Source organism: Telmatherina bonti, assembly GCF_933228915.1.
Source record: "Telmatherina bonti genome assembly, chromosome: 2".
Taxonomy (NCBI): Eukaryota; Metazoa; Chordata; class Actinopteri; order Atheriniformes; family Telmatherinidae; genus Telmatherina; species Telmatherina bonti.
This window is the reverse complement of record NC_136620.1, coordinates 26,467,982-26,612,160: the sequence shown is the minus strand read 5'-3', so window position 1 is coordinate 26,612,160 and position 144,179 is coordinate 26,467,982. Positions and strand designations below refer to the sequence as shown.

At 39.9% G+C, this 144,179-nt stretch overlaps 3 protein-coding genes across 4 annotated transcripts in view; 2 read left to right on the top strand and 1 right to left on the bottom strand.

The window, feature by feature from the left end:
* Nucleotides 1-1,701, bottom strand: part of LOC306763020 (1-phosphatidylinositol 4,5-bisphosphate phosphodiesterase zeta-1-like) — a gene marked incomplete at both ends in the record, with an annotated part of 15,980 nt that extends 14,279 nt beyond the window's left edge. The window contains one exon of the mRNA XM_079249688.1: nucleotides 1,512-1,701. Coding sequence (XP_079105814.1) covers nucleotides 1,512-1,701 — 190 coding nt within the window. The remainder of the gene's footprint in view (nucleotides 1-1,511) is intronic.
* A 24,752-nt stretch (nucleotides 1,702-26,453) lies between these two features.
* Nucleotides 26,454-103,240, top strand: LOC306762534 (pleckstrin homology domain-containing family A member 5-like; the record flags this gene model as incomplete). Its single annotated transcript, XM_079249056.1, has 28 exons — nucleotides 26,454-26,545; nucleotides 26,649-26,725; nucleotides 29,024-29,081; nucleotides 69,199-69,282; nucleotides 77,157-77,277; nucleotides 77,427-77,531; nucleotides 79,866-79,938; nucleotides 81,619-81,719; nucleotides 82,655-82,770; nucleotides 84,221-84,727; nucleotides 85,881-86,361; nucleotides 86,529-86,612; nucleotides 87,262-87,381; nucleotides 88,249-88,302; nucleotides 91,904-91,966; nucleotides 92,052-92,132; nucleotides 93,302-93,451; nucleotides 93,582-93,683; nucleotides 94,480-94,638; nucleotides 95,074-95,229; nucleotides 95,807-95,927; nucleotides 97,799-97,914; nucleotides 99,557-99,766; nucleotides 99,884-100,045; nucleotides 101,159-101,292; nucleotides 101,686-101,828; nucleotides 102,129-102,228; nucleotides 102,528-103,240. The coding sequence occupies 27 exons, from the start codon at nucleotides 26,454-26,456 to the stop codon at nucleotides 102,218-102,220; spliced, it is 3,762 nt and encodes a 1,253-aa protein (XP_079105182.1). The 3' UTR covers nucleotides 102,221-102,228; nucleotides 102,528-103,240.
* A 3,420-nt stretch (nucleotides 103,241-106,660) lies between these two features.
* LOC306762238 (zinc finger protein aebp2-like) lies at nucleotides 106,661-130,366 on the top strand (the record flags this gene model as incomplete). 2 transcript variants are annotated; one of them, XM_079248669.1, is made up of 9 exons in its annotated part: nucleotides 106,661-107,205; nucleotides 107,922-108,132; nucleotides 108,751-108,858; nucleotides 109,045-109,231; nucleotides 113,986-114,110; nucleotides 118,840-118,907; nucleotides 126,545-126,658; nucleotides 127,618-127,647; nucleotides 129,595-130,366. In XM_079248669.1, 9 exons carry the CDS (start codon nucleotides 106,661-106,663, stop codon nucleotides 129,599-129,601), a joined length of 1,395 nt encoding a protein of 464 aa, XP_079104795.1. The 2 variants fall into 2 exon arrangements, with proteins under 2 accessions (XP_079104795.1, XP_079104796.1); XM_079248670.1 differs by lacking the exons at nucleotides 127,618-127,647; nucleotides 129,595-130,366 and having other exon boundaries at nucleotides 126,545-126,662.
* Between the last annotated feature and the right edge of the window lie 13,813 nt (nucleotides 130,367-144,179).

Sequence of the window (144,179 nt, the reverse complement as noted above, 5' to 3'; positions counted from 1 at the left end):
GAATAATACATGACATTTTAGCGTCCTTGTGTGTTTCTTGGCAAAAGCTGACAAAAAATGCAGAAGTAATATATGAAATCCTACAATAACTGCAGCTCGTGTACCACAGTAATCATTTCTATAAGACATTATAACTCCAACATTATTATGGGGGAATTTTGGCACACTCCCCTTTACAACAGTCTATATGTTCAATGAGGTGTGTGGACGTTCAGACATATCGATCCCATCACAGCAGTTTAGTCTGACTGAGATCTGAACTTTGGACCATTGCAGTAGCTTCATTCTCCTTTTGTCTCTTTCAAATTCTGCTGTAGATCTGTTGGTGTGTTTGGCATCATTTCCAGTTCCAGCACTGTCAAAGGAACTCAGGACTGGGTCAGTCACTGTGCCTGCAAACATCTGTAACACCGTTACTGACAGTTGGTATGAGACTGTTGTCCTGAAATGCTCATTAAGTGTTTAAAGCTATAGTTGGTAATCTTGCTCAGAGGCCTTTTTTTTTTTTTTTTACTCTGGCTGAAGTGGTTCCTCGTCCTGATAGGAGTCTATACATTCTGTAGTCATGGACAATAAGAAATATAGTTAGACCCCACAGTTTACTGTAAATCTGTAAAAACTCTGACCAATCAAAACGTTCGGACCGAATTGAAGTTTTTTATTTCTTATATTTTGTAAGCTTCTTCTCCCGGCTTCCCTCCTCCACCTCCCGCAGCGCATACCTGATAGCCAAACCCTGCATATAAATAGCGTGTTAGGATGAAAATACCAAAGAAATGAAGAAGAAACTCGGAAGGCAAACATGGTTGAGAAAATGCAGAAAGGATTTCCTCGACACGGCTCAGTTTATTTGCTTTCTCCTGCTAAACAGGCAAAAAGAGAAAATCGTTGGTGGAAAAAGCTGCGAATAAAAAAGCCTTGGATCACGCAAGGAGCAAAACCAGAGGGGAAGGAGCCAAGACAGGGTGCCACTTTCAAATCTTGCTAGCTCCCCAACATTATCTACCCCAGCCTTAACTCCTAACCCAGTGTGATATGTCACGCGTTGCTGTTCCTCTGACTTTACCAGATTTTAACAATCAGATGGCTTTTCATTGTATTTTAATATCAAGCCGTATTTTAATCCTGCACTTTTCATACAATGGATGGATGAACAAAGAGTACCTTTCTTTACAAGCATCTGAAATGTTGAGATTTGAGCTGTTCTCCTGTTTATTTTGCGATTTTGTGATGGTGGAAATAAATTCTCAGAGCCTAAGGCAGCTTCTGGTCTACTTATCCAGTGGGCTATTTTCTAATTTTCTAACTATTTTCAAGCTCCAGCTTTCAGGCTTACGGCATTATGTTGACCTGCACACTGAACGAGTTCAGGCCTTTTTTTTTTCCTTTTAAAATTAAATTAGTATGATTTGGTGACCAAACCCCAGTCCTTACAGAATAGAGACCTTTTTTTAGCCCTTGTGATTTGCAGCATGCAGTCTGGCAGCACACACATTTCTCCCTTCACTCACCCGTCTCTTCAATCTCATATCTGTCAATCAGACTCTCTGCTGTATCTTCATTTGCTGTGAGCTCCATCTGCTCCTTGTGGAGGAACTTGAGGAGGGCACAGGCAGGCAAAGTTGGGAGATCTGCAGCATAGCTCTGGTATAGCTGGAGTATTTCAGCTCTCCTGGAAGAGGGGCCCTTGTTTTTCTTCATCTTGGCCTGCATACAATAAAATGAGCTATTAATCCTGCTTGTTGCTGATGGTGGTTGTGAAACCTCACCTGGGGAAGAATAATGTTTTGACAAGACTGGATTTCCACCATGGCATGTGTTAGAAAGAGATATAGCATCAAATCTAGGAATATTTGAGGCTCAATACTTCCTCTTTGCTGTCATCTTGATGCTATTTGAAATGCTCATGTTTCAAAGATGCAACATATCACATGTTTGCTAAAAAAAATATTCAGGAAAAAGTGAATAAAAATGTCAACCTTGAGCTCTATCTCAGAGTTTACCTGTGCAAATGGTTATTTTTTCAAACTATGCATGAGTGAGAATAAAAGAGTAGTCAGGATGTTTGCTCTGAATAAAACCTTCCCCTCATCTCACTCTCCACAGACTGAATCTGTGTGACTTTCTCATGTTGGTCCCTCTCGGCTCCCTGTCATTCCTCTCAGGAGGGGAGACACAAGTGTCTGTGACTTTCTCTGGCTTTGTGTGTGTCACTTTCCCTCCACAACTTTCATCTCTCTATTCCACAGGCCTTCACATTCAGATACATGCCGGTATGCCAGTGCTGTTTTTGGATGTCCTACAGTGGGTTTTTCTCTCATCTTATCTGTCTCCACATAGACACCTGCTTCTGCCTTCAAAAGGTTTTCATACTTTTGCAGTAACTTTAACAGGTTTCAGTGATTAATAACTGACCAAAGACGGTCATTAATCTTTCATAAAATGTTTATGTACATTTTACAGAACAGTAAGCCCCTGTCACAACAATGCTAGCTTGGGCATACGTCTAGTGGGGGTGAAGTTTTTCCTGAAATGATGAGATGCCACGAAAACAACAGCCTACCTTAGATATGGATGTCTCTGGCCCCAAGTGACAAGATAAATGGAAACTAGCTTAATCTTGACAGCTTATTAAAAAGCAAACTCAAATGTAATATTTTAATGTTTTTCTCTAGTAGGTTTCTTGACAGGTACACAAAGCTGTTGCCATGGTGACGAAACATTCCAATTCCAAAATGTATGAAAAAAATGCTGACAATCATAAATGTAAAGAGACGTCTCTGAAGTGTCGCAGGGGGAGATTGAAACGCCCCCTTGTGTCTGTATACCTCTAAGTTTTATCCACCTACAAGCAGCAAGGGTGGTAAAACAGACAGGATACTCTCTAATAACGCCTTTCTATGTGCAAATTCAGTGAAAATGTCTGTTTTAATGTCATTGTCCGATTTTAATGCTTAAGTATTTTTGTTGTATTTCAAATCAAACTGTTGTCTTTTCCAAAACCTTACCACACAATTGTTTCCTGAACCTGAAGTAGCACTATGTAGCTTTCTGATCTTGTAAGTTATGCACTACTGACTCATGTTGATGGTACACTGACATGCATTATGTACATTCCTGGAGCCATCTTTGCGCTGCAGCGTCTCAGAGCTGAAAAATCACACTTCAAAACTTTTTTTTCCAGGACACTGCATCACTTTATAGCTGCTTTTCAGCACCAGATCACATGCAAGCAACTAGATATCAACACACTGACTATTTTTGAAAGTGCTGTGTGGCTGATTCACCATAAAATGCAAGAGGACATTATGGGAGAGAGTTAGGTAAAGAAATAGAGAAAGTAAAAGACAAGAGTTAAGACAACAGTTGAAAGACTTTTGCTGGCCAGAAAGAGCTCAGAGAACAGGTGGGAAATGCAATGGATGCTGAATTAGCTGTCTTTAGGTGCACTGAACTGAAAAATCTGCCAAATTCAGCAGTCCATCTATAACTAAGTCACAAGTAAACAAAAAAAAACTGAGTGAAAAAATCCATTGGAAATTAATGGAAGATAAAGAAGGTGATTTGTGTGTGTGTGTGTGTGTGTGTGTGTGTGTGTGTGTGTGTGTGTGTGTGTGTGTGTGTGTGTGTGTGTGTGTGTGTGTGTGTGTGTGTGTGTGTGTGTGTGTGTTGGAGGTGGAGAGGGGGTAGGGGGAGGGGGCTAATTGCCTTAAAACACATGTTACATACAAGACTGTTAGTTCTACCATGATACCCCTGGAAAAACATCACCACTGTAAATACTGTTTCTGTCATGATGTAGTGTTTTTTTGTGGTCTTTAGTTCTGGTTTCTTGTCGTTTTTGGTAGTTTCCCCCCCTGTGTATTTGGTTTAGCTTCCACTTCCTGAGAATTAATTCACCTAGTTTCAGTTAGTTGCTGCAATCTACGTGTGTTTCGTTGTCTTTTCCGTGTGTATATATATACTACCTGGTTTGCTGGTTGATTGTTTGTAGTTTTCCCTGTTTGTTTCTTCAATTGATTAATATACAAGTCTCAGCATGCCTTGCATGCCTCTCCATTTTGTATTTGGGTTCACATCTCTGCAACTTCATACTAATTTCACCTTCTTACAGGAGCTACCAGAAGAAGAAGCCTTTCTTCCAGGAGCAACAATCCACCAAACAAGAACACAAAAACTCCTAACCTGTCGGCTCACCTTGTTTAAGTATTGAGGCACTTCATCGTCATTACATATTTATTTAAAATATGTAAGTATGAGAATTAGCCTTATCTTGAATATTGAATAAATATTTTATCTTTACCTTCACCACATTTGGAAATCAGGCCACCTTCACTTCTTTATCGATAGAAAGTTTTGAACAAACTTAAGAATAATTTTCCTTATTATTGGGGCCCATCAGACATAAACTTGGATATTTCGTTTTTAGGACAAAATTGCTTCTTTTTTTTAACAGTTTTCTACTACTGCATGATACCTCCAGCAGTTGCTACAGGTGTTCCACTGTTACCCTGCTGTATGACCACATAATGTTTTCATACAGCAGCTGTAGAGCACAAGAAACTGATATCAGCAGTATCGTTGTATGAAATATAGTCAATACTCTAAAAATGATAAAAGCTGCGGTGCATGAAAGATTGAATACCTCATAACAACTGATGTATGCATCACAATGAAGCTTAAAAAACGTATTCACTAATTCTGTTATTCTTCCCGGCATGCTAAGAGCTTCCTCTCTTGTTGTCTGTATAAACCTGAATGCTAATGGTGCAGTGTGAATCACTGGTGCACAACAATAGCCACTGCTTCGTCATGGCCATCACAGCCATTTCTGTCCACACTGGGCTTTAATGGTTTGGCCTTGGGTGTGTCAGAACCATTGGGTGTGCGAGTTTGATGTGATAATTCCTGGGTAGTGAGCATGAAGCCCTGTGCATGCCCCCTGTCTGCATCGCTGCCGCTCCTTCTCCAAAGTCGGTTAGCTGGGTTCATTTAGAGTCAGAGTGTGCTTATGCAGCTGTCATTTGTCATTTCTGCGCTTGTGTGCATATTGGATGATGGGGAATAACGGATCAGCTGTAGGTGTGTGTGTGCTTGAGACTGCATGTGTGGCAATGAAGTATTACACATGTAGAGATCAGATGCAGCAGGACATTGCTGAACTCCCTGTGCACCCACTGTGAGAAAATGTCCACTTTGTTGCATATGATGTGCATCAATCATGGTTTTATGTGACCTTAAGTTAAATAATATGACAGGACAAAGGCAAAACAGTACCTGAAAGCAGCTTCCTGAAATGTAATCAGTTAGAAAGGAGGGGGCACTATGTTTCTTTTTGACGCTGTTGAATTCCTCAGGCTCATTTGGTATTTATTGGCCCATTGAAGCTTTGAGTCAGACAGCAGAATGTCAGCCGTAATGCCTCTCGTCAAGGGATAACTAAAGAGGTGAGGAGCTGCCAGCGTGTGAAACAAGCAGAGCTCTGGCATACAGTATGTGCATGGATCAGAGATGGTGAACAAAGACAGAGCTGGCTGGGAGAAAGCGAGGGAGAAAAAAAAGCACAATTTTAACAACCTAAGAGCAAGTTTAATATCCTAAAATCAATAAGAGATGGACCGTTCTAAAGTAGATTGTTAGAGATACATAGTTCGGGTATGTCCTCAGAGGAGAATTAAACCCTATTAGCTGGTATAGGTGCAGACACATCAGCAAAAATTATTAGAGTTCATTAGCTGCTAAAACACTCTCATTCCTCACTGATTGTAAGCTAAAACAACTTATGTTTCATGTCGTGTCACTCTGGGAGTTCAATATACTGCATGCAGAGATTGATGCACTAAGGAAAATCTGATGACGACCATAAATGTATCCAACCAAGAGGTTTGAATCTGAGGCAGCAGGTAAGAAGCTAAGTACAACCAAGCTGAACAACCACTCAATGTACTGAAAGCATCATGGTTTAATGTAGCTCAGGAACACTTTAAAATCACATGGTCTTTCTCTATTTTTTTAAACTTGCAGCTTTGCCATAGCAGTGATGTACTTGCTTTTTACTTTACTAGAAGTTTTAAGGTAAAAAATCTTTTGTAATGTTACTTCAAAAAACCACAGTCAAAAACATCTGATTAAAGTCAAACTTCCCTGCTTTCAGTTTACTGCAGTGTAGAAATGTTGGAATGTTTCTAAATACAAACATATTATTATAATAACTGTTATTGTTATCATTAATGTTATTATGTCAAATCTTCTGAGGCTGTTTATTATTCAGTTGTTTTATTCGAAGGATTTGACTGGTTTGCTGTTTGTACCGTCAGTCACAACCATTTCTGTTATCACGTATAAACACAACACCATACAAGAGTATATCAAAATGCAGCTGTCAAAAGAACATCCGAAAGGAACATGTGACAAACTAAAATGTAGACAAACACAAACTGCCTGGATGAATGTAAACAGATTTTGTAGTATGTACCATATTTTCATACAATTATTCAGTTTACTGATTCGTCTTCAGCTTGTAATCTGCTCTCCTTTAGCCAAATCAACATCATACATTGCTTTAGGATCTTCAGCAGCTGTTATGTATATGTACCAAAATTGTATACCAAAATTCCATGTTAAGTTTTATTGCCTGATACAACTAAAAGTGTATTTGTTCGAACATAAGGGTGGTCTAATATTTTTATGACAATAAATAAATAGATAAATAAATAATTAATTAATTAATAAAATCCCATCTCCTGGTCAGTTTCATTGTAAAAAATAAAAAAAATCTCTTCTCTGGATGCATTTTGAGTTAATACATCTGTGTTTGTGTGTGTGTGTGTGTGTGTGTGTGTGTGTGTGTGTGTGTGTGTGTGTGTGTGGAGGCTGGGCCCAGCCAATGAGAAATATAACACAATAATAAAACAAACAAACAAAACCAATACTGAGACGCTGACTGTGATATCATGGGGACTTTAAGTAGTATTCAGTCAGCAGTAATCCATTTAACTGTGATACAAACAGAAAACAAAAGCATGGGAGCATTTTAAACCCTTTTTTATTTCACAAAATAGCAGCTCATAATTTGTGAACCAAGAAGGACAGAATGTGTTGCTTCCCTTCGTCCCATAAGATGCTGTGGAATAAAATGGTACAAAAAAACACAAAGTATCAAAATTCAAAGCTGCTTAGTATTCCTGCAATTTCACTCCAGAGATTTTACTGTGGCCCTGAGCAAATGGCCATGCGTGGAGAGAAGCACATCCAGCAGCATGAATGCTGCTGAGATGTGTTCCGTGGCAGTGCTGGTGTGTTGCGTGAGGCTGGCAGTTGGTTATGAGGAAACACCCCAGACAAGGGAGATCAGTGAGTCAGAGCAGCAGACAGCAGAAATGTTAATCTGTTATTCAGCTCAGAATGAAGACAATGAAACTGATGTGGATCCATCCTCAGGAATGTATAATCCTGATGAAACATGTTGCAGTATGCAAACCTGCATGTTGCCACAAGTCAGCCACTCCAGGCCCATTCTCACCGATCAGTGATCTCACCAGGATGTTGCTGTGTGTTGTTACTCTGAGGTTCAGACATCACCACATCTCCTTTGCATATCAGGTTCAAATCTTTACATAGGACAGAGATAAACATTTAAAAGCTAACTTTACAACCACTTAAACAGAGCTGCACATAACTAGCCAGCACTGAGTTAGGGTTTCTGTAGAGTAGCAGAAAATACTACACTAAAACCTGGATCTACAAAAGGTTTCCATGTAATAAAACATGTAAAAACTCACTGCACACACAAAAAATGTACAAACTGATCTACTAACTTTGTACACTGAGAGTTGCATCTTTCAAAGGTGCAAAATAGCACATCTGCATGTGGTTAGTACATCTGCATGGATAAATATTTAATATGGGTATTTAAGCACTATTCTGCATGTGTTGGGAGGAGAAAATGTAATTAGATGAATTAAGCAGCTGCAATGTGATCTAACAAACCTGACAAAAATTTAACTCATAGCCTATAATTAATACATTTTCAGAAGGACAGTTTGTGTGCACATGGTTGTTGTCACAAGAAGGAGACTTGGGAACAAAGCAAGGACGTGCAGAGAATGCGTTTTTCACCCTTGTGTGAATATTGTTAGGATGAACGAGTAAACAACCATCAAAACATATCGATTATCCAGCATTTTGGAGCTTTTGGAGAATGGATTTAGAAAGGAGTCACAGCTGCAGCCATGACACGCAATATCTGTCATGGGGGATCTCAGGGGATCCCCCAGATGTACTGGTTCAGCCCCATGCGCAAAATTCTAGGTTGCACATGCAAATTACTACGCAAATTGGAATCTTAGTAGATATGGCCCCAAGAGTGTTAATTAATTACATCTGCTACAAATGATATAATAACCATCAAACTTGACTGGGGTGACTGCTTAATGGCATACACTGAACAGTGATCCCTTGCAAATACACACCCTCCTTTCCTCTCGCTGTGTCCTCTCCCCACCACTTTTCTGTGCCAGCTTGCCCCATAATGGCCGAGGGAGATTAATTGGTGTCTGTCAGCCTCACTGGCTGCCAAGAGTGATGTTGGAGAAAGGTAGTCACGTGACACTGATAATTGGACCATTTAGCTCTCTACCATGGCTGATATGGCTTCTCCATCTTCACAACTATGTACTGATCCTTTATTAGCATCAGTAGAGTTAGCCATTATTATATGTTTGTTATGACTATATAGCATGCAAAAAAAAACCAAAAAAAAAACGATCGTTTAAACTAAGTCAGCATAGATTCCTGCATGTACATGGCATTTTTGACAAAAAAAAACCCAACTAATTTTGACAAAGATTTGTTACCTCAGTTAACATAATGAAGCAAACTACACCAAAACCTGTCTTGTTCTGCTTAAAATTTGAATGCAATGACATATTTCAGCTTGTAAAGCCTTTTGCTGGGAATAAACACTAAAGATGTGGCTTTGGTGTGACTAGTATAAATGACTCTTCAAAGACGAGGCTCTAATGAGGGTTTTTTTTTAACAGTCACAGGCCTTTTTGTAGTGCAAGCACATTGTGTTCTGGTTTAAAAAGAGATCAAATGACAAGGCAAAGTTATGTATATCTCTCCTGCTGCATTTTGGTCTTTTTTTTTCATGAATAATTCCTCTTCAAAATGACAGGATTGACAGAAGAAGCTGTATGCCAGCAGCAAACATCATTGCAGTGTCCATTAACAAGATTTGTACCTTCCATGGTCCACCTGTTTTCACAAAGTCAGCGCAATGATTAGCAAGCCTGCATGAGTGATATATCAATACAGGATGGTATTAAGTGAGAGCTGCAACGTGAAAACTATGTCAAGAATCATCACAGAAGCTTGAAAGTAAATGCACCGTGAGAAAGTCTTTGCCATCAACTGATCTGGGCCAAAACCAAATGATAGTCTCTTTTGAGCTCTTGGGCATGTTAAACATTTAGATGATCATGTCCAGGCCAACATAAATAGGAGAATACATTTCAGTGTCTTGAAATAGTACCAATATTAGTTAAATCATTACTGTAATTAAAGTGAAACAGTTACTTTTTTCTCACTAAAGATCAAACAATGAACCTAAATTAGTTATCATGTCATTTCTGCACATCGATGCCATGCCTTTACCTTTGCTGAGCTCAAGTCACCTGAAGAATGTGTTGACAACAGAACGAGAAGGTGTCACAAAGAAGACACTTAGCATTTATGCATCCTGACAGCCGCTCAGAAAGTCAACAAGCAGAACCAAACCTCATCTGTTTGCCATTGATATGAGCTGAGAGAAATTTCTTAAAAAAATATGGGATCTTCTTCAAATTTAATAGGTAATCATCTAACCAAAGAAAGAATTAATGCATAAAACTTGTTGCACAGAGCTCCACTGTTGTGGTCGCGCGGTTGCACTGGTGTTACATATTTATTGACAGAGAATCTGGCCGCTGTAGTTTATGTAGAAATAGCTCAACAGACCTATAACTGTGATCAGTTGCAGTGTCTGGGGAGCAGTTCCTTTAAAGATTATGTAGAGAGGGGAGAGAAAAGGCAGCATGCTTCTCAGTAATGATGTACCATGTATGCAGTCATGAGAGCAATTTTACACCGTGTCTCTTGGCAAGCGTTGGTAATATTTTCTGTTTTATCTCCTGCTTCACCAAAACATGAAGGTGAATTTTTTGATGGAAAGTATTCACATTGTTCGGTGTTTGCAGAGATGGAACTTATGTTCAGCTTTACAAGGTTCCTAAAGAAAGAAGCTGATGTCAGACACAGTTAATTATTGGCTAATACTGATACTTAGTATCGATACCGATACTTATCGGTATCAGCACATGTTGTGTTTTTGAAACATATTGTAATGGTCCAATAAGTAAAACCTGCCCGACATTTACAACTGGTATTTATCTTTGCATGCTTTCCAGCTGATCTGTGTGTGTGTCAGAAGGTGGGGGGGGGGAGACCTTGTGGTATTTATTTGAGCATGTGACATAATAGTAATGCAGCACAGCCTCGTGGGGTGAAGACTCGAAAAGCAGTATGCAATACTTGCAAAGTTGTAGTGCAGCAAGGACGCCAAATCAAGTCATTCCACACCAGAAATTTGATACGTCATCTGAAAAACCTCCATTCAGAAGTTCATAAACAGTGGTGGGAAGTTAATGAAATGAAATGAATGAAATGAAAAATACTTTATTAATCCCCAAAGGGAAATTCAATATTGTAGTAGATAATTAACTTGAGGAGGTTTTGTTCTGGAGGCTGATGGCTGCTGGCAGGAATGATCTTCTATATATGTCAGTCTTCCAGCAGACCTGAAGAAGCCTGTCACTGAACACACTTTGTTGTTTCATCACTGTGTTGTGGAGAGGGTGTGAAGAATCCTCCATCATCTTCATCAGCTTGTGCAGCATCCTTCTTTGGACAATCAGCTCCAGCGGCTCCAGAGTTACTCCAAGCACAGAACCAGCTTTCTTGATCAGTTTGTTGATTCTCTTCAAGTCTCTGGTTCTGATGCAGTTTGTTGTCCAGCTGAACTCCAAGATACTTGTATTCCTCCACCACCTCCACCTCCTCTCCCAGGATGGAAACAGTGCTTTGTTTATTCTTCTTCCTCCTGACGTCAACAATCATCTCTTTTGCTTTGCTGGTATTTAATATCAGATGATTGTCACCGCACCATTTAACAAACTGACTGACCAGTTCTCTGTACTCTGCTTCTTGTCCATCCCTGATACACCCCACAACTCAGAGTTGTTCTGGAAGTCTGAGGTGTACAGTGTGAAGAGGAACGGCGAGAGTACAGTTCCTTGTGGTGCACCAGTGCTGCCAACCTCCATTTCAGACACACAACCTTTCAGTCTCACAAACTGGGGTCTGTTTGTGAGGTAGTCATAGATCCAGGTGGTTGTGGAGGTATCCACCTGGAATTTATGGAGCTTCTCACATAACAAAGCAGGCTGAATGGTATTAAAAGCACTTGAGAAATCAAAGAACATGACCCTCAGAGTGCTGCCTGAATGGTCCAGATGAGAGTGTGCTCTCTGGAGCAGGTATATGATGGCATCTTCAACCCCAAGTCCATTACGATATGCAAACTGTAATGGGTCCTGAAAGGTGTTTACTTGCTCGTTGAGGTGAGCCAGTAAGAGTCTCTCCAGGACTTTCATGATGTGAGATGTCAGGGCAACTGGTCTGTAGTCACTTGGTTCAGCAGGTTGTGTTTTATTAGGCACTATAACAATTCAGGAGGTTTTCCACAGCACTGGGACTCTATTTTGTCTCAGACTGGTGTTGAAAAGGTCTTGAGAACTCTGGGACTGACACCATCTGGACCTGCAGCCTTGTTCTGGTTCAGTTTCTCAAGTTGCTTCATGATCTGATTGCAGGACACAAACAAGGTGGAGGTCTCAGGATGTCCTGATGTGGAGGGAGATGAAGCTGTGTTCTGGTCCATGACTGAGCTGCAGGGTGACAGATTGGAGGTGTGACAGGAAAGCAGTGGGCTTATGGAGGGTGTGTAGTCTGTTAGGCTGGAGGTAGAGGGTGAACTGAACCTACTGAAGAATATGTTCAGCTCATTAGCTCTGTCCAGACCTCCATCAGGCTGGTCCCCCTTTAACTTGAAGCTGGTGATCTTCTTCATTCCAGAGCACACATCCCTCACGTTATTCTGCTGGAGCTGACTTTCTAACTTCTTCCTGTAGTCCTCCTTGCACTTCTTAGTTTGTGTTTTAAGTTGTTTTTGTGTTGCCCTCAATAACTCCCTGTCTCCATCCCTGAAGGCTTTCTTTTTGATCTTCTGCAGCTTTTTCAGATCACTGGTGATCCAGGGTTTGTTACTGGGGAAGCACCTCAATGTTCTTGTTGGGACGATGCTGTCCACACAGAAGTTTATGTAATCTGTCACACACTCTGTCATGGCGTTGATGTCATCTCCATGAGGTTCACAGAGGACGTTCCAGTCTGTAGCCTCAAAGCCTCCTCTAAGAGCATCTTCAGCTTCAGCAGACCAGGTTTTGATGGTCTTTGTGATGACTGGTTGCTGCTAAACGATGAGCTTGTAGGTGAAGGTGAGAAGAACCAGATTATGGTCAGATCTTCCTAAAGGAGGCAGGGCAGAACAACTGTATCCATTATTCATATTTGCATAATGTTGCCAACATTAGCTTTCATGCTGTGCAGAATTTGATCATCTTAACCTTTGGTAAAAAAAAATATCACTCTCAGTAAATATCAATCATTGGCCATGACGACAATATTGATATCAGATATTGTATCCGTCAAAATTTTCTCTCTCTCTCTGTTGGCCCCCAATGGTCTGGCAGCCTGTCTTGGCTTGCTTCACCAGTAGCTGCTGGGATAGACTCCAGCCCTTCGACAGCCCTGTATTGGAATAAGCAGCTGTAGACTATGGATGGATAATGATCTATTATATCTGTTTGATTAAAACTGTTTTAAAACACCTGTAGAGTTCTGAAAACATCCTAAGATGTCTATCACCTTATCAATTTACACAATGAAATAAAAAAAAAAAAAAAAAAAAGAATACTACAAAGTGTAAAGCGGGCTAGGACATACTACATATCAATAGAAAACGGTCTGACACTGATGATGCTCATGCTTGAGGTAAGACCACTGGTCTGACATGTCTGCAGAGAATGCTGAGTCTGATAAGTCAACCTTGTGTTTTTTTCTTCTTTTTTTAAACGCATACATTTACTTTTTAAAACAATTATAATAGACGATCAGCTGCCTTCTCTGCTTCCAGCTTTATCGATAAGCTAACGTATCCACTTCAAGGTCTACAAATGTGTTCGGTTAGAAAAAAACAATGAGATGTAAGTTTTTTTCTCCCCACTAGAATTTGTACTTTTCATTCAAAGATTTCTGCAGAGAGAAAATGAATAGCTCTGTACATTAGGTGTGTGAGAGCGCTGGTAGACTCTTTGGACCACTGAGACTTAAATGAGCTCTTCCATTCGGCTCCACTGATGCACTCTCCGGGGGTTTGCTAATTAATCAGTTGCCTGGCAACATCTGGTTGGGACATGAGTTACAGCAGTTTGAACACTTGTTACACTGAAACAGGAATGGATGGAAGTTGAAAACGCTCACACAGTGTAAATACCTGGCAGCTAATTTAACTGGGGCTTCTACTTACAGAGGCTTGGCTTGCTCCAGATTTCAGTAGATAACTATAAATGAATTCAGTAGCAGAGAGAGGGCTGCAGCCATAGTTCTATTTACCAAATAACATGCAGCCAACTAATTAGCAAGGCAACAAATTCATGCAGAAAAGATTAACTATTGCTTTGTGTATCATATTAAAACTCGCCTTGTTTCCCTCCACATCCTTAAGTAGCTTATGTGTACCTGCAGGACCAATGGATTATCATCCTGGCAATATTGTCGTCTAGCTTTGTTGTCTCACATTTTGCAGGGTTTTGTTGCTGCATCTACATATGAAAAAAAAAAGAAAAGAAAGTTATAATGTGTGCCTTTGACATGATACACTGACACCAAAACAATAGCCTCTTCACAGGCTGCCTTCTCACCTCATGGAGACCTTAGGGTGCCACGTTGTTGGAACTATCAGGTGATCCTTTGCTTTGTTCTATATTTACAGCTTAGTATACCTAAATACTGAATCTAATGCATTTCATCTTTTCATTTAATGTAGCTAAATCTGCTTTTCTTTTCTTGTCTTCTTTTACATCCACATCAACAGCGCATCCTCACTTCCTGACAGGGGACGTTGTGTTTAGCTCAGATGCAGTGAGCACTGCATTCCCAGGAACTCGCTTGTCACAGCTCACTAAATAAGTCAGGAATCCATTAATTAGATTTCACAGCAGTCACGATCTGCAAATTAGGAATCAGGCAGCTCATTTGGCTGTACAAGTGACTGCATGGTACTTTAACCTCAAGTTCAATTTTCCAACCCTCTCTCTCTGATCCTTTGCTAGTTTATGCTTCTTCTATCCTCTTTCTTATATTCTGTCATGCAAAAAGTTTTTTTTCTTATGCTCATGAATTCACAAATAATCATGAAGTGCTTGAGTTTCAAGGAACAGCCAGAGGAAGTTGAGAAAAACTGTATCTGTAAATTTAATCATTTAACAGATCTGCCTTCATTTGAATTCAGTTTTTCTCATCATCAGACTCAAAAATCACAGTGAAAAGGAAGCAAACATGTAGTCAGTTGTTTGAAAAGTGCTTCTCTTTGTGTTCATTTGTTGCTCTGTATCAACAGGCAACTGGAAATTAGGCTAAGAAGGAAAATTCATAATTGTCAGGGTTTAACAGAACTGGTCCGGCATGTAATATTAAAGCTTTCTAAAAATACATATGCGTTCAGTTCTCTACAAGCCAAGGCAGGAAAATGTAGGAGATATCTACCTCTTTAAGTGTGGAGGCAGTGGCTTATTGTTGAAGAGAGGTGTAACACCTGAAACATGGTTAGATCATGCATGACTGTTAAAAAATGTCTATCTGAAACAGAAACTGAAATGAAGATGAAACATTTTCCTAACATGTCCAGTCAGAACAGAAGGTATGGTTGTTTGCCAACATTGATAGGTAAGACTAAGATTAACTTTACTGGAAAAATGATTTTCCACAGATCAAAATATGAATCAAAATATGTGTGTGTGTGTGTGTGTGTGTGTGTGTGTGTGTGTGTGTGTGTGTGTATGTATGTATAATATCCTTATAGTCTGAATAGTCTGTTCTCACATTGCAGTCATTGATAATAAATAGGCAGATTTCCTGTTACACAGGGACACGATTCGGAGTACCAGAAAGTGATTTATTGGTATCTTCGGTTTCAGATGATTTCTGATTGTAGGGAATGCTTTTTTGCAGCAGGCAGACAGACAGGCAGGAGAGAAGCAGGCAGGCAAACGAACAGGCAGGCAGACAGGATCTCTGACAGGGAGAATACAGAATCATTATTAAACTGAGAATTCACACGGGGCAAATAATCAAGAACCAAGCGCCGTTACCACAAGGCAATCAACAATCTGGCGACGGTCAGCAAGTTGGACTGGTCTTAAATACAGAATCTGCTGATTGCCAGATGCCGATCAGGTGTTGCTTCATTTGTCAGAATGCCAGCCACACCCACTAGAGAACAGGAACCACAACATTTCCCCACACATTCATATATATATATATATATATATATATATATATATATATATATATATATATATATATATATATATATATATATATATATATATATATATATAGATATAGATATATAAATTTCAAAGGATTTGCATGGATTGTATTTAACACCTCCCGAAATCCTCTTTAACTGGATCAAATGAACATTCATTCATTTTCCTGAATGGTCTGCTTGGTCCAATCAGCAGTTTAACTTCCACTAACAGCCTCCCTTTGTGTGCACACCCAGGTCTGAAAAAGCTGGGACAGTAAAGAAAGTAAAGATAGATATTATCAGATGTCCAGTAGTTCAGGAGCATCATTCTTCTTTTTCCATTTCAAAATTCTCCAATATAGTCTGCTGGGGTCAGATCAGGACAACAGGCAGCCCTCTTGAAAAATCGGTATCCTCTCCTTCAGCAGCATTTTCTGTCCAATGTTTGAAAATGTTGATTAGCTTTCTTTTGAAAAATGCATGAACATCTGATAAATAATATTGATTGGTCTAACCTAATACACATTTCCACTTTGTCATGGTCCATCCCAGATGCCTCCAAGCCCAGAACAGTAGACACCACTTCTGGACAAGGTTAACAAAAGTTTTCTTTTTTCCTCAGTAAAGCTAAGAGTGGCATTTGTAAATGTGAATCCATATGATGCTGCTTTACAAAAGCTTCCTCTTGCTCATATGATTGTGTCAGAAACAGACGAATGGCTTGATACATAGCAGGATTGGAGATTATGAGTGTCCGGCTTATGCTTGTGATTTTGCTTTTTGAGGTATTGTGAAATAGAGAGAAATATATGCAAATCCATATCAATATCCTTCATAGGAGCATTATTTTTAAACATTTTGATCAGTTTCTTGTTAATTTGATGACAGCCTAGAGATCCAATGCCCATCATTTCAAAGACCTGTAGTAATAGGCTGCAGCCTTCCCGTAACCCTACACTGGCTTTAGTGAGTATAGCCATTGGATGGTTTTTCTATAACGTCTAAACGTTTTTCTGATGTAGGGATGATTAGACAAACCACGAAAAGGAACTGTTATATCATGATACAAGATTAGTTTGAGAACAGAGAATTTAGGTAAGGTGGGAGTAAAAACTGGTCAAATATAAGTAAATGTCTACCATGATAGCATAAATTTTATTTATTTATATATTTTATATATTGATTTACATCTTTTTAGTTAATTTGATTTATTTATTTTATATATTTATTTACATATTAGTATAGATTTTATTATTTTTTAAATGGATTTTATTTTTGTTTAGTTATCACTCCAGCTCTCTCCTCATTGGGGTCCTCTTCACCAAGGGCTGCCCCTGGTCTGACTGCATGGGTGTTGCTGTGGGGGCTGTCCCGGTCTGGTGGGTCAGGATCCGGCCCTGCAGCCTTACAGTTGTGGCGTGGGTCCTGTCTGCCCGGACCCGGGTGGCCCCCATGGTGATGGCCTGGGTGGTCTTGGTTGGGGATAGCCCTTTGTGTAGAGGCTCCCTGAGAATATCGTTTCCTTGTCTGGTGCACATCTGGTACAAATGCACCTGGCCATTCATCTTCTTTTAACTGTTATAGGGCTAATAGGGCATGGGTGAGGGTGGTTGTGGGTGGGTGAAAGGGGATGTGTATGTGTGTGTGTTTTATCTATTTTTGTGTAAATTGTTTTATAATGTAAAGCACTTTGTATTGTTTTTAAGCACGAAAAGTGCTATACAAATAAAGTTTGATTTGATTTGATGTGTGACACATGTTTGCGTTTTTCTATGGTCCATCTGCACAACCTTTGAAAATGCATTATAAAATATCCTGACTCTGAGCTCTTTGATCTGTAAGCTATAGAGCATTTGCATGTTTCTGCATGCTTCATGTTAAATTTCTGCCACTTTACTGCCACTGTCAGGAAGCGTGTTACGCTTCCACTATTACTATTCTACTATAGTACTGGAGACGATGAGACTGCTTCCTTCTGAGTCGGAGTGTTCTGACATATAGAATATAGTTAGAGGTCACCATTGTCATCCATCGCACTGTCACTTCAGAGGGTATTCTTGCTCTTTATTTATTTTACCTTTCTGCTGAGCACAGCAGCTGCAGTGAATGTGAACCATCCAGCAGATGAAGCACTGATTAATTGTCTGCCTGCAACGAGTGAGTGAGAGCCGCAGGGCAGGACGTTTAGAGATGGACGGACTGACTGTCCGTGCAAACTTTGAACTGGATCCTCCCACTGTAAATATACAAAGAATAGAGTTAATCCACATCTATGCACACCTGTTGTGTGTATATCTGTAATACTCTGTGTTTACCTCCAAAAAAACCTGCAGGTATGCAGGTGTTTGGGAAGTGTGCATGTAAATGCAACCCAGCACTGCTCTTTTCCAGCTGATGTCGCTGGCTCCGCTCTCTGCAGGAGGTCAGATGTGTGACATCTCATCAACTTGCCAGTATTTGAGATAAGTGGGGATCAATATTTATTGATTAGGAGAGCTGACACAAGAAACTCTTCTCTTTCCCCCCTGGCTTTGCCTGAGAATTTTGCTATAGGAGGCAGATGGTCCTTACCCAATGGTGCTCAGCACATGAGATGTGTTTAGTGGCCCAAACACAACCTCTCAGCAAGACTCAGCTGTGTCCTGCTGCCTATCCAACAGACTGACAAATATAGATTCTCATGCAGACACACACACACATTGTGACACACTTGTCATGGAAAGAGATGTCATAGAATAAATAAATTAGTTCAATTAATATTTTTATATTCTAGTTAATAAGAGAATATACTGTTACTACTGTCACTTTTCTCATTAAAGTGAGCGAGCGTAAACGAGTCTTTCCAGCCCTGTCTGATGTGCAGTAAAAGCCTTCATGTTGATGGACTACCCTGATGCTTTCTGGACCTTAACCGGGGAGGAAATGAGCTCAGGTCTCCCACACCCCCTCACAACACTCCCACTCATCGATTATGGGTCAGTTTACTGTCCCAGCTCTTTTACTGCTGCTGACACCATCATCTTACCATATAGCTCAACTATTGGCAGTGATGTTTCTTTTAAGCATAAAAGTGGAATACACTGATGCCACTACACCTGAGCAGGGGTAGGTGAGGAAGCTGACTCAGCAGTTTGAGTTAGCCACGAATTAGCCACATAAGCATGAACCAGAAGGGAACACAAGCTATTAATCCATATCGTAACCAGAAGAGCGGAAACAGAAGGATGTTTATATTTGCTATACTGATAATATTACAGAGAAATACACTGGGAAAACTGTGACATGAAATATTCTTGCAGTTTCAGGAGACATTAGAAAATCGAAATACTGAAACGGTACTAATGCACCCAAATTGCTTGAGTTGTTTTATGAACTTACTTTATTTAACCTGCCATTCTAATAAGGTCTCTTCGGACAGATCCTTTATTGGACATTATTTTTTGTGCAGCTTGTCAACATAAGACCATGACATGTAAAAATCTCTGGAGTTTCTTCCATTAATAGCCAGTACTTTTAATCCCAGGGGCTGTTTTCTAAGGGACTGAAAACTTCCTTTGGACCAGGATTGTTTCCACTGCATCCTGTAGTCCACGGTTACTCATTCCAGTCCTATGAGAGCCACAATCCAGCATGTTTTTAATATATTCCTGCTTCAACACACCTGAACCAAATTAAATGGATCTAAAGCAGCCTATCAAGTTCTGCACAATGACTCATCTGTTTGAGTGATGTATGTTGGAGCAGGGATACATGGAAAACTTGCTAGATTGCCGCTCTGGTAGAGTAACACTGGTGTAGTCAGCATTGGACAATTGCCTGATAAGTATGCAGTGTATGAAAAAGCATCCCACCTGTTATGTGTAGGAGCCGCAGGCCTGTATGATGAATAAGGCTGATGTACAATGTGCAGCACTGAAGCCACGGCTGGAAGGAGAAAATATAGATGGATGCAGTCACAAACTCTGGAGCTGAGATCAAACCTTTTTTAATTTGACTTTTCAACACAAGATGAAACACTTAGGCAACAAAAAATCTACTAACTTTTAAATGAAGACTTCTAAAAATACTTTACGGCCCATTCACACCAGCCCTTTTATTGAAATCTGAGTGTGTTTTTTTTCGGAAAGTCTGCTTAGTTTGAGGAGGTGTGAAAAAAACTCTGATTTGGACCAAAGAAGCAGACTCCCTACAAATGTGGGTCTCGTCCGCATCAAATGGACCAAATACAGGACATGGACTACAAAGCAAGATGTATTTTATGTTCTGCACATAGCCTTGTGGGTAAACACAACCCAAACATACATGGGTGTGGGACAATAGGCAGCTCTGGCTGTTGGAAAATAGCTTGTCGTCAGATGTGGAAGACTTTGGTCAAAATCCTGATAGAGATATGATCAACTGTTAGGATCTGATGCAACTCCATGTTGTAAATTTTTACATGTGGTGGAAAGAGAAGTTGTCCTGCATTGAGCAAAAGATAAATGAGTTTTCTTCTTCATTGTGTGTCTTGTCTTCTCCTGCAGCAGTTCTTTATGCAGCGCTGCCTCTGGAAGGAAGTCTGGCGGACTCTTCTGGTACCCTAAGAGTCACAGATTGACTGTGATGTTTCTCAGTGACCCACAAAACTTCAGGAATACTTCAGCCAATCATATATTGCTACAGAGGAAACCTAATTTTTAAGTAAGTGATTTTTTGTAACCAAACAAACAATACAGTTCAAACCCCACTCAAACTTTAAGCCACTGAGTGCTGACAGATGTGGGTAGGTACACAGTATTTACAGGCACAAAAATTTATACTAATTTAACTCTTAATCTTGGATGTATAGATTAGCTTTTTATCCATCATAACTCCAAATATGTTGTAATTACAACAAATTGCCACAGCAAGATTATAGGTGTTTGTGTTTGTAAATAGGCTCAGTTTCTGCAGTTGCACAACATTATGTATTTTGTTTCAGTACCCCACCATACATGTGTTAATAGGTGCAAATGTGGAAGGTGTGGTAAAATGCTAACTGGTGCTGGAAAACATTGAGCTGCAAATATATAGAAAGGAAATTATGCTTACACATTAATCATTGTTAGGGTAAACTGTAAATGGTTTCTGTTTGTACATAAACAGAGCTTGTCGGCTGGTAAATGCAAACCATTGCTTGTCTGATTTATTTGTTTCTGAATACTTAAAGAAACAACAAATTGATACTTCCATAGCCCCGCAAACAAATATTAACTTATTTGGCTGCTTTTATGTTATATAAATAGCAGCGAATCAAGGAATTAAAAAGCTAGTGCTAGCTACAAGGATACATTAGCTACTGTGCTAATGGTGGCTAGCAACCACTGCCCCTGGTGAGCGAGCACATGAAATCTAGTGACATTTAGGCAACTTTTTAGCTGTCACTCACTCATCCACTCACTCACTAAGCTATGCCTCGTCTTGGAGGCAACTAGTGACTCTTAATTTGGTTGGAAGAGCAGCTATTAGCCACTACTGTCCTCAATTAACATCTTCTCATATCTTGTGCTAGCTTTGCCTTTCATTAGTTCCTCACAGCACATGCTAAAGAGCTGTACAATCCTACTTTGTAATTGCCAGAAGTTGTTACACTCAAGTAAAAAAAAAAACATTTTTTGACACAACTGGAAACATCGTGGTCCTTTTGTATTGTATGTTATTCCTTTAGCTTTAGGTTATAATAGACTGTTTGAACAACAGACTGACCATAAAAAAATGGAAATGCCATTTTGTCTCTTTAAAGTAACACCTAAAAATAGTTCCTTTGTGACTTTTAATAGTTTTGCTACAGTATAATGAGGAGCACGATTACACACTCAGACTCAAAAAAATCTATGCAATAAGGAGCTATTTAAACAGACTAAAGGAGTGACTAATTCTCTGTAGAAATACTGGATTTCACAACGACTTCCTGTGTCTGTATTGAAGGCTCAAACATGAATCCGATGAAGAAATTCAAAAGGCAAAGGCATGCATCAACTAAACAACCTTTCATGTGAAGTAATTAAGGGAGTTACTGAAGCAGCAATGACACTTTGATCATGAGAAGGGTTGTGTGGTTGTTAAAGATTCTTCATGACCTTGAATTTTAAAAGCTCCAAACCCAAAAATAGCCTGAAGTAGAGCAGATGTCCATGCATAAATATCTGTGTACTGTGACGTCAAAGACAAGATCATATGTTTCCATCCTTTCCGGGAATATCTAATTTGGACTTGTTTTTTTTCCCATAATCAAGAACTTTGGAGGTTACTCAATCTTAAACTACAAAAAGTTAAAACTACAGTATATATTGTATTATTGTGTTTGTTTCAAGGTCGCTTGGTAAGAAAAAATAAGAATTCTTTAAACCACGAATCTCAGTTCCTCTTCTGGAACAAAAGGAACTGAGATCTTGCTGATCAGCATGAAACCAAACTTTTGGTTTTTCAGTTCATGACTTTGTCTTGTGGATAAGTTGAGATGTGCTGCAGTTTCCCAATTAAAACTGAGCCTTTTCTCACATTAAGAAACATGTCTCTTTGTCTAAAAGTCCAGAGTTATTTGAGAATATTAGAACTGTCCTAATGCAGTTCTTATTATCCGCCTAAAAGAATTACTCTGGGCCTGGAGCTTATTGCAGTGTTGCTCACATGACCCTCACTGCCCTGAGAAGATGCTCATGACCTGTTCGTCACAGTGCTCTGCTTTCCCATCGGACACAGTATATGGATGTCAACAAGGGAGGACCACATGCTGAATACTGCAAAGTCAACAGATGTTGTGGTTACAGTGTCATAAAGAACATGTCTCAGTAGCCTCTCTGTTTAAAATAAATAACTTTAGAATGAAATTAAAATAAAAAAAAAACTAATTTCTTGGTCAGTTATATCCTGAATTTCACTCTAAAGTCACTCAGACGTCTCAGATGTGCCCTCTTCCATTTCCCGAGCACCGTATGTAATTAGTCCTTAAAACACCAATTTATACCAGCACTTGGCCTGAAGTAGGCCTTCATGATCTGATCTATAATCTGCTACTTAAGCATAAATATACTGCAGGTTGAAAGCACAGGCGTGCACTCATGAAGATGAAACCAGGAGATGCCACACATCAGAAGTTGTGATGTCAGCAGATGCAATGGGTTTTAATGAGCGCTACATGTAGAGGAAGTCACACACGTCGGGTTATTTATGCAATACAGTTAAGTGGATCTTCAGCCCCTGATCAATGTTAAGTAGCCCCTTAGCTTAACTAAAATATGCTCCATTAAATGACACAGCAGCATCTTCGAGTAATGACACCATCTGCAATCAACACAGACTCCACTCTTGTTATGTGCTGATGATTTAGTGTCTGGTGCATAGACTTTTGTAGTACTTACTACATGCAGATAGCAATTAATAAAGCAATTTATGGGGTGGAGAAAGAGCTGGAGGGAGGCAGACTAATTTCATTATCTACAGAGATCCTTGTTTAAACCAATAATACCTAAAGACTACATGTAGGTAATCTGATAATTATGTTGGTTTAAATACTTGACAGACGTGAATGTGGAGGGGGAGCTCTCTCTGATGCTTAAAGATGTAAGGCATTTTATCTCTGTCTGGTTCTGCTGTTGGTTTTACTGCTTGCGGCTGTTAACCTCAAACTGGGGTTCTGCAGAAAGTAGCACAGTCAACCTTTTCAGTACTTAAAGCATGAGTACCCTGACACACTGAACACAAGCCCAGCTTTGTTTTTACTTTACACAGCAAAATAAAACCCAGTCAGTCTGGGTAAAAATGAATTTGCTAGACTCTTTTTTTCTTTTACCGCTGCTGAACTGCAGTATATTTCCTTTCACAGTGATAAAGTTGCAACTAACTCAGGTCACTCACAACATCCTCTAATTACAAAATAACATATCCCTTCATTCAGTCTTTATGACACATATCACTTGAGGAAACCTCATATAACCTGGAAAGGAAAACATTTGGGCGACATCCAAGTAAGCGATGGATCCAGTCAGTGAAGTCATCACTGTGGTGAACAGAGAGCCATTTGTGGGTTGGGTTTCTGTCAGGCTGTGACTAACTGTGATTCAGAGAAGCGTGTTTAATGATTCGGAGGTGAGCTGTAAGAACTGCGTCTCCCTTCAGGGTCTTTTTTCCACCATCTTTAAAAATCTACAAACCCCTTCCGATGATGAATTACATGTTACATGATTTTCCAGAGCTGCCTATTAATCTACTTTGCTGACTTGACTGGCTCTAATAACCATATTGGTTTGTGGTTTACTCATGGTAATCAAATAATACTATGTGTTGAAACTGGAGAAGCAGGGATGACATCATAATCACATCACTGAACAAAGTAAGGGATGGACTTAGTATGCTGCAATGATTTTACACTGAATTTGGTTTGGTATTGCTCATCTGAGACTGTATTAGGCACTGTTGCTGCAAATCAGTGCTGATTTTTCAGCTGAGTTAAATACTGTGTATTAAATTTAAGACAGTGAAAGATAGCTCTATTCACACATGTGATCTGTACAGATGCTGAGTGCCTCTAGTCTGAGGAAGAGAGTCCTTACTCTTACCCTGCACAGACAGGCACAAGGCTCCTCCTGAGCTGGCACCTGAACTAAGCCGTCTAACAGCTGCTTGATAATGTGCAACCATTCATTACATTGTGATGCCTCAAGTCTGGCCTGTGTCACTAAGGTGAAAACCCTCATTTTGCTCAGCATGCAGTGATTATATAAGAAAGTATTGCAGAATCATAACTATTCACATCACTGTCGGTGTTAAGAAATTACATTTTGCTTTTACTATGCACAACCTGAGTCTCCCTTTGGATATGAATTAATTCTTTTGCTATTTGAAACTGTTTTTTGAGCAACTGTGCCTTGCATGTAGATCATTGTTCTTTGCATTAGCAGACAAGTCAGTTTCTCACAAACAAATTAATTGTTCCATTTGTTCAGCTTGTTTGTGTGTGCATTTCTACCTCCTGCAGTAGGACAAACATGCTTACCCATTTTCAGCTCGGCTCCCACTTTAGCTAAAAGGCTTTAGGTTGTTGGAGTGAGGATGATAAGGTATAGCCCAGTGCAGCATTGCTCACCCTGGCAACAGCAGGCTGCAGTTGAGAAATGTCTGCTCCTGCCAAAAGAAGAGTTATAGACCCACAGTGTGTTCAGCTATGTCAATACTGTCAGACCTTGGATATAGAGCACCATGCACACGTAAGTGTTGATGATGGCATCTGGGAAATTTTTTAAAGACATTTTTAAACCTGTAACTTGTGATTAAAAGAAAGCAGTGTTCTGCAAAACTTTTTTAGTCAAACATTAGTACCTGAGCAATGTGTTATTGTAAGAGTCAGGAAAAGAATATCCAAAATTTTCTTTTCTCAGAAGCAAGTTTTAAGGTTACTGTTGGAAAACAGAGGTAATGGCCTCAGGTCACAGACACAACCACACTTTCAGGTCCCACAGGTACACAATCACACACAGGTTTCTGGATCCAATCCAAAAGTTTCCACCTGAATGGATATTATAGGTATTCTGAAAGCGACTAAACAGTAAAGGAAGAGCTTGAGCATTGGCAGATATTGTACCTAATCCCTGAAAATGACAATTCAGCTGCTCAGATGCTCCATTTTAAAAACAGCTCATGTACTCTGCCTCAAATCAATGAGATTTAAAAAGTGCACATGAAGCTCAGCTTCTAATATCTTCCTGTGGACCATTGTCCTCCTACCTAGGGAAAAACAAGCAGTTCTTTTGTATGTCACATTACCAGAAAGGAGTGCTATTCTGCTCCAGGTAAGCAGAATACAAAGGGAGCAGTGTTTATGTCTGACCGGGCTGGGCATGACTGCCTATCTGCTTCCGCCTCCTTTAGAGTTACTCACCAAAGTGGATGACCTAGCAGTTGGCAGATATGTCCGCTTCTCACTGCTGCACGCTTGCTCAAAACAGCTTCTGACCATGTGTCCAGAGAACAATGCCACGCAGTGCAACAACAGATCAGGCACAGTGGTGTTGGATGACTTGCTTTTGTAATGCACTGAATGCCTGATGCTGCTGTTTCAGTGCACAGTAACAGAAGGTGGAGACCAAAAACACTAAAGGTAGAGTACGGCAGTGTGGGTGTGCGGGCAGATTGTGTTTGCCTTTGTGTGCCAGTCTCTAACCCTCAGGTTGAGTTAAACACCAAGCAAAGCAGGAAACTTCCCCAGACTCCAGACTTTTTGTGCATCACCTGGGTTGTGCTTACTCACCGGATTATTTGGAAGATGTACTATTAAAGCAGAGCACATAATTAGCACCATGAAAAGACCCTCAAGTTCTAACTTGAAAAGGCGGGGGGCCCCATGTGTTAAGATGCACCTTTGGGATTCAATCTTTCATCAAAGGCGTCTGTTTGCAAAAAGAAAAGCTTATGGGGTCCAGCAAATCAATATTGTCCTGGGGGTCTCTAGCCCGTTAATCCATCCCTGCCCCCAAGTTTGATGCATCCTTGATGAAAACAATGGAAAAACGCATTAACACACACAATTAAACAAAAATAAAACTAAGTTCTCCATAGAGAAAGGTATTTCTTTTGATATGTTTTTTTCCAAGCATCCTCTCCCACACAAATGAACGCAGTTTACCTGCTTGCTCCACACCAGGGGCTGCTCCTGCCCTCCTCTCAACCAGTCGCCGTTGCCAAGGTTTCCGTGTACGCGCCGCCTGCAAGAGCGGAGCCGCGCGGTTGTCATACATTAGTGCCAGACATGGCGGCGGAGCTACAGCCCGAGTGGATTTCTGCTCTCCCGTCTTCTTGGAGTTATGGGGTTACTCGGGATGGACGGATCTTCTTTGTTAAGTAAATATCCCTTCAAACAACAGTTTAAGTCGTTTTTATCAGTTTCTTGCTGCGAACAAAGTCGCCGCTTATTAATGCGCGCGTTTCCGTCCTCTCTCAACAGCGAAGAAGCCAAGAGTACAACCTGGCTGCATCCAGTGAGCGGCGAAGCAGTGAGAACCGGACACAGAAAAACTCCAGGTAAAGATGTCACTCAGCTGTCAACTCAAGTTTCTCTTATCTTTGGCGTCTGTCAGGTCCGCCGTCCGTCATATGTTGTTGTTTTGTTGTGAACCGACTCTTCCCACGCTCACAGACGGGCTCTGACTCCCATGCCGTCTTTCTTAATGCATGAGTGGGCTCTTGACGCTTTGTGCCGCTTCAAGTGAGCCCACCTTTGCTCGCCTCACGCCGCTTCCTCGCGAGCCTACTCCTCAGGTTGGTCAGTCGGAGTTGCGGCTAGCTAACGTAACTTGATAACTTGTAAAACGACGGCTTTTAGAAAGAAGCACCAGCACGGAAACTCATTTTAAAGGCTTTATTTATTTGACTTTAAGCTTCTGGTGACCACACAGACGGTCAAATGGCTGTTTTTATTGATGTTTTGACGCCCAGGTAAGAAGTGAGAGAGCCTGTTGTCAGGTCCAGAACACAACACAGCTGTTGGAGAATGAGCAGATTAAGCAGAATTTGTTAAGAATGAGCTTCATGTGGCGCATCCTTGCAAACAACAAAACAAAGAAACAAACAAAAAACACAATTAGTGTTAAATAACGTGTATTATATGGTTATATCAAGTATCTGCACTGCAAAATGCCCCAAACGTTACATACCATGCAGCTTCATAATGTCTACAGCAGCAGTCAGCTTTCTGCAAGCAATCCCACTCACCTCCATGTCTGCAGGGATGCAACTAGTGATCCATTTCCTAATTAACAAATCAGTTTTTACATCTGTAAAATTTCAAATAGCTGCTTTTCATTGGAAAATTAGTGGGGTTTTTTTGGTTTATTTTTTCCTGTTAGAAACTACATGAATGACTTGTTTTGAAATAAGGCATTGATAGAATTATCTGAATCATTTCAGGCATGTGCAGGTGCTTTAGACTTTAAAGGTTGCTTAAAAAAGATATAAAACAAATTCAGCTCGAAATCCATATATCAACGTGAGTCATCCTTCTTTGAACTTTAAATTTGCTTTCAAAGCACTAAACCTAAAAACAGGTGAGCTTGGTAACGTCTCCTCTGTGGGACTTGGATAACAACAACAAGGAGTTTTTCTGATTCAGTCCTCTTTTTAAACCTTTATTTATGCAGAAAGTCCCATTGAGACACATAGTGTCGTATACAAGAGAAACCAGCTTTTAGTTATATTTATATAAACCATATGCATTCGTTATTTGAATGATCCAGCATTTAATCCAGGGATTGATGTTCAATATGTTTCTCTTCCATGAATGTGTGAAGTCTCACATGGCAGCTCAGCTCTTCAGTTTTTCTCTTTCATAACCAGAGTTGGCATTTCATAGGATTTATACCAAATCATGTCCCTGTTCAAGCGATTTGTGAATAGAATCAAGTTGAGCCCATGCAAATCAGCTCTGAATCAATGTGGCAAATCAGAAGCCAGGAACCCGCATGAAATGAAATGTTAGTTTAATATACTGGTTGACTCACCGTGACACATTGTTTTTCTTCATCTCTATTCTATCAATCCAGCATGAGTCAATAATCTAACAATCAAGATTTGCCCTGGATGATATTCAGCTCTGGCTTTGAGCTCTCTGCCTTTTCAGGTTGCTTCAATTTAAGTTGTAGCTCAAATCTAATAAACATCTTTCATCTATTAGTCTTAGAAAATGAGAGTTTGAAACATCATATCACGGTGTGATGAGTTAATTTGCCTCACGGTACTTGACACTGCACTTTCTGTGGTGTGAATATTGTGCCTTCATACAGCAAGATGTTGAAACTGGATCAAAGTTACACTGATCTCTTAGAAAGTAGGACTAAAACAGAGGCAACTTCTGTATATAAATAAATAATGACCAATTTGGGCATTTTTGCAGGCAAAACCACTAAATAGTCCTCAGTTCCAGATCCTTTGTCGTGATAATTTGCTTTTATTTGTCTTATGAAAAATTGAAGAAACACTAGTTGGTTTTGGACTACTGATGAAGCAAAACAATGATTAACAATGACGTATTTATGTTAAGTCATAGATTTATGGTCAGTGTTTAACAGATTAATCAACGATGTAAAAACAGTCGAGCTGATGACTGAGAGAAAAAGTTTCATCCCTGAAAGTCAGTTTGACATCCTCATGTGGTTTGGTTTGGTTAGTTTATGGTACTTGTCCATTTAGTTTTATGATCAAATAAATGTTGCATCTTTATATCTTTGCTCAGTTTTTTCATTTGGCTGCTGGGAATCAACACATTTTGTTAAATGAAAACACAAAATGTATTCACATATTTTTGTGTCTTTGTCCATCCTGAAGATCTACCCACTGGATGGGAGGAAGGATTTACCTTCGAGGGAGCACGATGCTTTATCAAGTGAGTTCAGCACCGTTTTTGCAGTTCCTCACACACCCATCACCACCTTAGACCTTCTAGAGATCATCTAACCTAGACATGTAAATTCAAAGCACTTCCCGGTTGACGGCATCATTTATTAAAAACACAAATGAAGGAAGCTACATCTGTTTTAGTGACCTGTGATGAATGAAACATTCTTTCATCCGTGTGCTGCTTCTGAAAACTTTGGTTGTATTAGCAGTAAATGTTGAAAGGTTGTAAATTTCAAACCTTTACTCCCTATTTCTGACCTGTGGAAGGCTGTTGCAAAGGTTAATGATTACACAGGAACACAGTGCAAACACCAGGCAAACCTGTGCAAAGTGTGACTGCTGTCTTCATCTGAGCTGTTTTTGTTGATTCATACTTACTCTGCTCCAAGTTTTGCCTGTTTGGAGAGTTGAGTCAAAGTGTAAAATGTTCTTTTTTCTGACATTTATCCGCAAAATTTGGGTTTAAATGATGAGCTAAATTACACTGAAAGCACCTTTCAGCTGTCTTAAAAGTGAAGCTAAAGCCACACTGTGCAACATGGAGCTAATATACGTAGCTAAAGTTCATTGGGTCTGTATGTATATACATGTATATATTGTATACATGTTTTATATTGTATATTGTAATTGTAACAATTGTATATATATACATACAAGCCCGATGTAGTTGTGTGTATTTATTATAGAGCATGATCAGCTACATTTACTTCCTTGTTGGGACCCCAAACATTTTGTTTTGCATATTTTGCCTCCATCTTGTCCATTTCCTTCTTTTTTTCCCCACAATACCTCCAGTGTTTTGTTGATCTGTGTGTCGTTTCTACTGAATTCCTGTTGGTTGCTTTGCAGCAGCAGTCACACCATGAGATAGTTCATCTTGAGTTCTGTAGGAGTTTGTGCCAGGCTGTCTTTGCTCATAAGACTGAATCTTACTCACAGCATGAGGTAGGATCAGTGTGTTGGAGTCCCAAGCAAATATATTGCCTTAATTCTTTTACGCTGACCACTTTTCATTTAGAACAACCAAAAACACTTAGCCTACAGCAGTCGATGCTGAAATAATTATTGACTCATACAATCCATGACATTACCAGGATTTAATGAGCATTATAGTCAATTTATGTTATGCATATATTGTATCACCAATTTGTTCATTTTTGTGTTCTCATGTTTAGACAACAATAATGTTATATATCCACTATGCCCATAAAAGCATTTTGTTCAGTTTTTCTATACGAAGACCAGCATTTACATTAACTGCAGCTAGTTTTTACTTTCGTCTTTTAATTACAGTGTGTTTTACATTCTCTTCTCTCTCACATAGCAGCCTAATGCATGCAGCAAATCAAAAGAAATCACTAGCACAGTCTCACAGTGAGCTCTGATTCATCATCTATCCTCCAAACCAAAGCATATCAGTTCAGTTGAAATACTTCCCTCACATTGCATGTATAGATATTTTGGGGATGAACATGCCAAACTATTATAATGCTGCTATACTGAAGATATTTCCAATGAAAAGCATTGTGCCTTTTTATCCCCACTGAATCTCCCTCTTTGACTTCTTCATGAATTTGAGAAGCTTCATGTGGCAGGTTGCCAGGCCGTCTGACTGAAAGGCAGTAATTTTATATTCCAGCATTTTGTTACAGCTTCTCAGTGAAAAGCAGACTTGGGGACCACATTCATTAGTGGATCACTGTGATTCTGGCTCAGTCCAATGATGCATGCACACTGCAGTTTTGCAAGTGAAAAACAATTTCATCCATCAGCTGAATTTTAAACAAGTCTTAAGACAAAAACTGTGGAGAAATCGTTTGTATTCCGGACATGCATGGCGGCTGCTGTTGAATATAGTCACGGCAAACAGTTACCAAAAATATGTGTGAAGCGTTTTGAAATTAGTCTGTTGCAAAATGCATCAAAGCCTGGAATAATAAAATCTGGCTCTCACATATTATCTTGTTCCCAGCTGATAACACGCCACTTGTCACCATTCTATTAAGTCAGAGAACACCAATCACAAAAGACTCCCTGTAACTCAACTGATTACCTTTCACATATCTTCCCCTCCGTTCACTCCCCATGTTGGTCCCTACATCTCATCTTTATTTTCATTCTTTGAGGGCTGCTGTCCTGCCAGATTTGGATGTTTCCTGCTGCAGCACACCTGACTCAGATTGATGGGTCAAGATGTTTGAGCTGTTGAGGAGAACCTTTTAATCTAAGTCAGGTGTGTTGCATTAAGGCAGGGATCCTCACTGTTAATTCAACAAGAGCTGCACTCAATATATTAAGACAAGAGGAGAGCCACTTTTTCCAAAAAAAAACAAACAAAAAAAAAACACGCTACGTGTCCTGCTACGTTGCCAAATCAGCAACATTCAGCTTTTTAGCAAGGAATTGTTATCCTAAATATTGCACAGAGTAATGGCATTCTTGTCTTATGCAACAGTAAATGGTGAAAATACCATAATACTTCGAAATGTGGGTGTTTCTTAATTCAATGTATATACAGAGCTACTGAAGGAGTAGCTCTTTGGTGGAGTTTGGTGCTGCTGAAATCAGCCAAATCTGGCAACTCTGACAGGGTCAGTTAGGGCCAGTAGGACAGCAACGTTTTTGTAAGCAGCCTGCACCTCTTGTTTGTGAAGAGTACTGCACCGTTGAGGATCATTATGACTTGTTTAGATAGCATTTTCAGAAAGGCAGTGGCTGCTTCACGAACCGCAAGTCAAGAGTCAGTGAGCTGCATTCGGCTCGCGAGTCACGCAATGAGTAACACTGGATTAAGGAGACATCTAAAACCTGCAGGATTGTTACCCTTGAGGACCTGAGCTGGACACCTCCGGATTAGTTAAAATCAACAAATGAAACCTTGACCATGAGCTCTGCTCAGTGTCATTAGATGTAAAAACACTGTTTATAGCTCAAACAGCGATGAAGACTAAGCTCTTTTTGGAGGGTTTGATAAAAGGTTTTTGTTGGTTAAAATTGCACAAAGTCTGCTAAAATGGTGCAAAGTCCCTCCATAGTCTGAAAGCGACCAAAACTTTTTCCGACACATTTCCCCAACTTGGTTTAGTTGGTTTGTTTCTGTTGTTTTTACTTAGTGAGAACATTTAGAACTGCAGTCATGTGGTCACTGAAGCGAGACTCATAAAGATGGCTGCACGCTGTGGCATGGCCAGCACAAAGCAACATCGGTCTTTTCTGTGATGGCGATATCTTTCAGATGTGCTTAAGCTTGTAGCAATTAAGCTGCACAAAAGCCATGCCTGTTCATTTCATTGTGACTCTGTGTTTAGATATGGGATTTGTTGACCGGTTTATGTGATAGTTGGGACTTGGACAGTCTTTGGGACATTTTGAGGTTTTGTGTGAGGCTGCCAACTAAAACCTTTGACAATTCCATTCTTTATTGACAGCTGGAGAAGTGTGTGCCTTGTACTTTATAATAGGTTGTTATTACTTTGTCATTAGTTTCATATTGCAATTTAAAAACATAATTTTTAATTTTGCATGTAAAACAGGTGTGGATGGCTTAAACAAAATAGATCCACTTGCTTCTGTCTGAAGTGCATTTTGAGAAAACAAAACTGCTAAAGGATCTGCTTCTTTTTTTACATGCTGGCTGTGTGATTTGGCTGCTGCTGTCAGGTTACGCAGTGTGAGCATCAAGCAGCAGATTGTGCTGACGCAGGCTGTCCTCTCTGATGCCATGTGCAGAAAAGGATGAGTTACAGGTTGTAGGTGTAACAATGTGAGCTAAAGGCCTGGTCCATCCCAGGAATTAATTTTTTTTTTTAGCATGTGGAGTTTTGAATGGATGAAGGTCAGTGGAGATGTTAATTCAATCAACGGCTTCGTGCTTCCCTCAGACAATCGTTCTTATGGTGTTTCTGGGTTGTTTGTGGGTGGTCCAGTGCTAACTGCCCAGTTTATCCCCACCTTGCTGAGAGAGGAAGAGGTTAGCTGCCCATTTTCATCACATGCAGACATTGTCAACACAGTGTAAATGTTCTTTTTTTTTTAGTCTGACAGAGCACTTAGAGGTGAAAGTGTGCATTTTCTTTGAATGTCACAGTCAAGATTTTCAGATTTGAATTTGTCTAAGTGTGCCTGTGCAGCCAGAAACCATCTTTCCCCTCATTCATTTGAGCGATTTGTAGTGCAGTGTGGAGAAAACAGTGGCTCAGGAGCAGCCATTAAAGTTTTTGAGCTAGTAACCATTGACCCCAGTCTCAACTGCTGAACCTGCTGATAAACCAGAGAACACTGCACTCCATCTGTTCATTCTGCTGCTGTGCTAACAGTAAACCACACATCACAGTTACAGACACTTTCCTCTGTTCTGTCTTTGTGTTAAAACATATAATCTCCAGTTGATCTGTCCTTTTGTGTATTCATATATATACTGTGTTTCAGGTTAATTTAGGTGTAATTTTGAACAAGCAATGTTGAAATGTGTGTTGTGTTTTTTTTGTTTGTGTGTAACATTCTGTTAATGAAGATTCTTGACCCAAGAAAATATGCAGAAGTAAATGTGTTGAAGCCAGATTAAATCAATTAAGATTATATCAGCTCATTTATGACTCCATTTAGGGCTTTGTTGCAACATGGATGCAGAGTTTACAACAGTTATGATTGAATATTCTGCCAGTCGCTTATTTAAGTTTGCTGTTCTGGGCTCATTAATATTTTTTTCAAAAACAGAAATAATGGAGCCACAGCTAAATGTCCTAAGTTATGCACTGAACTGTTTTTGTTTAGCAGACTGGTGAGTGAATAATAAGTACACCTGACCCCCACAGGGTTGTAGACCTGACGTTCATCTTGAGTCATTTCAATCCATTAATCTTTCATTTAATGATATTTTCCTGTTCCTTTGAGGGTAATTTGTGGTTTTTGAGTGCTCATAAGTATAAAGTGCAACATAAAATATAAATATTGAACTAGCCTGCTTTCATTAGGCTACACTTACTTCTGCATAATTCATCACTCACAATCAAAAGCTCTTGCCAATTGAAATCTGGCCAATTATGACAAAAATATCTCCAGTGGATCTCTGTTTAGCTGTTGGCTCATTTTCTGCTTTGAAGGCCCACACACTCACTGACTGCAATTAAAAGGAGCTGGGTTGCTGTTGGATCAATATTGGATTTTGAAAACTATTATGCAAACTAAAGCTCCTATTTAGCCGCTTTAAATCAGCTTCTGCTCGGCATAATGAGACTGTGGTGTAAACTTCATAGAAACATCATATTTCATGTGACTTTCTATCCATCCATCTGTGTGGATGTGTTGTGAATGCTACACGCTACATACTGAGTTATTGTGTTTTCCAGTTCAGAGTGTTTCATTTAAGCTTGTTGCCTTTTCAGATGTATCATGAGCCCTTTTCACAAAGCAGTAGCCATGCATCCTCCCAAAAAGGATGCCTGAGTTAAGCCGCCACAGGAACAAACAGAGGTAGCTTAGTGTCATGTTGTGTGGTGGCACACAGCAGACCAGCGTTACAGAAACACTTTACACTTACACGCTAGTTCTGTGAAGACCCCTATTGCCAGCTGTGATGGGTATCAGCAGCCTCAATTTTTACCACCACCCCCCCACCTCCCCATTCCACCTCTGTATTTACAAACAGGATGTCAGTGGGCAACAAAAGAGCATCAGTCACACCTCTGCAGTGTCAAAACTGCTTGCGAGACCAGTGGGTGAACCAAACCAGTGCTATTGGCCTCCAAACATATGGTTGTGCAGAATAACATCTCGTTCATCTTCAGTTCAGTGTGCTGATCCTATGTTTCTTTGTTGGCTCTACTGTTCCAGTTGTTTCTAAGTTCTTTCTTTCTTTTTTTTTTTATAGGAAAAAACTTATTATACAACTTGTAGATTCCAGTTAAATTGCTCTTGGTTTGTGTCCTCACTTTCTATCTTTCCTATGCAGTTTCAGCTTCAGACACTGAAACCTCAAGCTACAACAAGGAGCCTTATCAGGGATCTGAAGAGAGGGGTAGCGCGCCACAGCCTTCAAACTCAGGGGACTTGTTGGAGTGACATTAGACAAAGTGAATAAAACTCAGTGATGAATGAGTTCACATTGATCCTCATTTTTGTGTCTTAAGGTTTGCAGTGACTTTCTCTGTTGCTTTACCGGATTTCTTGCAAAAGCAGAGAGCTGAGGTCTTCATTTTTTTAGACCAATGGTGATGAGCGTCGCTGTGAGCCCTTCTTAACTGTGACAGACTGTTATTGCAGACTTGTGAAGCTCCCCCATCTCTGCAGGGAATAATCCAAGCTTCCTATGTAAGAGAGAAGCTTTATATGAGACCTGGTTACGTAACCCAGTCACAGTCGCAACAACAAGTGTTTTGATCTGAAATCAGATTAAGTGGAAGACAGTGTATCTAATTTATTATTAAGGCAATTAACCTCAATTTCACATTCCACATTCAGCTTATTTAAACCCTTACTAGCCGAGAAAAAGCAACACGTTTGTTTTAGTCATGCTGATGATCACTTGTTGGCTCAAAACATGATTGTAGATTAGAGCAATACAAAAATTCTGTTTGTTTTCAGTGGATTTTAGGTCCAGTTTGGGGTTTGTTTTCATGTCCTATGGACATTGAGAATGACTACAGTCTAAAATTAAATGTTCAGTTCTTCTCAAACACAAAATCATAACCCCTCATTTTGCTTTTCCCTTTTAATTTATCTGTAGCATCAACCTGCTGTTACCCATAAAACTTTGCCTTCCGTCTTGCAAAGGTAACTGGAAGTGCATGAACAAATGAATCATGAAAAGGAACAAGTATAACCAGTTTCTTTCATTTGTATTAGTGGAACTGCATGGCCTGTTCCAGCATGCATCTGATGAGAGGCGAGTTTCACACCTGAGAGTCTGTCACACGAAGACAGACAACCATACTCACACCCACGGGTTAATTTGTTTCCACTTGTCCCAACCTTCCATTTTTAGTTGGAAGAAACTGGAGCACCTCCAGAAAATATCCACTAAAATTACCATTAATGGCAAACTGTGTCAAATCTATGCCCACACGGACCTTTGCATAGCAGTCTCTGTCCCGAGAAGCAGCTGTCTGTCAAGACAGTGTTTACATCAGGCTGGGAGCAGGAGTTTATTGGATAGAAATAGCACGCATGTAGGCATTACATGTTATACATGATACTGATTCCTGTCAAGAGGTTAAAGAGTCAAGTGGGGACTTGCAACTCACATGCATAAGGCTCAGGGGTTTTTATGTTTGCATGCTGGTTAGTTTTAGAAAATGTAAAGTCAAGATTTCTGGTGTGAAAAAGGGTCCACAACTGTGCATTTATTGTAGCCCAAACTGTCTTAATCTGATATTACTCTGACTGCACATGTTCAAATTGTGACAACAATAACATTTTGACCCAGTCCTACTTCAGTCTCATCTACCTGGAAATAAACCTAAAAAAATATGGAAGTGCATTTCAAACGGAGGCTTTTTGTCTTGTGTAAATGACTGGTATATTGAGAAACATTAACCCCCAAGATTTCTTTGATTGAGAAAAATAGACTGTGCCGTCATGTGTCATGCAGATGTAGGATTTTAAAAGGAGTGACTATGAATGCAGTTATTCAGGGGATTTCTTCCATAACCATGAAAACTAAGTAGTTTCTAGTGGTACTTTAGTAAAGTACATAACATTGCCATTCACACAAATGCAAACAAAAGGCACACAGTGGGGAAAATGTCTCATTCAAAATGCAAAGTGCTAAGAGAATTTTTAATCACTATCTTGGCAGGAGGAGGTTCTGATAGCTGCGATTGCTGCCTCATCAGTTCTGTCAGTGCTCGGTACGCTTGAAGCTCACATGTGTGCATAATGTGATTTAAGAGGGAACCCCGGCAGATCTGGATCTGCTGAGCATCAGCTTCATCTATCCTCATCGCTGGCTCCATAACTGTCTGGTGTGAGGTTAGGTCCCAGCTAGGAGACAGACAGTCAGCTCTGAGCTGCTCTGACCGCTCTCTCTTCTCATTCTCAGTGGGGGTCTCTACCATCTGGTTTGCACTGGGAGAAGAGACTGTATCTGTGTGGTGAACACATGGGTAATAAATCCTCTGATGTTGGTGACCGCTTCAGGCGCTGATTAAGACAGTTTCTCAGTGAAAATCCACATCAGACCAAGTTAGCGTAAGTGCTGCATATGTTGTTTACAAATTGTTTAGCAGAAATAGTGAATTATTCCTATCTTTATCTCATGAGGATCTTTTTAACTCAGATGGAAATGGAAACAGAATGGAAATACTCTTCTGTCTGACTCTTGAGAGCAACGACTTTCTACTTGTAACATGACACACTTTTATTCAGGATTATAAAATATGCTAATTGAAGTTAGCTCTATTAACTTTAGTAGGGAAGCATACAGAGCACATTAAATCTCTGCTCCAAAAGCCTCTTAGTTACTCAGTGTTGTTGATTTATTGCTGAGAGAGCTGTTGAACATGATTAATCCGTGTATTAATCTGTGATGAGCCACCTTTTGCTGATGTCCCAGGTTCAGTCTGGGGACAGGTGCCTTCATATGCTGCTGGTCATGTATTACAACACATGCTTTTCGGTCGGTGTGAGAAAATCTGATATGTGAGATTCATTTCTATTGCTTTTATTTCTTTAACAAAATAGTGCAAGTGCACCTCTGCTTTTCTTGCTGTGCTTGTTTGTAAGTAGTGGGACTAGTAAGAAAAGATTGTAGCCCTGGCTTCCTGTATGTCTCTTCTGTCAAAAGAAGAGTTTGACTGGCTGCTTTTGAAAGTCCCGTTTCACTGAGAAACTCTTTTATTACCAAGAGGAGGGATGGTATTTTGAGTTCTTCTTATCTCTTCTGCTGCTCATATCTCTTATTGCTCCTGCTGTTAAAATGTTACAGCTGTGAATATTGTGCCTTTAAAAAAACATAAACTTTCCCTCCTTGACTTTATCTCCTTCTCTCTGCCTCGCTTGTCTGTCTACTTCAGTTCAGTGGGCAGTGCACGGCCCACTTGTTTTCCAGATGGTCTTTGATGATTAGGGAACTCTTGGAAGACATCACTCTGCTCAAATGCTCTACAGCTGTGAGCTTTCGGAGCACCATGTTCAAGTGACCACAGAGGACTTTGGATGAATGTACAGTTTCCTGAAACAGATTGTTACAAATGTCATCTTTAAATTTGTCTTTATCCATGTCCAAACATGCAGCCAGCTGTCTTCTTTCATTTTCCATCTCGTCTGTTCCGACAGATGACCAGAACTTCTGTTTTCATTCACATGCTCACATGGAAATGGTCCACAGCAATATTGCAGCCTATCTTCTTTTAACAGGTAGAGTGCTATTTTGACAGAATTTTCAATTTAGCTCTGGCATTGAGAGGATTCATATCATACCCTCCTGTTCTTGTGTGTTTTGATTTGTTTCTCACATCTGGTGACAGTGTGCTGACCTCACATGTCCCACAGTAGTTGCTTTAAAGCAGGCTGTCTCTTCTTTTTAAAATATTAAATTGTTGCAATTCTCATCTGTATTTCTGGAGCATCAGATTTCAGGTCCTAAGGTATGAGTCTGAGCCTTTGATGTTCTCTCAGAATCTTGTATAGAGAAATAATAATTGGCGCTAAAGTGGCTGACTGATTGATATGTAGATTGATCAGCCTTATTGAATATATCAAAGGTTTATTTTCTTGTTGGAGAGTTCTGCACTGATTTTCCTTTATTCCATCTCCATTGCTGATACCTATAGAAGCCATTCATTCATGCAGTCCTTACATAACATTAGAAATGTGTGAAGGGCTTACACAGTTCCTCTCTGTAACCCTCGACACAAATGTACACTGCGTTTTCCAACCTTATCAGGCCTCTTGTATGCTGTGCATGCATTTTAACGTGCCACTCTTCATGCCTTGAGTGCACTGCTGCTAGATGGGGCTCTTCACAGATATAAATAGTACCCAGGTCATCACGACTTCCTCAAATAGTACTGACTTCTTCGAGTTTTAGTGCATTAGACCCATCAGATTAGGCAGAGAGTGATTGTTAAAATAATACAGAAAATAAAGCAACATTATTGCATGGTATCTGTATAGTGAATGAGTTACCTCTCTGTGCTAGATGTTAGATATACCTCCTTTTTTACCCAGCTAACTCCATCTGTGAAATTTCGCTCCCACACTCTGTCCTCAGCTGTTCCTGCCTTAGCAAATATTTGAACTCTGTGCCAAGTGTCTCTTTGAACAATGTTCACTTGCTGTGATTGATATTGTACATTTATTACACCAGTTTAATGTCATCACCGGAGTTACAGCACCAGGAATGTGCCATAGTGTGGTAAAACACTGAAGTGAAGGGGGAAAAAAACTAATTAAACTGTTAAATACAGTGATGGTTACAAAGTATTTGTAATAAAGCAGAAATACTTTAACAGTTTTTCAACCAGAATTTCAAATATCTGAACTTCAGCAGAGTACTTCTTTTTCAACAACTTTTTACTTTAACTTTTCCAGTTTTATCACACACACTTGCTGTGTTTCTACTCCTTAGATTTTCAGAAGAGGCTTGTTACTATATTTTTAATGTAGTTAAAGGGCATAATTTATTCTGTGTTTTGCATCACTGTAATCTCCCAAAATCAAGACAGATTTCAAGATAGATGGCGATGATGGTGACATTTAGAACAGACCTTCCACTGATGTGTCCGTTGGCATGCACAGCAGATTTAATTAGACGTAAGAATGGAGTATAATTAAACAGACAAGAGGGAGACTTACTGTAAATCTAATGTCATGATAAAAAAATGGATGGTGAAATGGATCAAAGTGAACTAGGTATGTACCTACTTGGTGTACACCAGCAGCTAGAGCAGATTCAGAGCAGCAAGTCACCCCTGACTGACAATTTTATTTAGGTAACTTATTTGAAGTAACAATAAATATGAATAGTTTCAATTTTTATTATTTGAGTATTTTTTACACTTTATTTAAATACAGAATAATGTCAGAATGGTTTGACATTCTTACACTCACTGGTCGCTTTATTTGGTCCACCATGCCAATATTAGGTTAGATCCTTTCTTTCCTTTCAGATATTGCTCTTTTTTCATATCATAGATCAAAATATCCTTTAGAAACATTCTTCAGAGATTTTGGTCCATAATGACACGATTGCATCTAGAGGTGGGAAAATCAAATCGAAAAATTGAATATCGGGATTTTTTTTGCTTCACAATTTAAAATGAATTTTTAAATTTAAAAAAAAAAAAATATATATATATATTTTTTTTTCAAATAAATAAAAATAATCCATTGTAACATTTTTGTAATTTTTATTGATCTTTTTACTTGTCTTTTTGGGCATTATAGCAGCATAATGATGGTTTGACTATTGTGTTGTTTTTTCCTAACTGAAATCAAGAAAAATGACGGGCATAAAAAAGTTTAGAAATTTTTTTTGTTTTTAATCTAAAAAAATCTGCAATATTGAAAAATTGTGAGAATCACAATTTAAATCAAATCGGCACCCAAAAAGCTGGAATAAAATCGAATTGGGATGAAAGCATGTCGTCACAGCCCTAATAGCGTCATACAGTTGCTGCAGATACGTCAGCTGCACATCCACTGCTAATTCATTTCTTTATTTCTCTTTTTTTTTTTAACCACATAGAACAAACAGACATCAGCTATCAAACACAACAAGTAACACAGAAGTAGCAGCCAACTTTACGTACATGCATGTAGCGTGGAATAACTTGCACAAAAAAACATTAAACGCAGTCTTATTTACCAGGGAAGTTTTCTTTAATCCCCTTAAAATCAACTGAAACTCACCTAGAGAGATTTGTTTTGTGTGTTTCTATTTTGTAGGTTATTCCAAGTGGAATGAGCAGCATATTTAAGAGCTTTTTTCTCATACTCCTGTTTCCACACCATTGGTAGAAGAGAATGAGAGTGGGAGGCCGTATTGATCTCCTTGTTCCACCACATCCCCATAGTGCTCTATTAGATTGGGATCTTTTGACTGTGAACAGTGAGCTTATCATGTTTGAGACCAGTTTGAGATGATTTGAGCTTTGTGATATGCATTATTCTGCTGGAAGTAGTTTTCAGACGGTGGATACACTGGTCATAAAAGGATGAACATGATCACCAACAATACTCTGGTAGGCTGTGGTGTTTAAACCATGCTCACTTGGTACTAAAGGGCCCAAAGTGTACCAAGAACACACCCTCTGCAGCAATACACCACCACTACCAGCCTGGACCATAGATACAAGGTCGGGTGGATCCATGCTTCCATGTTGTTTCCACCATATTCTGACTCTACCATCTGTATGTTACAGCTCAAGTGGATTTTCATCAGATCATGCAATGTTTTTCAACTTTTCTATTGTCATTCAACCTTTTGTCTGTGTTAAGCAGAGAGCAGAGAGACCCAGACTTCTCTCTTCTCATCCACTTCTTCAAGCTTCCCCAGGGAAATCCCTTGTCAGGCTCAACCCTTTTATATGGTAAAATTGCCCCCTCTTCCCGTTGGCAAACCCAGGGAAGGGCTGTGGGGGTTGGGTGCGATGTGAGCTGGGCAGTGGCTGAAGAAAGTGACATTGGTGGTCTGATCCAACACATGTCTGTTAAGTTTCTGCCATGTGATTGGCTGGTTGGCTATTTTTTGGATTAACAAGCAACAGAACCGGTGAACGTTATAAAGCAGCTGGTGTGTGTATGTTATTATGATGTAAGGTTTAGGTAGTTAAGCATTGAACAGCTGGTTGAACTTTCCTTCATATTTTAGCTTTCAGAGCCTAGATTTACTTAAACTGAAGTGAAGAAGTTGAATCTGTGCTTCTGCTTTTATCAAAGCTCATGATCTATGTGCTGACCACTTCTTTTTTTCTAAACCAGCCTGGCTTACACTAGGTTCACTGTTGTCCTTTTCTACTTCATCTTATTCAGTAGCATTTCCAGCTATTTATTACACTGCAGTCTACACAAACCTGCATCACTTTTCCCTGTGTGCTCTTACACAGAGATACAAACAATATCTGCACTGTGTCAACAAAGCATCATCCTACAGTGTCACTCGTGCTTTAATACTCCATTGGTTACTTGTAAAGATTTGGTTAGATGGAATCAATCTTTCCTTCCTTTCATGCTCCATATTTGCTCCACGCAGCCTGCTTTCAGTTTCACTTAGAGCCTGAGTGAGAGATGTGGGCAGAGAGGAGGGCTCCATATAACTGTAGCGATGTTTGCACCTCACAGTGATCCATCAGTCTAATCAGCTGTCAGCCTTCTGCAGTATGTTTCTGCAGCAGTCGGAATGCTGGAAGTCAAGAGTCTGCTTTAAATATCGCCTCTACTTGCTTAAGGATAAATTCAGCTTTCCCACCTTCTTGCTGCAATTCACAATATGATGTGTGCAGGAATCCCCCCGCCTCTTGCATGAATGAGACCATGCCCACTGTTTCTTACTGTTAGACCTCTGCTGGTGGTTCAGATAAATACACCCTCAGCTTTGACCATTATGTCCTAATTGCTTTGTTTTTGCTACTTGTGAGAGGCAGCCTGATTTAACTGCTACTTACGTGCTTTGGAGACTGTTTCAATACGCCTCTCTCAGACCTTCGTGGCTGTTTCTAAGTGAGTGTGTATTTAGTGTGGGGTATGAACAACGCATTTACTGCTAGGGGTTTTAAATATCACTGGCATAAATGTCATGAGCCATGGCATATACATTTATTTGTACTGCCTAAAACAACACAATATAAACTTAGTCACACCATCCTGTGAAACATGGCTGTGATTAGTTTAAAACAATGAGATAAAAAAAACAACTCATGCTTGACGGTTTAGTTCTCCTTATAAGGGGTTTTATGACAGTACAAAGTTTTCAGAGTTACCCACTTTACACAGTTTCTCCTTTTCAGATAATTATATTCTTTATACTTAAATTTTCTTAGATTAAACAGCATTAGTTTTAAAAACATTAAAGTGTCATTTGAAGCAGCCTTTATAAATAAATAAATTAAACATTTAAGTATTTCTTTATATGCTATGCTGGTTGGTGAAGCCTTTCATAACTGTTTAAAGTGGATCCTTTAGTGATGAGCTGTTTTTCCTCTAAATGATCTTACAGCCTGTCTGTGAGCTCAAATGTCTTAAAATGTCTTGAACCCACAATCAGAATAAGAAAAAAAAACATGTTTTTTTGTTAATCTATGTATGAAGTGTGAGGATTCACTCGCAAACCGCTGAATGTTTTTGTCCCAGTCTGTTTGCATAATTTCTGAGTCTTGAGTTGGGACGTCCTTGATAAACATTGGAGCTGATTTTTAGGCTAAAACTACTTCCAAATCTCCCCAAGTTTCTCTGTAATGACTTGAAACCAGTGGTAAGTGGACTGCAGATCTTCTGAACTGTTTTATAGCCACTCTGCCTTTTTTGCTTTCTTTAATTATTAATAGAGGCGGCAGCCTCATTAGTCATTCACTGTGACAGTGCAAATACGCACACGTGAAGTTTGCTTTTTTACTAAGAAATATCACAGATTTCGATTTGGTGAGCTGCAAAGTTAAAACTGTCTAATCACTGCTGAGATCTTCCTATTCTCAATAAGTAGTTCAGATACAATACCTTACAGTAATATCACATGAATAGGAAAACATCTTTATTTTATATTTTTTATGTTGTTTACTTTGTTGATACAAGGCTAATAAAAGACAAATGGTAATTCCCTTTTCCAGTGAGACGCCTTCATAACATCACGTTTAGTTTAAAAACAGGAAAAGTTACATTTTACAACAACCTGCTTGTAAGGCTCTTACCGTAGGTATTGTCATGGCAACATGATCTGTTTATAGTAAAAAAAACCAAACAAAATAAAAACATAAATCATCCTAAATCCTCGATTATCTAAATATTTAATGCATTATTTGCTCATCCCTGTAAATATGTTTAAATGATTCTGAGAGGGACGTTACATAAAAGAGATCAGCGATGTTAATTACATTAACAAATGATAAAAGACGTTAATGTTTCCGACATAGTGTTTGTTAATACTGTCCCAGGCTTGAAGTTCAGGCGTTTCTTATGCTTAACTGGGCATTAAGCTCATTTATTCGGATTGTCATCATGACAGAGAACATCTGTGGTAGATTTTTTTTAAGCTTGAGCACATAATAGCTTAAGTAGAGAAGGAGTCAGCTGTGACTCTTGTGCAGCATTTTAATAAACAAACAGCCATCAGACTGAAATGCTGGTCCTTCCTTCACTAGCACTTGTCAGCTGTTTCTCCAGTCACCCACGTCGGCTTTAAGTGGCTCATTTCCTTCTTTCATGAAATCAGATATTCACGAAAGCAACTCCAGACTTATTTGTGGTCAAGACTAAATGAGAGATGTTGACACAGGTATCTGTGTATTTTCATTTTTTTTTTCCTATTCACTCAAACCTTCACAAAGGAGCTTTGGTGCTGGTTCAGACGTCGCCTTAAACCTAAAACCACATGAAAGCATTGAGCAATCTAGTCTTGGTTTTGTTTTGAACTGTAATGTTTAGTTAAGTGCAGCAACGCCAGTTTCTCCCGTCTTACGGCCCTGCTTGTCTTTTGCTGCTTTAAAACCTGATGGAACAAGCCGATGCTCAGTGCAGTCAGCTTTTAAGAACTGGCATGTGTGACCATGCCTGAGTGACTTACTTACGGTGCATGAAATGTTGGCGTCTCTGTGAAGTGTCCACGCTGCACACATGAATCCTTACTTACTCAACAGGAAAAAACTGAGTTGCACGCCAGATAAATGTTACTAGTGTTTATTTCCATCCTGCCTGAAAGCAGCTGATTTACATGGCACAATGTGACATCAGTGGCTTGCTCATGGATAACACTTAGTTAAAGGAACAATGCTTTTCAGCAGTTTATCAGATATTATACAGATTTTATCCATCTGGCAAAAGACCCTCGAGGTGATTGACTGGTCTGTAAACATGTTCATTTTTGTTCTTAAGGCTTTAAATACACCCAAGTCTAAGACGCATGAATGAAATTAAATCACATTTATGGCTCAAGATTCTGCAAGTTCAACTATTTAATTTTGCAACTAGTATCAGAGTATTTAGTCAGCAGTGTTGAGTCACTGTTGCTTATCAGCGTTCTCATTTGCAATGTGTTTTCCTTCCTTTAAAAGGATTAGCAATGGCATCAAGAAAGGCCCAGTATGTGGATACCAGTTAACTAGGGTTTAAACTCAGCCACCTTTGCTAAGTTCTCACTGCTGGCGATCAATGACCATCATTATGTTTAATAGCTCCTGTTGTAAACACAAAAACATCCATTTGAAGATTTTGCATCACAGTGTGCAGAAAAGTTGAGATTTTTCTTTGGGTAAACCGTAAATACAAACAGCATGTAGCCAACAGAACTGGGAAACCCTGAGAGCCTGGAAGCCATTTGGTCTTTACTTACTGAAAGCGTGGCAGCGTGTTTTCTACTTCGATTTGGGATCAAGGCGCAGCTGAGGCCAAGAGAGCAACTGCTGGGTGTCAGTGCTCCTCTTACTTACTCATAAACATTTTTTGTGACTTTAGCCATGTTCTGCAGGGATTCTTAATCCTGTTCTGTGCAAAGAAAATGCTGCAGCACTTTAAAGTGTAGTTTGTATTTCTAGATGCTGTTTTATTCAAGGACAGATTTCTGCCATTGTCTGAGTTTGAAATATTTATGTACTTTTCCATCTACATAACTGCTTTAATACGGAGGCCATAAAGGGCTTGGCCTGTATGCTTTACGCATAAGCCATAAAGATAATGAGAGTGTTGGTATCTGCCTGTCAACAACTTTTTTTTCTTTGACTAAACTAACCATGAAACAGCAAGATTTTTATATCATAGCTTCACTCACTACCCTGTTTTTTGCTTGAGAGAGCACTGGTAGCTGACAGAAAATATTTGTGCTTTGAATTACCTCATGTTTGAAAGACTTTTCCCCCAAAACAAAAATGCACAAAGTCAAGTAATTGAGTTTGAAAAAATGTAATATCCAGTGAATTCATCCAGACCTTCAACCATGTGGGGTTAATTGTGTGTCCCTGTTTGCACATTGAGATTCAGACCAGATGTCAGGGTTCATGTCAGCGACTTCTCCAACCACATGTAAGTAGAACCTCTGACCAGCAGAGGGAGCCAGAGTAGCATAACATGGCACCTGACATTGATTTATTATAACTTGAATAAAAGCTGATGATATTTCACTATCTGTTGGTGATGTTTACATCTTAAATACTTTTTTTGTGTCTTTTAATTTTATTCTTGAAGGAATTGTGGATTCTTCATAAGTAAAACCAATTTCAACAGTTCTTTCAGCAGCTTTATTACTTTATTACTTTATAACTTTAATGAATCTGTATTTGTCATCATAGATCTTAGTGTGTTTGGTATTGTTCTGCATAAAGAGACCTGTAGCAGATTATTGTAGCCAGTGGAGGGCAGTGTTGGATTTGTACCACAACAGAGCAGATATTTGGGGTCATTCTGAGTTGAAACATAGTTATTATTATCATAAGTGCTATCTAATAGAATGAATTACATCAAACAAATTAAACAAAGCAAAAAATTATCACTGTTCTCAGTTCTCCCTCCTTTTCCAGCTTTGGATCAATATTTGTGCAGAGAACTGGCACCTAAAAACATGTATCCCTCAGAAAATCAAAAGCATTGGTCTGCTAAGAGTTGAAGGGTTAATGTGTGCATTTGTCCTTAATGTGTTTACAGCAGGGTGGTCCCAAACAAAGAGCATTTCTTTCCTCTGTCTTTTTTGAAATTCTCATGAGCATGAAGGCTTGTTATCTTGTGTAGATTTAGTTGGCTACTTTCTCTTTTTCTGTAGAGTTTTTGAGTTATTCCCGCCCCACTTAAATTTTTGTGGTTGTCAGATGTTGATGTATTGCCTTCCTGACCCTTTACAAGTCGGCACTCAACCCATGCAGCTGTTGGTTAGAGGAGTGTAACCAGAACTGACCTGCAGCCCACCGAATTCACAAGACACCATTATGAAGCTTTTTGAGCCTTTATGAAACAATATCATTTGTTCATGATTATTTCAAAAAGTTGGACTCCACTGCTTGGTTGTAGGCGTGCTGAGCAGTAAAGGAGCAGAAATGGCTTATTATCTTTTTTCTCAGAGGTTTTGAGTAATGCAGCTGCACCTACAAAAAACATCAGCGGGTGACCTGAGAGGAGGCGCTCCCTTTAATGCAGAACAAAATGTGGCTTCTCCCTCCAATTGGCTTGTTTTTTTTAAAAAACTAATTGTGTTGTGAAAAAATATAATCTTACCAGATTAGAGCCTCTAAATTTAGAGTTTCAAAAATAAAACTCAAGGTGTGGGGACATTTGGAGAGAGGTTAGTGACAGGAGGAAAGATACAGGAAAAAACTCAGCCTTTAGCTCAGCTGAGAAGAGAAAGCTGTCCTCAGTGTGTTAGCCCTGCCTCCCCTCTACACACACAGTTCTTGCTTTAGAGCAGTATCGATTGGCCTTGTTTCGAATATGGATTCACAGAGGTTTGTCAAATCAAGTATTTAATCAGGATGTAAGAATCTTCATTGAGGTAATGCTTTACTCTCCCCTAAGGCCTTGAGCATTGGGATTTTTATAGTGAACTGTAAAGTAAGACTCAATCAAGTAGTTTGTCACTTCTGATTGGAGTTTATTTGTGAAAATGATCAAATTAGTTCTAATTAATGAAGGAAAATTTGAGGTAAAGGTTATCAAAGATTACTGACAAACAGCTCTGCATGTGAAATGTTGCAGGAGATATAAAGTCCAGAGGTACAGGGTTAAGCAAACACCAACCTCAGAGGATAAACCTGAGCGACTAGCACTCGTCACATGAATGCAAGCGACACACAGGAACTGGATGGAAAAGCTGGATCTGATATACAGCTGATTAGCTGATGCGTAATAGGCCGGCTGATGCAGTCTGCACAGCCAGTTAGGGAACGAGTGCCTTGTTCATACTCACCACGCAGACAAGTGGATGGAAACAAGTGGGAAGAAAGGAGGCTTCACACGGCAGAAATTGCAACTCTGTACTTTGTACTTGCATGCATCAAGGCCAAAGTGCTTCTGTGATACAACTAATTACTTTATTCGTCTCTTATTGAAATATTTGTCAACAGAAATCTCACATAGTACTATAAAAACTACCTTATCAATATTAACACTCAAAAGCAACATGCTTGGATGTGTAGCGTGAAAACCTAAGTACACACGAGTCCCTGTGAATGTGGAGCAATAATGTTCTGTGTCAGCATGTTTTTCGAGTTGGCCTCTGCTTGTCTGTGCATCTGCTGACTTGGATTAGGCCCACAGACGAGACAGCAGTCAGCTTGACGTCCGAAAGCTGTAATGTGTCTGTTTTCTCCCAAGATTCAGCATCTAGCATGATGCCTGATTTGTCTCTGCTGTGTATGCACAGAGCTTTCTCTGTGAGTCTGTTTTTGTGCTGTTTCAAAGCTCCTGTCTAAAACAAAGCTTTATCGCTTTTTTGTTCCATTTTTGTTGACTTAATGCAGTCTATGCACAGAATAGGCGCAGAAGAAAAGTAAAAAAAAATTAAATAAAAAAAGCCAACAAAAGGATGAAATAATCGTATTTGCTGTCTTTCGAGGCACTTCTACATAATTAATTGGGAATGGCGACAGGAATTGGCAATGTGCTCTTCAGAATGTGTTTACTCATCTGCTGTTTGCTTTCCTGCAGCCTGAAGTCGATAATATTTGACAATCCACAGCACAAAATGTTTTACCGCTTTTTGCCTCAGCGCACATCTTGCCTGGAACAACTTGACTTTAATCAACAAATTAGTGTGCAGTTGTGAGGTAGCCCTTTTATAACAGTAAATTTGCAAAGCTTTATTATAGTCTCTGAGGTGTAAACAAACACTTTCCACTCATTTTAAATGCCTGTGTGGATTATTTTCTGTTGTTATGTTGAGATGGACGCCCTATACTTCTGTCTTACTTTGTTTCCGCCATGGTGTAGCACTCATATGGCTGACCCACTTCTGTTGGTCATCTTTTCTATAATCAGTCATATCACAGTGATTGAGGCTATCCTTCCCCATCTCCCAGCTCACGCTAGCAGTGATTTCTGCCTGGGGACTAGAGGAACTAGAGCTTAACAGACTCTGCATTGTGTTTCAGTACGTTGCCAGTTACATGTAGCTCTTTTCTGCATATTTCTGTTGATTTGAAATGTCTGAAATGATCGCAGCAGCTTTTATTTCGCCCACTCCATTAACATCTCACTGATACTCATCAGTGGTGTTATTATTTTTTATTGACTGTTGTTAATTACATTGAATTTTTGCTCCAGTATTGAGGCCACGCTCATTCCTCTCTATCACACATTGTCTGTCACACACTCATACTCACCCACTCACCCAGTGCAAAGAAACTTTCCATGACATTATTGGTTTTTATCAGAAGTAGGCCAAAGCAGGAGCCTGGCCCTCTGGCAGACCTACTGAGCATGCTCAGCTCTGCTGAGGGCTAGGTAGTGGATCTAAACCTCATTGCATCCTACTACAGCATCTCTCACTCTTTCTGTCCCAGTCCAGGCTGTGTGAGCTACATAAAGAGGACACCTACACTAGATTGTGTGTCAATGTGAAGTAATAAAGTTGAGTTACAACTTCAATATGTTTTATTACTGCAGTAATTTCTTGTAACTGATTTCCTGCTGCTTGTTCGGCAGATTAATCAATTAATCTTGTTGGCTCTTAAATGACGTCTTTAAATTTGCTGTTTTGTTATTCTGCTAAAACATAAAGATGGTTTACTGCTACATAATATAATGAAAGGAAATCTCTCATGTGATGCATGCAAAACTATGCAATTATTGGGAAATTTGCTCACTTAGATGAATGATGAATCAGCTATTTAAGTTATTAACGTATATTTTTAGCACTACTGTATTAATAACAATTTTTTTTTCCTAATTTTTTTTTTTTTTTTTTTTTTTTTTTTTTTTACAAATTCAGTCCTTCTCATTTACATGCTGTTAGCTGCTCTTCAGTCAGTAAGTGCCGTCTAACTTTCATTGTAGGCTACATGTTATTTAATCACTGAGTTTGCCTGACCGTTTTCACGCTGCTGTTTGATTGTCAGCAATAAAAGAATACTTGTGAAACAGAAAAGGATGCTTGAAGCCAGAACAATTGTAAATGTCAAGCTATCAATGAGTCTCTTTCATGTTGTCGTTGTTTACAACTGTATGAATTCAATCACTGCATTAAGTAAGGATATTTGGTAATTATGTAATATTTTACCCTGTCAGTGAATAATTATTTAGTGTTTGAAATAAATTCTGCCATGATACAATATAATTCTATGAAATTTAGTGGCCAGCAACTGCTATGAGACATCACATACTGATTCAATGCAAACACTCCCATTCATGTCAAATCTCAAAAGTAACTATAATACCAAAATCAAATTTTTTGTCAGACTCACAGAGCTTTAAAATGACCTTTAAATTGTGTACATAAATGAAAAAAAAACTAAAAGGATAAATATGTATTTTTATACATTAAATGTAAACAATTCCCCATGTTCTGTTGGATGCACATCTGGTAGATGATTACTCTTTTAATGTTTTATATTTTTATTTTGATGTGAAGGTTTTGGCCCATTGATCGCTGAATTGATTCCATTGATCTAGATGTGTTGTTACACCCTTAGTATTTCATCAACACAATCAATAAATATTAATTAAATAAGAATTAGTATAAATGCTAACATTTCATTTTTCCTGACAGTTTGTTTTGTAATGTGTTGTTTTATTGAAATTTGGAAACACTTTGGCAATATTTGTTACACTTCTCTGTCTGTAAAGTCAAAGTGTGTTCATGCTCTTTTAGTTTGATGTACTTTACAACGACTTACTTCTAAAACATTCTCATTATTACAGTCAGTTGCTCTTTGATTTTAGATGGATCGGCGTTTTTCGGAAAACTTTGAAACAACATGCCGTCTCGTATCCTCTTGACGTTGTCTTGAGTCATGTTATCCTTACTTTTCCCTTTCTGTTCTCTGCTCAGCTCGGCACATTCACCGTAATACAGGCTGAGGAATGTTTTCCCTTTGGCTACTGATATTTTTGGCTGAAATCAGCATTGCTTCATTTCTTCTTCACCTACTCAGAGCTCGCTGTTATGGCTTCATCAGATAATAATAAAGTCTCTCATCTTTATTGTTGACCTGGAAATAAAAACATATCAGTTGATAATGACAATGCAGAATCACATCGCCTCAATTATAGTGAAAAAATATGTTTTTGTTACAGTTCATTTAACGTGGTGAATATTGAAGATATTTTTATGGCAAAAGCTAATCATGCATTTCAAGACTGAGCTGCCTTGTTCTCCACTGACGTATAAGCATCAGCATAGCTGTTGGTTGTGGAGGCTGGTGTGTGTGTGTGTGTGTGTGTGTGTGTGTGTGTGTGTGTGTGTGTGTGTGTGTGGATGGGGTTGTTGTTTCCGGCTTGCATTATCTGCTCCCTAAAGGCTCATTACACCCGAAGACAAGAGCTGACACAGTTATTAGGCTCGTAATGAACTGTGTTCATCTCTTTTATGTGTCCACTATGAAAACAGAAAGTGAGTGAGGTCCAGCCCTTCTCAGCCAGTATTTACCTGCAGGGCAGTGTGTTTGGACGTGAAAGGGTCTGTGAAGCTTCACTTAGTTGGGCTTCTGCTTGTGTTGCATCTATACACTGAATATGTTTTATATGTATTCATTTATTTTCTATACTGCTTGTTCAGGGTTGCAGGGAAGCTAGAGCCGATTCCAGCTATTAGCAGCTGACAGCAGGTAAACCCCGCGCGGGTCACCAGTCCATCAAGGGTTGTCAAGAATGCTGCTGCAGGGCAAATCAAATCCTTTTTTCTTGATGTGAAGAATCGTCCATTATTTTCAGCTTTCTCTCCTGGACAATCAGCTGCAGCGGCTCCAGAGTTATCCCCAACGCAGAGCCAGGCTTCTTGATCCGTTTGTCTGTCTCTGGCTCTGATGCTGCTTCTCCAGCAGATGTCTACAAAGCTGATTGCACTTCCTGCAACAGACGTATGGAAGACATGCAATGTCTTGGTGCAGATGCAAAAATTATCTCAGCTTCCTAAATGTGTCTAGTATCTTATTTAGCTGAACTCTGCGGTCCTTGTATTCCTCCACCACCTCCACCTCTTCTCCTACAATGTAAACAGTGTTCTGTTTACTGCTGTTCCTCCTGGAGTCAACAATCATCTTGTTTTGTTTGTGTTCAAAATGACTTGTTTATTTCCACACTCTCTCGCAAACTGAAAGACCAGTTCTCTGTCAGCTTCTTGTCCATTACTGATACACCGTACAACAGCAGTCATCATAGTATTTCTGCAGCTATAGAGTGTACGCTGAATGTACAGTATAAACAGGGTGTCTTTCACCCACTTCCATGAGGCTGTTTTCACAAGTGAAACCTTGCTGCTTGTCTTGCTGTTGTTTTTGCACACACCACTGTAATGTTTTGCTCTTTTGCTCACAGGACTGTTTACGTGTTTAAATTCTAATTTCTGAGCTGATTTCTCCATTAAAACCATGTTTCAGTCCTGCATTCAGTTTATAAAACTAATGTCCTCGTGGCAGGAAGGGGATCATGTCGCTTCAGATCTGAAGGAAAACGGTGAACATTATGAACAACATGGAACAAATAAACTAAGATAATAAAGGCATATTCTTTATTTAAATGTTTTGAAATGTGTTAGGATCATGCGCTTGTGACTGAAAGAAAGAATGTTACATTTTGAGGCTGGTTGGGTCAAAAAGTGTAAATTGATTTAGATACCTCTTGGTTGCCCTATTCAGTGTTCATCAGCTTTGTCGTCATGGAGATGTAGTTTTTAGCTATGTTTGGGCTCATATAAAACTATTGCTACAATGTTCGTCTTCCTCTATAAAGATGGAAGCAAGAGGACGTTGCATGCATCTGCAGGATGGAGTGCTGCCTCTCTCTGGGCGGAGTTGATTAAATGCAGCTGTCAATCCCCAAAGGAGCAAATAACAACATTTATCCATCACCATGTTTAACTCTGGTATCCTTCTCTTTCCTGTCCCTCTGCTTATATACAACCATCTGTTACTGCCACCAGTGTCTAACGTAGATCTTCCGTCGTCCATTGAGGAATTGCATCTCTGTGGTTGGTGCATATAGTATTATATTAACAACAAGAAGTCCCAAGAAGTGTTTTTGAGAAACCCTTGCCCTGGTGGACCACCGCTTTACTGTCCTTTGTTGACAGGATTTCTACCGGATGGAAGGCGGTGTTGTTTAGAATTCTATGCACGTTTCCTCTCTGTCTCTCAGCGGATAAAGCTCGATGTTTTGATCTGCTTTGTGCTTACTTCTCTGCCTGCTCGTCTTTAAATACCTCTGGTTCACTTTCCACAAAGTGTTTTAGAGCCATGCGCTGTCCCCTTAGAAACGTTCAGTCTAGCCATGATTTGCTGCTGGGAGAGTGCCTCTTTGCTCAGAATAACAATCTGCCAGTTTAACCGCTATCACAGTGCAATGTTTTGCTTGGATCTTGCAGCTTTGTTGTGTTTCTAACAGGTGAACAATAGATGGAAGCTGATTTGAATAAACAGGCTTTTGATACAAGTCAACGCAGCAAATAATTTTCTGGTCCACAAATAACGTAGCATCTTAGTTACACACATTCTTCTGTTTTCTAATGCTGAAGGTCACATCATGTTTCATTGTTTACAGAAATATCTGATATACGTTCGAGAAGTAGTACAACAGAAACCCTAAGTAAATGGTGCTTTGTCAAATACCTATTCATGCAAGCGTGTTTATGTGCATGTCTGATCAGAAACAACACCTCACAGGACACTCTGTAACACTTGTTTCATCATTCTTCAGAAACTAAAACCCTACAGATTGATGTCGTGCTTGAACTGGTTAATTATTCATATCCAAATAATTGCCTGTGCACCTGGTTGCCTTAGTGTTGTAAAGACAAGCTGAAAAGCCAGTGCTTCCAGTTATGTAAAGACAGATGGAAAGCAGTCATGTATTTCTGGAGCAAAAAAGCAACATTAGAAGCATGTTTGCACTTTTGCTGATGCTCTGAATTTAGAGGAGAAGGGGATGGAAGTTGAGCCTGGTCAGCATGCAGTCATTAGCTGGTCGATTTGTGGAGGAGGGGTTGACTGGACTGGGTGAGGCCTCATGCTAGAACGCATCACTATTGGTGTTTGGACCTGCAGCCTTTGGAATCTGCAGCTTTGGCTGCTGCCAGTGCTCATAAAGGAGCCTGAGCAGCGAAGCGGAGTTGGGCAGCCCCCCTGTTTTCATGCAGACCCTTTGAGATGTCACCAAGGCCATTGAGCTTGAAAAATACAGCGGGTTCACTGATCGGCTGACCGGATTTAATATAAACACATTTTTCTTTTTTCTTTTTTTTTTTTTATAACCCCCCAAAAAACTTTCAGCAGGGTGTCACAGATTACACCATCATTGAAATTGCTTATATGAGAGTATATTTATATTTAACACACTGTAAAGAATTATGTCACTTTATATGTTGGACATTATATTCAATTCAATGGTACAGATCGCTTTCATTCATTTAGTTTGCTTGGGATAAACACTTCATGGTTTGTAACAGATGTAATTCTGCTCATCGCTGTGGTTCATAAACACGTTAAAACCTGTCTTGTGGTGTGATTTCATAGTTACCCTCAGTCATGTTTTCATCGATAGCATCAAACCTGATGGTAGAAAACATGATTTATCTCGAACTTACAAGAACTTTTAATTTTATTATTATTTTTTTTCGTGTTTAACAAATCATCTGCTGCACTGATCCAAAATTCACTTATCAGATTAAATTCCTCTCATTTCTCCGCTGAATCACTGAGTCAAGGTTATTGTTCATTGAATACTTGTTTTGTATATTTTTTAAATACAGATATTTCTTCTATGCTGACATCACTAGACTTACTCATTCTTGACCTTGTGTGTTAGATCTGGCTGTATAGGCACTCACAAGTTGCTGTTTTTCGGTTTCATTCGACACACTCGGCTAATTACAGTAGCTAAACACACTCAAGTTTCCCCCATACCTTCACACACCAAAGCACAAGAGGGTGGCCATTTCAACCCATCTTCTCACTGGCTCCCTGAGGAGAAGCTGCGAATGAAACTGTTTATGCATGCTGTATTTTTCTGCTATCGCTCTGCGGGAACAGAGGCTCCTGCAGAGAGCAAACAAACCGTCTGATTCTGGGTGTTTTCTTCACCATCAACCTCGGGCTACTGTTACTTGCAGCTGCCACACATGCAGCTGTGCAGAACGTCAGCAGGTAATAATCTGCACCTCTGTGACAAAGGAGAGTGTGGGAGTGTAGGTGGAAGAGGAAAGAGCCTGAGACATGAGCGAGTGGGCAGATAGAAAGGACTCCTTTGAGAGTGGATAAACATGTGAACACTTAGCACTTCCTGTCTCTGTCTGACTCTGAGTGGGCAGTTAATGAGTCTGAAAGCTTCTGCTTGGCACCTGTTAGGCAAGAATCAGGTAAAGCATTTCCACACTATATTTTCATCTTTTTTTTTTTTTTTTTTTTTTTTTTTTTTTTTTTGCTTATGCTTTTCAGTTTCATCCTGATTTTGCTGTGTGAACTGTTAGAAGCACTCAGGAGTGTTATGTAATCTAAGCCACTGCACAGTAAATGTAGCACAGATAGAGATGTGCTTACGGTTGTGTTTCATGATTTTGAGGTTTTTCTAATCTGTTAAATTTAAGTTAAAAATATGGAAAAACATATTTAAAATTTCATTAAGTAAACAAACAACAACAAAGCAAAACTAAATAAAAAAAAAAAGAGCCAACCAAAATCACAATTGTGAAGCTTTCCTGGGGTGATTTCTTGCGGGGTTTCTTTGCTGCATCCTTTTCTACAAGCTTTGCTATTGTTTATGGCGCTGAACTTCACATCATGCTGCTGGTTAGTTTATAAGATCTGGACTGGTGGAGCCAAACAACTCTCTTGTGATAACATCAAGGGATCTGAGCTTGTCCATCATGTAAACCTTACTCTGTCATGAAGTCTAATGGTGCATTGCCATAAAATGATGGATAGTCAGGTTTTGGTTTGGGATAAAACAGACTTGATATGACCTCGGTTTGGCAGTACTCCCACTTAAAGTCTTGGAACAGTAGTTAGGACTCCCACTCCCTCTGAAACGGTTAATGAACTCACAGCTTTGGATTTTTCCACTATGAAGTCGGACCCTGGCACCGCTCTCATTTTATAAAAAGGTTATAAGAAAAAGTCCACATTTGCCGTGTCAGAAGATGCTCAGCTGCTGGGTTGAAAGAGAACCAAACACTTTGAGCCATGAGACACTCACTAAAACATAAATAACCTCAAGCTGACAATACTGTGTGTGTGATGTTATTTAATTTTACATGATCCTTTTTAACAGCTAGAGGACATATGCCTCGAGTGTATGAGTCAGACTTGGTGGGTGTGATGGGGACATTTACATTTTTATTTAAAGTTCCTACATAGACTTCTCATCTTTGCATTGATGAAGAAAATCATCTGTTTCAATCATAAAGACTTTTCTTGAGATATGTCAACTTTTTGTGTTTTGTCTTAAAACATAAAACATGAGGATTTTGACAAATGTTGACGTTTTTAATCAGAACTAGATTGTTGTGTGGTTGGGATCGCATCTGATCCGCATCAAACCCTGCAGTTTGTCTTACATAGTTAATGTAAATCAGTTCTTTAAATCACTTGATGGTGATTTGGTTACAATGGATTAAAAAAGGATGTTGTCTGGCGTTGTGTACAGCTCATACACAGATGGCTGAACAGCTTGCTTTCACTTTACCCTCTGACACCTCTTTTTTTTTTTTTTTTTTTTTTTACCATTGAAGCACAAGCTCCTTATAGGCCATACTCATTCTCCACATTGAGGGTCATTAAATATCATGTCACATATTCCTTAGATACACACTTCATTTCCCCTTTCTTCGCTTTGGGTATGGTGTCCATTTTACGCCCCAGGTGCTGACCGTATCCCTTGGCTCCAAGCTCCATGGGAAGACCTCCCTAGAGGCCCAATGATAACTGAAGGACTAAATGTTTCCCCTCCCCTCCTTGTAATGAAAGCCTGATGCATTATTTATGTGAGCGAGCTGGTCAAGGTAGCTCAGTAATTACAGATGAGGCTAATGTACGTGTTGTGTCTGTTTCCTGTGTTTTTTCTAATAAAATAAGCAACATTTAGGGGGGGGGAGTGGATTGACTGTCTCTGAGTGTCTTCCTGCACCATTGACTGCACTCAGCAGGTTGATGAGTGGAGGAGCTGTTTGGCTTCTTGGTTGGAGTTGAGGTCATTGTCCGCGCTTTCATGTCCTCAATAGCCGCAGGCTCCCTGCTGAACCTACTTGAGATTCAGTTCTTTCTCTCACTTCAACCTATTGAGACTAACAAGCCTCATCCAGTGAGCCCAGCTGCCTGTAACTGGGATGGACAGATTAAAACCAGAGCTAAAATGCAGTAGCTTGTTTGTGTTTCATCAACTATTGCAGCAACGCATTGTCAACAAATTACTACAGCCTTATCAGAGCTAGTGTTCTCAAACACAGTGCAGTCATGCATGGATCATTTTCAACATGACTGTCAGAATTTGCTGCAGCATGAGCAGCACGGAGGTGCTCCAACTCAGAAGCAAATACCTGAAATAACAGAGCATGCCAGTAGAATAATGCTCTCACGTGCACGCTGTAGGGATGGAATATTTAGATGTGACTCCGTTTATTCATGCTTCTTCAGTTCATTCTTCTTCCATTTCCTGCAAGTGTGAAGAAGTTTGGAAATGTTTCAAATAATTTTTTCTTACATGTAGGAATAAACACAGAGGAGCCCCTCAATTTGTGTGTGTGTGTGTGTGTGTGTGTGCGCGCGCGCGCGCGCCGCTGGTTTCGGCGCTCTGCTGTGCCGTTTTCATGCGTGTGAGGGCGCGTAGCCACTCTGCTCGCTTTACATCCGGCTAGTGACGTCATCGCCTCTCAGGTTTCGGCGTGTCTACTACTGGCGCACGCGGCACAGCAGCGATCAGACAGCGCGAGCTCATCTGCCCCGCGAGCGCAGCGGCAGTAGCAGCGGACTGAGAGCGCACTTTACATCACGCGCTTCCTTCAGAATCACATCTGGATACAGCTGTTATTTGTTTATTTTTCTCCCATCAGGTTGGACTGCGTGGACATTCGTGGAAGCGTTTCTTTGTGAGTACCGTAGATGTGTGCGGCACGCGCTGAACTGATCGTGTTAATTACATTGATTGTGAAGGCTGATGCTAGCTGAAAAGCTGCAACCTTGTGTTTGTTCACTTTAATTCAGCTCTAACCAGGCTTCCAGTCACGTCTTACTGTATTTCTCCTCTTTTCTTAAAGCCTTTCGTTTATTTATTCATTACGTTTTTTCCTCTTTTGTGTGCGTGCCCTAATGGAGGGTGTCAGTTCCGTTAATAACCATAATTGCCTCGTTACGTGGTATAATTTGTCTTAATTTCACTTGGGTGCTTTTCTTTTCGTTTCTATTAGCCATTTCTGTGCTTAAAAGAAACAAATACTTATTTTTTTCTACCCTGCAATTAGAAAAATTGCAACACAACAGTTTTTTTTTGTTTGTTTGTTTTTTGTTTTTTTTTTACTTTTTCACCATGTCAAAAGGCCTGCTTGTTATTTAGGCTTAAATTACACACATGGAAAAAGTGAAGAGGTTACTTTTTTTTATTTGACATAATCTGATGTCTACAATTTTTTTGGCTGAGGTTGATGCACATCTGGTGTCAGTCATTTCTGAGTAAGATTAGATTTGCATCATCAGCTGAACATGCTGATTTATTGCTCTGTTTGCTGTGTTAAAAAAAAACAACAACACAAAAACAAAAACATTTCCATATATCTGAAATGTTTTTAGTTGCTTAACTGCAGGCTGTCCTTAAGTATGCTGTTCTTTCTTCATGGCTGCCCTCCATTATTTGCATCGGATCATATTTTGCATTCCTTACACAAGTTAGCATCTTTAAAAGCTTTTATCTGTGCATCACCATTAAGCATTGTGAATATGCATCATTAAACTCTCTTATCTGCACTGATCCAGACTATTACCTCTCATTAGTCACCTGCCGAACTCCACTAGCATCCATCACATTGTCTCAGCAACTTTAAGGTTTAGATTTCATGATTTATAATAAAATTCATGGAAAGACGTACACGAGTAAACAACTGAACTTGTGTGTTGTGCTTCTGTAGGGTGTGTCTACAAGCACGCTGGTTGTCTTGTTGTTTGACTGTCATATGTGAGCCTTGGATCATGCTCATCTGGAAAACCCACTCCCTTGTTTTTCACTTCATTTTGTACTTCTGTGGAGACTTGTGTGGTCAAGAGCATCTGTGTGCAGTGATAGATTCTTGGAAAAGTTGGTGTGGAAACCATTTGAAAGGGTGCTTGCATGCAGCTATTAAATACTGCACATTTGCACAGAGCACAGTAGTTCTGCAGCCTGCAAGTCAGCAGCTTCAGTTCTACATTATATGAACTGTTTCTCAGTCAAATTTAGGAATCATCGCCTGAAAGTAAACACTACTTCCCACTTCTTGAAAACAAGTGCAGCTTTTAAGTGTGTAAAAATTGAGCTTTATTATCCTGTTGATGTTGACCCTGATGGGAAGGGGCTGAGTTTTAAGATGTGAAACGTTGTAGAAATCACAGTACATATATGATTACTTTGCACAAAGAGAGAATTACAGTTGTTTTTTATGCAGCTATTTTGTATGCAAGCCTGGAGTTGTCTTTAATGATGCTTGAAATTGAACATTAGGTAGTTAACAAAGGGAGTTTTACACACACACACACACACACACACACACACACACACACACACACACACACACACACACACACTGTAGCGAAGATGGAAACTTTGTGGCTAATGTAAGGTTGGGAAGTTCATTTCTGGTTGATTAGACCTTAAAGGAACTGGTTCTTTAGTCTGATGAGGAACAGTTGCCACTGGCCTCTGGCCAGAAAAGGTCACAGTGCAGCTTAGTTCACATGTCTTCCTGAGTACCTAATTTAGACTTGAAGTTTTGAAGAGAATTTCCCACAAATGTTGGTTTGATGCATTTGACCATGATGGTCAGTAAGTGGATGAATGGTCCTATAGCTACAATTTCTAAACCCGTTTCACTGTTTGTTGTGGATTTGTGACCAACTTGAGGTCTATAGCTAGTAAACTTTCCATATTCCTGCTTTTTTTAATCTAACTTGCACTTCTGTTATTTGATCATGTTCCACCATTGAGGCTGTGTTTATATGCACAGTCATATTTATACTGTTTACCTTATTCTGACTGTAATTATTAATAAAATCTGGATGTTCACATGAGGAATATCCATTTCTTATTCTCATTTGCGCCCCAGAGAGTATATTCCAATTATTAAATCACCTCTTTAAAATTGTATGTCTTCTCTTACTTATTTTTACCACAAGAAACTTGTTTTCTACTGACTGGATAATCATTTTACATGCACCAAAAAGCTGCAGTGTTCATCACACAGTGGTGCAAAACTTGGACTCTTCCACATTACTTTATTTGGCTTTTGCTTACTGTGAATATGACCCAATTGGTGATCAAGTGAATAGAAAAGTGTTTACATGGCAGTGTCCTGTTCAGTATGCAGTCTTGTTTTCTAATGTTTGTTGATTTGTGTCAAGTGAGATAAAATATCAAGAACAATATTTAGTATTGATGATTCTTTTGTATGTTTTTGTCAATCAGCTGTTTTGGATTTTTGTTGCAATAAATATATAAAACAAACATGATGGCAGTCAGGTCGGTCGTAAAGAATCTTTTATTTTTTGCTGTGCCTCTAAAATCTTCTGATCAGCTGTGTCACCTTGACCCACTTTGCACACAGTCCCAGCTGCTTCTAGCGAGACGATAATTTAATTATTTGAGAGAAAATCTGATTTGTTGCCCGAATGAGCAGCTATATTCTCTTGTTAAATTTAAAGGTCCAAGGTGAAAGTCAGATCTTACCAGACATGCGGCTGGAGCTATGACCCCTGTTGCTTCTTTGCTTTTATTTGTAATTTTTTTTGCAGCATCTCCTTCAATTTTAAAGTACTAAAATACTTTAAAAACGCTATGGCGAGCTCTAAAACCGCACCACACAGAGAGGCTTTATTATTATGTCATCTCCAAGCTGTTGCCAATAGTTGTTCTCCATCAAATTTTATTTTTTGACACCAAAGGACACCTGATCTGATTAACTTTCATGTGAAACACTTAAAATACAGTATGCCTACAAAAACCTCTCTTGAAATATATCTGTGGATATCTGTCATGGTATTCCCATTTTGTGAGAGCACATTGCTCCATGTCATGTGACCTCTTGGGGACCGCAAAGCCCCCACTATGTCTCTTTGTGTCTTTTCTCCCGGAGCCCCTACACGCCCTCTCATAAACCACCTATTCTGCCTATTCAGCTCAACCTTTGTGAGGAAAAGCTATTCATACCTCTACTCAATGTCGATGTGGTATTGAGGAGATCCATTGCAGCTCAACTTTTTCATGCTTGTTAGAAGTTCTTACCTGATAAAATGAAAGCCTGAGTTTGTTCCTCCCTATGTAATAGGATTAGGATTGTGCACATTTCATAGAGAAATACGGAAGTGTTGTATTTGGGGAGTTGTAGTTGGATTTGTTTAAATGATTAAAAAGGTTTTTTTTGTTTTTTTTCTTGGCGATTTGGATTAAGGGGTTTCTGTGATGCTCCTGCATTTAGACACAATGTAAAAATGGAGCTTCTGTCCATGTAACATTACAATAACGCAGTTGCAGAGTTAAATTTGACCTGATTTGGTGTGAAATGTGGATTGCTACAGAATCAGCATTATGCTTCTTGGTTAGAAATATGGAGCACTTCCTGTAAAAAAGATAAAACTTAAAAGAATCATTTGATGGATGCAGTTTTTTGTCAAAGTCCACTAAAGCAGTGCTTTTTATCTAAATCTTCCTTCCAGTCTTATGGTAGTCTTTAATGATAGTTTCTCAGTTTGAATGTCACTTAAAAAGGTCCACTTTCAAATTAGTTTCATCAGTTCAAACTCATCTGAATGACAAATGAGTCAAATTTATTGAAACTTGTAAGCAGCATTCAGAAATTCCCTTAAATAGCAATTTTCTTCCATTTTAGTTGTAACCTTAATGGAGTTAATGTTTGTGTTCTCAGTTGCATGCTGTTTTAAATTTACTGCACTGGCTAAAGAGCTGGTGGGTTTCCAGACTAAAACTTTGTTTTCAAACAAAAACAGTCTGAAGAAATTAAGTTTTATTTTTTAATGAACCTAAGCCCATTTATGAGGTTCTCAAAACTCATGAAACCTTTTCACCCTCTTGCTAATGTATAGATCTGTCTTGGAGCCGCTTAGTTTATTGTGGTTCCACTGCAGATGAAGGGGTGCGAGGGATCAAAGACCCACTCTGCGTAATAAAAGCTTAGCCTGTGGAGTGCTGGAGTGACCCCCAGACCTTAAGCTCTTTATTATTGAAGCTCACTGCTAATTATTGTGGACAGGGCCAAAAAACGGCCCAACCCCTCCATACTGCAGGGTGGTCATGCAGTGGCTCCTACTCCTAGTTACCACCACTGTATGTCCCAGGTCAACAAAAGAAGGATCTCCTGGGGTCCATAACCCATATCCACCCCATAAACCAACATCCTTCCCCAGAAGATAAATATCATTTTGATGCCTAAACAATGAAACAATGTTTTTTCTCCTGTTTGAAGCAAACTACTGTAACATGACCCTCTTTACCGTACAGCCAGGAGATTCTTTGCTATCTTTATCTGGACGGAATGACCATAGACCACATCCTCTAGAGCATTTCTTATTTCTAATTGTGTTGCAACAAAAGATTAGCCGAGCATGGTATTATGAGAAACATCCATACTCAGATGCTGATTTAATTTAAGTCTTTTTTTTTTTTTTTGCAATGACTGCTGCCGTCAACACTGATTACATATTTTATCTAGTGATGTTTTCACTGAGCTCGTAGTTTGCGCAAGACAGACAATTTCTGTGTGAGTCAGTCATGTTTATAATCAGCTCCTGATGCAACTTATTGAGAGATATTTTAAGATTCACAACTAATGTGGCAAATATCATTCCAGTATAGCTGAGCATGACTAAATGGCTAGAAAAGCAGTGTAAAAGGGAGACAGCTACTTTCATTGGTTGTTCCAATGTAAACTAAAGTGGAAGATGAAGATAGTGTGTGGTGTCTCCTCAACCTCGGTCACCATGTTACTTAAATGTCACCATGTTTTCCATCAAGAACTCACCGTCCTTCCGTGACACGTGGGTCTAGTTGGGAATGTTTAGGACCCTCTCAAATTGCTTCCGTCTATAAAGCTATACTGTAAGGACACTGACCTAACACGTGTCGGTTGGCATCTCTTCATAAAGTTTTCATTCTAGTGATTTAAGAGCCGTGGTCAGGTTCATTTTTAAGTTGACTTTTTAACTATGTTTGATGCTTCAGTTGAACCAGTATGCTGTGCATGTTTTCTTTTTTAGCTTAAGCAACCTTCCTGAACCTCCCAAACAATAAAACTTGGTATGTAAATCAGCTGATGACTTCTGTTCAAAACAAGTTTTATCTTGGGTCAGTTTCATGTGGCACTATGTTGTATTTTACAGGTGAAACTATCCTGATCATTGCGCACGCATACAAACATGTATGTGTAAACATGGTGTAAATCCGAGTTTAAAAACACATTTTTCCTTCACCTCCCGTGGGCTCACTATCTGCGAGAGGAGCCGAAGGGGTCGGGTGCAATGTGAGCTGGGCGGCAGCAAGGGGCGGGGACCCTGGCGGTCCGATCCCCGGCTGCAGAAGCTGGCTCTAGGGACGTGGAACGTCACCTCTCTGGTGGGGAAGGAGCCTGAGTTTGTGCGCGAGGTTGAGCGGTTCCGACTAGATATAGTTGGACTCACCTCGACGCATGGCTTGGGCTCTGGAACCAGTACCCTCGAGAGGGGCTGGACCTTCTTCCACTCTGGAGTTGCTCATGGTGAGAGGCGCCGAGCAGGTGTGGGCATTCTCATCAGCCCCCAGCTTGGTGCCTGCATGTTGGGGTTTACCCCGGTGGATGAAAGGGTAGTTTCCCTCCGCCTCCGGGTGGGGGGACGGGTCCTGACTGTTGTCTGTGCTTATGCACCGAACGGCAGTTCAGAGTACCCACCCTTTCTGGGGTCCTTGGAGGGAGTGCTGGAGGGTGCTCCTTCTGGGGACTCCATTGTTCTGCTGGGGGACTTCAATGCTCACGTGGGCAATGACAGTGAGACCTGGAGGGGAGTGATTGGGAGGCATGGTCCCCCCCCCCTCTGAACCCAAATGGTGTTTTGTTATTGGACTTCTGTGCTCGTCATGGATTGTCTATAATGAACACCATGTTCCAGCATAAGAGTGTCCATATGTACACCTGGCATCAGGATTCCCTGGGCCGCAGTTCAATGATCGACTTTGTAGTCGTATCGTCGGACCTGCGGCCACATGCCTTGGACACTCGGGTGAAGAGGGGGGCGGAGCTGTCAACTGATCACCACCTGGTGGTGAGTTGGCTCAGATGGTGGGGGAGGAAGCCGGTCAGAGCTGGCAGGCCCAAACGTGTTGTGAGGGTCTGCTGGGAACGTCTGGCTGAGTCCCCTGTCAGAGCGAGCTTCAACTCCCACCTTCAGCAGAGCTTCGAACATGTCCCGGGTGAGGCGGGGGACATTGAGTCTGAATGGGCTGTGTTCCGTGCCTCTATTGCTGAGGCGGCCAGCCGGAGCTGTGGCTGCAAGGTCGTTGGTGCCTGTCGTGGCGGTAATCCCAGGACTCGTTGGTGGACACCAGCAGTGAGGGATGCCGTCAAGCTGAAGAAGGAGTCCTATCGGGCCTTCTTGGCCTGTGGGACTCTGGAGGCAGCTGATGGGTACCGACGGGCTAAGCGGCATGCGGCTTTGGCCGTTGCCGAGGCAAAAACTCGGGCATGGGAGGAGTTCGGCGAGGCCATGGAGAAAGACTTCCGGACGGCTTCGAGGAGATTCTGGTCCACCATCCGGCGGCTCAGGGGGGGGAAGCAGTGCTCCATCAATACTGTGTACAGTGGAGATGGGGTGCTGCTGACCTCAACTCGGGACGTTGTGGGTCGGTGGAGGGAATACTTCGAAGACCTCCTCAATCCTACCAACACGTCTTCCCATGAGGGAGCAGAGCTGGTGGACTCAGGGGTGGACTCTCCTATCTCTGGGGCTGAAGTCGCTGAGGTGCTCAAAAAGCTCCTTGGTGGCAAGGCCCCGGGGGTGGATGAGATCCGCCCGGAGTTCCTTAAGGCTCTGGATGCTATGGGGCTGTCCTGGCTGACACGCCTCTGCAGCATCGCGTGGACATCGGGGGCAGTACAGCTGGATTGGCAGACTGGGGTGGTGGTCCCCCTTTTTAAGAAGGGGGACCGGAGGGTGTGTTCCAATTACAGGGGAATCACACTCCTCAGCCTCCCTGGTAAGGTCTATTCAGGGGTCCTGGAGAGAAGGGTCCACCGGATAGTCGAATCCCGGATTGAGGAGGAGCAGTGTGGTTTTCGTCCTGGTCGCGGAACAGTGGACCAGCTCTATACCCTCTCTGGGGTCCTGGAGGGGGCATGGGAGTTTGCCCAACCAGTCTACATGTGCTTTGTGGACCTGGAGAAGGCATTCGACCGTGTCCCCCGGGGGCTTCTGTGGGGGGGTACTCCGGGAGTATGGGGTACCGGACCCCCTTGTACGAGCTGTCCGGTCCCTGTACGACAGGTGTCAGAGCTTGGTCCGCTGTTCATAACTTATATGGACAGAATTTCTAGGCGCAGCCGAGGGGTTGAGGGGATCCGACTTGGTGGCCTCAGGATTGGGTCCCTGCTTTTTGCGGATGACGTGGTCCTGTTGGCTTCATCTGGTCGTGATCTCCAGCTCTCGCTTGAGCGATTCGCGGCCGAGTGTGAAGCGGCTGGGATGACAATCAGCACCTCAAAATCTGAGACCATGGTCCTCAGCCGGAATAGGGTGGATTGCCCTCTCCGGGTCGGGAGTCAGGTCCTGCCTCAAGTGGAGGAGTTTAAATATCTCGGGGTCTTGTTCACGAGTGAGGGAAGGATGGAGCGTGAGATCGACAGACGGATCGGTGCGGCGTCTGCAGTAATGCGGGCTCTGCGCCGGTCTGTCGTGGTGAAGAAGGAGCTGAGCCAGAAGGCGAAGCTCTCGATTTATCAGTCGATCTACGTTCCTACCCTCACCTATGGTCATGAGCTGTGGGTCGTGACCGAAAGAACGAGATCTCGTATACAGGCGGCTGAGGTGGGTTTCCTCCGCAGGGTGGCCGGGCTCTCCCTTGGAGATAGGGTGAGGAGCTCAGTCATCCGGGAGGGGCTCAGAGTAGAGCCGCTGCTCCTTCGCATCGAGAGGAACCAGTTGAGGTGGCTCGGGCATCTGGTCAGGATGCCTCCTGGACGCCTCCCTGGTGAGGTGTTCCAGGCACGTCCCTCGGGGAGGAGACCCCGGGGAAGACCCAGGACACGCTGGAGGGATTACATCTCTCGGCTGGCCTGGGAACGCCTCGGGATCCCCCCTGCAGAGTTGGCAAATGTGGCTGGGGAGAGGGAAGTCTGGGCTTCCCTGCTTAGGCTGCTGCCCCCGCGACCCGACCCCGGATAAGCGGCAGAAGATGGATGGATGGATGGATGGATGGATGGATGGATGGGTTTTTCCTTCATTTAGTCTTTTACCTGATTGGAGGGTTTGTTTCTGTTGTTAATATGGGTGTACGCCAGTTTGCAGTCACCTTCCTTTGAAAGCTGAACTTGTGTGAGCTTGCTGAACCACAAAACATTCATAGCAGAAAACATGCTGCTGGCTTTCAGCGTGCAGCGGTGCCCTTATTGCCTGGTACCTGAAAGCCTCATAACACCGTCTCCAAAAAAAGAGCCACAGCGGTGTCGTGTTGGAGTCCTGTATTAATGTAGACTGAGTGGGTACAGTCATTGTGTTTCTTGGCTTTTAAAGAAAATGTGGTTTTTTTTTTCTTCATAACAACAATGATACAGTTGGCTTCTATCAACTTTGGGATTTCACTACATGGATTGCCAAACCAAAACAAATGGCAGAAAGAAGCTGCAAAATTAAGACTTGCAAAGAGGCCGTGGGGGTGGTCATATGTAGGTGATTGGCAATTAATCTTTAATAAACAGTTATTTTCATGTTAACATCAACTGTGGTTAAATTTACATTAAAAAATAAACATTGCTTAATTTCTTTTTGGGAAGGTGGGTGGGGATTGAATTAGTTTGTTTTGAGGCTTAGATGGTGCTCTCTCACTAAGAGACTCCAAAATGGGATTGTTCCTTTTTGGAGCTGGTTATAGGAATGTATATACAGTTCTACGTTACATTCCACTATTGTGTACACAAGTGTATATTCAGACTTTCCACTTTGACTTAAATCTGCATCCCGCCTTTGTGTGGAGAAGTAAAGGCATGTGTGAAGGATACCAGAGAAATATGGTGCCGTTGGTCTGCCCCAAGACCGCACAGTGTGCTCCTCTGCCAACAGTGCCTCCAGTAATTATAGACCAGAGCTGTAGAGACTGTTACTCTCCAGGCTAAACTGAAACTAAAACCCCCATTTCATACTTGGTATTTGCTCTTTTCAGTACATGAGTACCCCGTCTTTAAAACTGTTATTTTTGGGTCATAGCTGAACTTTCTTCTGTTTATCACCGAGTGAATGTTCAGCATGTGAAGACAGCAGTAGCTTTAAAGTCTGTTGTTGACATTGCAATTCTTTTCTTTTCTTTTGGTAATTCATCTGAAGTCTTGCTTAATTTCTCCATTTGTCAGCATATTTGATAAATGTATTGCGTGCAGCATGCTTTCCGTTACATCTGAACCTTCCATTGCTTCATCTGTTTGATGGTTTAGTCAATTAGCTGTTGAGTTTCCATTTCTTTAATGTCAGGGATGGAGTTGGAAGCTGATGGGTTGTTATTGTTATTGAATTCACTGGGCAATTTAGCTGTTATTCCAATAACACTGTTAAAGTAAAAATATTGATTTAGGATTGACTGGTAACAGTGAATACCAGTAAAGCAGCAAAGTATTCTGAGCCTTCCGTGTCCTGAAGCCATACACTCTGACCAAGATGTTACTGGAAAGCTGCTGTTCTTTATTCCTCCATTTCAAAGAGTGTGAGGTCTGTGTCCTGGTGTTCTAATTATGTCAGGGTGGAAGTGATTGTAGGCTGCTGTGATTGGCTAGCAGGATGGGTGGGCGGCATCGTCTCTACCTCTGTCATTAGATTTGGAGTGTGGGATGGCACAAGAGCCTGCTGGGGCCTGCAGACTTATTTATTTAGAATGCAGTTCATCTAGTTCGAAGTGTTGCATTCATATTTCTCCAAGACATAATAGCAAACTCTTGAGGTTATTTTATTAAACAAGCAAACAAAAACCAAAGGATTCAATTGTTTTTGGTTTTGCAGCAGATCGTTTATTAAAGCATCCATAGCACATTTTAGGAGGCTGATGCTGCAGTTTGACTTCATAGTTCATAAATAAGCGGTTTCTTTCTTGCGAACTGTGATCTGTTTGTTTTTGTTTGTTGCTCCTGATCGTTTGCACTGATGCGTCACTGACCCAGTTTGTGCCAAGTTTAACCAGTTTCCATAGTTTTCGTTTTAGTCAAGTTTCTTCCAGCATGTCATGGTCTTACATTCTGATTATGCTCCGTAGTTTCATTATAGCCCAGCTGACAGACGCAGACACCAAAAACACTTAAATACTGGTCTTCTGCAGCTGTGCCTTGACGATAAGCTCTTTTGTATCGATACATGCATTGTTCAGATATTGATTTGTCTATTTTTCTTTTTTTTTATTATTCTCAACAGCCACAATGAGCGGAAGGTGACCTGCAAACATCCTGTCTCAGGCGTACCCTCACAAGACAACTGCATCTTTGTCGTCAGTGAACAGTAAGTCTTTTGTATTTTCTAAGAAAATGCCACTGGGTAGCATTTTTGAGCTCTTCGGGATGCTGCTGAAACTCTGGACATGTAGGCAACATTTCAGAAGTCATTGCCTTGCCACCCTCTATTTGCAGTTTTGCCCTTTCACTTCATAGTCTCCTCTGTTCAATGCATCTTTTGTTATCTGACTCCATGATCAAATTTCTTAGGAATAAGAATTACACTGAACAATAGCTTTTTTAGATACTACTTATGACTCATATTATTAAAGAGATTTTATCTATTGCATAATTGGGCTGCGGTTCCCTACAAGTGCCAAGTAGGACTATTAATCTCAAAGCTGAAGCTACACATGGAAAAAACAAAACATTATATTGTGTATGTATCAGATAGTGGGAATGCAGTGAGTCATGCTTTGGCCCGAAACAGAGTTCACGGCCTTTTCAGTTTTTAGACGTTCTGTAACAGTCATTCTTGTGTGGTCATACGTATGCTGCTACTTGTTGAACATGTGGCACATGTCTGCCTATATAAGTGGCTCAGAATGCCAGTCCTCCTGGTCTTTCACTTCTCTGAAAACAACCCTATAAATATGTCACACTAAACATAGTCAGAGTATGTCCACGTTAGGAATTATTGGTATTTCTGTGTGCAGATTTACCCACCTGTAACCATTTAGCCCTACGTGTGGGCTGCTGCTACGGAGGTGCAGACAATTTAGTGTGCAGGATGTCCTAAACACAAATCAAACAAGCTGATACTGGTTTGTATTTTTTTTCATTGAACTTCCACCTAAGCATGCTGCTATGTGACAGCAGTTAGGCTGGTAACCAAACACATCACAACCCGCACTCTAACATTAATGTCAACATTCATGGTTCACTCTTAGCATAACATTGCACAACATGGATCAGCTTCACTCAGTATCATAATTACCTCAGAATCCCTCTCATAATTCTTCTACAGGCTTTATTGTAATAAAGCCATGCCATCACATTCCAGCACTATTACTTTGGCAATGAAACATAATTAAAAGTGTCCTTTTTTTTAGGCTTTAAAGCACATGCTGACGTGGGAAGGTGTTACCAGCCTGTGTAAAGTTAATTTCCTCATGGCCTGTTGTGGATCTTGGCTATTTTTCCACTGTGAGATTCAATAATCAGAAGCTTCTTTAGTAAAAGATTTAGTGAAGCAGAACTGTCACGCTGCACTTTCATGACACATTCCTCTCATCCATGTGTTGCTCTCACATCCCTGCTGTTTTTCACACCAAGAATAACATCATACCAGAGCAAAGTGATTTTTCATTTAGAATTCAGCATTTTAACTTCTAATCTGCAAATGAAATGAAAATACATCAGATGTACTTCAGCTTTAAAAAAGCAGGAACTAAACAGCAAACCTTCCATTCATCTTATACTGTAGCTATTTCTAGTTTATTATGGTGCATCTCAGCCAACAGTTGGCTGTGTTCTTGCAAAAATAATAAGGGGGGGGCGTGGATCTTCACTTTGGACAAGTAATAGAAGGCAAAGACGGATTTAAGCTGCCACAGGGATAAGGAGGCCTGGCTGAAAATCTCTGCCTAATCTGCTCTGTACTTTAAATACACCCAAAACGCAAATCTTTGCCTGAATTTAGTATTGTAAATTTAATCTTCAGTCTGGTACAACATAAAGACCTCTAACCCAGCCTGCCCTAATGAATAGTGTAACTGATGCAAAATGCAAACTGTGCAGCCATTAAGGAAGTGTGAGTAATTCAGATCTAGTCTAGATTTATTTTGAGAAATTGGGTCCAAGTCTTAAGAAAGTCTGCCATGTTCTGCATTTCTGAGTTTTTGTGCACACTATTGATGATGGAAGTGGTAACTTTGGTACGGCGACAACGCCTACTGTGAAGTTTTACTTATACGTTTATTATTCTATTTCAGCTTTGCCAAGTTTTGAGACTCATAGTTTATTAACTGTAGAATGAACACCAAGGCGATGCCTTGTGTTTTTATTGAGACCAATTTTAGCTTTGCTGTTGCTCATGGGAAATAAAAAGGTTAGAGATCTTGTACACTGCACATACATCAGTGTCACTTGTACTTATTCTTTCTGCTGTGTTATGATCTGCAAGCTACTGACTGCTTTGGTCGTTATGTGACACGTGTCTTTGTCCACCTCTGGGAATGTCAGCCTCAGCATTTTGGTGTGTGTGTGTGTGTGTGTGTGTGTGTGTGTGTGTGTGTGTGTGTGTGTGTGTGTGTGTGTGTGTGTGTGTGTGTATCTTCAATTAACAGACAGCATTTCTGGTGTGAAACCTGTTTAACCTAAATGCAATTTTAGTGTATTCAATGCAATTTAAGTGCAGCAAAATAACAAGACTACCATATAGTGTTCCCTTTAATGTGACCATAGTTTTTTCATGAGATATTTTACTTAATATTTTGCTTATTGACCTAAAACAGGTTCAGTTATGTATATACGCTTGTGCTTTATTATTACATGTAAAACTTCATCTTTATTGCAGCAAACCGTCCATTATCTAGATAAATACTGTTTGTTTATAAGTGACTGACTCAAGGTCTTAACTTCATGTGTACAGATATTAATATTTAATTCTTTATTAAGATTAGTAAATATTGCTGAAGTCTGCTTTATGATGATAGTGTGATTGAATAAACAGCAGCTAGTCCTGCAATAGAGGCAAAAGCAATGTTTTATGCTCAATTATTTATTGAATCCTGGATGTACAGGACACACTATTTTAATTCAGAGGCACACACACATGTGTGTGTGTGTATCTATCTCTATCTATCTATATCTATCTCTATCTCTATCTATATCTATCTATCTATCTATCTATCTATCTATCTATCTATCTATCTATCTCTATCTCTCTATATCTCTATCTATCTATATCTATCTATCTCTCTATATTTCTTTCTATCTATATCTCTATCTATCTGTATCTCTATCTATCTATCTATCTATCTATCTATCTATCGTATGTGTGTATTTGGGGTAGGACTTTAACATGCTGATTACAATTAATAATTACAGAAACATTAACATGTTAAAATAAAATAATGGATTTAATCGCAGAACCTTTGTCAGAGCATAATTTCCTGGTACGCCAATTGCACTGATGCACATGCTACTTCTGCTTCTAACTGAACAGCATGGCGCTGTATGTAGTGATGTTTCTGACCCTTCAGTTAGCTTATTTAAAGGCAAAACAAGCATCAACAAGTCTACCGTCTTTTTCTGGTGCTATTAGGGACTCTCGGTGAGTAACACTAAAAAAATGTTTAGCAGCAGCTGCGAAGCAAAACCTCTATTTTTTTTTGTAACTGTACTCACGTATTGATGATCAGATAATCAAGTTTATTTGGTTAGCAGAAAATGGTTAGCTACTCAGTGAACAGGAAGAGGGCTTTTGGGTCTCTGTACTGTGTTGTAAGTAGCCTCTTGATAAGATCCTGCCATTGGCCTTTAAAAATCTGTTTCAGCACGGGACAATGGTGAACGTGGCAAGTTTTGCATTTCATTTGAAAGGGTTAGGTGTTAGGTGTGCAGATGTCTGCCTACTAATTCCAGCAAGTTCACTCCTAATACTTCTTTGTGTTGCATATTTTTACATATGTGACTATGAAAACAGATGTATGTTTCTCTACACCTTAATAAAATGAATATTTTTTACTTTAAAAAAAACCAAGAAAAATCAACAAAACATATCTGTTTCAAAGGCTAAGAAATAAGAATGAGGCCTATCTGTGGATTCTGTGACTGCGTACACCTGATAAAGAAAGGCTGTGAAACATTACAGGAATTTGGATTTGCATCAGATCGGTTTTCCAGATGGCCTGTGTTGGATACGGTTCAATGTTGAGACACGGTTTATAACAATAAGGCAAGCTATCATTCCTACATTAAGCTGGTTTTCAAAGCCTCTTTCTTGTAGTAATCATTGAACTTCCCCCTTTGTCTTTCTTGTCTTGTAGTGTGAATTGTGGAAAATTATATCATCCAGAATTTAGCAGGTAAATGGTAGAGGGTGGAGATCTGTGTTTTCCACATCTGTTGTTATGTGGCAGACTTGGACGTGTCTGACTGTGTATATTCATTGTGGTTGCACACTAACAAGAGGCTGTGGGTGTTTTTGGTGACGTTTTGCTTGCTGACCTGTGATGTATTTGCATCCAAAGTCCTGCGAGGTGCACTTCACTGTCCGAACCATATCTTTTGTTTGTTCAAACTGGTCACAGGGAAATCACTGCAGTTTTCTGAACTGCATTTTGATCCTTCAGTTCAGTGTGACAATTTACTACAAAAACCAAGTCTTTCAAGTTTTGCTAGTACTTTCTTTTATAAGATGAAGTCAGAATTTCCTTAAAAACTACTCAAATCTGATTCCAGCATGCGTGTGTTGGGCTTGTTTCGTAGCTCTGTAAGTGTCATTAATTTATCTCTCACTCAGTTAAATGTCTGATCATTGTGCTTGGCTCGTCTATTGTCTTTTATTGGTTAAAAAGATAAAGGTACAGTTCAGCAACACACAAATGTGCTTGAAAGCATCCTAACCTCTAAAATGCTGTGTGGTCAATTTAAAATGCACCCTCAGCCGCTCAGTTCACTGTTTTCCCTCCAGTGTGCTCAGAGCGCTTGGATTCAGCTGCAGGGTAATCCCTTCTCACTCTTTTTGCACTCACACACCAGTACACTCACGCATACAGAAAGAAAATCCATGCAGGCGCAGACAAAGATTTAACATGGTAACTCATATGGATTTGTTGCATTTTGTTGTCATTCGTGTGTCTTTTCCAGATTTCTTTTAGTTTGAGTTTGTTTACCCCATTCAGACCTGAGGCTTTGCTTTCAAAAAGCCTCTTAAAAAACCTGTTTCTGGTCCAGTTTACAACTCTCCACTAAAACTGTTTATTTTTCACGCTCAAAATAAATAAAACACAAAATTTGAAAAAAAACCCAACAAAAAAAAACCCAACACTGTCCTGGAAGTTTAAGATGTTTTCCTGCTTCAACCTATGTTATTCAAACTAATAGGTCATTCTGCAGAAGATGACAAGAAACTATTGAATCTGTTTAATTTCAGTCAGGTGTGTTGGAGCAGAAAAGCACCTAAAAGCTGCAGGACCGTGACCCTTAAGGCCAGAGTTTGACCATTCTTTTTACCAGTGAGTATTTCAAATCAAAATCTGATTGGCTTAAATAACATTAAAAAATACTTATTTTCAAATACATACATAGAGCCACTTAATCATAACAATATAATAAATAGCATTATTGTTATTAGTAAAAAATAACAACTAATTGTTAAACAGATTGAGATCCAAAATGATTCTGACGTTGAGTTTAAGACAGACTGGCAACCTGTCCAGTCTGCTTTCTTGCAAGAAGTTGAACAACTGTACTGTGTGTGCTCATTTGTGAAACAGGCCATTGTTGAAGGGAGAACATCACATGGCCTTTTCAGCTCCGCTTTAAGGTTCACTAACTTCGCTGTTGACACAGAGTTGTGGTAAACACAAGGATGAGGTTTATCTTCTCATGGTATTCTCCTACAACTATTACTGTGTTCCTACATTACAATCATTTCTGCTGTGGGCTCGTTCTGTCTGGAGGCGAGCACCAGTCTAAACCAGCAAATGGTCATTTAAAGCAGACAGACTTGTAAAACATCATATATGAATAGCAGCAAAACCCATGTGGGGTTCTTGTTCTGTTGTTTTTGGAGAGCCTGTTAATACATTTGTTTTTCCAACACTGTGGACATTTTTATTGTATTAATTGTTTAGGGAACTAGAAGTAAAACACTTGAATATTAACATATTCCTTTGGTACTCGTTTAATGAAAACGACCCCATTTGTTTAAGTTATTTTGTAAACATGACAAAAATAATCTTGTTACAACTTTGCTATAATTAAGATTTGCTGCCCTTCTCTTTTGTGTGATAATAAACTAAATTTGAGCTTCATTAATGTGAAAATTTCAAATTAAAATGATTATTAGTTAAATCAGTAAGACTTGTGGAAGCTGACTGAATTACGGAATTTTTTATGAATGTCATTTTTTTTTATCAATTCTTTTAACATGCGTTTGGTTGATTGAAATAATTCTGTTAATTATCATTAGTAGTGGACTATATATGCCCTCATCTATATAATGTGTGTGTTGAGGATTGTGCAAACGCTCATGATTTATTTTCACTTTTTATAACTTTTCTTCAATCACACAATGTTTTATAGTGATCTCTTTATTCTTTTATCTTTATTATTCAAAGTTTTTTGTGCTCTGCCTCATTTTCACTGCAGTTAGATGTTTAAAATACTTTATGGGGACTCCGCAGCATAATTGTTCCTCTCTGTTTGCCGTAGATGTATATTACAGTAGATGATTTGGTACGGACTTCTTCTCAGCAATTGATTATCAGTTCTGAACTAATTATCTGCAGCTCCCAGCTGAGATGTGGTCTTGTGTCAAGCAGAACATCAAACTGTCCAAAGTCCTTCTTCCAACAGCAGCCGGTCCCCTTGCTCTGCCCTTCAACTGTTGTTTTGTGATGGCAAGTCAACACCATTCATTCCAGTTCACTTTGGATTCAGTGTGATTTCGAGCCCGTCACTGAAGCGCTGAAAATATTCTGGGCTCATTTACTATAATAAGCTCATTAATTTGGAAAGATGGGGAGTATCAGCTGCTGCTCATCGCTCTGCAAAAGCACCTTTTTTTTTTTTTTTTAGAGCGGTGATTGAAAATGGTGAGTTTCTCATCTTGAACGAACATTAGTTACACACTTGTCCATCTTATGGGTTTTCTGATTAGTGTCTCCTCTGCACAGAACCTCAATATATTTATTCATTTCTACATAAAATAATCTAATTTCATTGCCAGGATGCTATTCTCTTATTGACAAATGATGAGATCTGAAGCTCATAACAGTAACACACAACTGTTTCACTCGTCTATGTTTACCTGATAATAAATGATGTAACTACCTGAGTTCATACATGTGAAATGAAATCAGTCTGTGATCATTGTTTGTGTTGGTATAAAACCTGTCTCTGTGCTGCACAGGAATGAACATCCTGCATGTGATACCTGCTCATATGAACCAAACTAGTGTTACTCTGTGTATTCCCTTTTGTGTTTGTGCACTTTAAATGTTATAGCATGCAAAAATGAAAGCATTTTTATACCACTTGTCTTTTGTTCAGTGTTTTGTTTGCATATTAACAGAGACTGAGAGAAGTTGTTACAGACTGATAGTAACACTGAATCTGTAGTATGAGTGTTAAATCTTTACATATATGCACAGCTTAGATGGGTGTGTTTGCAGTTTATGGCTGGCTTTTCTTATGTAGTGCAATAAAGTCACCGTGTAACACTTTATTTCACTGCTCCAGCATTTCTCTTCCAATCTGGTTGTTCTGTCATTCCCTCTGGACCACAAGACTGTTCTCCTTATGAAGAATGTGGGGCATCTCTATTGGTTAATCTCACAAGGTCCTCACTTTCTTTTGGCAGATATGTATCAAACTTAATTTGAACTTTTTTTTTTAAAGTGGCAGTCGAATATGCGAGCTGGAGACTTTGCAGACCATTTGCTGTAAAGCTGTTAGAGAGCTGGAACAGTATCTGCTCTGACTTGGTGGGAGTAATTGGCTTGATTTATAAGCCCATCTTGAGATCTCATTATATAGAGAGCTTGAACTTCAGAGGAACAATAGGGAAACGGATGATACAGGCTGCAGCCTCTTATTTCCCTTGTTTTATACATGTCATCCAGCATAAATGTATTGAACTTGACAGACACTATTTCTGACTGATGGATTGCTGATGGGCTTTTGACATGCAATGTGTCTTTTGTGTAGATCTGCCTCCAAAGTGCCGGCGAATGAGAAGAAGGAGCGGCCAGTAAGCACCATGAGCGAGGCCTCAAACTACACGGGCAGCTCAGACTGCCCTGCAAACACCAACAGTCCAGCGGGAAGGGTGAGTGACACACGTGACTGTGAGATTATTATGCATAGAAAATAATAGAAAAGCAACTTGATCATGTGTTGATGGCTCACAAGGCTTGTGAAAAGCTTAGGGATGGAAAAAAAAGTACCTACTTTTTTCCCATTTATACTATTTTGTAGCCCTCGAGACCTTCTAAGAAGATTCATAACTTTGGGAAGCGATCCAACTCCATCAGGAGGAATCCCACTGCTCCTGTGATCAAGAGAAACTGGCTTTACAAACAGGTGAGCGAGACTGAACGCAATGAACTCAGGTCACATTGAATCCAGTTTAAATCAGACTGAAGAGATTTAAACCATGTTAACAGGACAGGTGTGTTTTGTTTTTTTTTCCATTAATTTAGTTACATTTCATGACTTTAAGGGCCAGATTTACAAAGATACCAATTTGTATGCAGTAATTTACGTACAGTAATTTAGAATTTTTCACATTGGACTAAACCGTGGTAAATGAGCGGCTGGCGCAAATGTGTTTGAGCAATAACTGTCATATGCAGGGTTGTATGGCTGTTTTCCAGCTTCATGCCGAGCTCCTCCAACAGCTTTGAAATGCTGAATAAGCAATATATTAGATAGATCATTGGTTCCTCATTCATCCCAAAAATATTCTCACAAGGGAGTAACACGCGTTTTCTGCGTGTTCTTGCTTCGTTTCGATGTCTGCTTCTTTTGACAAGAACCGCGGCCATGTGTGCAACTGTATACACAGCCTGTCTGCATATCCTTTTGAAACGCGTCAAATATAGGTGCACTTTCTATGAACTACATTGCTCTCCTGCAGGTGTTAATTTAATATATTTACATTCTCTCCTATAAAATATTGCTTAAACACCTCATATTGTACATTCATTGTGGCAGATGTACTAACTGAATGCAGATGCGTTCACATTTGTGGTATTTAATTAGCAAATAAAACCACAAGATAATAAATGTAGTACAGATATTTCCTAATCAACCTAAAAAAACTGTCATTGTGCGTTTGCTTGTATGCAGTAACTTAACTGAGCCACTAATGTGTGTAAGTTTAACTTGCAACTTATCTGCCAAGAGAAATTATGACATTGCAACTATGTAAAAATAACACATAATAATAATAATTCCTCCACATAGGCAGCAGATCAATCTAATCTTTGCTTTGCTCAGTGTTTTTGTGCAGACAACAGTAATGGTGTTTTAAAAAACAGGTTCTGGGTTATTGACAGCAGTGTGAAAAGAGAGTGCTTCAAACAGCTCTTGGTCAGACTGAACTCCCTTACCCCCCCTCCTCCAAACAAGGAAACTCAATTAGTTCTGATTGCAGGGCTCCCAGCGCAGTTTTGTGAACACATGATGGCTTCCTTTGCTGCAGCTGCCAGCTGCTTTTCTTCGGAGACCTTAATCAGGGTGATGTAGATCAAGCAAAAGACTCACAAATCTGCTACTCAGAATAAAAGCTGGATTTGTACTTTTATTTTCCTGCCTCATTGAAACCTGGAAGCTATTGAAGCCGTTGGCTGAGGGAAAGCTGCAGCCCTGCAGTTGATCCACTGGGAAATCAACATGCCACAGTGATTGATGTGATGGTGAAAGCCTTTACAGAGCTAGATCTGACAGAAGTTTTGACAAAGTTTCTTCATGAGCACATTAGAAAATGAGCATTTAAGACCTTGATTGATTTTAGGGAGGCTCTTGAAATAATAGATACAAGACATTTAAATCTTGGTATATTTCAGATCTGCCTCTCTCACAGACATGCTGAGCAGCATCTGGTGTTGTGACTCTTTTTTTTCTACACTAATGTGTAAAACATTCTGGTTTGTGGAAGCGAATTTCCATTTAAAGTAAACTGCAGCCCACATGCTGTTTGACCATAATGACAGAGTTGTTCAGGGTCCACCCGCTACTTTTGTCTCTGGCTAAAATCTAAGATTAAGGACTCGGCTCAAGTTTTCCATTTAAGCAAACAGGGGAGCTTAGACCCTTTACTTCCCTCGTCATCTTTTTCTTTTCCTTTTTTCTTTTTTACTGCGGCAGCCTGAAAAGCACTTTGCGCTATTACTGAAAACTGTCTCCAGCAAAAGAAGAGTAGTTTTGTTTTTATTTTGCTTACTTCAGAAAAGTAATATGCCTGGCAGGAAATCAAATTCATTTCCTGCCAGGCATATTATACATTTTTCCCCTCAGGTCAGAAATATGTCAACATTTTAGTGGCAGAAAATGTGCTGTGAGTTGCTCTTACTCTGTCTCTTTTGGGTATTTTATAATGATTCATGCATGAAGACGTATTTTAAAAAAGCCTAATCGCTGCTTGAAAATTATATTTAAAATAAAATTTCAAATATAATTTAAAAAATAATGAATGGCCTCAGTTTCTTTTAAATACTAACCCAGTCCATCAGACTTCATCATCACTTTGAAGAAGTTCATCCAGTTAAATGGAAGGAGACGAGTGGATTACAGCAGCGCCTAAGAAGACTAAAGTCTGCCATGTCATGATTAAAAAAAAAAAAAAAAAAAAAAGAAAAAGATTTCCACTACTTTGTTGAGTAAATGTGTCATGTTCCTCTGGTTCATTTACAGGACAGCACAGGCATGAAGCTGTGGAAGAAGAGGTGGTTTGTCCTGTCTGACCTGTGCCTCTTTTACTACAGAGGTGAGTCCTGATCAGCTCATATCTTACTTCACATGCAAACGGACTGCCGTGTCATGGTTTCGTTAATCTCTGACATATGCATGTGTCTCCCTGTAGTAAAGCGGCCTGCCACAATCAGCTACAAAATACATTCACTTGCATGGATTTTAGGGCTTTTTACATAATAAAGCTGTACCATCTTGCTGTTTAAGGATGAAGCATAGCAGGAGATTAGTCTGCTCTAATGTTAGATCATGACTCAAATTTTCTGGAATAACGCTCCTTTTTCCGTTTGAAACATTTGTCCCCAATTCAGGAGAAATCAACTAAGTTTGTTTAGCTAATAGTTACAATCCTAACTGACATTTCTCATTAAAGTAATAATGTTATTGGTCGTGTTAGTGTAGTAAGATCTTTTCCTTCCTCACTGAAGTGGAAACTGACGTAATGTTTTTCAAGTCCTGCCCCGTCATTAAAATCTGGCTCGACTTAAAACGCCTCCTTTGCAACTGTTGCTCACGAGGAAAATACTACAGTTTGATGGGACTGTGTCTCTTCACTGTCATTGCTGCTGACAGAGCTGTCATTGACAGCGTTTTTCCTCCTGTTTCACACAGTTCTCATGTCATATTGACACAGCTGTGTGCAGAGAACATTTTAGAGTTTTGTCATTGAAAAAAAATGGAAATTTATGCAGAAGCAGCTGGTTGACTATTGAGCAAGTCTACTGATGGAAGCTCAGAATACAGATACTAGTCTGTATTTCCCGATACTGCCACTTGATGCAGATTCAATCACCATTTGTGCTGATCAGGATGACATCTAGTCTGTGTTATTTCTGGTGTCTGCCATTCCTGTCTCCTCCTTTCTGCCCACTGGCTGACAAAAGCCACAGACAGCAGCCAGCTCATGGGCTTTATCCGATGGATGTGTGGAGAAATAGTTTTCCAGAGTAGGCAGAGAGGTCATGGACTGTGCTGTCTCAACTAAACACAACTATTATCTGATGTTGTTATCAGATTATTATTGTGCTCCAGGATCTCCCACAATGCCGTTCAGGAACTGCTTGGCAGACATCTTTAGGTTTGTGTGCTGCTTTAGAGAAGGATGCAAAGAAAAGCCTTGATGATTAACCACATGTTAGATCAGGGGCTTGCTGATGCAGGACACAAAGCTTTACCAGAAACCGGACACAAGTTTTCCCACATATTTCTTATCCCAGAGGAATCTTATTTTTTTCATTTGTTCAAAGAATTTTACCCACAGAAACACCTGCAAGCAGCTATAAGCCCATGTGCATTAAGGATTTGTTTTGTTTTTCCTGCATTTTTCGTTAGCTTAGCAGCCCAGTTAGCTTATATCAACACTGGGAGTGTAAGTTACTCTGCTTAAAACTTTAGACTCGCTCTAATCTCCTGTGGAGAGGGCTCCATCGTCAATGTGGAACCCTGTTTGTTAACTTAAAGAGGATTAGAGCATGCTTGCTGCATAGGAATCGTTCCTCATCTTTTCCACTGAATGGGTTCTACTGCAACCTTCCTTCATCTGTCTAATGCATTACTCTTTTATTTATTTACCTTTTTCAGTTTACTCTGACTTTTTTGTTTCCAAATTAAGGTTTAATGTGACCGTTAAGAGGAACATTATAAACAGGTTCCATTTTCACAGGTCCATCTAATTTGTCGTCGTCTTTCTCTGCAGATGAAAAAGAGGAGGGGATACTTGGCAGCATCCTCCTACCAAGTTTTCGTATATCAATGTTGTCTGTTGATGATCACATTAATAGAAAATATGCTTTTAAGGTCAGTGTGTGCTTTTATTCATTCTTTCCTCATATGTCTTTGCTGCCTCCTGGCAGGCACTGGGATACTGTCTGAAATGCCAAGTTAAAGGGAAATGACATATTTCAATGGAGTTTTGGTGGTGTGTATAGAATTGGTGCATTCTTCATAAACCCATAGAGACAGCAAAGTTGTCCTGCCAAATACAGCTAAACACAGACGCCCAGGAGTCTGTTCAAGGCCTCTTCAACCACACAACCCGCTCCTTTTCCAACTTATATACGAGCTAAAAGAGAGACGGTTCAGGGAGCACAGGGCACAACCTCTTCAGTTTAATTCAGGAATGGGATGACTTTTTCACTTCGTTTTCCTCATTCTTTGTCTTATGACTTAGTTTGTTTAGAGTACCTCAGTTTTCAAGACTATTTAGAGTGAGTTAGAGAAATAATAGTGCTTTTCCTGTTTTTGTTTGTTTTTTTTTTTTTGGTTTTTTTTGTAATTCATTTATACATTGGCAAACAGGATATTGAGGTGGATCACTAACAATCTGTCTCTTTCTCTTGTTTCTCTTCTCTGTTTGGTTTTAACAATATATTGGTTTGTTAAACTGCGAGGAACCACAAGCAACAACAGAACAATGTGCCATCCTCACAATGCATTGCATGGTAAGTCCTACAGTATTGAAACGGGCAGATTTACCACCCTGGTAATCTGGTGGTATGGCCGAAACTTAAGTGACTCAAGGATTTGATTTATCTGTTTGGCGCAGATGGCCAGAGCCAGGAGTATTTTTCAAACTATTTCTTATCACCAGTGATTATTAAGAACAACATGCATCAAAATCATTATGTAACAGCAAAAAAAACCTTGATTTACCAGCCAGCATGGAAGTGGTTAAAATCAAAGTTTTCCTCTCCTCGTCTTACAGGTAACCTCTGCATCACTCTTCCTGTCAGGCCACACATCCCAACATGCGGACGTACTATTTTTGCACAGACACAGCCAAAGAGATGGAGTCTTGGATGAAAGTCATGACAGACGCTGCACTCGTGCATTCAGAGCCAGTCAAAAGGTTTGTAAGAGCTTCACTAATTTAGGCTTTTTTACTTCGGGGGCTGTGTCACTTTTGAATGGAGAGGGGGAAAAAGACATTTGAAAAGGCATCTGAGGATGTTTTTAGCAAAGGGCACGAATGACTCTGCATTCCTTGCTTCATTTCTCCACCCGGATTTTTTAATTTTTTTTATTTTTCAGCATTTGTGCTCGATGCCAGTACTTTTAAATCCCTCTGCTAAGCCTGTTATGGTCTTTGGCAGCAGGTCAACACCCACTTTTGACATTTTCTGGTCTCTGGGTTTGCCCAAGAAGCTGCAACTTTCTTTCATGTTATGCAACTGTTTTTACTGTTAAAGTTTTATTACAGAGTAAACACACAAGAACGCAGTGTCCACGTGGGCAAGTCTGTACTGCAGATGCATGTTGCAGGTGGTTGAGAGGATGCACAGCTGCACTGACTGAGCAGCCTCTCTCATTCAGGATAGGATTTTTTTTTCTCTTTTTTTTTTTCCATCCCAAAACTGTTTTAAATGACTGTCATTTGGCAGTCGGCCCGTTTAATGCCCTCTTTTTACATGGGCGAGCAGAGGCATAATGGTTAGGAGCTGTGTAATTACACAGAGCAGTGGTGCCTGGAATCCACTGAATAGCTTTGTTAAATGGGACTTTATGTTGCCTCTGTAAGGTTTCCTCGTGTCACACCGTTACAATGAACAAGAAAAAATAGTATCTCCATTTCAGCTTTCATTCATTTGTCTACAATCTCTTGAAAACAAGTAGCTCTCTGTGCTCTCTGCAGGGTTTGTAGAGTCACAGAAAGCTGGAGAACACATTACATGACTAGTGTTGCTATTTAAAACTATATAAGTGGAAATTGTGAAGGAATTCCTCCACTGCTGCCCTCATATTGCGAACCAAGTGAGCCATGCTACTGAGGGGAATTTACTAAACTTTGAAGTTGTGACCTTGGATCTGTCTAGGGCCAAGGAGTAACTGTGCTTATAACCTCTCAATACCTCCCATGGGACCACAGGGTGGTAGATGTGTCTTCTAGACTGGAGGCACAAATGGATTCGGGGTCTGAGCACCACCTTTTTAGATGGACCTCAGCAGAGGCTGGTTTTTATTGGAGATATCTGATTTCCTTTCACACGCACAGCTTTCTCTGGCAGCTGGAAGAGATATTATGCACTTACTTCATTGACTTTGCTTTTAGTTTAGCTTCAGGCTTCCCCTTTTAGCACGATTTACAAAGGTAGGTTTGCAGTATATTTTATCTCTGCTCAATACATTGTCTGAAATACCTTTTATATGGCATGTGGAGAAGGAAAGAGTGCTGCAAATTTAATGCAGTTGTCTTTCTGTCTTGCTTTTAACTACAGAACAAATGTTACTGTTCCTGTTATTCAAAGCATTTTGTTTGGACTTTTGTCTTTCTTTTTTTTTTTTTTTTTTTTTTTTTTTAGGTTGGACAAGCTAAAAGTGGAGGACTGTAGACCACAAGAGACCAACCATGTTGCCAACCACAAGCTCCCTCTCACACAGCCTGAAATCCAGAAAAACGAACGCAACCGAGAGGCCAACTGCGAGCACAACTCAGCAGTCACTTCCACCACAGAAGAAGAAGAAAGGAAGCAGCGCGATGCAGAGCGCTACGGCTTCCAGAAGGACGGGGCGGAGCGTGAACGTCCCCTTACCAAGATCAACAGTATCAAACTGCAGCCAGCACAGGCAGCGACCATCAAGACTAACGTTATGTCACCGCAGCCTCAGATTGAGGCTGACAGGTTGAACTATAGCCCGCAGGTAAACGGCTCAGGAGAGCAATGTCCAGCTGATCGCACTGGAGTCCCTGCCCAGCAAAGTCCCTCCCAGGAGCCCAACCGCACCCTGAGTAGGACCAGCTCTATGCAGCAGCTGGAGCAGTGGGTTCGTGCACAGCGAGGACGAAGCCAGGATGATGATACCAGGAGGTTGGTTTAATTCTATTATATTTATATCATACAGTTAATATTGTGTTTAACTTTGAAGAAATTATACCAGTTTCAGGAAATCTGGCCGATCTTTAATGAGAGTCTCATCCCATTTCAACAATAAAAACGGGAATCTTTAGATCAACTTGGTGCAGTCATCATCTTGGAACATGAGGTCTCTCTTTTAGCTTTTAAGAACTTAAATATATTTATTATACATTTGTGACTTTTCCGGGAATTTTTTATCCTGTGTCCTCCCAAAGCTGTTCTATTTAAAGGATGAAGATTTAAACACTTTTACCACAGAGTAAACTGTTAGACATTACACACTAGACTACAGTGTACCAGTGAGCAGGAGTGGGAATAAACAATCGCAGGCTGTTCGTCTGAATCGCTCCATTCCCCTGACCCTGCTGTGAAAATCCCATTTTTAATTGGTTGAGATAAAACTTTCACTGTGTCCGGGCGTCGGGCTGCTCGGCTGTCAGCTTGTCCGTTTATTTGTTCGTCCATTTATCCAAGCCAGGCTTGTGCTTTAATTGACACAGCTGTGCCTCTTTGCCCCCACTCCCTCTTAGATTAAGTTTATTTTAAGAAATGGATGTGCACACCCGATTTGAGCAAGGCATCAGTTTAAAAAGAGGATCACAGATAATGCTCCAAAAGACCTCAGGACTTATTTACTTAGTGCTCCACTATGATAGCATGTACATATTCCATTCTCTCCTTCTGAACATCTCTTTCAGCAGTCTGTGTTTGTCTTTGCATGCATGGCCTCCACAACGATACTTGCTTTCCTTGCAGTCACATGCCTTTCTGTAGCACTGCTGTTTTGGTTTTACAGACCAGTGAGCATTCTAGCCCGGATCTGTCAGGGAGTCTTAATATGAAGCTCTCTCTCTCTCTCTCTCTCTCTCTCTTGATGCCAACTGCTCTGACTTTGAACCCACAGAGGAAGTTGTGCTTTTTAAAGGCTTGTTTGTCACTGGGAGAGTCTAATTTGTACGTGTTGGGTCCTGGCTTATGCAGTTAACTTAAGACATAAACATGAGCTTATAAATGCTCACACAGATGGATTTAAACTGTTTTTTTGTTTGTCTGTGAGAGTAAAGTAAATAAAATATATTTTCCGTTTCTTTTTTGTTTTCATCAGCATCACATCGTACCAGACATTGCCTCGAAATATGCCCAGCCATCGGGTACCCTACATGCCTCATTATGGCGATGGCTACCGCAGTATGCCCAGGAATAGCATGGCACAGCGGGACAGCATCTGCAGCATGTCGCCATCACTGTACGACCAGGCCCTCGGTCCGTCTGCAGCGGAGAAGCGCCGGTCCATGCGAGACGACACCATGTGGCAGCTGTACGAGTGGCAGCAGAGACAGGCCTACAGCAGGCAGTCAGGGCTCTACAGCAGCATCGCCAGTCCCAAAACCATGATCAACTTATCAGAGCACGCTGTGCCGAGCCACTCCATCCCCCCATCGCCCTCCCACGGCTCCCTGTCCATGTACGGCGGCTACTCTCCGATGCGATCTTATAACATGGCCAATGCTCATTCAGAGATCTCTTCTCCCACCTACAGACGGGACATGAGCATAGACAGACGGAACAGGTCACAAATCAACAAGGTCAGTTGTTAGCGTGAGCAGAGGGGTTTTTTACGTAACAATGACCACAGGTAAAAGAAAACATATTGCTATCTTCATCCAATAATGCAGTCTTCAAAATATATAAATAGGTAATTAGTACTTGTACTTAACAGGTATGTTTGACACTTAAATACTTTTCTCTGCAGTACGCCTACACACCTGACAGGAGGTCAATGCCTGCAGGGATCCCAATCCAAACTATCACTGCCCAGTCTCTCCAAGGCAAAACTGTGAGTCTTCTGAGTCGTCTCCTTATTGTGTCTGTCTGTCCAGGTGTAGATCACTGTGCTACTAAGCCGAATACTTCACACTCTGGTGTCATAGTTTCCTTGAACTGGACGTCTTTAAAAAAGACCTTTCTGTTTTCATTCTACCCCCTGCCCTCCCTCCCTCCCCCCTCTTTCTTCCCATCATCACCGGACTTACAGAGACATATTTAGGCAGAACTCAGTTGTACGTTCCAGCTGGTAGGATTTAGAATATGTTCACTTTAGGAGCTTCTTAGAGTCACTTCACATCAGAGGTGACTTAAAAACCCTGTCAGTCACAACTCTAAGCCAGATCAGGAGTTTATGTCAAAGCCGCATGCAGAGTTATGTCCTGATGGCGCAGGAAACCTGGATTCTGTGATAAATACAACCTCTTCTGGTTTGAGAGAGATAAAGAAGTTGCATGCTGCTGACAGCGATAGCACCCTGGATAATCTTATGGTCCTGAACCGCATGAAAACCCAACACCAGGATATGCTCATCTATTTGGGTCCTGATGCCTCTTAATCTCCTATCCTGGTGTGCTCTCTCCTGTTCTCTCCCACCCCCCTCTTGCGGTGTGTCCCTCTTTTGTCGTGACTGTGTCCCCTCCCTCCTCCCTTCCTTGCAGCCCGAGGAACTGACTTTGCTTCTGATAAAGCTGCGACGGCAGCAGGCAGAGCTAAACAGTATCCGGGAGCACACTGTAGCGCAGCTTATGCAACTAAACATGGATGGCAACAACCCAAAGGTCAGGCCTCCGGACACGTCTCTACAAGCGTCTGTATTAGCTTGTGGTGTGTCTGCCATCTTTACACACTTCCATCATCCATCTCGATCTGGAAGATTTAGTTTGGTTTACTTGCATGGCTGATTTCAGGAGAGACACACTGCTGGCTTTTTGCTGGTTTGAAAATCATCTTACAACCAGCTTGTGACGTAACGAAGTTCATCAGTTCATTACATTTGATCCATTTTAGCAGAGCGAGCAGTTCATTATGTCATTTGCTACTCCAAGAGAGTCCAAGTAGATGTTACTTGGAAATGAAAGTTGAAGCCCTGGCAAGCGACTGAATAAGAAAGGCTCAGGCCAGTGACATAAAGGAATTTTATTTCCAGATTTCTGCAGTTAAATTCTCTTCCATGAAGCTAAACTGCAGATTTGATGATCAGGTTGGTCTGAAATGGAAGACTGTCGTCACTGTTTTTATCCTCTAAAGTATAAATGACTTAAAGCCTCCAGTGACCATTACAGCCAGAGATGTTCCAAATGTGTTGCCTTGTCATTTGAGGAAGATTTCATGTTTAACTTAACATTTTTTCTTTTATTTTGCCTGCGCTTGGTCAACACTGCATGTGGCCATTTTGTCATAATGGAGCTGCAGTAGAAGACTCATTGTGTTACCTTCTATAGTACACCCGGTACCTGACCTGTTTTCTTCACCTTGACTTGTCCTGCTTCCTTCTTCTCTGAATATATTTAGCTACATGGCTTGCTATTGTGATTTGTAAGTGAGAGATGCTCAGAGAGAGCATCAGGGAAAAAAAATGGCCTTTTCTCTCTTTTGTCTCACTGTCCTGTTGCCTTTTCTTTCCTCTCCTTTGCTGCTGACGCTAGAACGACATTCTCTCCCATCACCTCCAAAGGAACCTCATGTATTTGGACAATCAGGTGGGGTAATGCATGAGCGCATGCCCTTTTTTCTTTAGCAGTGAACAGAATTCATTAAATGCTTTGCTGTTACTATGTATATCAGCAGGCTGCCGTCAGCAGTTTTACTTGTTTCTACTCTGATGCCTAGCTAATCTATTAAGCTAAGTTATTCTTTATTTGTTCATAATAATAATAATAATAATAATAATAATAATATATAAAATGACTCAGAGCTTCACTAAAACAAATTAGACAAAAAAGCATCAATGATGGATGCAGTTATACACAATCAAGTTAAGAAAAAGACCTGAAACAGCAAGTTATGAAGAATAAACAGTGCATTCATCAAACACTGTGTAAAGAAGGGAAGTTTTAAGCTTGAGTTAAGACTATTTTTTCTTTCGTTTCAAGTTTATTTTACAAATGGGATGCATGATAACTGGGAGCAGCTTCGTGCAGATTTGTTTTAACAGTGAGGACAGAAAGTAAGCCTGTTCTGAAAGAGTAAAGATGCCTGAGAAGTCCAAACACACCGGAAGATCAGAAATGTAATTTTGCTCTAAATCATTTAAAAGCTTTACAAACCAGCTGATTTAGGAATCATGTGTGCTTATATATAATTTACTCGTCTTTTAATCTCACTTAAAATTGCTGATATGAAATTTTATGCCAGTTTTTGTGCTTTAGATGATCTGCCTTTAAACTTTTCATGTGAAGCTTCGTAATGCAGATTTATATAATCAAACTAAGTTTTTTTTCTTTCCTCATCTAGTTGCAATGAGTGTGATGCCTATAGCATGATCTATCTAATTTACCAGGCTTTATTTGGATGTTGTGGAGCCTTTCCCTTCAAGGGCCAGTTGATTCACTCGTCTCTAAAGTCACTATCAGCTACAGTAACTGAAAAACTTGCTAGTTCTTTTTCTGTGCCCCACATCTCGTCTGTATAGAAGCTTGAAGTCCTCAAGTTTTGCGTCTGCCACATATAGTACTTATACATATGTTTTACCCAGAGAAACTTTATTAATAAGGGGCAAATAAGGAACTGTAAAGTGCTTGCAAAGACATTTTTGCAATTGTTCCCTAATTAGTTACACTGAAGTGCATTTTAGTGTCCACAAAGGAGCACAAACACATTTCTAATGATTATTAAAGTAAAGCAAGCATTAGATTTATCTAATCACAGAGTATTTACTTACATTAGTCATCTAAACACTCATATCGCACCGTGCAGTGCAGCAGGCATTCTTGCTTTATCTGCATCATTATATTAAACAGAGTATTAATAACTTTAGGGAGAGGTAAGAAATAAGCTTCTGATGTTTTTGCACAATGAAATGTTCCTGATCCTGTTTGTAAATATTACTTATTGCTTTTTGGAGCTGCATCCGTCCCCGTCCTTCCTGGATGCACGTTTTTATGTCCAGGTCTGTTTCATTAGGTAGAGTGAGGTGTAATCCCACTGTGACTGTTGTCTCAGCAGTGAAGCACTGCTACAAACTTTCTGACACTTGCTGTATCACTCCTCTCTACACTGGACTAGATGAAGGAAAATGAGCCTTTAATCGTCATGACTCACACTTTGATTGAGAACTCTGCCCCAAGGCCTCAACTTTACCAGCAAGTAAGGCCAGCCTAAGGCTTTGCTCCACCTCATCCTCACCAGTAGCTGTTGTTCTCTTTGGTCTGTTTGCAATGCTCCTCCTTCGATGTCCAAGTCCTCACGGCATCTTGAGACCAGTTTCCTTGTATCGTTTGATATGCCAGCACCTGCCCATCCATTGCTTCTGACTGTTCTCTTCCTCTAGTAAGAAGTCATGTTCATGTGAGCATGACTTTTAAAACAGTATTATAATGTATGTACTCTCTGCTCTCCCTCCATTCTCTGGTTTTTATGTTGGGGTTGTATCCACATACACTAAGCTAGCAGCAGAGTTTGGACAATAGCTAGAAAGCACCAACATGCCTCTCTCGTCATATTTTTTTTCTGCTTGTTTTTCTGTGTGTCTACGTTTTCGCACCCTCGTGTCAGACTTTATCACTTGTCAGTTAGTCACAAAATGCATTTTCCCAAGTTAAAGTGAGCAGATTTTAAAAGCAGGTTTAATTTAAGTGCAATAATTTGAAGTTTTTCTCATATTTATCATAGAATGATTGAATAGTTAGGTTTAGTTAAATGGACAAACAAACATGTCTCCTCTGACTGTTTTGAGTCTTTTTTTTTTTTTTTTAGTGCATATGCTCTGTGAGTTAGTCTTTAAATGGAAGTATCAAGGGGTTCAGCTCTTCATCCCCACCCTAACCTCTTCTTGTCAGTTTGTTGATGGAAAGTACAGAGGGGTCAAAGTGCCGCCGAAGTCTGCCCTCATCCACCTCTTCACCCGTTCATCGGCATACCGGCTCCACTGCAGCTGCATTACCACCTGTTGAGTTGCCAGAAGTCTGTCTCCCTCCTCCTCTTCATGTCACTTGTAGTCCACACAGCACCACATGGAAGCTCCCTGAACTTATCTGTGGGAGAGTCTGCATGTTCAGTGTGGAATGCCATGTGGTTCTCGCTGCTTTAATTGTACCATGTGGTTCAAGTGAAGAAAAAAGTGCTGAGAAATGAGTGTGAAAGAGTGCAAGTGTGAGAGAAGAATGTTGCCTTCAAGCCTCACAGTATTTGGGCAGCAAGTCCTTCTGTGTTATTTAGTTATGTAGGTCACATTGGATTTGAAATTAAAACTTATTGTAATGTTAAAATGTCAAATCGGAGCTTTGAAGCTTTGCTGTTGAACTTTCACATATTTTTCAGCCAAAGCAGATCAAGGTTGCTTGCGCCGTTCAGTCATGCTTTTTGATATTTGATGCAGTTACACATTTCTCTCACCGGAAGGTAAATTTAAATTATGCCCCCTTTGGTCATTTCATATCTAATGTGAGAACAAACTAAATGCACAACCATGTCCCTGTCCTTATATATGTGAGCTGTCTTGTGGATGAATGAATGTGTGATATAGACATCTTCTGAAAACATGGGATCCAATGCAGCTGGAATAGCATCCCCTGTTTAAATTGTATTTATACAAGTACATTTGGACCACTTTTCTGTGGGTTAAAGTACCTAATTATTACTTGTTTGAAAATGTTCTGTACGTTACGACTCCCCCCCCCCTTTTTTTTTTTCCTTTTTTTTTTCTTTTTTTTTTTTTTATCTGAAGTAAATTTATTATTTTGATGCAACCAGAGACAGAATTATTGCTACAGTAGCTGGAGAAAAGACATTTAATCGACACAACTTGGCTGCAGACTATAGAGTTAGTGATCAAGATAAGTTCAAATGCTTTCCTTTTGCAATTTCAATACAACGTGATGCGTTTGCTGATGAAAAGAATGGCAGCATAATGAAATATGAAGCAGAAGAGTCATCAGCAGAGAAATTGTGTTCAGACTGGCTGGTTTTCCACCACAGGTTTGATCATGTAGATTGTGTGATTAAGTGAAATATGAATTCATATTCAAGAGTAAATCCAAGAGCTCAGCCAGAGCCTCGTAATGACACTGCATTAGATCTCCACATTCTAATATGTATGTACAGATTTAGTGTCTTTGCCTAATGCTCTGTCTGTCTTCACAGCTGAGTCCAGGGGAGTACAGGCAACAAGCCTACACTAGTATGCCAGAGGAAGTGGATACTGATGTGAGTTCAGCACTGTTCTCTTTTTTTACACGGTGTTTCATGGCATATAAAGTGGCTCACAACTTTTCTACTGTTTGGCCTTCAGACTAAACTGAGCAGGTTGTGTGAGCAAGATAAGCTGGTGAAAACTCAGGAGGACAAACTTCAGCAGCTGTACAGAGAGAAGGTAATGAAACACTGCGCGCCATCACATCTTCGCACGAAACATGTTTAGTTAGCCATGCTAACAAAGAGCTTTCATCTGGAAAGAAAAATAAACTTAAAAGAATACACATTTTAATGTTTGTGTGAACCGTGAACATCCCTGAGTTTAGCTTAGAAGAAAACACCTGAACTAAACAAACCAAAGCGTTTTGTGTATGCAGTCATGCTTAATTGTAAGTTATAACTAGAACTGCTGTCGTCAGGTTGATCCACCAGTCTGGGTTACGTTGCAAAATCATGTATGTCATGTGACTCTCTACTGTCAGCAGTGTGTTGTTGCTCTAGTTTCGGTGCAGCGTTGCACACACTACGGTAAAGAGTGCAGAGAAAGATCAGAAACACACCCTGCTGCCCCACTATACACTTCATGCAACTCCAAATCATTGCAGCCTGATTTCTTGCTTATCTGGAGTTTCCTCCAGACCGATAAGAAAGACAAATATTGCCAAATGAAATGTGGATATGTTTGTGTGATTGATTTGTAGATTTACAGGGAATTTGTTCGTAGAACTTCCTGTGGTTATGGATTAATGAATCATCATTCGTGTAACTTCCTGCCTTGCAGATTAGCACAGTGCAGTGACACAAATCCCTGTGCTTTTCTCATTTCCTTGCAAACTGACATTTTAATATCAGCAGTCTCCTTTGGAAATGCTGTTTTAAACAACGGTTAGCATTAGTGAACACCTTGAATCCTGAACTATATTTATTAACAGCACTGTAAATTGGATTTAGACACACCGCTTTGAACAGCATCCATAAATCCCATCTGGTGAGATTGAACATCCAACAGTGTTTAAACACTGCAGTTGGTAAATTTGTGAAAAAACAGTGATTGTGAACGCTGCTCTCTTACACGCAGTGGGCAGCATTTATAATCTCTGCAGCAGCAAAGCAAAAGGACTCCTTTATCACTTAAAACAGACCAAACTGATCTGAAGTCAGGCTCTGGCATAAATCAGCATCAAAATCACAGATTAAAATATGAAATAAAAAAAATGCTATGAAAAGGATATTTTCTTTTTCTCTCTGCTACTTGCATCAATAATCCAATATGGGTTTGTTTGAGTTAAATGATCCGAACATTACAATGACAAATTGAATACTGTTGATGTGTGTTTGTTCTTTCAGCACACCTTGGAGACGGCGCTCCTGTCGGCCAGCCAGGAGATTGAGCTGGGCTCAGACAACCCGGCAGCCATGCAGAGTGTCATCCAACAGAGAGACTTGCTACAAAGCGGCCTCCTCAGCACCTGCAGAGAGCTTTCTAGAGTCACGGCTGTACGTATTAGGCTACAACAATCCACCCTGCACGGACACGGAAGCTCTCTTTCATCAACTCTTCTAATAATATTCCAGACTGTTTGTCACTGTCACTCACAAAAGTATGTTTTCTTCATACGAAAACCAGGAGCTGGAGCAGTCGTGGAGGGAATATGACAAATTGGAGGGAGATGTGACTTTAGCCAAGAGTAACTTGCTGGAGCAACTAGAAGCGTTGGGGAGCCCACAGGTATGATCGTTTCTCTGGGAAGCTCCATTTCTTTAGTGTTGTGGAGCATCTACTGTTTCACTGACTGCAAAACACATAAGTACACTTCAGCTTGAAATGCACAGAGCTTCAATGAAAGTCCAGCTTATAATCAACCTTATTACAGACAGATTGTGATTTTGGACTATAAGAATGAAGATCTCTGCTCTAAGGCCCTGATCTCCTTGCAGAGAAAGTTAAATTAAACTATCAAAGCAGCACAGCAAGTGATTGATGACTGAAGTGATTATGGTGCAAGTCTTAATTAAGTCCGTCTTTCATCTTGTCCTTCATCAAAAGAGCTGTTTAGAGGCAGACACAAACTGTTCCTACAGTTATGCTTGGTTTAGCCCAAGTCAGAGCAAGTGTTCATTTAGACCAGAGAAGTCATGGAGTCTAGACACCTCCTCCTTCTCACAGACCTGTCATCAGCAGGGGGAGTTAATTGTATGGCTCTATTGCTTGCTCTTTCCATTTCCTTCTATCCACTGTTTGTACAGCCTCGTTTAAACTTCCTTGTCTTTCCTTCGTGCCGCCACCGTTTTTAATTTTTTTTTTTTTTTCTTTTACAAACTGCAGTAACTTGAACACATTAGTGTCTGCATAATCTGCATACCCCACTGTTAAAATGACCCCATTTCATTCAGTGCACTCCCATTTAACTTATATTCTGTCTGCATCTTTTTCAGCCTCATACATCTTAATTTTACATCATTAACTAGATAACAAAAGCAAAGTTGTTGTTTTGTTTTGTTTTTTTTTTTCTGTGTGCACTCAGACGGAGCCTCCCAGTCAGCAGCATGTCCACATACAGAAAGAGCTGTGGAAGATTCAAGATGTGATGGAAGCACTCAATAAAAGCAAAGCCCAGAGAAACGACATTGATGGCATGGATTTCTATGGATCCAGGACCGGCTTCAGTAAGCACAAAAATGAGGTGAGGCGGTACCAACCAAAAAAAAAAAAAAAGAAATGGTCTAGCGTCTGAGATGTGGATATGTTGAATACGAACTGGGCTTCTGTCCAGACTTTGCCATTGTGAATTAGATATGCTAGAAGGTATTTTAGCTCAATTTTTTTGACAGAAAATCCCACTAATTTCAAGCAAAACTGACAGCATCTGCAGTTATACTGATGATGATTAGCGTAGCTGAGGACTCAAACAGCCAGTTCTGCTTTTGAACAAAATAAATGGGGGGTCTCTAAAGAAATACATCAGTCAAGCGGTAACAACAGCGAGGGCTCTCTCTGGCTAATCAGCCAGTCAGCCTGATCCTGTGGGCCAGAACTGCTCTGTACCAGATGGCTGTTGCCCTGATCCCACATGGTGGCACCATGTGTCACCTTGCTTCCTGCCCTGTATAATCCCCAGGAGGAAGACTCTGTACCCCCACGGCCACCCCTACCCCAGTCCTACGAGCCCAACCCCCCCATCGTGCCCCCTCATCCCTCTCATGCTGGTGTGCACCCCTCTTCACTACCCAGGCCAGAGGACAGGAAGGCCAATCACAGGAATAGCACGCACAGCGTAAGCTCGTTGACCCGTTGACCCCATGTTTGACCCCCGCCCCCAGCTGTGTCATCACATAACTTACTGTGGTGTGTTTAGATTATATTTGTTTGAATAACGTTCATTTTATTCCACACATTTAATGCCTTGTGTTCTTTTTTTTTTGTGTGTTTAATTCCTCACATTACAATCTCTCTCTCTCTCTCTCTCTCTCTCTCTCTCTCTCTCCTCTCTCTCTCTCTCTCTCTCTCTCTCTCTCTATATATATATATATATATATATATATATATATATATATATATATATATATATATATATATATATACTTACACATTATATAATTTTTGGTTTTTAATTTGATTACATCACCATCCTTTTCTGTGTCTTCCTGGATATAAAGAAGTGATCATTTCTGTTTTGATTTTATTTATTTGTTGTGTCCATGTTGTAAATAAAGCCACATGCCTGCTACACCTTAACTGTTTTCTCTTTAAACTGTATACTATATGTTTGTGTTTTAATCTCACCCAGAGCACCAAGTTCAACTGTATCTCAGATCATTGTCATTTCTTTTGGTCTTCCCTCTCATCTGAAGGCTCCTGACTACAGGCTGTATAAGAGTGAACCAGAGCTCACCACAGTAACTGAGGTGGATGAGAGCAATGGGGAAGACAGATCTGAAAATCCATCTGATAGAGAACATTCTGGAAACAAAGGTGTGTTTAAGTAAAAATCGATGCATTGGGGTGTTGTTTTTTTTCTGATGATGATGCAGTTTCATCTGAGTCACTTAACTCCAGATGAAGGGTCAGTGATCATTTTCACATCTTACATTTTAAATTGTTACATTGCAAGTTTGGTGACAAAAAGTAGAGTCCATGCAGGAGTCAGTACTCATTCATCCCTTTTTAAATAATGTTTAATTACTACGATCAACCATTCTCAGTTTTTAAGGATACAAAGAGTATTTAGAGGGACAAATTTCTGTCCCAGCCCTCATCTTAGTTTCCATGGTTACCTTGGCAAATATTTTACTCTAGCATCACTTTGGTGGGTCAGGCTTTATCTCTTAGGGCTTAATCTAGTTCAGAAATTACAAAATAACTTCTTGGCAACCATCATTTGTTGTGCAGTGGTTACTATGGTTACAGTAGCATTTGCACTTGACTTTGATTTAATATTTTAGTAACATTACTGTAATTTAATGACTTTATATTTACTAGTATGGGCTCATTTCTGCCTTATTATAGCATTATAGATAAATGAATGAATATAAAGAACAGTTAATGCAGACAATTGTTTCAGCATCGCTTCACAGCTCTGAATACACAGTCCAAGCACAAATGACAGTGGGAGTAGGACAGGCTTGAGATGTTTGCATTCACGCAGTTCAGCCATTAAGAGCAGTTTTTGTGCCAAGGTCTAATCCCCATAGATGTGTAGATAAATGTCTACATCTTACTTTTCCAACTCTTCCAAATCTCTGCTCTATAGAAGCCACAAACCAAATCATTTTATGGATTTGTGACAGAAACCACAGAGGATCTAAAGAACAAAACCCATCATCTGAATATATGCACAAGTTTAAGCACACTATCTTTAATTTTCTCTTTCATCTTTTCTACTCTCACATAGAAGTGCTGAGATGCTACTCCAGCTTTTTGTCTCTTCCAGCATGGCAACACAACTGATGGCTGGAAATTCACCATCAGATATTGTTCCCCTCGGTGTCGAAGGAAAGCAGCTTCACACAGTCTTGAAATCCATATGCTGACCTTTTACATTTTAACAAATAAATCCTGAAATTTTAATCCTCTGCCAATAGTTGTTTTTGGGAAGCACTGGCTTAGGTAGTGGAGCAGGTTGTCCAGTGACTGGAAAGTTGGTGGTTTGATTGTGACCTTGTTTGTCTCTACTTTTGGCATTGCTGGTGTATGAGTGTATGGTGGTGGTTGTAGAGCTACACGTGTAGCTTACCACCACCGAGAAGGAATGAGGACTGACTAAAAAAAGAATCCACTAAAGTGCTTTGGGTGCCTTGAAAAGCACTATCGAAATCTAATTCATTATTTTTGATTTTATTACATTATTGTATTGTTTATTACAATGATTTTATTGATTTGAATGTTTATATGATATTTAGAAGAAATCTTGTAGCTGCTAGTGTGAAAGGGATTGCAGTGGCTAGAAGGAAATTATTTAAAGTGATTGCAAACCAAAAGTAGCTGAACTTCTTAAATATAGCAGTACATTTAATATAAAAGTGCACGATACATTTATTTTTAATTCATTATTGAAGTTTGTGTTCAACAGTGTGAAGAACTGGAATTAATCACAGAAAGTCATGTGAATAATTCTGATTTAAAAATTACAATAGTTGGTTTGTAAATAACGAGTAGAAGTGGCTTGAATTTAGTGAAATACGAATTAAAACTACTCTTCATAGGAGGCAAGAGGCTTTCTGCTTGTATGTTTGAACTTTAGTTGATGAGTCATTTGGAATCGGCTGTCGTATTTCCTGCATCTTGGATTTCAACAATGAGCAAAGTAAACCTCTTCACAATGTGTTGTCCCCTCTTCTTTTTAGCCATGTCCTACCCAGTTGGCATCGTCCCACCCAGAACCAAATCTCCCGTGCCAGATTCTTCCTCCATAGCATCCTACGTAACTTTAAGGAAAAGCAGAAAGCCTGATCCCAGGACGGTGAGTCAGTGAACTTGTAATAGTAACGGCACATTTTTCTCACTGTATCATTTCTAGAGTTGTAAGCTGTAGATATACAAATTTGTTTTGTTTTTCTGTCATGGTGTTCTATGGGCAGTAGGGCTGGGTGATATGACCTAAATCTCATATCCCGATATAGTTCATTTTATATCCCCATTACGATATACATAACGACAAAATAGTTTGTGTAATTTAGTGTCGGTCATCAGTTATTTGCCAGGTCTGCTTGACAACAGCAGCAGTGATCTCCTTCCATCTGCAGGAACTATGGCCGTATGGCGTTTCACAAGTAAAAGCCTGTTACAGCGATTGTGTCTGGAGTTTATTATAAGTGCTTTCACCTCCACTTGACGCTGTTTTTGTGGCATTTGCTCAATGACTCTATTCTTTATTCTGTATTCTTTTTCCTGATTCTTGTGCAGGTGATAAAATGAGTTTGTTGTGTTGGAGTCTGTTGTCGGGACTGTGAGCTAGTCTGTTGTGGCTTCCACGTTGGTCTCTTTATATCCAAACGGAATATATGTTTATGTATTGCAGCATGCATGCCGTAAAGTGCATCTGCAGTAAAGCACCTTATTGTGATGTAAACAATAGAGCTTCATGTGAAACTATAGACATTTTCTATCGTCCAAACGATTTATATCGTCTTATCAACAAGCCCTAATGGACAGCTGTGAAATTTTCTCAAATTTTATATTCTCCCTTCCCAATTGGTTGACAGAGGAGGCCAGTCATCACATGACTCGAGTGTGACTCATGTTGTCACAACAGGCTCACATGAAATAGATGCCAAGCTTGGTTTATACCGTTTCCAGCCTCATTCACTATCATCTGACACGGCTGACTGTGTCATTAGTGCACCACACTGCAGGGCGTGTCCTGTTTTTCTGCAAGTACATGAGTTTATGTTGAATAAAGCTGAACTTATCATAGTGATGTCCACACTCAGTTTTCCTTGTAGGCCATGTTGTCACAGGCCTGCAGAGATGAACAGGAGCAGTAGAGAATGTGTCCTCTGGCTCTGCAACGAGTCCACATCTGTCAGTCCTCCAGCATGGCTCAAGCCTTAAAATGAGTGACTTCACATCATCAGCCTATCAGCTTCTGCTGTTCAGGCGTCAGCAAGCCTCCGGCACCTCAGAGTGTATCCATGTGTGCCAGCATTAGTGACTGAATAGCAGTCAGGGCTTTTGAACATTAATCAGCCATTTCAACAATCAAGGAACAGAAATGTTTTTTCCCCATTTGGCGCAGTTTGTCCTGAGATAATTCTGCCTGCTAAAGTTTAGATTATATTCAGCAATACTAATACTGCGAATGCTGCACAGTGAGATCAGATGCAACCAGACTGGGAGACCACTTTGCTTCGAGAACTGAGGTTCTGCAAAGCTACAAGCTCACGGTGGAGTATTTGTCACAATGCTGGATACTTCGACAGTAAAATGATCTAAGATTATGTCTCCTGGCTGTTGAGAATCCCAGTTGAAGACCATAATGAGACGTCTGGTCTTTAAGTGCTTTTTTCCCATGTGTCTGGCTTCATATTTTATTTTCCTCATGTTTCTACTTTTACTTTTTTTTACAGTATACATTAAATTTTGTCTTTCCATCTTTGTCTTAGGACCGTCCCCGCAGTGCTGTGGAGCAGCAGCTTTCTGCTGTGGACGGCAACCGGCCCAGGATGAGTGTGGAGGAGCAGCTGGAGAGGATCCGTCGCCACCAGCAGGGAGCCCTCAGAGGAAAGAAAAAAGGTTTCAGCAGCCGGGGAGGCAGCCAAGAAAACACACCCATCCGCAGTCACTCATTTACTAATCATTTCCGCAGCACGCAGGTAGTCGACTACGGATATAAAGTCAGAATATTTACAAATGAAATCTGGGATTTCTCCAGTTAGGTAATGTGAATGAACTTTTTCCTTTTTCTATCTGTGCTTATTTTCTATCTTTAGTCCCAAATGAGGCGCAGGGATGAAGTAATGAGCAGTGACATTCTGGAGTTGGAGGCCTCTCTGCGGCATCAGGAGGTGGTGAAGGAGCAGGAGACGCCTGCAGAGGAGATCGCCCGTCTCAAAGAATCCTTGCAATCCGATCATTTCAATGTGGACCGAGAGGTTAGCGGTGTCTGTTATTCTGCTCACATCCCTACTGAGAGGGTTCATCTTACACTTCATTTCACAATTATAAAAGATCATTTTTTACTGCTTAGATCACACACTCATAAACTTTGAGAAATTTCCCCCCCCTTTGGTTGGAAATAGAAAAGTTATGGCTTGCACACACCACCATTTATATATTAACAAAAAAAAAACATGTGTCTGGCAGAAATTCAGCAGTGATGGCTACTATATAAGCGCTTCGTATTTTCTCTTTTGACGATCTAAAGGCGTTTGGTGTCATGTGCCACTGCCTGCTCAATACTTTGCTGTGCAATTTTTCTGACAGAACTGATAGATTATCCGGTTGCAGTTGTTGCCCCTTCGAAGTGTCGCAAAGCGTCTCACTCAGAGACAACAGAAAGAAATTCTCTTGTTTTTCTGCACCAACAACAACTTTATTCTCAGTGCTGTCCCACCTACTGGTCCTACTGGTTCTGTCTGAAACCAGCCATGTTGGTTACTGTTTCTTTGTTAGACTATATTGTTAAAGCCTCTGAAGCATATTTTGTTGCGTCTGTTGCTTCAGTAAAGTCGATGAGTGACATGGTTAGCACCTGTGCAATCCTACCTGTGCCTCCTGTTGGGGGATGGCAGCCATATTAGAAAACATCCAGTCTGTGCTTAAACATTGATACCAAAGTGGGGAAAATCTTCACCCTGGAAGGTGTTTTCTTGAGTTTGTTTTTGTTGCTCAAAACTGAGTTCAAATGTGAGGCAAAAAAAAAGTCTTTGTGTAAATTCCCATGTTGGTGCAGACATGGCAGCAGATAGCAGCACAAAGTCCTTCTAGTTTGTTCCAAACTAACCCACATGCAGCAAATGAAGCATTTCTCACAACTTTATTTAGGTCTAAAACACACAATTGGACCCATTTTCTACTGTAGATTATAATGTTGTTAATGAGATGCTGCTTGTTTAAAACAAACTTTCTGGTTTATATTTATTTGTAATGCATTGATATGATGGACTGAGGATCGCTTTTCCCCCACATTGATCGATGAAGCATGAAGCAACATTTTATTGTACATAAAACATGCCACTTATTCTTGCCTGGTTGTGTTTCCTCAGCTCTCTGTGCCTGACAAAGTGCTGATTCCTGAGCGTTACATTGAATCAGACCCAGAGGAAGCTCTGAGTCCTGAGCAGGAGGCTGATAAGCAAAAGAAAGTTGACCGCATCAAAGCCCTGATTGCCAAAAACAGGTAAATATACCTGTAACTAATCATTAGTGTGGTCAGGTCTACTTCAGCCATGGATATTAGAAAGAAATCCTTTAGTGAAAGGGAAATCTTTGGAGGTTAGCAGAGATATTTCCAAGCAGATGTCAGTTTTATTTAGAAGTCAGAGGTCAGTTTGGGGTCATTGCAGGACATTACCATAGATAGACATGAATGGAGGCAACTCCTTCCCAACTCCATTTATCTACATCAATGTGTCAGAAGTGCAGAGAAGGTCCTCTTAGAGACATTTTCTTCCTAATGGCATCGAGTCCTTTTGAACCTGTTACTTCAACACAATTTGTCTGTATATTTATTTGTGAAGTTCTACAATGCATACTACAGAAGCTGTGTGTTTTTGTGTGTGTTTGCTCCTAGCATGCAGAATGTGCTACCTAGTTTGGCTCTAAGCCCAGAAGAAGAGAATGAAGTGGAGGTTACTGTACAAGAGAAAGAGAAGATGATTAATATCTCCTATGAGCTGGCAGCAGAGGCCTCCAAACGCAGCAAGCTGGTTGCAGGTACAACTCCAGAGGGAGCACAGGGAGTCGCTGGTTCTGATCAAAGAGATGCATGTGCTAAAACAAACGCTGGTGGGAGCTTGCTGTTAGAAACTCTTGCTTCCATTATATACTGTATGTGCTGCTTAGTACTTCATTTGTCGTCACACTCTTCATTAATTGCATTAATTGCATTAATTCCATTGACTTGACTGTTTATTTCTGTTGTTTGGCCATTTAGTCATTAATCACTGATCTGATTAGTTTATTTTTGTCATTTCTATGTGCCTGTGTGCTCAACATGTTGCTGTTTCATTGCAGTGAAAAGCCTGTCGTCTTCTTCCCCACCCCTTCCACAGTCTCCCAGCACACCCCCTCCGCTCACTGATGGCTCTCACTTCATGTGTGTGTAGTAGCACCAGTAAGCGCTTTCATCATCCTGTTTTGTCCACACTCATATTTCTGTAGTGTTTGAAATTTTGTCTCTTCGGGGTAAAAAAAAAAAAAAAAAAATGTAATGGTGAACGGAGCAATCATGGGTACTTTGATGTTTTGTGTTGCTCTAAATATTCTTTTTCTCCCGGACTGTGATTGACATGACTGCTTTCTGTTACATTGTCTGAACTGTTTGTGTGTTATTTAAGTGACTGCTATAATACAGCTATACTGCAGAAATATGAGCCTTTGAAATCACTTTAAACCCAACCTGTTGTCCTCCAGCACAGGCTCTGGCCTCAGTGAAGACCTATACATGAAGGAGAGCAGTGGAGGCATAAGGCAGCTCCTGAGGACTTCCCTGCAGGAGACCAGCACAAGGCTTGGGCCTCCAGAGAGTCAAACTGCCGGCTTCATCCTCACAGGGCTTAACCTCTGACTTCTGTACGCTCACTGTGACGTCGAACGCTCAAACGGCACTAACGCTCTTTATTCTGAGACATTTATCTTTTCTCGCCTCGCTTTGAGATGCGCCTCTTTCCTGCTTTCACGCTTCTACTGATGCAGATTGTTTTTCAGGTTTTACAAGGTTTTTAAGTTTGTTTCAAATATTTATATGCTTTTATTAGGTTCTAGCTGGAATGTGGGCCGATGTAAATCTGTACATACAGGAGGCTAACAGACTGAGCTCTGTTGTGAGTCCAATAGACTGTGACAGAATATTTTAGGCCAAGCCACATTTTCCTCTCACATTTCCTCCTGCTCAAAATAAGTTTCAGGATTTTTTTTTCCACATTCTTTTGCTTCTGTTAAATCTTCTGTATCTTACTAAGCTGCTTTTTCAGATACTGATCAATAGCTTAACAGGTCATATTTATCCATTTATTGTACAGAAATTAATAAGTAATATAGATCCCTCCAATATAATAAAGGAGGAGCCACTTTAGTGCTGTAGGCAAAGACTATTTGTAATTTCCTGGGTTTTAATTATTTAAAGATGGGGTTTGCAGTCATTGGCACATTGTTGCCGGTACATATGTGAATGTTCTGACTTAAGTCACTCTTCACTGTCCTTTTATATGGCTGAGAGATATATTTAAATTTGGGGGGGGGGGGGGGGGGGGGGTGTCAGAGCTCAAATATCCTTGACCACACGTTGGTTTTAACCCCTAGAGATAAAATATAAAAAAGGATTAGTACGTGTATAGAGCAATAAAAAAATGAAGCCTATGTAAATTCAGGGGTATTTTATGTGTGTGTGTGTGTGTGTGGGGGGGGGGGGGGGGTGTACAAAGTGTAATTATTAGAGATTTACTGTGTATATAATGTACATGGTACATCTGGATGGGAGGATATGTCCAGCATATGGTTACATACCATATTTGATTTGCAGATGTTTACATACCATCTGTTTTATATCCTATTAAATAAATGTTGCTGTTCTTAATGCCTGGTGGTTGATTTGTCTTCTTTGTGTATTTATTTCAAAGCCATTTTTGGAAAAAGGAAAAAAAGGTATAATTTAGATTTAATCCCACTGGGCGTTAATGTGCATCATGAGAATTTCTGTGTAGTCAAAGACTGTGCTAAAACTTTCGGCAAATTTGGATTTCCAGAAATGTTTTATATCTCGAAAGTCATCGCTAACTTTTCCTTAACATATTTCAAATTGCATGTTTGAAGAGCAACCTTATAAATGATGTGATAAGCTTAGTTTGAAGTTATACATGTTTTCTACACCTGCATTATGCTATTCATGAAGCAAAAGGAAGGGTGGTCCCTGGCCAAGTTGACAGTTTGGCAACACTAAGAATTCCTTATTAAATTCATTAGATCACATCGGGGATGTCCAAAGTCAGTCCTCAAGGGGACGACGTCCTGGTTTTTGATTTATCAACACACCTGGCTTCCATCAAATGGATCCAACAGCCAATGAAATTCTGAAGAATGATTGATTGTTTTGAGTGAGGTGTGTTGGAGCAGGGATACGTGGAAAACCTGCAGGATTGTGGCCCTCGAGAACCGGAGCAGTGGGCCCTGCCCAGGATTAGATACATTGATAAAACTACCTCAAGTCTGCGGTCGTTTGAACAGACTATGGTGCCCTCTGGTGGAATAAATGGCTTATGTTCATTTGTGATGTAAAGTATCAGCCAAACACACAGACAAGCTGTTTTTTCTCAAGTGACAACTCAGAAAACTAAAGTTGGACCAAAACATAAGATTCTCATCAGAAGAGTGTCAAAAATATTTCAGTGACCTGGTGAATCAACCAACAGTTGACATTTCTACATTGAGTTTATTGAGCCATCAGTACCAGCTGTAAGGAAAGTTGGAAAAAAACATCATGCTTGAATAGCTGGTGTTCCTTCTTCCAAAGAAGTAAAAGTGTTTCCCAAAATTTCTGCAGATTTTTTTTCTGCTTTCCTTTTTGTGCCTTTTTTTAAACTCAAACCATCCGTCACTGTTTTTGGGCTCAATGACAGCAGACTCTCAAAGTTTCTCTGAATATAAGGTATCTAATAGTGTTGTGTTTATTTTTTCCAGTAGTTCATGGGTTTTTTGTTTTGGTTTTTTTTTTTTTTTTTTTTTTTTTGTACAAAGAATTAATACCTTTTTCTAACCAGAACTCAGTGATCAGTTGACCAGTCTGCTTTAAGCTCTTTTTACACTGTGAGTTCAGGCTGAGACTGATACACATTTTTGTTCATTGTGTTCTTGTTTATAAAGGTCAGAAGTAAGATAGATGAATTAGTTTAAGCATTTTCAGCTAGTCAGTGACATATTACCATGTCTGTGAAGGAGAGTGAAGTGGAAGACATTGTTTAAACCAGGGCTGAGCTGAGTGAAGGGTGAACAGTGATGTATGTCTGAACCTGCTGGGTGCATGTTCAGCTGAATCAGGCTGTGAGTGCTAAAAGTAGACACGGGATAGAAATTAGGGGTGTTGTCACCTCTTCCCATTACTGCTGAAAACTGACATGTTATTTGAAATCAGAAACAATAAGCATTTAACAATAAGCAAGTAAGTAAATTTTATCTTTAACCCTTTCATATATCTACTGTGGCCAATTTAGTCTTTTTTATTATTATATTTTGTTTTTTAGACTAAATGTGTTTACTTTTAGTCATTGCAGTTATTTAATTTTTATATTACTATTAAATTGTAGTTCATTTCATGCCAGTCTTCTCTCTTTGTCATTGTATACTGTATTTATTTTATTTATTTATTTTTTTTAAGAACTGGGAAAAAATTCAGGCATTGGGGGATTTAAAACAGTCTTTTCTTAAATAAAATAACGTGGTTTTATAATAAAAATCCATAAAAATAAAAGGTAATAGCAGAGGATTGAACTGATAGAGTGCCTACAGATAAACATATTAGAGTAAATGGCATTTGAATACGAGGATGAACACCAGTAACACCAGTTCACACTAAGCAGGGCAGGATCCAATGGGGGAAGAGGATGGGCTCAGGAATGAGGAGGAAAAAGGGTAGAACTAAATAACAATGCATGTGAAGCTTTTAATAAAACTAAAAATGATACACAGAAACCCTGTGAAACTACTAGATCATTCTAATTGTTTATATATAATTTTAGGACATTTAGATTTATTTATGAGATGTCTTGCTGCACAACATAATCATCTTCATTGCTCCTTAAGGACATGACTGATCTAAGTATTTTAAGTTCTTTATTTTTCTACAAAGTTTGAAGAGTCTTTCTATAATTTACATGTAATTTACAACTAACTATGTCTTTTTTTTTTGTTGTTTGATTTTATTTTAAAGGAATAATAATATAAGAAATAGTTTTAAATTGTGGGATTTTTTCCTCCCACTGTGTTTACATATAGGTAAGTTGCAGGAGCATGTTCACCGTGGCTAGACTTCTTGCTGCTCCTTTGCCGCTCCATGTTAAATATTCTAGAGCTGCCATAGTAGTGAGAATGAAATAATAATCTTTGTAAAAAGTTTGTGCGGTAAACTTTTACAACGTAAGATTGTAAATTGATTTAATATGTACAAATTGCTTAATGTTCAGCATGTCATTTGCAAATCTCCACTTTTTTCCACAAATCATGTATTACACATAGCTAATGATGACTGTTTTTCCTCCAATTTTTTCTCTCCCTGTGTTTAGGTTTCGTGGGTCAGTTCAGCCCAGTTCATCTCTCTTTATTTACAGTGTATATGTTTCAGCCTTACTGCGCCAGGAACTGAAGCAGCTCTGAGGTTTAAGAAACACATGGAAAGTTTAAATCCCAACGTCAGCGTCCCTCCTCCTCTTGCCGCCTTGGACCAATCATAGAACAGAAAATGAGATTTAAACCACGCCCTCTCCCTGCAGTGAAGCGTTTGACCGTGGCATTAAATTTTAATACTGAAAGTGTCTCCCTATACGTCTATCGTGGAAATGGCCGCTGTGGCTCCTGAGGAAACTCCTGCACTTAGTGTCGGGAGCGATGTACCACCTGAAGAGAAAACGGAAGACGAGGGCGAGAAAAAAGAAAATGGCCTTACTGAGCCGGAAACAGAGCAAGCAGGCAGCAGCATCGAGCTGAAAATGGAAGAAGAGCTGGACGCTGAGGTCGGCGAAGAGAAGCTGGCGACGGTGGCAGAGAAGGCCGCGAAGGAGGCTGGGACGGACCACGCTGCTACGGCGGTGAACGGGGAGGCAACAGCCGCTCCTGAGGAAGCGGAGCAAAGTCCAGAGTCTCAGCAAAGCGCTGGGGATGGCAACAACGAACATGCCAGTGATAACACCATTAAAGACGCCAAGGAGGAACCAGGAGACGATGGCCGGTGTTCAGGAACAGACAGCGAGAAGAGCACAACTGCTGGAGAAGACGGAGAGAAAGGCAGCGGTGGAGGCGGGGAGCTGGATGACAAGAGGCGGCAGAGCGTGGAGGTCTCATCCTCTGATGGTGAACCGCTGAGCCGTATGGACTCTGAGGACAGGTTGGTCGGTGAACAGGTTGTACAGTGATGGGTTTGGAGTGGCTGCTTACTGGTTTTGACAGAGAATGAAAGCATCATTATCGTTTCTTTTAATGGTTAATAGATCAGTCTGCGAAACACTGTTGCACCTCATTGAACTTATTCGTTTCAGACACATTTTAATGATGTAACAATGCTCTGAGATTTGATCCCTCATTTACATTTCTATCATAATTTCCCCCAATGAAAGATGATGATCCTGTTTTACAAATACGAAGACTTGTAAAAAAAAAAAAAAAAAAAATTGACTGGATGTTCAGATTTCTCCACCAGAGAAATCCACTTTGGCCATAAACCGTAAGATTTGATGTGAACACAGGAAACTACACCATCTACATCTTGTTAGGAATGAAAATAATCTAGCATGAAACCATGTATTTAAGGCTGGTGAAACAGGGTATAAGTGGATTGGGATTTTAAAAATTACATATTTATCATTCCTACCTATGTCACTACTTAAACTGGCCACAACATTGTACTGAAAATGTAGTAGTGGCGTCACATATGAAAGAGGTATGTCTAGAAAATCAGTTTCCTGCAGAGGTTTATTTGCATAATGAATTATGTAATGTGGTCAGTGCTGTCTGCAACCGTTCTTCTACAAAAGCTTTCCATGTATAACTGTGTCCTTCCTGTATTTTTCTTCCAACCACCCTGCTCTCTCTCTGCTCCTTCAGTATCAGCAGTACCCTGATGGAGATGGAGAGTGTCGTGTCCAGCGGGCGCTCCACCCCTGCGATGATGAATGGTCAGAGTAGTGCCAGATCTTCTGGGACAAAGACAATGGCTTACCCATGCTGCTGGGACCTCTGTCCACAATGCTTTAACTCTAGTCCTGATCTGGCAGAGCATATCAGGGGAATTCATGTGGACGGACAGAGAGGAGGGGTCAGTTGACTTCTTTTGAGTCTTGCAGGCTCGCAGTCTCATGTTGCTTTTGCTTAACAGTGAAGCTGCGGTGACCCAACACACAGCCAAACAATGAACTACTACACAATTGTGACCAAAGTTAGATTTGATCACAGTTAAATCTTTGTGTCAACTTGATGAGTTGTCTGCAGTGGATCTTTTAGTTCTGGATAACATAACATATAGAGGCACAAAAAGTTGATTAAAATAATACATGTTTTTTAAAATTTATTTAATGATTGTAGTTTTGCTCATATCAACATAGAATCATAGCCCCAATATGAACATGCTATTTTTATATATTAAAATTATGTTAACATTGTTATTAAGTTGTTTTTTTTAAGCAGCATATAAATGTAGTTGGTTATTTCCATTTCCACAAGAAAAAAATCCAAGATGTCACAAAGCAATTGTCATAATTTCCAAGTTCTCCCTTTATTGACTAAAGCTTGATGTATCCAAAATCCCCACAGCGTCCTCCACCTTTAAGCTGCATTCAAGACACATTCCAAGACTGAAGAAAAACTTTCTAGTTACTATAACTACTCATTTAAATAATCTGGTTTCCTTTTTCTTTGTGTTTGCCATGTTTTTCAGGTGTTTGTATGTCTCTGGAAGGGCTGCAAGGTGTATAATACACCATCTACCAGTCAGAGTTGGCTCCAGAGACACATGCTGACCCACAGTGGAGATAAACCCTTTAAGGTAAGGCTCTCATCTTGTTACATGGAGAATCATGCTGTACCGTTTCACTTATGTTATATGTCTCTTCAAAGGAAAAGAAGTTCTCACCCTTTTTTCATTGTGCAGAAAATAACCCAGCAGGTTGATTCTGCACTGTCTTGTACAGCGTAGACAGTAAAATTTGCATTTTTTGCTTATCTGTTGCAGTGTGTTGTCGGTGGCTGCAACGCCAGCTTTGCTTCCCAAGGAGGCCTAGCTCGCCATGTCCCCAGTCATTTCAGCCAGCAAGGCTCCTCTAAAATGTCCAGCCAGGCCAAACTCAAGGAGGAATCCCCCTCAAAGGCTGGAAATAACAAGAGAAAGAAGCTCAAGAACAAACGCAGGTGCTCCCTACGTACGTACCCAAAAGGCACTCAAACATGGAACATGGCTGATGATGTCATCATCATATTTAATAATGTACTGTTATCTACAGTATCTGGTTTGGTTGGTTTGCTAAAATAATGCAAAGGCTTTTCTCAAATGTTTAAACAGAATTGTTTGTGCCTTATGTCAAAGGCACTAAAAAAGAAAAAAAAAAAAAAAAAGATACATTTACACATTTACACTTTTCAAAAAATAAAGGGAACACTAAAGTAACACATTGAAGATCTGAATGAATGAAATATTTGTATTAAATACTTTGTTCTTTCCATAGTTGAATGTGCTGGCAACAAAATCATACAAAAATTATCAATAAAAATCAAAAGTATCTACCTATGGAGGTCTTGATTTGGAGTTATACTCCAAATGAAAGTGGAAAAACACACTACAGGCTGATCCAACTTTGATGTAATGTCCTTGAAACAAGTCAAAATGAGGCTAAGTAGTATGTGTGGCCTCCACGTGCCTGTATGACCTCCCTACAATGCCTGGGCATGTCCTGATGAGGTGGCAGGTGTTATCCTGAGGGATCTCCTCCCAGACCTGGACTAAAACATCCGCCAACTCCTGGACAGTCTGTGGTGAAACTTGGCATTGGTGGATGGAGCGAGACATGATGTCCCAGATGTGCTCAACTGGATTCAGGTCTGGGGAACGGGCAGACCAGTCCATAACATCAATGCCTTCGTGTTGCAGGAACTGTTGACACACTCCAGCCACATGAGGTCTAGCATTGTCTTGCATTAGCAGGAACCCAGGACCAACCGCACCAGCATATGGTCCCAGAAGGGGTCTGAGGATCTCATCTCGGTACCTAATGGCAGTCAGGCTACCTCTGGCGAGCACATGGAGCGCTGTGCGGCCCTCCAAAGAAATGCCACCCTGCACCATTACTGACCCACTGCCAAACTGGTCATACATGAGGATGTTGCTCTCCAGACTCTGTCACATCTGTCACATGTGCTTGGTGTGAACCTGCGTCCATCTGTGAAGAGCACAGGGTGCCAGTAACGAATTTGCCAATCTTGGTGTTCTCTGGCAAATGCCAAACATCCTGCACGGTGTTGGGCTGTAAGCACAACCCCCACCTGTGGATGTCGGGCCCTCATACCACCCTCATGGAGTCTGTTTCTGACTGTTTGAGCAGACACATGCACATTTGTGACCTGCTGGAGCTCATTTTGAAGGGCTCTGGCAGTGAGAGGAGGAACAGTCCTCCTGCTGGGTTGTTGCCCTCCCACGGCCTCCTGATGTACTGGCCTGTCTCCTGGTAGCACCTCCATGCTCTGGACACTACGCTGACAGACACAGCAAACCTTCTTGCCACAACTCACACTGATGTGTCATCCTGGATGAGCTGCACTACCTGAACCACTTGTGTGGGTTGTAGACTCCGTCTCATGCTACCACTAGAGTGAAAGCACCGCCAGCATTCAAAAATGACCAAAACATCAGGCTGAAAGCATCGGACCTGGGGCCTCATTTACAAAGCAGTTGCACGCACAAAACCTGGCATATGACAACTATAGTCAACTTTTAGGATTTATCAAAACACGTAAAACGCGGTAAAACGTCCCTACCTCCACGCCAACATTGACCTTGGCGTATGCACAAAATATGGAGGAACGGGAAACGGCGACACCAAAGGCAGAAAATAGAACTGAAGAAATGGTGTGAAATGTGATACAACGAAGCAGTTCTACGTGTTATAAAAAAAACATTTCACACAGTTAAGTCGTACAGAAGCTGCCATAATAAAAGTCTAAATGATTAATTGCATTAAAATGACGTGTCGCCCATCATCAGGCTGATCAGGGTGTTTCCTCCACCTGCAGATACAGAACATGAAGTGATGATTGGATATAAAATGCACCCAAATGCGTAAAGATGCACAGTGGCTTATCTGTCCCAGCGGATGAGCTTGGAGACTGTGGAGTCGAGCCGGCACCTTCCAAAGGGAAGTGACTGACAAGTCAGGGCTTCTCACGCCTTTTCCCAACCCAGAGCGCAGAACAGAACTATGTTCTCCACAACCAGACACACTGTGGTGTCGCAGTCCATTGGGCAGATGGAGGCAGGTGGAGGTGCCTCCATGCCCAGGAGGAAACCTGTTGTACAGCTGTAAAATGTGTACAGATAGTGGAGGCGCTACATAACATGGTAATAAATGGCATCAGCGCTTCACCGGCGTTCACCTGAACAATCATCCAATCTGAATGATTGTGTTGTCAGTCATCCTCTCAAGTTGGAACCAAACGCTGCTGCTTTACATCTAGAAGTGATGCAACGCATCAAAGGTGGAGAATTCTGATTTATTCACAAGTTTATCTTTAGTGTCATTTCTGTCAGGGTGGTGTTTATTTCTCTCCATCTCCTGCACCTCCTCCTTGATGGCAATAATTGTATCCTCTGCAAGGACACCACAGCTAGAGCACAAGGTGGAACCACTGGCCTCCCACCCTCCAACCACACCTGCAGCGCTGCAACCCAGCTGGCACACACAGGACACCAGTATATTTCCAGTAAATAAACTGGAGTCAGAGATGTCTCATTTATGTATGTTCATTTTATAATATGAAACAAAGAAATGAACCACTTTCAGCATCATCTGGCGCATTTTGTTCCATTTTGTTCTCTGGACTCGTTCATTTTCCCGGCAGCTTCTAATCTGTGGCAGTGGGCAGCGCCCCCACCTTCCTGGCAAACATCCTCCTCCTGTGGACGAAGATGCTCTCTCTCCCTACATTTTATTGTCTGACCACTTTATTTTTACTTTGGGGATAAGTCCGGTGCTCTGATGAGACGTTGGCAGCATCTGTCCCCTGCTGACCTCCTGTCTTTCTGGTGGTGGTGATGTCCATCCCGTCTCCACCAAATAAAATATTTTTACATTTTACAACCTCATCTATTAGAATTTCTACCTAATTTTTGAAAAAATTCCTCTTTTTGGCTTTTCCCTGCTGAACCGTCATGGAAATGAGATCATTAATATTTATCAGGGGTGTTCACCTGACCTTTTATGGCCAGCATGTGGGCGTGGCAAGATGTTCCCTCACGTGCGCAACATTTAGTGTTGATCCTGATTTATGAAGCGAAACAGGCATGGGACGTGCGTGCACACTGCTTTGTAAATTGTGAAGTTTTTTTGCGCCGCATTTCCTGTTTTCCGTACGTACGCCACCTGTAGTCAGCGTTGCTACGTACAGTTTGTCTGTACAAATGAGGCCCTTGAGAAGTGGTCTGTGGTCACCACCTGCAGAACCACTCCTTTATTGGGTGTGTATTGCCAATTGACTATAATTTCCACCTGTTGTCTATTCCCTTTGCACAACAGCATGTGGAATTGATTATCAATCAGTGTTGCTTCCTAAGTGGACAGTTCCATTAGACAGAAGTGTGGTTGACTTGGAGTTACATTGTGTTGTTTAAGTGTTCCCTTTATTATTTTGAGATATATATATATATATATATATATATATATATATATATTTATTTTATTTTTTTTTTATATAAACACACACGTAGTTCGGCGAGTTAAATCACTGAAATATCACTCTGTTACAGGGCGTCACCACAGCAACGCATTGATCAGCTGGTTCAGATCAGGTGTCTTTAACAAGTGAATGAGAGAAACACACTTTAGCTTGACAGTGATTAGTTAGTATAAAACGTATATGGAGGCCAACAGGAAAAAGTTCCTATACTTTAGCATATTTAGCAAGTGCTTTAAAAAAGAAATACAAATTTATTATAAAATGTTTACTGTGTGGGATCATGGTATAAACAGATTAAACACACACTGAAACACTAAACATTAAAAACATACTGAAACACAGGAAGAGCTTTAGCAGTGCAAATTTGATTGGACATACTTTTTTAAATCTTTTTTTTTTTTTAAACTTATGTCCAGATTATGTTATAGAAAATCTTGTTTTCAGTCTTAAAAGGTTTCTAATGCACATGTAGCCGCAGGAAGTCACGGGATTTCACTTATTGGTCACTGTTAAATTATGTTTTTTATAATTAATTTGAATAATTCAGAATTAAATCATTCTCCTTCAAATTTACATGAAAATAATAATTGTGATTTGAAGTTTAAATGGAAAACGTGTTCATCCAGCTTTCTAATTTCCGCTTTCGATCTGAGGATTTGGAATGGTTCTGATTGGACAAGTGGGGATTGGACGTATTTACATCTAACGGAAAAAAAACAACTCCACTTCTTGCCTCTTTTCTTTTTGGATACAACATAGAAGTTCACATTATAAATACAGTTTTCAGTTGGATTTTGATCATAATGTTGAAGCAACCGCTCAATATGAGCCGTCTACTTCACTTTTCGGCAGCTGGCGAGGAGATGGGAGGCAGAAGACTATAGAGAATATGTGTGTCATCATGACAGGACGAGGGAACGAGCATACACACAACGCCTGACGTGAACTTAAAGCGGAATGAACATCTTCATGATAATTATTTATTTTAGATTTAAAATGGGAATAAACACTTATTTGGAGTTAAGTTTAATTCAGAATTGCCATTTTCATTCGAGATTAGTTATTTACATGGTCATTTCATCTCTTTAAAGTGAATTTAACTTTTATTCCAAATTGACGAATTATAACATGTAAACACATGGCAACACAGTGTTCGATGCTGTTCCCTTTAATGTTGTTTTGGCTTTTTTAAGCTTGACTTTCATTTGACTCTGTCCTCTTGTCCCTCCAGCAAAGCCGCACGACTTCTTTGATGTCCAAACCATGGATGCTATTCGCCACAGGGCCATTTGTCTTAACCTCGCCACCCACATTGAAAGCGGGGGTAATGGCCACAGTGTTGTCTTTCACAGTACGGTATGTGCTTCACTACCTCTAGTTCTTCTTGTACCTATTGCCTCTAAATTTCCCCAGTGTTAAAGGGTTTAAGCACAACTAGCAGAAAGAGAATTTTTTTAAAAAGGCATATTTTGCTTTATGTTTGACTTTTAGTAAAATATCTCAATATATTTTCCAAATTGCTTCATAAGTTGATTGTAGTTGCATATTGAAAAAAAAAATCAGAACAGAACAGAAAAAAACCAGAACATGATGCATGTACAGGTGAATGTTATTTTATTTCAGTCTTTAATTGTTCTTCCTCATCGTCACCATGAGGGGGCATCGGAGAACTACTATTTAAATTCAACTTGAATCACGGCAGCATTTTTTCTTCTTCTGTGCACTTGAATTGAACCCATATACCCCCCCTCGCTTTCCCCCACCACCCCGCAAGGGATGCTGCTGTGTTTCTGTGAATCACAGAAAAGACAATTGGATTGTTTTATGTGTGTGTGTGTGTGCGCGCGCGTGTGTGTGTCTGCAGGTTGGTCCTTTTTAACTCTGTGCTTTGTCTATTATTAATGAGCTGTAAAGTGCCTTTGCCTCTAAAACACAGGCTGCATATAAACACTGGAAAACTTTTTAGGAGATTTTCCGTTTTTATTTATTTCCAAATCCAATCTGTGTAGTGAGATAAATTTTGATACAAGCCAAGGTTAACTGTCAAAACGTTTAGATGTGAAAAGGATGAATGTTTTTTTTTTTTTCTTCATGGAAGGACTTCTTTTCACTCACAGATCCACTAGGGAGCAATTTATTCTCTTTTCCTGACCCACATATTAAATATGGTTTCTGATTTTTGTCCCAAACAGGAAGAAATAATGATGATCTGCTGCCTAATCCTTTTTTGTTCTTGCCTTGTACAAACAATCCCACATTCCTCTGGCTGCGTAATGTTTCAATACATCTTTAACAAAGCTGCGTTCAGTCAAGGATTACTTTTCTTCTAGTTATCTCGCAGTAGACAGTTTTTTCATATGTCACGTGTGTATTAATAAATATATATATATATATATATATATATATATATATATATATATATATATATACACACACACCGTACTGTTGCAGGAAATTTACAGAAAACAAAACTTTACAGAAAACAAGATGATAAGGTTACTAACAACTTTACGTCGTCCGTTCTGAATACATTGATTGCTGATTCTTTTGGGAAAAACAATTGTCAAAACTTTACTCGCTGTAAGTTTAGACCAAAGGATCTGGTCGGTTTAGGTGTGTGATTCAGTGAAAATTTTCAAACTTATTTCAGGTGTATCTGATAAATGCATGTCATCTGCTGTATGCAAACAGGAGTACTAGCAATGACATGCGTGATGTTTTCAGGATCTAAAAATTGTGCAGACAAATTCATGATTGCATTTTGATTTTTCTTTTCTGTTTATGTCAGGGTAATAAACAGTGGTGAAAGTTTTCTATTTGCTTCAGTGTCCATCTGCTGGGCCATTTCACCGTTTACTGCACTGGTTCTGTAATGCTCAACGGCTGACAATAATAACAGCAAAAAAAAGTAATGAGAAAACTTGGGAAGCAGTTAAGAAAGATAACGACATATTTGGACAAATACTGTGAAGGAGGAAGACTGGATCAGCGAGAAGGAAGACTGGATCAGTTGGAGGGTAGAATGGATCAGTGAGAGGGCAGACTGGATCAGCGAGAGGGCAGACTGGATCAGCGAGAGGGCAGACTGGATCAGCGAGAGGGCAGACTGGATCAGCGAGAGGGCAGACTGGATCAGCGAGAGGGCAGACTGGATCAGCGGGAGGGCAGACTGGATCAGCGGGAGGGCAGACTGGATCAGCGGGAGGGCAGACTGGATCAGCGGGAGGGCAGACTGGATCAGCGGGAGGGCAGACTGGATCAGCGGGAGGGTAGACTGGATCAGCTTTAGGAAGAATAACAAATGTAGAGAACTTGAGACTTGGATGGTGGACAAGGAAAAGAGGTTAAGTGAAGGTCGAGGTCATGGAATCGGAAGGAGATCCGACCAGTTAGGCATACATTTTGTTTCTCTTTAACCTCTAGAGGATTGTGGTGAAGGACTGCAGTGCTGCTCCAGACCCCAGGCCCCAGTGGACCCTCCCAGGCCTGGGGAAATGGAGCAGAGCCGTGGGGGTTCTGTGGAGTTTGGCTAGTAGGTCTGCTGACCTGCCAGAGCAACTCAGTCATGTTTATGATGGGATATTTTTGTTATTGCACCAATCTGCGTCATCCACTGCTTGACCCCCTGACTCTAGACAGGCACCCAGTTTTAGCAGGCCTGCCCTCCCCCAGCTTCGCTCTTGCACTTTTCACTGCCTTGTTTTCGAGCCACCCTTATATCCACTGTTCACTCCCGATGTCCTCCTGCTCCCTCTCCCCTTTTTCTTCTCCTCTCTTGGGTTTATAGAGGATTAGGAACTTTTCCTTGAAGCACCAACAGCCATCATCAAACCGCTCAGCTCACAAATCACTTCATGCTGCTTAAACACAAGTCCACTTCTTCTCCTAAGCTTGTACAAATATGGTCATGGTCTTTTCAAGTGTAGTCTTTGCTTGTGATTATTAACCTGGGACTTGAGGAACCTAAAAGCACAGGACAAAAGCTGGGCATTTTTAATTAAAATGGCAGAAAAGTAGCTGTTTGGTATACAGAGTTGTACCTGCAGGGCTTCAGACTCTTCTACAGGGCACATTGTAGCCATGAGTTCATGTCCAGCCATTGTTCTTCCATGGTTCTTGCGACTTTGGTGTAGCAAGACACACTGCTGACACTTTAGAGCTGTCTAAAAAAAAAAAAGTGCAGATGATTTTATATTTAGGCTACTCTTGCCTAGGCATTGGCGGTGGTCACAGTGGAGTGAAAGCTGTTTTGTTGTGGACTGAAACTTGTTTTGTCCACTTCAACCGTTGTCAGTGCTTTTGACCTGTGTTTCTTTGTTTTTTCTGGTTGGTCATGACGCATTGGACTCAAGTCAGTCTGATATAGTTGCATACCCATAATCCTTTGCTCTGATTAGAGTGAGAGCATTGTAAACAGATCTGTGTATGCTAGCATGAACATGTTCTGTAGCATTTTTAATCCAAGCCCTGCTGTCTCTGATAAGTTCTTCTCTTCCTTCATTTCAATTTTTAAAGCCAGAATGATGTCAGATTGTTCATCCGAACAATGACTCAGAATTCAGGTATAACTGTCCCAGACCCATCAGGATCATGATATAACATCATCTTTGCTTTCTCTTCTTCTTTATCTCCTTTGTGAAGTTTAGGATCAGTTCCTGTTGTAACTGGTCAAAGGATATAGTACTTTTGTATTTTTCACCATTTATCATTGACCGTATTTACAGTAGTTTTGTCCTCCCATAATTGTTTTCATTTCCACTGTTAGGACTTCTAAAAAACAAGAGGCAACAAGGTTGCTGTGCCAACTTGGCTGCCATTCGCAAAGTTTCTGAGCTGACAAATGTAAAAGCACCAGTCCAGCAACAACAAAATTAATCTCTGCTAATCTAGCATAAATATTCCTCCTGGAAAAAAAGTGAACTGGTCTGCAACTAGCCATGTTTTTGGCTAGTTTGCTTTTTGTCAAAGTGTCTGGCTGATTGGGTATAAAAAAAAAACTAAAGAAAAAAAACATTTGCCAGATCATTCATCAATCCGTTAGCTTTACTTACCCTTCAGGGTTGTCAGATAAATAAAACAGATGGAATCTGTTGTTCATAAAAGAAGGATGATTCTGCTTCTTTTTTTCTCCTTTGTCTCAGTGGAGCCTCATCTCTCTTGTCCTCTAACCATTTTCCATGAATGCCAGAGCCAATCTCAAGCGTAAAAACAAAAATACTTTGTGCACATATTCATGTGCGTAAAGGAAGTTCTTCATGTGAGCTCATTCACTTCCCTAAAAACAGGCACTCTGGGGGAAAAAAAAAAGGCCATTGACGCAGTAGGTTATATCTGTGGCTATTTTTGACACTCCTGGTTATTTTTCTAGCCTCTTTTTCACCCTTTGGCACTATTTTTAAATTCCAGACCACTTTTACTATAAACCAACACACCATGATAGATTAAACGTTGTATATTAAAAGGGCCAACTATTAAAAAAATGTGGTACAGTCTCAGCTGTAGTTTCACAAAGAGAAAAACCACGAGTTTAAGAGTCGAGTTGTTACTTTAAACCAAGAGTGGAAATAAGCACAATATGGATTATTTGTATGAGCATTATTAAGGAGGGTATACATCTCCTCTAAAGTCATTTCTTTCAGACTTAGTGCTAACATAATCCACACAAGATGAGTGACTTGTTTCCCTAAATCTTTCCATTTTCACGATCCATCGATCCATTGTCTCTATCCACTTAATAAAGAGTCACAGTGGGGTTGGAGTCTATCCCAGTTGCTATCCAGCGAGACGCAGTGTTCCCATTTTTATCTAAATGTATTTTTCACGTTGCATGGGACTAGAGTATAGATCTCAGTGAAAGCCAGCATCTCATGAGCTTTAAGAGTGCTCATGTAACCTCATTATTCATCACACAGAGGGGGTCAGAACGGGGACATGGCTTTGAAACAGATTCCCAACAGAACGGAGAGAAAAGTGTGACACATTTGTTAAAATCATGCAGCTGTAAAAGCATAAATTAGTGAGAAATTTTTCAGTTGACAGAAATTGTTTATATTTTATGTCTGTTTTTGCGTCTATCTTTGGGCAGGTGCTAGCCAGAAGGAAAGAGGGATCTGGAAAGGTGAAGGTACTCTTACACTGGACACCTGAAGACATGTGAGTACATTCCCCCTACCACACTGTAAACATGGATAATTCAATCTAGCTTGTTATTTTTCTTTAACCAAAGATCTGGTTTCTGTTAACAAAAAAGTCTTGCCTTGCTGTATCTCAATATCCTTAAGTCTTATATTTATCCTTAAGAGGATCTTTCATCTGAATTTTTCTCTATGCATTAAGATTAGATGCAACATGGTAAAAAAAAAATAAAAAAAAACACTGAAAAAGATTTGGTTCTATGATATGTCTGAGTTAATTCCATTTGGTGAGGGTTAATGTAGAGGGTTAAATGTAAATACAAACAGAACTAAGCCAAAAATTCCAAAAGTTTAAGTACATTTTTTGATGTGCAGTTGCAGAGAATTTAGGGATTTCTTCTTTTACAGTCCATTATATCAACAAAAGACATCCGAGCATGTGAGCGGCAAGGCAGAACACCAACACTGAATGCTCCTGTCCTTTGATCCCTTACATGCACACACACTCAAAATAGCTGCTACCATGTTACACTGTCAAAAAAAAAAAAAAAAAAAAAAAAGGAATTGCTTCAGAAGCTTCAAGCTTGTAAAACAGGGTCCAAGCACGCCATCACCCGACTGGGCTCAGAAACACTTCAGAAAACTGTTGTCAGTTAGCATCGCTAGTCGCCATATCTGCAAGGGCAAGTAGAACTACCATGCAAAGAGAGAGCCATACACCAGCATCACCCAGAAATGTCACCAGCTTCTATGTCCCCGAGTTTATCTGAGATGGGCTTCATGGAAACGTATGCTGTGGTCTGAGGGATCCACATTTCAAATTGTTTTTGGAAAATCACAGACGTCACACACAACGGCGTGGCAGGTGCAAAAAAACAATAAGGTTTTATCAGTTTGAACATTAAATATTTTAGTGTATTCCACTGAACATAGGTTTAATAGCATTTATTTTGTTATATTTTGTTCTGTTTTATTTACATTTCGCACAACTTATCAACTTAATTGGGGTTGGACACATATTAACTCACCCGCCATGCAGACGTCTGTTCTGAGCAGCAGGAGTGCATTCATGAGAAAGTTGTTACAGAGTATACGTGTCTATCTCTGATAGCTGTATGATTTCACTTTTCCATTCAGATAAACATGAAACACAGTGACCTTCCTTCACACAAGGATTTGATAAAGATTTGGTCTTTGTTGTTGTGACTCCTTACTGTAGAAAGTCTACGTCTCTGGTTCTAATTGTCTTAGCCGCTCTGTGGTTATGAAGCACTTTCATTTCTGGGAGTGTTGTGCGTATCCCACTTCCTACTGTTGCTGCACTGAGATGCATAACGGCAGTGATAAAGGGCGAAGGGGGCTCTGCGGTTGGTTCTTTAACCTCTGCTTTGCCTCATTGGTATTAAACATTGTAGTAGCCTTCTGATGTTTTTAAAACGGATTAGCAATGAAGGATTTATCTAAATATTTTCCTTTTCTGTTGCTTTTTTTTATTTTTTTATTTTAGTAATGGTGGAAACCCCCAGTATAGTGAGGCAATGTTTGGATTAATTTGCTCCAGATAAAAGTTCAGCTTAAAGATACAAACTGTTCCAGTCAGCCTTCACTTGATACATTAATGTTCCAAGCTTAGCCTCCCCAGTTTGAGCTCACTGGAAGTGAACATTTAAAGAGCACCGTCAAAAAAAAGCAAGTAAAGGTTTGAAAGTCTTTTTTTTGGAAAAATAACAAAAGCAACAAGGCGTCAAACTGGACGATTCATTATGTTAACTTCTGGTGAGATTACTGTAGTTTCTCTTTCTGAGTCTGCTGAGTTGCAACCCTTCCTCCTCTTTGTTTTCCATCACTGGTTCCTCTCTGCAACTCTCTCTTCATTACACATGTGGGAGTTTAATCTTCTGCACAGACAACTAAAGGGGGGAAAGAAGAGAAAGATGAAGTTTGGTGATCAGGAAGGACTTCTCAGACTAATTCCAAAGAGAGAGAGAGAGACAAAGATGGAGACGGATGCAGAGACTCAAAGACAAATAGAGGCAGAATGGATGAGACAAGGAATCATGGAGACCGAGATGTGAGCAAAGTGAGAAGTAGGAGTGGGAACACACGGCTGTGGGAGAGATAAATGAGTGACATAAGCCGAATAAAACCTGAGAGAATTAATGATCAAGAGAAATTGAACACAGTCATACATTTGCCCCACAGAGGGAGCTCTGGCCATTAATACATATAATCAGGCCATTAAGAGGAGGAGAAAGACAGTTACTGTAATGACTAAAACTGCCAGGGTGGGTTTGTTATCGTCTCAAAGATGAGAAGTCATCCAAGAGATGAAAGTGTGCTGGATGTTTACATTTGATCTGTTTGTTAAATCTTTTCTAAAGTGCAAGTAATTCACTAATTTGTCAGAATGCTTTGTTCTGAATTAGGGAAAAACCAGACAAGATATTTTCTTTTTTTTTTTCCAGGCTGAAACGTTCACATACTCAGATATTCAAGTACAAATATTTGCTCTGCTATAATAAGCTGGTGTATTATCATTTATCTGTTGTGGCTGACCACCTAATTAAGTTAATGTGGCTTCCTTATTATTATTTTTATTTTTTATTCATTTTTATTTTATTTCATTTTATTCATTTTTTTATTCATTTGTCTTTTCTGTCATTTAGGATCTACTTTAGATCCTAAATGAAGAACAGTTTTGCTTGCTTTGCTTGGAATTGGCCTCCAAGAGCTGGATGAAGCTGTGGGTCATCAATCTAACTTTAGAGATATGAATCTGTAACAATGAAATGCAGTTCAATATTAAGTCTTTCAGTACATTTAAATCTTTTCCCTTTTTCATTTTATGAAGATTTTTAACTTTGTGAAACACCGGGAAGTACCTCAGGGTATCCATTGAAAAGGTGGATTAAATTCTAAATGGAAAGTGTTGATTAGTTTATATTATACGTTTTCTCTCATATATTAATTGGGTTTTTTTTGTCATTACAATTGCCATTTTATTAACCTTTTCATGCATGAAATAATAAAAAACATTTTTTATATTCAGTGTTTTACCTCTACAGACATATTCAAAGATACTTGTTTGTTTGTTCGTGATATTTAGAATATATCATGATTTTTTTAGTGTATAAATACTAATAGTGTATGTCTAGTGTATAAAATAAGATACAATCATAATTATATTATGTAAATTGTCAACAAAATATAGCTGTATCATTTTCTTTTCCTATTTATCACAAAAGCAAACTTGCATAATTGCATTATGTTTAGTTCTATCATATATTTATTTATTTTCCAGTGTGTGGAAACATATTGGATGACTCACTAACATCCATTGAAGTGGTATATTTACAAAAAGACCATCTTTATTATTGAATATGCAAGGAAAAAGGTTGTAAATAGCTGTCCACTACAGGGCTACTATGCATGAAAGGGTTAATTTATTATCTGCCTCAGAATATAATACATTCATTTTGCATGAAAAATAGATGCAGTCCCATATACATACATTTATGAGATTACAGGTGTGGGTGGAGGGACACTGAGTGAAAACATTATAGTTTTAGTTCTGTTTTGCCTTTTTTTTTAAATTTAAAAAAAAAATTTTTTTTTTATTCCTGCCTTTTCCCTGTTTTAAATGATTAGGCTTTACTCTGTTGACCAACTTGATGCAGCTCAGAAGTAAAGATTTTGTTTGTAGTGCCCAAACCCTTGTCACATCTTTGTATAATTGTCTTGTGGTTGGGTTGGTCTAACTACTTACAGACTTTCTTTCCCATCTTGCCTTGACCTTCCTGTTGCTTTTCTTAAGTTAAAGAAAACTTAACCGTTTTTAACAATAACGGTTCAACCATACTCCAGACTTGGTAAAATGCTCTGACAAGTAATATATTGGTTATTTAGTCATCAAGTGTGAGTACTTTTAACACTAAAGTCAACAATAAACACTATTTTGTAGAAGTGGGTGTGTGTGGGTGAGCATGTGTGTGTATGTTTTGCTGAGTGTCAATGATTAGCTGTATGAATGTGGGAAGCCATATATATTAACGCTGGAGAAAACCATTCACATTCTGACTAACACTCATTCACTCCATTTAGATTAATGAGTAACTGATTAACATGAGCCATTCTGAACCCGTGGTTCACTGAGAGAGGAGAAGAAGCGTAGGCGGGCTGGAGAGCCAGAGAGATGTAATTGCTGTCTAATCTTTAATGGATGGATGGGTGAATGGATTCCCCTGCATCCTGCTGATTGCTTTTGGATAACAAGCACTGGAATACAAAATCACTGACAATGCTTCAACCCACTGGATGCACAAACACAACTTGGGTTTATCTGTTGTTAGTTTTTTATTTGCATTTTTCCCCCAAAGATTAGAGTCAATTTAATCCACAGATACTTAAAATTACATGATAGAAGAACTCTCAACCAAGACATTTTTTTTTTTATTTTTATAAATACATTAAAGGCAGTTCACCGTGGGAGTGTGAACCTGTGACACCTCAAGATTTATTTACAATTTAGAGGGGCTGCAGTGCATTAAGCTGTTCTCTATACTGTCATATTTTTAGACACAGACTGCTCAAAACAGTACAGAAATAGAAGTGATCAGTGAGCGCCATGATGGCAGTTACTCTAAAAACATTTTCCTAAGCTTAACTGTGCCTTTATCGTGATTTAAAGGAATAAAAGACTTGTTTCCCGTTGCTAAACAGTCAAATACTGGAGGAGACCAGTGATGGAGAGAAGGATGAAGGGACAGGGCAGGCAAGCTGTGGCTACTTTCCCTGCAGCACAGCCTTATAGTTAACAATTACACCCCCACAATTTAAAATAAATCTTGGGGACAAACCTGCATATAGGGATGATTTGACTGTAATTATTAAAAATACAAATGAACAGATCTGAAAGTTGTTTCTTCCTGTCTGAAAAGGCAGTAATTACATATTAACTACATCGATATTTAACTCTGTATTTACTCCTCGGAAGGAATTTGCTTGTACATTGAATTCAGGGGGTGACCGGTAGATACAAATGGTATCTACTGCTCACCCCCACCCCCCGCCCCAGCCCAACACCCAACATGCACGCACACACACAGACGCACACACAGACACACACACACAAACTGAAACTGCATTTCAAAGACCTGCATATGCCTTTTTGTAGGACTTCTCCCAGCTAAAACACACTCAGATATAGAGGTCCTTCTCTCTGGCACCATTTCATTCTAACCTCAAAGGCATCTACAATTAGCTCTTTTTTAAAAAACTGTTCAAAACAACACTTTCGTAAAAACAATTGTAACTGATAGAGTGCTTGTGGTATGTAGACATTAGACATTCAAAAAACTTACGACATTCAATTAAATAAGTTTACTATTATGTCTGTCTGTTGTGATTTAGGGAAGGTGGCTTTATAAGACCTGTTTGGTCTTCTCACTCTTCCCTGCACATGTATGTTATCTTAAGCTATTGTTTTATAATTTTCTGATGTTTTGTGTAAATATATGCTGACTGACTTGATTGATTGATTTTTTGTTTTGTAATCTATGATCCAACTGGAGCCTGTTTTCCAGAACAATACTATGTATCAGAATGCCGAACTGCACTCACTCCTTCTGAGCTCCACATGCATCCATTTACTATTTTAGCCATTTAATACACACGTTGCTACTTTGTGATGAGCATTTTGGTCCTGTCAACACTAATCTTCAAGGGAAACAGCCAGCTATTAGCTCCTGGTTGAAGTCAGCGCAGACGCCACTAACTGCTCTTCCTGAACAGTTTAGAGTCGCTCCACACATTCCTGCGTCACGGAGAAGCGAGGCAGACGGCAGCCTCCTGGAAAATGCAACAGACATATTTTGCATGTGAGACTGAATGGATTTTGTTTCTGTTAAGTGGTGATTTCCCTCGGGTATTCGCAAATGCGTTTCTGTGTGGATGAGTGATCTTTGGCGTGCATGCATGACTTGTGTGACATCCTCCCCAGCCCCCCCCCCCTTCAGTGCAGCCAATCTGTGCGTGTGTTTCTCACACATCAAAATATAATAACTCTTCAGTACCACGGCACACTGGCTGTGACAGTTGTTTATGGGGACTCTTGAGAGGAACGTGCATGTACACAAACAACCCCAGGTGTTTACTGCATGGTTAACATTGTGCAGGCCCTCTTGTGTCATTTCAGGTTTGCTTTGGACAATGACAGTAACTCAAAACTAAGCTAAACTTTAAAGCTGCTTGAAAGGAACCGTTTCTTGTCTGAAGCATTACTCTTCCTAACTTCCTCCGTCTCCTCCGTCCACCATGAAAGGGCATAGAGACTCCAGGACAAGAAGAAAACAACTTAATGTAATATCATGTTATATATTTTACTTGCCACATTATGAATATGTAAAGTAGCCAGGTGTTAGCTGGTATGAAATTAAATGAATAATTGCTTTATGTATGCCTGAAGGAAGGGAAGGTGGGACGGGGCGCCACCATGACATGGTAGTAGGGGAGACACTGCATCTACTGTGCTACAACATGTAATCCTGAAATATCAATATATTTTATGTACATTAAATGCAGGAAACCTGCTGATAGTCACACTATTAAGTCCGTCGGATCTTTACATTGATCACTTTGCCCTTTTTTTAGACGCCTGACACTTCTTTCACATCCAGTCCTCTTCCTGCTCTTTGCTTTCTTCCTTTGTTGCCTTTTGAGTCATTCAGTCGACAGTTTTGCTCTGATTTGAACGTTACATCTTCAGTGTGACTGAACGTGAAGCACCACCTGCAAACGAGGCTACTGAATTGGCTGAACAAGTGATTTAGGCTGGGCGAGTGCCTGTTTGACTTGCTGCAGCCTGCAGTGTGTGTGCCTGTGTTCGCCCGCGCGCCCGCGTGTGTGTGTGTGTGTGTGTGTGTGTGTGTGTGTGTGTGTGTGTGTGTGTGTGTGTGTGTGTGTGTGTGTGTGTGTGTGTGTGTGTGTGTGTGTGTGTGTGTGTGTGTGTGTGTGCGCGTGTGCGCACATCTCTGGGGGCTCCGATGATGACGCACATTGTGACGGGGGAATGCTGAGGCTGGAGACGGGGAGGTGTAAGGAGGGGTGGGGGAGACTTGCTAAGCTCTTTGTTTCTTTTCTCTGCACCTCGACTTGCCACAGTTGTGCTTGCACACTCCCACCTTTCACAGAAAGGATCACGGTGTGTGTACAGTACGTTGTGTATGAACATGTGTTCTTATGAAATTCTCCTCCCTGTACTTGGTAAAAGGTAAAAGGTGCCTTGTATGCATTTATCCAGTTATTTTCACATGGGATGATTTGGAATTGGTAAAAAAAAAAAAGAAAAGAAAAAGAACTTGCATGTGTACACACATACATGAAGATCCCTTCGGAGCGAGGACAGTCCACTTTGTCTTTTGGTGTTCTGTTCTTTTTTTCTTTACTAGTGACATTTTGAGGGTTTTGGTCAAGGCTGTGTTAATTCTGGAAATGTACTCTGTGTTCAGAGGAAGTTGTTAACATGGGCACTGGACTTATTCAGCCTCTGTATTTCCCATCCTTCTCCTTTCTCCCACACCGTCCCTGGTTTTCCTCTCCTCCGTTTAACCCCTGCCCTGACCGCATGTCCTCTCTCTGCATGTGTGTATTGTCTTGCAGACTACCTGACGTTTGGGTGAATGAAAGCGAGCGATCTCAACAAAAGACTAAAGTGGTGCACTTATCTCAGTTACCACAGGACACGGCTATGTTATTAGACCCAAACATCTACCGGTGAGTGTGTGACAGCGAGCGTTGCGCACCTGCACATTGCTGTTTTGATTAAACATGTTGTATGTACATGAATATTGTCTTGTCAGTAAGTTTAATCAGATGAAGCATTAAAGAGTTTTACCGCTACTCTCCACACCTCTGTATGAGTCTGTCTGCAGTATCTCAAAGCGTTTGTGTGTACATATCCCCTTTCATCCAGCAGGTGGCACCAATTCCTGACTTCAGCAGTTAGGTTTAGCAGTGAAGAAATATCACATTTTATCTACAGTAAAACACAATTAAAAGGTTATGGTACTGTCATATTTACATTAGGTGCTGTGTTTGTTTGTCTGCAACCACCAACAACCAAAATAAAGAAATTAGTTTTACCTGGTGCTGCCATCCGGACTGCATTTTCATGCCCTCCTCTCTGTCATATTCCCCAACATGTACTACTGAACATCAATCATGAATATGGTGCATTTTTCCATAACTGAGCACACTTATCATTGAGATGAGAAAGAAAGCTAAGCTTTATGGAACTGAATGCCATAAAAGGCTGAAAATGAATCCCAAAAGAGGAACAACGTGCCTAAAATAACAGAGTGGTCATCTTACCAGAGATATATGGCACACAAGTGTGTTAATCAGCACACAGGCTGAATGATTTTAATTGGACCTGAAGGCTCAGTAACTGCAGGGGCTGCTGCTGGACTCTGGTTTCATAGCTGAATATAACCGTCAGCACCCAGCCAATTTATGTCAAGGTTGCCCCAGTGCATGAAATTCCCAAACAAACGTGGCGGTTAGTGTCTGTGCCAGTAGGTGCATCCCAACGCTTGTAGATGGGACAGGCTGTCTGGCAGATGATTTTATTCATGAAGCAGTAGCATGTTGGATTCAGACAAAAATGAGATCAAATACATGAATAGCAATTAATGCTTTTGTACACTGACCTTAAAATGTCTCTACCTTTGCAGAGCACTTCCTCAAAAGCGGCTGAAGCGAAGGTAAGCAGAACTAATTCAGTGCTGATTTTCAAGAACCAGCTGGTGAAAGGCCCATTTATGTTTTCGCAGAAGACAGAAATACAGACGGAAGGACAGTTTAGTCGGTTAGGTGTGTAATTTCTTCCGTTTTCAAGGAGTTCGCTATCAGTCACTTGTGACAGAAAGCTAAGCAATACCACCGGAAATCCTGGGGGCAGTGTTGAGTTGCATTGTTGACACACAACCAGCGAAAGGAACAAACCAGAGAAGTAGAAGGGGAACATGAAGGAAATGGCGAAGAAAATGCCAAATAAGAAACACCCAAAGCAGATGTAGAAGACTTAAGGGGAATAACCATAGACCGTATGTGAAAGATGGACGGAGCCTCCGGTGGTTAAAAGTGAAGCCTATGCGAAAGTGCATAAAACTGCAGTTCCCCCTTCATCCACTAGGGGCTCCAAAACAGAGCGAATCCCCATAGACTCCCATGTTAAAAAGACCAACTTCACAGCAGAACTTAACATGTTTACAGTCTGGTTCAAAAATCCATTTTCGGTTTATAGGTCAGGTTTACCTTCATGACAACTTGGGGGGGATTGAATTTTTTTCTAACTCGCCCATTTAAATTAATTTAATCTCGAAGTTCGGCATATTTAGGGGCGTGTCCTTTTGATTGAAAGGTACCCCATCTCCCGCTTCAAGTAAGAATGTAGAACAACTGCGGTTTTTAGCTGGTTAACAATGTGACTTAGCTTTAGCCCGCTTACCTCCGTTAGCTGGTTAGCTCCTGTTATCTCCAGGTTAGCTCGGTTAGCTCTTGGCTACAGAAAGCTCTGAGTTTGCTCGATGTCAATCATCCACCATAACGCTCACAGCCCCCCTCTCAACTTCACCTCTTTGCCCATATTTGTATTTTCCGGGTGAGACGACGCGCATGACGCTGCCAAGATGGTGATGGTAGGAACCGCCCACCGAGCTTCAATTCAGCTCTTCAGAAACCTATGGGTGACATCACAGAGGCTCTGTCCATCTCTATATACAGTCTATGGGAATAACAAAAAAAAAAAAAAAAAAAAAAAAAAAAAACCTCTGTAGTTTCATTCTTGGACTTCTTCTGGTGTTTTGGACTTTGTAGCAGTGCATTGCCACTCCCAACCAGTGTCAAAACGTGAACTCTGAACTCAGCTCCTCCCATTAGTGTGTGAACTGTTAACAACTACGGCAATGTAAAGATAGATGGAAGAATGAGAGAGGCGACATATGACAATGTTTAAAACAAACGTCTCTATTTATCTACATAAGGGAGCATAAATGGGCCTCAAGGCTGGGGTCTAAAGGAGTGTTTCCCAATCCCGACTTTGTCACACCAGAATAAAATAAATGGCTCATTACAGGCAAAGAACTCAATGATGAAGTTCATCAGTCTGAGTCAGGTGTGTTAGTGACTTGAAATGAAGTCTGAGAAGATACTTATGTACGTTTGTAAATCTGTGGTCTTGCATCAACATGTTTAAGCTTCTGTTGGTTATGGACCTGCTATCTTATTCTTGACTCAGCTGGCAAGTCACGTGTCCATCCTGCAGTATTCCTCATGTGTAAACCTTCTGCTTTATTTGCTAATATTTAGATCTAATAATACTGCTGTTGCAATGATGATGATGATGATGAAGCATCGGGGCAGAATAGTCATTATCCATAATTTCATGATCTCTGTTTACCTAGGAGCCATATAAGTGAGAAACAGCCATTTAAAGAGAGCTCTTTGCTTGTTTTGTCTCTCTCAAACATTCAGACATATTTGTATATTATCCTTCCATTGACTGATCTCATTGGTACGATGCAGGTAAAGCTCTGAAAGTGCAGTTGCTCAGTCTGAACATCCAGGATGAAGTTACTGTTATCTGTGTTGTGATGAAAATGAAAACAACTCATTCTCTGCCTCTGTGTCTCTTCTGTCTCTTTGCTCAGCCTGTAAGAAGTCATCTGTGAACTCGATACCTACGGGACATTCCTCATTAATGGAAGGGGTATCTGTGAGGGATGGGACGCTCTCCGTCTGTCTCTGCTGAACGAGGGGAGTTGACAAAAGTGCAGCTGGTTATTAGTAATTCTTCCTTTTGTACGGAGTCATATCTGACTTAAATATCAACAACTTAAATGAATGTGTGTTACTCTTGTTTTAAAGAATCAACCTAACACCCTAAAAGTGTGTATGTGCGTGTGTGTGAGGCGACTTGTGTTTCTGTACAGGTGACGCAGCATAACTGTTTAGTGTAAATATTTATGCAGATTTATAACTTATTTTTATACCATAAAAATGCCTGTGGAATGTGGTTGTTTGTGAAGTTTTTGAATAGAACCATAATTACTGTGATATGATGTAAAACCTGGACTTGTAAGGACAGAACTGGTTGTAATTACGCTATACATGTGACAGAAGTCTTATACTCTTATTTATACTTACTAAACTGCAGAACCGTAATCTTTGTGCATGAAGTGTCAGGCTGACTTGAGCTCAGTGCAATTTTTTAAACCTGTTATAGGAGCAATAACACAAGACACTACTGTAAAGCTCTTAGTTTTAGCCGGTGTGTAGACAGTACATCATAAAACGTTCAAATCATAAAAATAATTTCCTTTTGCCAGGGTAATATGAACTCTGCATTTTATAGCTCATATGGCAAATTTACATGACTACAATTCAAGCACTTAAAAATGATGGTTAAAAAGTTGACTTTTGTATTCCATGTTGTCTCATTTGGAAATGTTACACTGCTTTTGAAATAAAATGGTGGACCTGACAGAACCCTGCTTGTTGGTGCATGTGTATGATGGCAAGAGGTGGAATGGCACAAAGGAACTATAATTCCAATGTGATGAGAATGTAGTGCTGAATGTTTAATTCCTATGTGTGCGCAGGAGGGGGTTGGCTGGGTTATTTGGCATCCTTTAGGAGAACAGCTTTGGGAGCATGCTGCGGAGGAGCTAATGACGGGGGCCAGCAGGGCAAAGCCCCTGCCAGCCTCAGCTGTTGGTGAAGATGCCTGCAGAGAGAAAACCGGGTTCAGAATGAGGTCCGCTGTTCAGCATATCATGTGCTTTCCTGCTTACAAATCCAAAAATCCATTTGGGAATCTCATCTATGATGAGACTGTGAGGTGCTGGACCACTACTTCAGGTGAGTACTGAAGATTTTCGGTGATTAGTTTTCTAAAGTCAGCAGTGGACATGTTGGCTCTGACTAAAACAAGTAGTTTAGGTGTTTGTTTGGACAGAAAATAGACATTTAAGTGAAAACTTATTTTTTGTTGATTTCAACCATATCTTTGGGAATTTCTTTGCTAACACTTTGTGTACTGTCAGAACTGTGATACTTTTGCTCATACTAATACTGATATTAGACTTTCAAAGCATTAAAACATTCCTTAGTTTTTAGCTTGAAGAGGTGCACTTCTTGGGAGGGTCAGCATGTAGAAACTTTCAGCAGTGGAATAGTTTAGGTTATCTATTAGCAGAAGTGCAATGTGACAACTTTATTAACATTATGTGAAGATATTCTGTAATTTATAAGATACACTCGCCAGCCATTATGGGTTCATCCTGTGGGCTGGTTTCACATTTGCCTCCAGAACTGCTTATATTCAACAAGGTTTTTGAAACTTTCCTCAGAGATTTTTGGTCCACGTTGACATGGCATTGATAGCATCACAGTTACTGCAGATATGCTGGCTGCACATCCATGATGTGAACCTTCCGTTTTAGTGACTGGAGGCTGTTGGAGTTCAGTGAACTCATCGTCACGTTTGAGAAAGCAGATGATATGAGTTTTGTGACATGCCAGACTATCCTGCTGGGAGCGACCATCAGAAGCTGGGGAGAGTCTAGAATGCAACAATGGACATGACAAGTATAGTAAAAGTAAGATTTTTAGAATTTTAGGTTTTTTTTTTTATAACCCAGTTATACAAAATGTGTCAAATTGAACCTTTTTAGCTCAAATTTATTTTGGCTCAACACCAATACAAAAGTCGGCTGTGGTGTTGCTCAGCTGGCACTAAGGGACCAAAAGCGTGCCGAAGAAATATCCGTCACACAATGACACCAGCAGCAGCCTGACCTGTTGCTACAAGGCAGGATGGACCCATGCTTTCATGCTGTTCATGTCAGATTCTGACACTACTGTCTAAAAGCTGCAGCTGAAATGGACGCTCTAACCGGAAAATATTTTTTAATCTTCTAATGTCCAATTTTGGGGAGTCTGTGCAAATTGTAGCCTGATTTTCCTGTTGTTAGCTTATGGTGGGGGGGGATGGCTGCCCTTGATATTCTGAATATTTTTATTATTTTTATTGAAATCATCTCATTGTTGGTTGATATGGCAGTGCTGGACCTGACAGGGGAAAAGAAAAATAAGAAAATTAAAGGAAAGACAAAAGAAAACGAAAGAAAAAAAAAAAAAGTGTTATCCCTTATAAAGCAATGAAACAGTTGTGGCTAATCAAGTGGCCACAACTTGATTATAGTGTATATGTGAAACCACAATAATTTGCCTTCTTCAGCATAACTTTCATATTAACGCAAAGGCCCAGAAAGGACAAACCAAACACGGGCATTAGATGCTCTTTATGTGACTGAACTTGGTGGGTTGGGTGGGAATATTAGTTGCAGCTTGAAATTTGAACAATTTGTTGTTAAAATTTAAATCCAAGTTTTATTTAACCACCTCAAACTTCCCTTCATCTCCTTATTTTGCCTGCAGTGTCCAGTCATAGATTTAAAACCAAGAATTAGCAGCAATTTCAGTTTTCATTCTGATGTTCAGCATTAATAATGCACAATACCTCCAGGTCAGAATGCGTCTCTTTGGATCAGAGCATCTGCTAAAGCCAGGCTCTCATTGCAAATGTCAAGGCCGAGTTGGGAAGCAATTTTATGGTTTGATCAGCTGTCTCCAGTCGCAGTGTGTGTGTGAACACTTCTAACACCTGATTGTAAGTCTGTTTTTTTTTTCTGAGGCAGGATATACTTTGGAAGAGTCAGCGGAGTGGTAGTTGTTGAGTCAGGTCTCGGAGAGAAGAGGGTGACATGACACGAGGAACATGTTTGTTTGTTCCTAGGTTCATATTTCCAGAGAGTTGTATCATAACACACTCAAGAGAAAACAGATGGAGAGAAGTCAGCAGGTGTGTTAAACAAACCAGAGGAGCTAAAGCGATGAGACCATCATGAGCGACGTGCATCCTGGTTGTTACAGAGAGAGGTGTGTTTACATGACAGCAGTGGCTGCTACATGAAGGATTTCATGTTGCCTTTAATCACTTTTTAATTATTAAATTTAATCATTTAAATTAATTTGAATCATTATTATTTCATTTTAATTATTTTATTGAATTTCTCTTTGGGGATTAATAAAGTATTTTTCTTTCATTTCATCTAACAAGTTATTTGCTAATTAATCCTACTTTTTACTGTGAAAACTGAAGTCTGATGTTGCTTTTAGTTTCCTGGGAAAACTGACGATTCCCATGCAAAACTGCAGATTTTTTTTTTTTTTTTTTTTTTTTTTAAATGGTTTTAAAATGCTACACTCTTCACCTGAAAGCCTTTAAAAAACAACTTCTATACAAAATGTCTTCCCATGAGTGACTGTTTAGCAGGATGTTGTGATAAAAGCAGGAGTCTTGTTTCCAAGGTTTGTCTGGACCATGACGGCTAAATTGACATCAGCTGTAGAAAGCAGATTGAAAGAGAGACTGGCAGGCATATTTAGAAAAGAGACAGTAGTTCTGCCTGCGGACGATAATCCTTCCTCCGCCTGCCTGTGAAGGAAATGCTGGGTTGCTACCCTGAAGTGACGTCTGTTCCCACAACCTGTGATAGAAATTTCCCTTCTTCATCTTCTCCTCTTTACGCCCAGATGCCATATTTCTGTGTTGGGCTTTCTCAACAGGAAAAATCCCAAATAAAGAATGTTTGTGTTGATTTAATCTGTGTCTACAGAGGGAGAGGTTTTTATTTATCTTTTTTGTACATTTTTTTTATGATGTGAAGACCACAGAAGTGCCTGATTCTGCCCTTTGACATATATCAGTAGGTTTGTGTCACAGTTTCTCTTTCAGAGTTATCCACTGGTTCTGTTGTCTTGCTGAAACCTGGATGCCTGTCATCGTTTGCAACTCACATTTTGCCCTGAAACATCTGTCTTTGTCATTGTGCACAAACCTTTGTCTTTGCTTTGGCAAAATACACTACTGTCTGTAAATGATGCTTTACATTTAAAAACAAAAGTAATGAGCTGCTGCTCTAAATCTCAGTCTGAAATTTTATTTAGTTTTTATTCTTAGAAGTTTTTCACAAAAACTGAGAAATCAGAAGAAATAAGTCTGACGCATTTTTACAATAATTTTGTAGGTTTCAGTTGGCTACAGATGAGCTTGAAGAGGAACTGGGGTTAACAGATATATGGAGGCTATTAGATCCCAAAGATAGAGAATACCATTTTTATTCACATACACATTATTCTTACTCAATAGATTATTTTCTTACATCAAACCAATTAATAGACGTCACTATCACTTCATTAATTGGTAATATTATTATATCAGATCATGCTCCAGTGGAAATAGTGCTTTATTTAGGCACGGGACCAAAAAAATTTACTTCTCACTGGAGATTAAACACATCTTTACTCAATAACACAGAATCTCACTATTCTATTAAAAATTCTGTTCTGGAATATTTGAACTTCAATGAAGGTACAGCATCCAGATTAGGAATAGAATGAGATGCGTTCAAAGTTTATATGAGTGGTTGTAAAATCCAACACTCTTATTTAAAAATACAAAAAAAAATGTTTGGAATAATGAATTAGAGATAGAAATTAAGAATCTGAAACGAGCATCCCAGCCTGATCCAGAGATTAAGTTACAGTTGAGTAAACTTAAATTGGAGTTGAATTCCATTTTGCAAAAAAAGGTTGAATTTCCACTATTTCAGACTAGACGGAAATATCACGATCAAAGGGAAGCAGCAGGAAGGTTCCTCGCACAGAGAGGTAAACAACAATATAATCTGAGACTAATGCCAACAGTGAAAAATGAGAATGGTAACTTAGTAACAGATACTACAGAAATGATTGCAATATTTAAACGTTTTCATAAAACATTGTACTCATCCCAGAGTTTTGTAAACCAAGAGGATAGTGATCATTTTCTAGCGCCTATACAATTATTATTTTTGTGAAAGGATAAGCAAAATGATTTTGGGAGTGAGATAACATTAGAGGAGATACAGCAAGCCAATAATAAATTAAGCTCTGGTAAATCCCCCAGGAAATGATGGATTTCCTGTTAAATACCATGAAATGTTTTCAAATATACTGGCACCTAAATTGTTAGAGGTCTTTCAGCATTCCCTGGAGGATTCCCTGGAGGAAGGAAGGTTACCAGGTAGTATGGATATGGCGATAATTACACTTGTACTGAAAAAAGGGAAAGATCCTCAGAAATCTGGGAGTTATAGATCAATGTCATTTATTAATGTTGATGCAAAAATCTTGGCAAAGATTTTGGCAACAAGATTAGAAAACTATTTACCTAGTCTTATCAATCCAGACCAAGTGGGCTTTTTTAGGGGAAGATTATATTCCCAGGCTTTTCCATCTGATATGGCAAGTTAGAAATGATTCTGTACCTAAAGTTGCCTTTTCGCTTGACGCAGAGAAGGCATTTGATAGAGTAGAATGGGATTATATGTTTAAGATATTAAATAGGTTTGAGTTAGGGTCTATATTTATAAAATGGGTCAAATGATTGTATTATTATCCTAAGCCTGTAGTATCTACAAATGGAATGAGCTCAGAGTGTTTTCAGTTACATAGAGGTACGAGACAAGGGTTCCCTCTGAGCCCATTGATTTTTTTGCTCTGATTTTAGAACCTTTAGCAGTTGCTATTAGAAGTAATCACAATGTCAAGGGTACTCAGGTAGGTAAAACAGAACGTAAGTTGTTGTTGTATGCCGATGATATACTTTTATTGAGCTCAAACCCTGAAATGGCCATGTCCCATGCAATGTCTGTGATTAATCTCTTTTTTCTTATTTCTGGTTATTAAAATAAAGTGGGAAAAATCGGCGGCAATGCCTTTATCAAGATTTTGCCCACCATGCGTAAGGGAAATCTGGCAGTTTGAATGGCTCCCCTCAAGGCTTGTTTATGTAGGTATTGAGATCCCAACAGGACTGAAAATGATCACGTCTGAGAATCTTCTCGCTCTCATACAGAAAATTAAAATCACCTCACCAAATTGGACTAAATTAAGATTACCTCTACTGGGTAAAGTAAATATCTTAAAAATGATAACAATTTCACAGATAAACTATGTAACATTTCTCTTACCTCTCAGTTTTCCATCTGAGTTGCTGTTAAGATTTAACAAAGCTGTTGAGTTGTTCCTATGGGCAGGTAAAAAATCTCTTTTTAATAAAAACCAAATTGCATGCTGCTCATGAGGATGGTGGTCTGGGTCTGCCCAAAGTAGATTGGTATCATTATGTTTTCTCTCTTTGTCAACTTGCTAAAATATTTAGAGATGAGGATAAGATCCCACAGTGGGTCCCTATAGAGCCTGAAATTATAGTACCCGTTTCCATTGAAGCCTTTATATCACAAACAACTGGGAAAATTCCAATTAGAAACCATTATTGGATTTTGAGAGATTGGATTTTTAAAATTTATTTGTTTATTTATTTATTTATTTTATTTATTATTATTATTATTATTATTATTTTTTTTTTACAAAAAATCATGTATTTGACGTAATAGTTTACTTAAGTTAGATTTAAAAAAAAAAAAGCTCTGTATTGGCAGTCTTGGATCAGAGCAGGAAAAATATTTATTGAAGATATTCTTAAAACATGCATGTCTTTTGAACAGATGACATATAACTTCACCTCCAAAGATACTTGGATATACTTTCAGCTTCGAGACTGTATAAGAAAAGCATTTAAAACACACAGCCAAATAATTGCTACTACTATACAGGACATCTGTCAAAATGCACAAGTATCTAAAGGTGTAGCATCTAAATTTAATACCTAAACAAGAACCACTAACCCACCAAAACATAATGGTCTTAAGAGAGGACACTACATTAGACAATGTTGTTAAATCCTGGTATAAGATATCAACAGAGGTGCAGATGTGATTAATCATGTACAGAATCCTCCATGGAAGCTACTGGACTCCTGATAAGATGGCAAGACTAAAATTGCGAGATTCTGTAAAATGCAGGAGGTGTGAAAGAGCCAGTGGTCCACTAATTTATATGTTTTATGAATGTCAAACAGTCGAGAGCTTGGACAAGTAGTGGAGTGTATAAATCATATGTTTAGGATAAAAATGGTCCAATGCTCAGCTTTGTGTGTATTAGGTATAGGCCTAGAAAAGATAAAGCTTTCATTTGAACAGACTCAATGGTGTAGACTCGCTTTACACATAGGCTGCAGGATCGTGCTGAGACCTTTGAAACATAAAACCAATATTTCTTATAACGAATAGTGGTAAGAAATAATTAAAAAGGCCAATTATGAACAGCTAACTTTTAAGTTGCATAGTAATCAAGAGACATTTCAGAAGAAATGAGCCCCTTTTCTGAACTACATAACCAGGGGGAAAAACTTAAATTTAAGTATAGCAAATAACTGAAGGCATATTTCAATGAACTAAATCAAGAGTTCCATACTTAATGTCTATGAGTCAAATGGAAGATGGAGAAATACATAACCAGACAATGATGTACTGATGTATGTATAAGTATCTGTGTTTGTTCCCCAGTGGCATTGCCCTGTTGTTGTTTTTTTTTTTTTATATAAATATATATTTTTTTTATGTTACACTGGGTGTTACTTATTTAATCATTTATAAAAAATTATATGTATACATAAACAGTATATATATATATATATATATATATATATATATATATATATATATATATATATATATATATATATATATATATGTAAATGTGTATAATAGCTTCTTTTATATGAGCTATTGCAAGTCTGTGGCGACTTAACCATCCATCTATAATGTTGTCTCCTTCTATTATTTATTGCAATGCGTTATTCATTGTTAAACCTTGTGCACAAATATATTTTGACAGCTTTGGACCTTTGGATTAGTTCGGGGAGCATAAACAGCTCCTGGCTGTTGACCTCTCCTGTTAACACAACGACCTGACCCTGTTTGAACATCCAGCTCTGAGAAAGCCCATGCCCAGCGATGGTCCCTTGCTTTTATAGCATCCATACTATAACTCTCCCATCAGCAGTACTTGGATGCTTTAAACTCTGACCGATACTTTAAGTTTCCAGTTTTTGTATGTGTTTTTTTTAAGACATCTAATAATCATACAGAAGCATGCTTGTTAAGGCTAACCAATACAATTTTTGTAAACCTTTTAAAACCGGAAAGTGAGCATTCACTGCTTTCAGGTGGACAGTATCCTACCTGACTATTTTCTCAAATGTAGTTTACCTAATATATCAATATATCATACCTGTCACTGTCCAAATCAGGTATCTGTCGTTGATACAATCAGACACTCGGCTTACATGCAAATATCAAAGTGTGACTGTAAAGCAGGCCAAGTCAGAGTGCAGAGATTACATAAGTCATCATTACCACTGACCTGCAAGAAATGAGAGGGCCGGCATTAATTGGTTAATGTCAGGCTCTGTCTTGCTGATTGCCCAAGAACCATTCACTGCACAGCCCTGTGAATGTTTACGCAGCATCCTGTTCCTACTTTCTCACCAGACTGTGGAACACAACGACAGTAATAGTTTTTGTTTATAAATGGCAGTATATAATCTGATGAACAACATGTCCTCAACAGTGAAGAAACAACAACAGGGCATGGAAGAAACCCCATACAAGCTTTTTTTTTTTTTTTTTTTTTTTTTTCCGAGCACAAGTGATGCTCTGTTTGGAGTTTGTTGTAAAAAGCTGCTCATATATTATGCAGCAGATCATTTCGTGTTTATTTTCTGGTTCTGTTGAGAATTTAAAACGATCTGGTGGGACATAAAACTTCATGACCTCCAGCTGATGTTCATCACATGACATAAAATCACCAATAGGAGCATGAAGTTATCGTGATCCTACTTTTAGACCTGCATTAAAATTGAATTATGACCTGGCCTTATGATACATATTTCAGATTGCTATATTTAAATGCATTTATGGATGAAGTGGTTGGCGTTTTCTGACTGGAACTGACGTCGAGCAGAGACTTATTTTTGGAGTCAGTATGGCTACACAGCATGGGCACAACGGATTCGAGACAGCAGTTAACATGTCTCAGTTTTGACACCATATCTTAATTGTGTCTGATTGATGGACTGATTCATGGTGGTCAAAGGCAGGAAATATGATGCTGGTGATGTCAGAAGGCTGTACCGTGGTGACAGAGGCAAAAAAAAAGCGTCAGAGCTGTTCTCAGTTCTCTGAACTCAAGCCCTCAAGAGCATTAATTAGTGAAGGCACATTAACCAAGCCTCGCGTCAGCTTCCCTTCGACGTATATCTGTCTCAGTCCTTTAGGTATTGCGCAATAACATGTTTCCTGTGCACGTTTCTGCTGGGTTATGAGTGATATAAGTCACCAAATAGGTAAAAATGTTTCTCTTTGTCCCCCCTAATCTTGTCAGATCGCTTTAGATCGTCTTCAGTCTCAGACCAAATGAAAGCTGCTTCAGCATAAGCAACATGAGGAAAATGGAACTGCTGTGCGAGACATCAAATGAAATTACACATGTAGCAAGTTAAGTTTATCCAGAGCCGTCCTGCTAATCGGTATTATTTCAACACCATTGACATTTTCCCTACTGTCTCTGTAGGTGTAAATGAAGCAATGGTGGGGGGTTTGCTGGCGATGTTTAGTTCCCTCTTCTCCCTGAAATGGACTCTCTTTTCCTCATGATTAAATACATTTGTCCTTGGAGTATGATTGGTCTGCTGCTGCTTCTCTAGCTGCCTCCCATTTTCCAGGCGTGATTGAGTTGTCAGAACTGCTGCCCAGTTTTGAGTGTGGACTCTGATGGTTTCTATATTTATCTCTAACCAACCCCCCCAAAGCACCCCCTCCCTTCATTACCTCCCCATTATATTGAGCATTAAGCTCTGTTTCTGTATTTCCTCCTGACTCTGAGTTGGAGGAATTCTGCCAGTCCCACATGGCTTCCACAGGCCGGGTAACTAAAAAAAGGATTATGTTTTACAAAGACTGTAAGGTTTATTTATTTATTTTATTTGTACAGTATGTCAATACAGGCAAATAATTGATAAACATGTTTTTTTTTCTTTTTCTTTTTACACATATCCCACAGGTTTCACATTAAATTTGCATAACTGAAATCTTTTAGTTTTTGTTAAAGTAATTTGCATAAAAACTAAACCTGTCAGGGTAACTTAAATTAATTTGTTCTGTTCTCTAAAAAAACAGAATATAAAAAAGAAAGAGAAAAATTATGATAAAATTAAACAAACAAAACCAAAATTCATTACCCAAGGTCCAGATGTATAAATAGTTCCTGTCCCCTAGTTTTTATATGGATTTGGTGTTTCATCTGTAAGCAAACCAAGAACAGGAAACAACTTGGATGAACTAACATGCACATTTAACAAAGGACTTAAAGAACAATCTAAAACTGCTGCAAACTAGGAAGTCCAAAAATTCAAATGTAAAGCCAAAACATAAATCCACCAGTGAGAAACAGGAAATGTATACACATTCTTCCCAGTATGTACACTAGGAAAAATGGATTTGGTGAGTGGAAGAGAGGTTACCATGACAATCATGAGACAAGGTGAGGGCAGCTGAATGCATCAAGAGTAGGTGACTGACGATGACAGAAAACCTGAATCCAAAAATGGGACTCAAACTGAAAATTAAAAAGCTGGAGACGAACAGGATAAAGACCAGAGCAAGTCTCCACTCTTGGACTGGATAGTATCCTTCCATCTGCTGATGTTCAGTCTCTTCAAAGTCTGGATCAAATTTGGTTTGGGCTTCCATTTCCAAGACATCCTCCTCTATCTCTGGTTAAACTTCCGATACCAGTGAACTTTCCTTGCTTTATATCACTACATAGTATTTAATGGACATACAAATACTTTTATTCTTCATAGACTGACTTCTTTTTCTGTGGACTACAAGGGCTTTGAACTGAAATGTGTAAAAGATTGTTTACACCTGTCATGATATGGTGGTTTGTGTTTTTCCTTAGTTCAGGTTTCCTGTTTTATTTTGTAGTTTTTCCTGTTTGGTTCCCTTGTTTGTTGTGTAGCTTTATTGATTTGCTCATTGAGTTCACCTGGTCTTGTTTTAGTTCATTCTGTACACCTGTTTCTAGTTTGGTTCCCCAGTGTATTTATACCCCTCAGTTTTAGTCTTGAGTTGCTGGATCATTTTTGTTGTACCTTGTTGTTAGTCCACTGAGTGCCTTGTTTAGATTAAAATACATCTTCAACCTGCATCCCAGTCCCCTCATCTCTGCATTTGGGTCCACACCTTCAACTTCCTCACGGCCACCCCATGACAACACCAAGTGACCTGACACTATCAGATAAACTGGCCTTACATGAAATAAAATACTTTATTTATCCCAGGTTTTAATTTTTTTTTCATAAAAACAATAATAAATCTACTGCGATAGACTGGCGAGCTGTCCAGGGTGTACCCTGCCTGTCGCCCAAAGCCGGCTGGGATAGGGTCCAGCTTCCCCGCGACCCTGAATTGGAATAAGCGGTTCGGAAAATGAATGAATGAATGAATAATAAATCTAGTTCAAAGATGATAGCAACATATTCTGTAGAGTGCTGGTGGGAAAGATCCCTGGTACCACCTGTCTTGGATTGGAATTGATGGAGCTTCACACTTAACACACACTCTTGATGTGTTGAGGATGTGAAGGAGCTTCCATTGTTTTCAGCACCTTGTACAAGATTCTTTTGTGAACCAACAGCTCCAGCAGACTGCTGCAAAGCCATTTGCACTTTCCACAACAGACCCTTGGTGCAGACATTGAATCAACAACCCTTCTGTTACCATGCAAACTCATGATAACAAGTCTTAAAAGAGTCCAGTATGGGGAGAAAGAATAATGAAGATATAACTAACCCCATAAAGCAAAAGAAAACAATCTATTGTGGTTGCGTTTATCAGTCTTTTCTTGTCAGTAACACAAATGAAACTACTGCAAGTTAAAGCTCAGCATGCGTGTGTGTGTTTATGCCCCACCCCCAGCACACATGCAATCTCAGGCACACAAAAGAAATGGGTACGTCATGCTAACTTTGGCATTGATACGACTTCTTTCATCTCAGGGTAACCTCACCTTTTTCAATGGGGTTTTCCAACACCAGCTGCATTGCCTGATATGGAAATAACTTGTGAATGCAACAGAAGCATTTAGTGTGTGTGTGTGTGTGTGTGTGTGTATGTATGTAAATGGATACTTGTGCCATTCATAGACTGTATATTGAGATAGACATAGCCTCCGTGACGTCACCCATAGGTTTCTGAAGAGCAGAATTGAAGCTCAGTGGGCGGTTCCTACCATCGCCATCTTGGCAGGGTCACCCGGAAAATACAAATATGGGCAAAGAGGTGGAGTTGAGAGGGGGGCTGTGAGTGTCTTGGTGGATGATTGACACTGAGCGAACTCCGAGCTTTCTGAAGCTAAGAGCTAACCGAGCTAGCCCGGAGCTAACCAGCTAACTGAGGTAAGCGGGCCAAAGCTAAGTCATGTTGTTAACCGGCTAAAAACTGTGGTTGTTCTACATTCTTCTGATTTGAAGAGTGAGGTCGGGTACCTGTCAATCAAGAGGACATGCCCCTAAACATGCCAAACTTCAAATAAATTACTTTTAAATGGGCGAGTAAGAAAAAAATTCACTCCCCCCACAGTTGTCATGAAGGTAAACCTGATCTGTTAAACCGAAAATGGATTTTTGTACCAAGCTGTAAACATGTTTATTTCTGCTGTGAAATTGATCATTTTTAACATGGAAGTCTATGGGGATTTGCTCTGTTTTGGAGCCAGCCCCTGCTGGATGAGGGGGGTAATGCAGTTTTATGCACTTCCGCATAGGCTTTACTTTTTACCGCCGAAGGCTCCGTCCGTCTTTTGTATACGGTCTATGGTGCAATTATAAACTATCAAACCAGGCTCATGTGCATCTTTTTCAGAGGTAGTATCATCAAGCCCTGGACATCTGGAAGGCTGCTCTGTTGCCAAGAACTCTATCTTTTCAAGGATTGCAGAGAGGTCTTTGTACTTGGAATCAACTGTGTTTGCCTGCGGGTAAAGCTGACCCAAGCATTAGCATCTGATCTGTTTTGCTAGGGGTGACCATTTGACAGCCTATGCATCCACATATCATGAAGACCAGCTCTTATGTTTCAGATGTTTCCTTGAAGACGACATCAAAAGAATTTCTGACAAAACTATTTTACTTTCCTTTTAGCTGACATAATGCTGATTCAAGTCCAACATGGAGCTTTTGATGGCCTGTCTTGTCTGTTTAATGTTGCTTCTCCTTTCTAAATCTGTTTTCCAGGACCATATATCATATTTGTTAGTTGTTATTGGTCCCACTTGTGTGGTAAATCACACTTAGGGAAACGGTGGTTTAGCTTGCAGACAGAAAAATGGAAGCTTACCTACCTTTGCAGGATTAGTGTAGAATTTCCATTCGTCGTGTTGTAATAAGTGCAGTTTAAAGTATTTTCATTGAAAGAGTTGTTGGCCTTGTCTTTTTTTCAAAGTAGACAAGCAAATGTTTGCTCTTCTTTAAAATATTGCCAACATATAAAAATGATTTACCTTAGTAAATCCACAAGGAATACAAAGTCTTCAATCATTATTCATCAGAAGCACCAACAGATGTACAACTTCAATTCCCTACAGGTTGGGAGTTGTACATCTGTTGGTATGGGATGTAAATAAAAACAGAATGCAATGAACTTGCAACTCTCATGGACCCAAATATAATTTAAAAATGAGACATTTTTATGGTACATATTGTACAGAATCCTTTTGAATTTGATGGCAGTAACATATTCAAAAGAATGCTGAAACTGAAACCTTAAAAAGTCATTAAAAATAAAAAACAACAAGAACAAAGAACAGCTGAAGGAGCTCTGCACAACTGGTTAGGTTGGCAACAGATGAGTGATAAAACTAGTCAGAAATAAAAGTGAAGATGGGTAGAAGTTTGGCGATAGGTGACTAATTGTGGAACAGTTTAAAGAAATTTTCCTCAACATAAAAGTGTCAAAACCCTGAAGATCTCACCATGTGAGGTTATTTTGCAGATTCACCAGGAATCTTGTGCAATCAGCATGCAATAAGACTGAAAGTCAAAACTGGCTGCATTTGATCTTCTTTTTTTTTTTTTTTTTTTTTTTTTTATACTGTGGAACCGGAATAAACACATTATTCTCCACTGAACATTTCTCCATGCAGGAACACTTCCAGTGATTGC